The sequence below is a fragment of the Hemitrygon akajei genome, unplaced genomic scaffold (assembly GCF_048418815.1).
Source record: "Hemitrygon akajei unplaced genomic scaffold, sHemAka1.3 Scf000048, whole genome shotgun sequence".
Classification (NCBI taxonomy): domain Eukaryota; kingdom Metazoa; phylum Chordata; class Chondrichthyes; order Myliobatiformes; family Dasyatidae; genus Hemitrygon; species Hemitrygon akajei.
In genome coordinates this window covers 2,501,763-2,610,099 of record NW_027331934.1, presented here as the reverse complement: position 1 = coordinate 2,610,099, position 108,337 = coordinate 2,501,763, and the positions used below count along the sequence as shown (strand labels likewise).

General features: G+C 47.0%; 1 protein-coding gene across 21 annotated transcripts; it reads right to left on the bottom strand.

The window, feature by feature from the left end:
* Positions 1-33,917: 33,917 nt before the first annotated feature.
* Positions 33,918-99,631, bottom strand: LOC140720953 (NACHT, LRR and PYD domains-containing protein 3-like). Of its 21 annotated transcripts, none has more exons than XM_073035806.1 (21): positions 99,485-99,631; positions 98,106-98,232; positions 91,645-91,810; positions 88,774-88,958; positions 88,122-88,246; positions 84,004-84,096; positions 79,794-80,086; positions 62,704-62,791; positions 60,376-60,542; positions 59,295-59,466; positions 59,145-59,195; positions 47,437-47,529; positions 46,406-46,572; positions 45,313-45,484; positions 45,148-45,213; positions 39,116-40,853; positions 38,160-38,246; positions 37,834-38,004; positions 37,544-37,711; positions 35,651-35,748; positions 33,918-34,367 (listed from the first exon to the last, which is right to left on the bottom strand). In XM_073035806.1, the coding sequence occupies exons 8-21, from the start codon at positions 62,762-62,764 to the stop codon at positions 34,234-34,236; spliced, it is 3,345 nt and encodes a 1,114-aa protein (XP_072891907.1). In that variant the 5' UTR covers positions 62,765-62,791; positions 79,794-80,086; positions 84,004-84,096; positions 88,122-88,246; positions 88,774-88,958; positions 91,645-91,810; positions 98,106-98,232; positions 99,485-99,631; the 3' UTR covers positions 33,918-34,233. The 21 variants fall into 21 exon arrangements, 17 of the variants coding, with proteins under 17 accessions (XP_072891907.1, XP_072891908.1, XP_072891901.1 ...); XM_073035807.1 differs by having other exon boundaries at positions 91,645-91,806; XM_073035800.1 differs by lacking the exon at positions 98,106-98,232.
* Positions 99,632-108,337: the final 8,706 nt, after the last annotated feature.

Below are 108,337 nucleotides of genomic sequence, written 5' to 3'. Positions count from 1 at the left end.
CGGTGAATCGGTACTGGCCTCAACCGCGTGCATGTTTGGTGAAAGGGAGCGGTGAATCGGTACTGGCCTCAACCGCGTGCATGTTGGGTGAAAGGGAGCGGTGAATCGGTACTGGCCTCAACCGCGTGCATGTTGGGTGAAAGGGAGCGGTGAATCGGTACTGGCCTCAACCGCGTGCATGTTGGGTGAAAGGGAGCGGTGAATCGGTACTGGCCTCAACCGCGTGCATGTTGGGTGAAAGGGAGCGGTGAATCGGTACTGGAAATGGAACAGTGTTTGGGAAGGACACACTGTCAACTGGTCACCGAGAGCGTTTTAGAGAAATCAATTAAACTCTCCTAGCATCAGGTTTCGACTGACGTGTAAAGGCTGCATATATCGGCAACTTTTTCAGCGATGGTTATGGCCGCGTTCCCGATACCTATGTTTTATCACTCTCCCCGTACAGCGAAGCCGCGCCTCTGCCCAGTTACATAGTTCAAAGCAATTCATTTCCCTCATTCGCCTACCTGGACTCTCCGTTCCTCACCTGTCCACGGAGGTCCCATTTGGCTCGCTTCTTTTACATTCTGAAACCACTCTGGACTCTCCGTTCCTCACCTGTCCACGGAGGTCCCATTTGGCTCGCTTCTTTTACATTCTGAAACCACTCTGGACTCTCCGTTACTCACCTGTCCACGGAGGTCCCATTTGGCTCGCTTCTTGTACATTCTGAAACCACTCTGGACTCTCCGTTCCTCACCTGTCCACGGAGGTCCCATTTGGCTCGCTTCTTTTACATTCTGAAACCACTCTGGACTCCCCGCTCCTCACCTGTCCACGGAGGTCCCATTTGGCTCGCTTCTTTTACATTCTGAAACCACTCTGGACTCCCCGCTCCTCACCTGTCCACGGAGGTCCCATTTGGCTCGCTTCTTTTACATTCTGAAACCACTCTGGACTCCCCGCTCCTCACCTGTCCACGGAGGTCCCATTTGGCTCGCTTCTTTTACATTCTGAAACCACTCTGGACTCCCCGCTCCTCACCTGTCCACGGAGGTCACATTTGGCTCGCTTCATTTACATTCTGAAACCACTCTGGACCGGAGTTCCTTCGCAGCATTCGGTCAGAAACTTCCAATTTTCGCTCTGAGAAATTTTTGCCTGATTCGCAGAATGTTTCATGGATTGTGCGTAATCGTCCCAATTTGCAAAGGAAATACAATGGAGGTACTGTAAATAATCTGCATTTAGTGGTTGCTCCAAGCTACTGCATCGTTTTTTTCTGAATGGTTTTGATGCATATTATTCCAGGGCGGAGATTCGCATGAAATATACCCCACCCAAATGACCTCTATTTTGTTTATTAATTAGTTGAATAATGGACATGAACGCCTGTTTCGCTCCGCTGATGAACTGCTCAATGAACTTGAACTGATTTACCCCATAAATAAACTTGGTTCGGCAGCAGCTTAATATCAACAGCATGTATCCCGACTGTTGAAATATTAATTCAGAATCGGTAAAATTATTGGGATTCAATCCGGCAGTGGTGCAGTAAAGGAATTCAGTAACATTCACCGACAACAGGATGATGAAGCTACTGGAGATGGTGAGAAGTAAGATCATAGAGCTCCTCCTGCTCTGCGTCATCGGGTCACTGCGGTTCGCCGCCTTGTTCTGACCCATCAGCCCCTTACGGACCTGACTAGTCACTAAAATGTGTCTGACTGTCAGAGTGTTGAACAGTTGTATTAACACGAACGGGAGTAATGGCATTAAAACGGTAGAACACCAGCTATATCCCGACCACCCGGGATCCGTACAGTAACCGGCTTTCCAATACATTCCCAGGGGATATTTTCAATCGCTTTCAAAGAATGATATCTCAGGAAGTAAGGCACATTAAATCGAGTTTAAAGCTTGTTGCGTTATCGATGCGGAATAATGCTAGGGTGTCCAGCGCGCTGAACTATCGGAATTTCGTTTTCCATTGATAAATCCAAACGGCCTGCCATGAATCCGCAACATGGATCAATCTCCTCGATCTTCTACTTCACATCTGTTTCAACTACAGGTTTATTTACAGCGGGGGTGGGGGAGGGGGGCGGTCACGAATTAAAATGCAAGGGAACTTCGGAACAAGCAAAGAGTTTTGCCACAACGTCTGCACCGCACTCTCTGATACCCTGGGATCACAGCGCGTCGGTCACTTAACGAGTCCGAAGACTGTGCACACGGAAAAACAAATGTTCGTTCGCCTCAGTTCTTACCGGGAACACCAATAACGGCAATGATCATGAACCATATCTTCCTCACACGGAAAAATATCTGAAGCATTCTGTATGAGATTCAGCCTGTCTTCCAGCTGCCCGCGATCTCGCTGAAGAAACTCTGAGCTGATGAATCTCCACGGTCATTCATTTATACTCGCTCCAGCACACGGAATATTCAGATCTACACAAGGCTGACGTGTCTTCCAACAGCTGGGGGTAAAAATAAACATGAGGTAATTCAATTAAAATCCCAACTGTGTTGCGGTATGGATAACTAGACACGAAATTGCAAAATCTCAAAGACGAAGAAACGACGATTTGAGAAGTCAGTGAATGTTGCTGTGAAACGATCTCATGCTCACCTCTCGAATTCATGATTTTTATTATTGATCTTGTCCATTCCGAGACTCCATAGACTTTGTCATCATAGACTAATTCCGCACTGTTATTGGCTGCTCTGTTTCACTCTGCGAATTGGCTCTGTTATAAATCTTGAAATAGAAATTGAAAAAAATAAACAATATGTTGTTTGCACGTTCCTGGAATATCGCAAAAAGCCTTAAACTAATATCGCATCCAGATTGCTAACTACATTAATTGGAACGCACACAAAATGCTGGACGAACTCAACAGGTCAGGCAGCATCTATGGAAATGAATAAAGTGTCGTCGTCTCTGACCGAGACAACGAAAAGTAGATATTCCCGGTGGCCAAACATTTCAAATCATAATCCCATTCTCTGTCCGGGATGTCGGCCAATGGCCGCCCTCTCTGCCACGGCGAGGCCACTCTCCGGCTGGGGGAATAACATCTTACTTTTCACCTGTTGACGGGGAACGGCCCGAAACGTCAATTCGTTATTCTTTTCCATATATGCTGCCTAACCCGCTGAGTTCATCCGTGTACATGACATAGATTATTATTTATTGTAAATAAATGTTGACGTTTATTATTTATTGTAAATTGTAAATGCCTGCACTGTTTTGTGCACTTTATGCAGTCCTGTGTAGGTCTGTAGTCTAGTGTAGCTTTCTCTGTGTTGTTTTTTTAAATTACGTAGTTCAGTCTAGTTTTTTCTACTGTGTCATGTAACACCATGGTCCTGAAAAACATTGTCTCATTTTTACTATGCACTGTACCAGCGGTTATGGTCGAATTGACAATAAAAGTGACTTGACTTGACTTGAAGTATAATGCAGTTTCTCACAAGGTAAACCAGCTCCCATCAAATTTCGTACCAGTATGCAGCAAAGTAACTCAATCGCCGTACACATGACCTTCTACTTGATGCCAATGCTTAAACCGACAGGGCATCTGCATTCATTACACCTGTACCAGCAATGAGAATTGATTTGCAGATACACTTATTTGGTAACGATATAAGTAACGCGGTGATAGTCGTATTGACTTGTTTAACAATCTGAACTGCACTTTCACTGGAAATATAACACAACATTCTATTTTCTTCTTTAATTTCCCGTGTTGCTACCTCAGTGTGCTTATGCTTTGAGCGGATTGAACTAAACAGCACACAAGTAGATCCAATGGTTTGCCATCAGCCAAGCAGGCTCGATGGGCTGAATGGCCTAATTCTGCCCCTAGGTTTTCTGGTATGATAACTGATTTGGCAAATGAAGGGCGAAGTCGGGTCGTGGTCATTATCGAGATACGTTGTCGTTGTCTCCCGGAGGTGAGTAGGGCTGGGATGTTCACAAAGAGTGATGGGGTTCACGACCCTGCTGATTAGAGACGGACATGGAAGTGCAATTTCAAACATCAATGAGGGCGAGGATGCGGATTGATAATGTCGTGACAAATACATTGGAAATACCCGCCTTCACTGACGGGAAAGGTCCCGATGTAACGATATATAATATTGGTCAGATTCGAGTTTCTCAACATTTGTTCGGCTCCCCATCAGTAACTGATGTGGATGCAGTGGAGCCGATGCAGAGGGATTTCCGCAGGAAGGTGCCGGAAAAAAACATTGTGGAGATCAGTGGAGAATCCGTCATTCTGTCCTTGAAGAGGAGAGAAAAGGATTTCATACAGAAGGTTTTATTTGGTCAGCGGTGGTAACCGTTTCCCCACATCAGGTGCATCTGAAGCGAAGAGCACAGGTTTAGTGGAAGGGCAAGTTTGAGCGCGCAGTATTGACGTTCCCGATGTTAGGAAATGACGCAGTGATTGAGTTCCAAACCTGCCAACATAGGCTGCTGCACTTTCAATATTCACAGTGATGGCACCACGACATCAGAGGGAGAGAAAATATCAACCGAATTTGCATGCGCGGACGACCGATAATTTTCCCACAGACCACGTGGTTGATCCTGTGTTCCCTGGTTCATCACACGTTGTGATTAATCTACTGATACTCGGTGACATTTTCCCCGTCTACGGCCTTCTCCCCTGCCATCGTGAGGCAGAACAAAAATGGGAAGAACGGGCTCTCATCTTCCAACTGGATGCCTTCCAATAATGAATTGCACTCCAGTACACCGGCTGAACTGCGCTCTCTGGTGAGGTCCTCGCACTTTCTCGCCTATGTACAATAAAATCCTGACGAACAGTCAATATTTCACGCTCCACAGAATAAACCCCCATGGTCTAATTTATCTTTCACCGCCCCCCCCCCCCCGTAATCTTCATGTTAGAAATTGACACGCTTGCGTTTCTGACCCAGTTCCGAGGGTGAGTATTAACCACTTTCTGTCTCGATGGTGTCTGTTTCACTGGATGAGTTCTACCAGTCTATGTTTCTCTTTCAGATTTTGGAATAATATCTGTCACGCGGCTCACACCGGATAGAGCAATGGATCATAAATGTCTAAATGCCTACGGCCAGAGCAGGCCGGTCTATTTAAAGGAATAAATGGAGCCACTGCTATACGTGGTACACTGGCTGGTGAATCACATATAAACAACATCCGAGAGTTCTTCGAGGATGAAGTTCACCCGGTGGAACGCGGCCGAGTTACAAATGTGGAGTAAATCCCTGCAAGTACTCCCATCAGCTTCCCAGTACCCTCCAGAAACAGTCAAATAATAGGAATGGTAACCGCTGGGAAAAGGAGACTACGTTGGCCAGGCGTTCCTCTCGATCCTGATGTAATCTTAAACTTTCCGACTTGAGGTTATCCATTCCTGCGGTGGTTGGTCTCCACAAAGTTGCCGCCGGCTGCTGCTGAAATCCTCTGTTCCGATCTCTTTCCTTATCAGATCTCTCTGTTAAGTTTCAATTTTGTTAGTTCAAACTTTATGCTTCTTTGCTCCAGAACTGTGATCTGGACAGCTGTTCGTTGTCACATCGAAATCAGACGGGTTCAAACCAAACATTGTGCGCAGACCACCAGACCACAATCTGTTCTGTCCACAAGTCTGCCATTTTAAATTTCTCTTGTCTGAAAATGACCCAGGTTTCGCAGATCGCCAACAAATCTAAAACCGAAACAAATTGTGCCCATTTGTCGCTGCTCTGATTAATCAATTACTGAATAAGAACCTCTATTCCTACGAGCACATGGCAAGAACAAATATCTTTCTTTGTTTAGACAGTTCGGCTGTCTGTCTATCTAACTGTCCATCTAGCTGTCTGTCTATCTAACTGTCCATCTAGCTGCCTGTCTATCTATTCGCGTTTCAGTCTGCCTGGTTCTTTGTCTGTCTCTTCACCTGCTGCTATGACAGATAATGCGACTTCCATCGAGCGGATTGCACAAGGAGATAGACAATGAGAAGCAGTTATAAAGATGGAAATGCCTCTTTTCTCAATATTACTGCATCGATATCCACAAGATAAATACTCTGTGACATGGGAATGACCCCAGTTTACCATCTCATTGTTGCTTCAAGGGTATTTACAAAGGCGACTGAATTTCATGATCCATTAGCCAGTGAGTCAGTGGATGGCAATCTCTCACTGGGTGTCCCAGTTTTATCTGCATTGATGATATATTGTTTGCTGGACATGGAGTGCAAAAACTAATTGAAGACTCCCGTGAACTGGCTGAGAAAATGAAGCACTGTTATTTGTAAATCTACTCAAATGAAAGCCAATTCTCAATATGGCGTTTGTGCATAAAACGCACTAATGGAAAATAATAATAATAATAATAATGATGAGAATGAGGATCAATATCAAGCACCCTGCAGTCCACAACCAGGGAAGACCTCCACTGTCATTGTCCAGGCTGAACAGCGGTCGGCATCGAGGTTTCGGCACTCCAGTTCCCTGGAGTATGGTGAGATGCCGCTGTCCCTGACTGCCAGTTATTGACCGCCGCATTCATTCGTAGAAACTCTGTATTTAAAGGCCCCAAGCTGAGCACTCAGTGCTCAATAGTAAGAGTTAAATTTATAGTCCTACTGTCTGTGAGTGACATTTTGGAATGGGTTGCTGCTATCTTGCTAATTTCTCGCCTTAGTCTGAGTTAATTCTGGACCTTACACTGCACTTTGCTTCATCACCGTCCGGAGATCTCTCGCTACATCCACAAGATCATCAGGTTCCGATGTCAACCAATCACAAGATCCGCGTGACGTTCTTCTGACAAATGATGCAAAATTTGATCAGGAAACGGTGAACTTTTGAATGGATCGCGACCAAACACCCGATTGTGGCCTCTAACGAAAGAACCTTGAATGAATCCCAGCACGTCTTTTGAATATTGGAGGAAAATGCAACACCCATCGGAAGCACGGAGCATCGCATAACGAAAATGGTGAACAACGAAACTCCGGGGTCAAGATCCAAGGTGATCGCTGAAACTATGTTGTCGCGTTTTCACACGCTGCGACACTCCGTCTCCATTTGCAATAATATTGATTATTCATGATAATACACACACACACACACACACACACACACACACACACACACACACACACACACACACACACACACACACACACACACACACACACACAAATACATGGTAGTTGAGGCATTTTGCATTTTTAGCTTTTTCATTGTTGAACATGAATTATTTTTACACATTCAATTGCATACAAATCTTTCCATCAAAGGGATTTATTTATTTTTTACAGAATATGAGGACTTCACGCACTGACATGCCGAGATTCACTTTCAATCGTATTAGGTCTGCAAACTCTGTTTGGTGTTACTCTTCTTGGAGCCTTATGACCCGCCACGAAGAGTAAATAAATAAACGTGGCAAATGTGCAGGCGATATTATCGTAGAGTTCAACAGAGGTTCTCCAATGAGACAGGGAAAGGATGTTAGAGTACGGGAACCATGGTGTGCAAAAACTCTTGAAAATCTACTCAAGAAAAAATTAAGAGCATACAGAAGATTCAGAAAACTAGTCAATCATAAAGATCAAGAAGATAATGCGGCTAGCAGGAAAGAGCTTAAGAAACAAATTAAGAGAGCCAGAAGGGGCCATGGGCAGGCCTTGGCGGGCAGGATTAAGGAAAACCCCAAAACATTCTACAAATATATGAAGAGCGAGAGGAAAAGACGTCAGAGAATAGGACCGATCAAGTGTGACAGTGGAAAAGTGTGTCAGGGACCGGAGGAGATAGGAGAGGTACTTAATGAGTGCTTTGTTTCAGTATTCACTACGGAAAAGGATCTTGGTGATTGTAGTGATGACTTACAGCGAACTGAAAAGCTTGAGCATGTAGATATTAATAACGAGGATGAGCTGGAGCTTTTGGAAAGCATCAGGTTGGATAAGTCATCGGGACCGGACGAGGTGTACGCCAGGATACTGTGGGAGGCGAGGGAGGAGATTACTGAGCCTCTGGTGATGATCTTTGAATCATCAGTGGGGACGGGAGAGGTTCCGGAGGATTGGAGGTTTGCGGATGTTGTTCCTTTATTCAAGAAAGGGAGCAGAGGTAACCTAGGAAATTATAGGTCAGTGACTCTTACTTTAGTGGTTGGTAAGTTGATGGAGAAGATCCTGAAAAGCAGGAGTTATGAATATTTGGAGCGGCATAATATGATTAGTAATGGTCAACATGGCTTTGTGAAAAGCAGGTCGTGCCTTACGAGCTTGGTTGAATTTTTTGAGGATGTGACTAAACACATTAGAAACATAGAAACATAGAAAAACTACAGAACTATACAAGCTATTCGGTCCACAAAGGTGTGCCGAAAATGTCCCTATCTTAGAAATACCTAGGCTTTTCCCATAACCCTCTATTTTTCTAAGCTCCATGTAGCCATCCAGGAGTCTCTTAAAAGACCCTAATATTTCCGCCTCCACCACCGCCGACGGCAACCCATTCCACGCACCCAGCACTTTCTGTGTAAAAAAACTTAACCCTGACATCTCCTCTATACCTACTTACAAGTTCCTTAAAACTATGCCTTCTCGTGTTAGACATTTCAGTCCTGGGGGAAAGCCTCTGACTATCTACATGATCAATGATCTCATTATCTTGTACACCTCTATCAGTTCACCTCTCATCCTCCGTCGCAACAACCTTGTAAATCTCCTCTACACCCTTTCTATGGTTTGCACGTCCTTCCTGGAGTGAGGCGATGAAAACTGAGCACAGTACTCCAAGTGGGGTCTCACCAGGGTCCTATATCGCTGCAACATTACCTCTCGGCTCTTAAACTCAATCCCATGATCTTTCCAGCTACTTCCTTCCGAACCCGAGGGTGCATTCCATCAGGTCCCGGAGATTTATCCTCCCTCAGACCATTAACCTTCCCGAGCACCTTCTCAGTCGTAATTTTCACTGCAAATTCATCACTTCCCTGACACTCTTGAATATCCGGTATACTGCAGTTGACTTCCAATGTGAAGGCTGATGCAAAATAAGTGTTCAATTCTTCTGACATCTCAGTGTCTCCCATTGCATTATCTCCAACATCATATTCCATTGGTCCGATGTCTACCCTCGACTCTCATTTACCTTGCATATACTTTAAAAAACGTTTTGTATCTTCTTGTATATTAATCGCAGCTTATATTCATAATTTATTTTTTCTTTCCTAATGACCTTCTTAAGGCCAATTTATACTTGTGCGTCAAATTGACGCCATATGTACGGCGTAGCCTCGTACCCTACGCCATACCCTACGTAGTAGCCTCAGGCGCACCTCCCCAACAATGTAAATATGCGTGGCCACCACGCAGACCGCAACAACTGTGATTGGTCCGTTTGGTAGCATCTCATTTCCTCCTACGCTGCAGTAGCATCCCATTGGGCGACTGAAGGGCAGGGAGGGAACTCTGGCTGCAATGCTTCCCATAAAGCTCCGAAGTTGGACCTCCGAAGTTATGGAGGACCCTGTGCTTAACGCTAGTTTGTAGCTGGCCGCTACAGCCTGTTGACTTCCACCTGAAGCTAAATCTCGAATGGTGATTGCCAGTCTCTGAGTATACTGTGCGTACACTGATACGAAATGATCGTATCATTTGATGGTGATCGGTTGGAGCTTAAAAGAGTTCAGAAGGAACTCAGAGTACAGATAAGGGGGGCAAAGGAGCAGTATAGGAGGAAGCTAGAACAAAAGCTGCAGAAAAAAAGCATGAAGGAGGTGTGGGATGGGATGAAGATCATCACCGGATACGGTGCAAAGCGGGGGGCAAACATAAGTGGAGATGTGGAGAAAGCGAATCAGCTGAACAACTTCTTCAATAGGTTCGACAGCACAATCTCATCCTCACCGCAGAACTCCACACCAGGCTTACTTCCCTCACAGGAAAATAGCCACTCACAGGAGACCTTGCCCACGCCCAGGATTAAGGCTGCACAGACGGAAGGTCAACTGAGGAAGATCTGTACCAGCAAGGCGGCTGGACCGGATGGAGTTACCCCACGATTACTGAGGGCCTGTGCGACTGAGCTGGGAGAACCACTACAGCGCATCTTCAACATGAGCCTAGATCAGAGAAGAGTACCCAGACAGTGGAAAACATCCTGTATTGTCCCGGTACCGAAGAAACCACAACCAAAGGAGTTGAATGACTTCAGACCTGTTGCATTGACGTCGCACGTGATGAAGACCATGGAGCGGCTGATAATACAGAATCTGAGGCGACAAACCAGGCACGCCCGGGATCCTCTTCAGTTTGCGTAAAAGGAGAAGGTGGGAGTGGAGGATGCTATCTCGTATTTGCTGCACAAATCACTCTCTCACCTAGATGGGGTCAGTTGTGCTGTGAGGATTACATTCCTTAACTTCTCTAGTGCCTTTAACACCATCCAGCCCATGATCTTAAGGCACAAACTAACGGAGATGGGAGTAGACTCTCACATGGTGGATTGGATAGTGGACTACTTGACAGATAGACCTCAGTATGTGCGGTTGGGAGACTGTAGGACTGACACGGTGGTCAGCAGCACAGGAGCGCCGCAGGGAACCGTACTCTCTCCGGTCCTGTTCACGCTGTACACATCAGACTTCCAATATAACTCGGAGTCCTGCCATGTGCAGAAGTTCGCTGATGACACGGCCATAGTGGGGTGTGTCAGGAATGGACAGGAGGAGGAGTATAGGAAACTGATACAGGACTTTGTGATATGGTGCAACTCAAACTACCTGCGTCTCAATATCACCAAGACCAAGGAGATGGTGGTGGACTTTAGGAGATCTAGGCCTCATATGGAGCCAGTGATCATTAATGGAGAATGTGTGGAGCAGGTTAAGACCTACAAGTATCTGGGAGTACAGTTAGACGAGAAGCTAGACTGGACTGCCAACACAGATGCCTTGTGCAGGAAGGCACAGAGTCGACTGTACTTCCTTAGAAGGTTGGCGTCATTCAATGTTTGTAGTGAGATGCTGAAGATGTTCTATAGGTCAGTTGTGGAGAGGGCCCTCTTCTTTGTGGTGGCGTGTTGGGGAGGAAGCATTAAGAAGAGGGACGCCTCACGTCTTAATAAGCTGGTAAGGAAGGCGGGCTCTGTCGTGGGCAAAGTACTGGAGAGTTTAAGATCGGTAGCTGAGCGAAGGGCGCTGAGTAGGCTACGGTCAATTATGGAAAACCCTGAACATCCTCTACATAGCACCATCCAGAGACAGAGAAGCAGTTTCAGCGACAGGTTACTATCGATGCAATGCTCCTCAGACAGGATGAAGAGGTCAATACTCCCCAATGCCATGAGGCTTTACAATTCAAACGCCAGGACAAGAACTTTTTTTATAGCTATTATTAATGCTTTTTGAGATAGTGATTTAGATGCATATCATATTTTTACTGAGTTAAGTATTGTATGTAATTAGGTTTTGCTACAACAAGTGTATGGGACATTGGAAAAAAGGTTGAATTTCCCCATGGGGATGAATAAAGTATCTATCTATCTATCTATCTAAATAAATAGTTGGAGACGATGAACCAAATCCTCAAATCCACCAGCCGACATCCGAAAATATTTGAAATGCATTGCCTCGTCCATGTCTCTCAGTGGTCGGACAAGCACAGAAAATTCACCCTCATTCAGTTTCAGTCGCCATTGTTTGAAGTTTGAGTTTCTTCCTGTTGAGTTTCAACACGAAGAAACTCAACACAGTGGCGTAGAAAACCCAGCGCCAACTAGCATTTTGGCAGTGAATTGCAGAGCGACGCAGAAACCGCAACGCACAAGTATAAATAATCCTTTAGTTTCCTTCTAAAAGTTTTTAAAAGCTTCCCAATACTCTACCTTCCCACTAGCTTTGGCTTCCATCTATGCCCTCTCTTTTGCTTTTACATCGGCTCTGGATTCACTTGTCATCCACGAGAGTGTCCTTCTTCCATTCGTAAATTTATTCTTATTTGGAATATATCTGTCTTGCACTTCCCTCATTTGTCGCTGAAACTCCAGCCATTGCTGCTCTGTTGTCTTTTCTGCTTGTGTCTCTTTCGAGTCAACTTTGTCCAGTTCCCCTCTCATGCCATTGTAACTTTCTTTATTCCACTGAAATAGCGATGCTTTTGATTTTAGTTTCTCCCTCTCTGACTTTACAGTGAACTCGATCATATTATGATCACTGCTTCCTAAATGTTCTTTAACCTGAAGCTCTTTTATTACCTCCAGATTGCAACCAATCCGCACATTCGATCCCCTGCTGGGCTCAACAACAAGCTGTTCTCAAAAGCAATCCCTTGGACATTCTACAATTTCTCTCTCTTGAAGTCCAGTACTGACCTGGTTTTCCCAATCCACTTTCTTGATAAAATCCCCAACGATTATCATGACATTTCCCTTCTGACAGGCCTTTTCTATCTCCTGCTGTAATTTGCAATCCACATCCCGGCTGCTGTTTGGAGGCCTGTGTACAGCAGCCATTATGGTTCTTTTAACCTTGGCATTTCTTAACTCAACCCCTAGAGGCTCTGCAACTTCCGATCCTATGTCATCCTTTCTAATGATTTAATATTATTTCTTATACACAGGGTCACACCACCTTCTTTGTCTACTAACCAAACTTTCCATTACACCGTATATCCTTCGGCGTTCAGCTCTCCATGGCAACCATCCTTCTGCCATGTTTCAGAGCACGTAGCATGTAGCACAGTCAACAATCCTGAGATTACTACCTTAGTGTTCCTGCTTTACAGGTTTTTACCCAATTCCCTGAATCCTCTCTTCAGGAAGTCCTCCCGTTTTTCTACCTATGTCATTGGCACCGACGTGTACCAGGACTTCTAGCTCTTCACTCTCTCCGTCCATAATAGTCTGCACCCGATCGGAGACATCCCGTACCCTGGCACCTAGGAGGCAACACACCATGCGGGTATCTCTACCGGGCTGACAGAACCTCCTGACTGTATCCCCCACCATGGAATCCCCTATGACTACCGCATTTCTCATTTCCTTCTTTCCTTTCTGCACCATATGTCAATGATATCGGTGACGTAGTTTGTGACTTTGTGATTTTGGACGATAGAAATTGTGCTGAGGAAACAAGGACTCCGTGGAAGGACTAACACAGCAGAGGAGAACAGGTAAGTAATTGACTGATGGAATATAGAGCAGGGAAGAGCGTTGCCATGCACTTTAATACAAGGAATAAAAGTGTAGACAATTTCTTAAACGTGAAGCAAATTCAGAAATCAGAAATGCAGTAGGACTGGGGGAGACAATATCGCAGAATCTCCATCACAGATCCTGCACATTAAAGCAATCGAGAGAGCATGCCAGCGGCTTTACAACATTAGCTGCTTCATTAAATACAGCATATTACGGATATCCGAAAACAGTGAAGCTCTCTCGACACTGTCCCATCACACACTCTCCCGGGGTCAGACACAGAGTGTAGCTCCTGCCTCACTGTCCCATCACACACTCTCCCGGGGTCAGACACACAGTGAAGCTACCTCGACACTGTCCCATCACACACTCCCGGGGTCAAACACAGAGTGTAGCTCCTGCCTCACTGTCCCATCACACACTCTCCCGGGGTCAGACACAGAGTGTAGCACCTGTCCCATTGTCCCATTACACACTCTCCCGGGGTCAGACACAGAGTGTCGCTCCTGCCTCACTGTCCCGTCACACACTCTCCCGGGGTCAGACACAGAGTGTAGCTCCTGTCCCAATGTCCCATTACACACTCTCCCGGGGTCAGACACAGATTGTAGCTCCTGCCTCACTGTCCCGTCACACACTCTCCCGGGGTCAGACACAGAGTGTAGCTCCTGTCCCAATGTCCCATTACACACTCTCCCGGGGTCAGACATAGAGTGTAGCTCCTGTCCCAATGTCCCATTACACACTCTCCCGGGGTCAGACACAGATTGTAGCTCCTGCCTCACTGTCCCGTCACACACTCTCCCGGGGTCAGACACAGAGTGTAGCTCCTGTCCCAATGTCCCATTACACACTCTCCCGGGGTCAGACATAGAGTGTAGCTCCTGTCCCAATGTCCCATTACACACTCTCCCGGGGTCAGACATAGAGTGTAGCTCCTGCTTCACTGTCCCATTACACACTCTCCCGGGGTCAGACACAGATTGTAGCTCCTGCCTCACTGTCCCGTCACACACTCTCCCGGGGTCAGACACAGAGTGTAGCTCCTGTCCCAATGTCCCATTACACACTCTCCCGGGGTCAGACATAGAGTGTAGCTCCTGCTTCACTGTCCCATCACACTTCATAAAAAATGCAGGACACATTTCTGTCCAGTATCAGAGTTAAATTGAAATGAATTTGATATTATTTATGAATGGGACCGCTGGAATAGATTGATACTCTGATGCACATGGTGGAAGGGATAACAACACAAATATAAGAGTGCAGAGATACACGGTGAACGTAGCAACATAGAATTGCTCAGAGGAATGTATTCATGTAAATGCTGCTGGAACATAAACGCGCTGTTTCTGAGAGTTTTATTCGTTCAAATTATGAATTCACGCAGTTATTTATTTAAATTAATCAATCTCATTATTGTGTTTATTTCCATTCAATATCCAAGAAGTTGTGTTGCCAAGCCACAGAAAGTTACAGATCAGGCGTTTTTCAGTTGGCTCTTTGTGATTGAGCAACGAATAGTGTGCACAATGAAGTCGGGCCGAACGGTCTGTTTGCCATATGACTCTATTCCGAAGGATGTGCTGCTCCATACAACCATCATCATTCATCAGTGCACTGTCCATCTCACAATTTTAACATAAACCAACTGCAGAAGACTTGTTCTAATAATATCTCAGGAATACAGAATCTATTTTAAGAATATTTACTCGATTTGAGGAACAACGAGAAAAATATAGAAAAAAATTACACCCGCTCACAATGAATCAGAGTTTCACAGGTGCAGTACTGATACGACACACTGAACGCTCGATTAGAGACTGCTGATACAGAATGAACCCCGCACTCTCACACTGAACCCGAGAGTAACACCGACAGAAGCCCACACTCTCAGTCTGTACCAGAGACTGATTTCTACATAATGAACCCCACACTCTCATATTGCACCCGAGACTTGTGGATAAAAATGAACACTCCTCTTCACACTATACTCGCGACAAGTAGGTACAAAATAAAATACACACTCTCATATTATCCGACTGAATCACTCCCGTTTGTTGATTGTCTCTGACGCCGTCGTTCTCTATCTCTAATCTGTATTTTATGTGAATTATAATTCAACCTTCTCTTCATTTTCGGCTTGAAACGTACTGCATCCTGAAGCCTCTGTTCCCCAACACACTGATCATTTTTCTTTTATGCTCCTTTGTATATCGCTTTCTGCAACGTGTCGCTTCTCTTTTTTTCTGTCCCTTAATCTATCTGCAGACTCTGCCGTAAAATATGTTGTTTAGCCGCGTTCAATGACGGAAGAGAAAGTCATGAACTGGGACATCAGCAAAGAATTTAGTACATTTACTGCAAGAGATCGAGAGAAGAGTGAGAGATCGAGAGAAGAGAGTGAAAGAGAGGGGGAGAGGGAGAGAGAGTCAGCGAGATAGAGAGATGGAGGAAGTGCATGTGAGCGAGACAGATAGAGAAAGTGTGTGTGTGTTTGAGTGTACCTCTTGTAATTTATATGTATAAAATTTCCTACTCGTGCTGTGGATTTTGAAACGGTAAGATGATTGTGTGTGTGTGTGTGTGTGTGTGTGTGTGTGTGTGTGTGTGTGTGTGTGTGTGTGTGTGTGTGTGTGTGTGTGTGTGTGTGTGTGTGTGTGTGTGTGTGTGTGTGTGTGTTTACTATGGTTTCTAAATTGAATTTACTTGATGTGTGACCTTATTTGGCGATCCTGCATTTATTTCTAACAGACACTGCGCAGGTAATCCCAAATACACAGGTAATTTAAGTTAAAGCAGGAGATGAAGACATCTGTTTACCGAGTAAATCTATAAATGACAGAAAATATCATGCCAGTATTTACACCAGAGTCAAACGTGTTGGTGGCTGTGCTCGTAGCCCACAGGACAGTGAATGGCAGCCTTATCAGCCCATTATATTCCAACAGCGAATTGAACACCAAAATATTTCAGCATCTTACTGGTGGTCAGGTGGATTGAACAGCGGCTTTGTCCGTCACTTCACCGTTTCAACATCCACAGCACGAATAGGAAATTGCATTCATGTACTTTATAAGACACACTGTATAACAGGTATATCAGTACACACACACGCATATACATATACACTCTCACACACACATGCACACACGAACAAACAAATGAACACACAGACACACAGAAATAAACATACCCACGCACACACATGCACACACACCTACTACAGATATGGAGAAGATATTTTAAGAGTTGGAGGGAACTGCAGACAGCTCTGGAATTCAAATTATCGAAATTAAATATTATACAGAGAGGCTGATCAAAATGAAGTAATCATTGATGTCGTCCAGGGCTGATGGAGAACTGAACAGTGTGCTGTGTACACAGCGGGTATGCTTTATATCTGGTGGCACATAGTGGGATGGGGTGGGGTGTTTTTTTGGTCTGAGTGGTGACGACAGTTTCTCAGTCATTCATCATTCAGCAACAAGAATCATTTTGGAACATTGGATTATTTCCTGACCTTCCCTCACACCATACTGACAAACTCTCTCACTGCTGCACAGAACAAGGCTGTCTCTACTTTGTCAGTAAAACATGGGCGGCGTGATACAGACCAGTCCGAAGTTCACATCAGAAAATCAAAATGATTATTACATTATTTATGAGTGGGACACCATTCTAATAATCTCACACAGTTCTGCACATTAAAGAACGGATAAAGGAATCGGTAACCATAAGAGAGCAGAGATAATCGATGAATGTAGCAATTTTGAATTTTTGAGTGAAATCGATTCATGTAACTGCTGCTGGATCATGAAACATGCTGCCTCTGTGGGTTTTATTTCTATAAATTCATGAATTTACTGACAAACTTAAATATTTAAATTAAAGCTTTCATTTTCAATCAACATTGAAGTGGTTGCGCTGCCAAACCATAGAAAATTACAGATCAGGTGCTGTTCGGTTCGCTCTATGTGTCTGAGTAACGAATAGCATGCGGAGTGATGCCGGGCTGAATGGTCTGTTTGCCCAATGACTCTATTATCCGGAATGTACTACTCAATACAACCGCCATTATTAATCAGTGATCTCTCTATCTCACAATTATAACATGAAACAACTGCAGGACAGAATTGTTGCAAAAATAGCTCAGGAAGACAGTAACTATTTTACGAAGTACTATTTTAAAGTAGGAGAAGTAAATACACACGCACCCACTGAATCAGTGGCTTCCGGGTACAGGACTGAGAGGACACACTTAACGCTCGATCAGAGACTGACAGATACAGAATGAAACCCACACGCTCACACTGTAGCAGAGACTGACAGATACAGAATGAAACCCACACTCTCACACTGTAACAGAGACTGACAGATACAGAATGAAACCCACACTCTCACACTGTAACAGAGACTGACAGATACAGAATGAAACCCTCACTCTCACACTGTAACAGACACTGACCGATACAGAATGAAACCCACACGCTCACACTGTAGCAGAGACTGACAGATACAGAATGAAACCCACACTCTCACACTGTAACAGAGACTGACAGATACAGAATGAAACCCACACTATCACACTGTAGCAGAGTGACAGATACAGAATGAAACCCACACACTCACACTGTAACAGAGACTGACAGATACAGAATGAAACCCACACTCTCACACTGTAGCAGAGACTGACAGATACAGAATGAATCCCACACTTTCACACTGTAACAGAGACTGACAGATACAGAATGAAACCCACACTCTCACACTGTAGCAGAGACTGACAGATACAGAATGAATTCCACACTCCCACACTGTAACAGAGACTGACAGATACAGAATGAAACCCACACTCTCACAGTGTAGCAGAGACTGACAGATACAGAATGAAACCCACACTCTCACACTGTAGCAGAATCTGACAGATACAGAATGAAACCCACACTCTCACACTGTAGCAGAATCTGACAGATACAGAATGAAACCCACAGTCTCAGTGTGTGTGTGTATGTGTGTGTGTGTGTGTGTGTGTGTGTGTGTGTGTGTGTGTGTGTGTGTGTGTGTGTGTGTGTGTGTGTGTGTGCTGATAATCCTTTTTAAATATGGCCTTATTTGATGACGTGGCCTGATTTGACGGTCCTGCGAAAGGCACTCCAAATGATATGCCAAAGATGGCATTTTTATGTTAAACCATGAGATCAAATCGGAATGGAATCTATACAGGGCAGAAAATATTTTATTAAATCATGCCGGCCGTGCACCATGGAGAAACCTGTTGATGGTGGGGTTGTAATCCACAGGACAGTGAATGGCAGCCTTATCAACCCATTATATTCCTACAGCTAACTGAACACCACAGTATTTCAGTATCTAACTGTTCATTAGGCGGATTCAACAGCGGCTTTGTTCGTCACTCCACCGTTTCAAAATCCACAGCACGAATAAAATTTTTTATACATATACATTATAAGATATACAGGAGTTACACACAGAGACACACATGCGCACAGACACATTAAAACACACAAATGCACACATAAACACGCGCGCGCGCATATACGCACAAATACACACACACACACACACACACACACACACACACACACACACACACACACACACACACACACACACACACGCGACAGATATGGAGAAGATAGTTTAAGAGGTGGAGGGAGCCATGGACAGTTTTGAACTTATCGAGTGTGTCGAAAATGAATATTATACTGGGGAAGGTGATCAAAATGTCATAAAGATCGATGTCATCCAGGGCTGAAGGAGAACTGGACAGAGTGTCTGTGTACACAACAAGTATGTTTTGTATATGGTGACACATAGTCGGACGCAGTGGATGGGTTTGGTGTCTGAGCAGCCAAAGTGCAACCCCTGAAATAAGAAAAAGTGAAAGATATTAAACTGAAGTCTGCAGGAGGAGACTGGGAGGGGTTTTCATGTGTCCCTGGATCCAGAGCACACTGAGGGGAAACCGGATTTATTTGTAGATGAAACAGTAGGCGTGACAGTGAAACATGCAGAAAATGCTGGAAACCTCGATTCCGCATTGCTTGTGGAAAGAGAACCACAGTGAAAGTTTCAGGTTGGAAAATGGGAATAGTCGTGACCGCTGCCAATACAGCTGTGGAATGTTGTAAATGAAGCCGCTCATTGCTCACTTACTGGTCTCATTACACATTTTGGTCGAATTACACAGAGGGATCTGACTGAGGGAATGCCAGTGATACTGACGTGTTCGTGTTACATACCAACAGCATTTTCACCTGAGACACGGCCGGTGATGTAATTTGTTTGTTCAATAACTATGGTCAGAGGTGGGACCTTGTCACTGGAGATCGATCCCCTGTATAAATCAGAGCCTGTTGCAGTACGTCAGCCCAGAGTGTCTTGCCGAGCTGTGGAATTCAGAGCAATAGCGTTCACTGCGTCACTCAAATGGGATATCCAGTAATCTTCTGCATAGAAGACATTTACTACCCTGTTATTTCAGCCGTTGGAATTCCCGGTAAGCCGCTGTCACACCTGCAACCGGCAGAAACTGAGAGTTAATTCCGATGTTCTGAAGTGTTTCTCTCGCTACTTGTTTCCACAGCCACCTGTCCAGTCCCCGCATTTCAGTCATGGGCGGAAGACGCTGACAATATTAATCCCATTGCTTTCGTAGCAGAAAGCGCTCCATATTGGAGCCGAGATGCTGTCTTTGACTGAAATCCTCTCCGCTGGCTCGATATCATGCAATAATTGTGAATTGAAATGTCTGCACGGGAGGACACCGGGCTACACTGCATCCGTGGGAGCCAGCCGACCTTCTGTTCTGTCCGTATGAATCGACTGTGAATTGCCTGACTGGGTGATGGAACAACGCGAATGGCTCATTTATGTTAGAAATATGAGCAGAGGGAACCGCCGGTGTGGATTTCATTTCATTCCTGTGCGGCTCAGACCAGTGACGTTGGTATATCAGACCCATTCCTTACTGCGGCCAGGAAGCGTTTAACCAGCTGTCATCTGGTCGGTTTGGGAATTCACCCAGATTGAACCCATTTACAAAACTCGCGGAGAGTTCTCTGTCACGCCGATATTGCACACTGTCAGCGGGTTCATATGTTCTGGGTCCAGTTTCCACCATTTGAAGCAGAAAAAAAAACACAAGATGAAGTCTAATAATAATAATTCTGCTCTATTGCCCTGACGGGTCAGCAATTTCTCTGCTTCTTTCCCTCCCTCTTGCAGTTAACCTGGTGGCGATTGTTATCCTGTCCCGAGGAAAGTGCGGTCTCTCCAAATGCATCACTCGCTACCTGCTGGGAATGGCAGCGGCCGATCTCCTGGTCGTTATCTCTGACCCTCTGATGAACTGGACTGGTCTCATATACTTTAGTTCTTCCTTCCTCTATTGGACTCCCGTTTGCAGGGTTGTTCGTTGCCTGCTCATAGGAAGCACCGGGGTCTCTGTCTGGCTGACAGTCGCGTTCACCTGTGACAGATTTGTGGCCATTTGTTGTGAAAAGCTGAAAACGAAATATTGCACCGAAAGAACGGCGGCTGTGATTATCGGGACAGTGAGTGTTCTGGGCTGTTTAGGAAGTATCCCTTTCTACTTTACATTGGAGCCTTTGATGATAATTGATGGAGTTTTCTATGGCTGTGTCACCAAAGAAAGCTTCTATACATCTCCCTCGTGGGCCGCACTTCTTATGATTCATCGCATTTTCATGCCTTGTCTCCCGTTTGTTCTGATTTTATTGTTCAATACTCTGACGGTCAGACGAATTTTGTCCGTCAATAAAGTCCGGATGGGGCTCCGGGGCCGCAGCAACGGAAAGAATGACAAGGACCCGGAGATGGAGAACCGAAGGAAATCGGTCGTTTTACTATTCAGTATAACCGGTAGTTTTATATTTCTGTGGTTAACTCTGCTGGTTTCTGATATTTACGTACTGATTGCAAACATCCCTCGTTACTCGGACACGGGTCCGATTTATATCGCAGACTCCACGGCGACGATGCTGCAGATCCTCAGCTCCTGCACCAACACATGTATTTACGCCGTGACTCAGAGCAAGTTCAGAGAGGAGCTGAAGAACGCGGTGAAATACCCGCTAAAACTGTTAACCAAATGCCTTTAAACATAGAGCCACTTGTTGGTTTCCGCCGGAGATTTCAGTCAAACACCATGTTTCTTCCATAATCTATCCACTTGCCGATATGTGGAACCAGGATAACAACTGAGCGCTCTGAAATACGCATGCGTTTTGTGATGATATATTTCACTCGCTGTTTACCCCGTACGGGTGAAATGTGTCCTTCATCAAATATGTAATATGTAGCGGTCACCTCAGCTGTAATTCACCCCGATGGAGGGTCTATAGTCAGATCCTGCCCGTTTGATTTTAATAAACTCCCTTATATCTGACAGCGTTTTACTCTGGGTTGGTCCAGTTAGGAAGAATCCTCTCCCTTTTCTCCATTCTCTCCGTTGTTTCTGATTCTTCCTTTTCAGTGACGCTCACGGTGTTTTACTCCCAATATCTCTCACGTTGTCCTCGCTCACTCCTTCCCCCACGCCGGTGAGGGGAGCGTGATCAGACTGAAACATAGCGGAGGTGTGTGTGCGTGTGTGTGTGTGTGTGTGTGTGTGTGTGTGTGTGTGTGTGTGTGTGTGTGTGTGTGTGTGTGTGTGTGTGTGTGTGTGTGTGTGTGTGTGTGTGTGTGTGTGTGTGTGTTCTTTCCTTTTCCAACTCCTTTTCCATCTCCGGACTGCTCCGCTTTGTCCTTTCCTATCTACCTCTTTATCTCGGTTCACATTCTGTGGTCCCGTGAAAATCTGTTTCCTCTGTTCCCTGTTTCTCTCTGTCCGCACGTCCGGTCCCGTTCTGAACAAAATCTAATCTCATTGTAGACGAGTGAGTTTCACCGTGAGGGAAACATGATCGGGCTGGAACAGAGCCTGTGTGCGTTCTTTTCCTTCTTTTTCAACTCCATCTCCATCTCCGACCTGATCCCTCGTTGTCCCCGCATCTCTCCGGCTTTATCTCTGTTCACATCCCGAAGTCCCGTCACAGTCTGTTTCTTTCCCTCTGTTTCCCTCTGTTCTGTGTTTCTCTCTGACCACAACTTCCGTCCGATCGCGTACTGAGCAAAGGAAATCTCATTGCAGGAACATATATTTATATTGATCATCAAAGTACGCTGAAATTTAATGAACGTCGAGAGCAACAGGAAAAAGTTTTTTGTTTATTTCTTTCTCTCTCGACTAACTAAGCTCCACCTGGAAGTTTTATCGATGTATGAAAAATAAAAGAATGATACCGGAAATCCGAATTAAAATTACTTTAAAAGATGTTTTACCGCTTTCTGACGGAACATTACTCACTCTGTTGCATTTCCAGTTCCGTCTCACTGATGTCTGTCCTGCCACCGATCAGTGTTATACAACACAGGTGAGTCTCCTCGCCCGGGGTTGACGGAAGCAAGATTCGACACGACAGATACCTTTTCGAGCGCAGAATAGAGTTATGCATCTCACGCCAGTCAATACTAACTCAACGCTTTATCAGAAATAATGTTTTGAGTGATACGTAAGGATTGTGTCCAATCTCCGGCCACCGTGAGCACAAAAGCAGCGTGAATCCCAAGCGACGACATTCTAGTCTTGGCCAATTTAACTCCCAATCAGATTGAGTGGCTTAAAGACTACGACATAATTGCCTGGCAAGATTAAATGACAAGAGCTTCGCATTCCGGAGTTGGTAATGACCTGGGGTTAATTTTGCCTCGTGAAGGCAGCGCAGTTTCCAATGTTGTTGACTGATTTTCAAGTCTAATCGCAAACTGGGGAACATCTGCAGACGCTGGAAATCAAAGTAATACCCACACAATCCTAAGGAGCTCAGCAAGCCGGGCAGAATCTATGCAAAAGAGTAAACAGTCAATGTTCCGGGCCGACACACTTCATCAGGGAGATCCAATTTAATAGGATCGGACGTTTCAAGCATAATTATATGTATAAGATGATGAGCGCCATTGATCATGTGGATAACTCGTGGCTTTTTTTTCCCAGGGACAAAATGGCTAATACGCGGGGTATACTTTTAAAGTGCTTGGAAATTGGTACCGAGGGAATGTCAGAGTTCAGTTTTCGCACAGGGAGTGTTGGGTGCGTGGAAAACACTGCCGGCGGCGGTGATGGACGCGAATACAATAGGGTGTTTAAGAGCCTCTCGGACAGGTACATGGAACTTTGAAAATTAGAGGTCAATGCACTGGGGAAATCCAAGGCAGTTTCTAGAGTGGGTTTCATGGTGGGCATAACATTGTGGGCCGAAGGGCCTGTAATTGACTGTAGGTTTCTATGTTCTATGTTTTTTCAATTGTAGTATCGGCGACAGATGATGATGTTAGACACCCAGGCGTGCCTCTCACAACTGCTGGTAATTGTGCAGAGCACTATGCACTGGGTTGTCTGCGGTCCCGTGTCGTTCTGATAAATTGCCATTAGTAAACCCTTCACATGCTATCCTGCTAATCGCCCTTAAGTATTGCAAAAAAAGTCACTCATTATCACGACCTGTTTTTGGAACTGGTAAACTAAGAGAATTGCAGGGACTGCAGGTTGGTAGAAGCCCTTCCTGATCGAATAGTGCTTTATGACAGGTTTCATGCTTTACATTGTCTCCAGTGACAAATCATGTAGCCGTTTACATGATCTGTCGTGTATATAAAAGCACGAGGAAAGACATTCTTGTCATAGAGGGAGTACAAAGAAGGTTCACCAGATTGATTCCTGGGATGGCAGGACTTTCATATGAAGAAAGACTGGATCGACTAGGCTTATACTCGCTGGAATTTGGAAGATTGAGGGGGGATCTTATTGAAACATATAAAATTCTAAAGGGATTGGACAGGCTAGATGCAGGAAGATTGTTTCCGATGTTGGAGAAGTCCAGAACGAGGGGCTCACAGTTTAAGGATAAAGGGGAAGACCTTTAGGACCGAGATGAGTAAAAACCTGTTCACACAGAGAGTGGTGAAGCTGTGGAATTCTCTGCCACAGGGAACAGTTGAGGCCGGTTCATTGGCTATATTTAAGAGGAAGTTAGATATGGCCCTTGTGGCTAAAGGGATCAGTGGGTATGGAGAGAAAGCAGGTACAGGGTTCTGAGTTGGATGATCAGCCATGATCAGACTGAATGGCGGTGCAGGCTCGTCGGGCCGAATGGCCTACTCCTGCACCTATTTTCTATGTTTCTATGTATAGAGTCTTCGTGTGGTGGGGCGGAATGTACAAGTCCCTCGTGATGTTTGTGTATCGCCCACCGAGAGGGAGGTGCCGGCGAAAGCCACGCGTGTACGACATGCTCAGGCTAAGCAGGGGGAGCAAAGATGACAAACTTTGTTTTAACGATGAAGAAGGAAATATTATACATCCAGCCTGAGCGGAATGGAGTTGTAGAGCAGCGTTAGTATTAGGCAGAGTTAGACACTGTGTGCGGTTTAACTCCTGTAAAGTCTGAAGCACGGGTCCGAGAAGTTGAGAAGTTGCAGTCTTTTCTGACTATAGTGACATGAGGGGGTGAGTTTGGCAATTCAACTCGTTGATTCTGTTGTTCACTCAAAAACCCTACTGCCACTTTGTCCATTGGACCATAATAGATGTGTCCGTTTAAAGAAAGAGTTTCTGCTCTGTTACGCACAGAAAGGAGCTTCTGGTGATCGCTCGGCTGAGATGTTTCGGTGTATCGGGCGGTGCGATGGAAATGCTTCAGAGGTCGGCATGTCAGGATAAGCTGTCGTTGGTTAACATCATAGTCCAAGTGCTTTTTTTTTTCAATTCTGTGTTTGGCAGCGCAGAGTTGTTCTGCAATTCTATCATGTGTCAGGGAAACGGGAAATGAAGTCAGTTATATTGTCTTCTGATTTTTCCCTGCACCAGGTTCCCTCTCCAAAATCACTCTGCTGACGGATTGCCCCACTCGGGTAGGATCCCTCTCCAAAATCACTCTGCTGACCGATTGTCCCACTCGGGCAGCCGAGCACGGTCCCCTTTAACCACGTCCCCATGGTAACGGAATATCCATCATTATCGTTTCCCCCTCCATTCCTCTGCGGAATTCAAACGCGCTTTGTACTTCAGGCCAAGTGGGTTCCGCACACCACTTTTCAGAACATCTCAACATTTCCAGGCAAGGAGTTATAAATTTCACAAATTTGTCCCATAGCCCGGACTTCATACGGGGTCTATAGCCCAATTACTGCGGTGGTGCCAATAATACTTTTTTTGGATATTATGTAACAGGATCGAGTTCTGAATTCGCTTCTTTCTTATTTCTCCCCGTTTCCTGTTCAAATACGCAAATTATAGACATGTCCTTTTTTTTGAGACCCCTCGACCGTTCAGAAGCGACCTTAAAACTGGGCTCATCTTTCCTTGCATAGTTCTTTGTCTTGCTGTTTGTCCCCCTCCTGCTCCTCTGCTTCATTTGACTGAGCAGGGTCGGGGTGTTTGATTCTGTCGTATCGCTTCTGTGACATTAAAACGTTGTCCAGACCTGATTCCGGCCTGGTCACAGGCTGTCTAGGTGAGGATATAAACATTGAGACGCCTCCACTTTCTTTTGTTTGGACATTGTTTGGTCAGTCAGTCTATTTTGTTGTTGTTGTTGTTTCGGAGTTTGGTGTCTCTTAGATGCCTCCAGCACTTATTCAACTCAAGTCCAGTTTATTGTCATTTAACTACGCACACGCACACCGACAAACGAGACAACGTTTCTCCGACCAAGGGTGTGAAGCACAGCAGCGCACACAGAACATACACAACACAGCAACACTTCTCAAAGCAAGGACAAAATCCTCCGATGAGACAGGCACCAATAAACAAAGTTAAGTGCATAAGTCAAAACACGTTTTTATATAATCATTCCACGTCGGACCTCCGTCTCTGCTACCAGTTTCCTGTTGAAAATACTTGATATACTTTAACTAAAATGATCCCCATAGAGCCACCGTCCTTTGGTCCAACTGCACAAACCACTAGTAAAAGGAATCACATGGCTAGTATACCCACTTTCCAACCAGGCTTCATCAGCCGGGAGACACCAGCGGATCTCCCAGTGGTTTCTTTCCTCGTTCAAACTTCGGGTGCTTCTTTCTCGTTTTCTTCTTTAACTTTACAGAGAAAAATCTCCCCGCATTACACTCATCAACATTACTATCATTACTTATCATCTTCCTTCAATCTACTTACCTTGTTTTCATCTTTATCTTTACAGGGAATTCTCTCAACTCCTCCGCATTCCTGATCAACGTTACTGTACTACTTCCCAACCTACTTCAATCTACTTACCTGGTCCTGCAAAGGAAAGACAGTCAGTCGCAGGCACAAGCGCGAAAGAAATTTCGTTACATTCCTCTCATCAAATCGATTTAGATGCATATCATATTTTTTTACTGAGTTAAGTATTGTATGTAATTAGTTTTGCTACAACAAGTGTATGGGACATTGGAAAAAAAGTTGAATTTCCCCATGGGGATGAATAAAGTATCTATCTATCTATCTATTGGTTTTATTTCCTAATTGGAGAACATCTTGGGTGAGACTAGGATCCGGTTCCGGATCTCCTTATTTCACACAACGCTTCACATAATACTGCAGTCTTTCCTACTTGGTTCCTCCGATCCCATCCTTTCTACCCGTTCATGGGCCAGGATCAGGGAGGCTCGAAGCTGAACACCCAACGGGGGGCGAACTCGAACTTGCCTCTGCGACTCTCAGTTACTCCATTGTTCCACCCCGTTTTGTTGGGATCCTGCTGGACTACAGCAATTTGTCAAGAGATATTTCAAAATGAAATTCGGCACCAGATTTCAATAGGAGAATATTTTATTTTAGCAAGATATCATGGAGAGTCCACATGTGTGGAACTCTGAGGTACAAGTAAAAGGCTTGCCTTTAAATCTAGTAGCAGGGAAGCGTGCGAATCCGTAGAACAATAGAATCTGGCATAATGTTGTTTTCTTGATTTGTGGTTCATCCGTTTCCACCCATCTGACTTGTGCGGCCGCGTTATCGTTCCGAGGAGTATTGGTGAGGAGAGGATATTCTTCAGTGGAAAACGCAGAAGTCTTCAATTTCACAAACTAAAGCAACATCAGGTAAAACATCGGGATAATCAACGATACAAAGTCCTGCACCGCTTGATTGAAAGACAATGTAAAGAGGCGAAAGAGAATTGGATGAATGAACAGTGCGGTGAAATGGAGCAGTTTGAACGAAGTCATGGTTATAGAGGCCTTCACCAACAGGCAAAGGATATGAGGAAATGAAGGAGGACTGAGCCATCAGCTGGGTGTATGGAAGACGGTAGTGGTAATCCATGCCATGAAAAAGAAGAGATCATGGACAGATGAGTTGAGTACATCTCGGAATTATTTGAAGATAGCAGGATTGAGGATTTACCACAATCAAATCAAATGACTAATCAGCAGAAAAACAATTGATGTCAGAGATGGAAAGTGCGATTTGGAGTCTAAAAGTCAGAAAGGCGGCCGGTGAAGATAAGATTTCCACTCAAGTTCTGAAATCACTTGGTCCGAAGGGAAAAACGAACCTTTCAGCGATATTAATCAACAGTTATATGACAGGAAATCTTCTGGAGGACATTCTCAAATAGGTATTTATCGCCTTACCAAAAAAGCCAAGGACGATAAAATGTAACGAAAACAGGACGATAAGCATAATGTCCCATTGCGTCAAGTTACTGTTGAAAATAGTGTTCGGCAGAATGAAAGGTACAATCAGCGGTGAAACTGAGGAAACACAGTTTGGTTTTCGTAAAGGCTCAGGAACAAGGGAAGGAACATTTGCGATGAGAAACTTCATGGACAGATGCACTGAGGCACAAAAGACCATCTACTTATGCTTTATTGACTATGAAAATGCTTTTGATAAAGAAAAACATGGGAAAGTAACTGAGACGCTGAACAAGTACGATCTGGGATGGGAGAATAAGGAAATTGTATCGGAAACAGAAAGCGGCGGTCAGGGCAGAAAATGGGCTATCACCATGGGCATGTATTAAACCAGGCGTAAGGCTCTCCGGATTTGTTCAACCTCTATGGAGAATAGATACTTCGGGAATGAGACCATCAGGAGACAGGTATTCCAATCGGAGGCCGGAAGGTGGGAAACATCAGGTATGCGGACGACACCGCGTTGTTAGCTGACAGAACTGCAAATTATGCAAAATAAAGTGAATGAGAAAGGCCTTGAATACGGACTAAAAATCAACCGTAAGAAAACAAAATCGATGGTGATAAGCAAAACAGACACTAAAGACTCGTTCATGATGGCAAGTCAATGGACAAGACATGAACAGGTGCGGAAGTTTGATTATCTTGGCAGTTTTCTGACAGATGACGGGAGATGTGAAGTTGAGATCAGAAGGGGAATAGGTATTGGCTAAGACCCAGTTCATGAAGCTAAATGATCTACTGTGCGATCGGAAGGTAGACAACCTAAAGTAGAATCCGCTTCCTCGAGTGTTACGTGTGGTCAGTGCTGAGGTGAGGATCAGAAACATGAAGCCTGAGGAATGATGGCATGAAACGAATTGATGCTTTTGAAATGTGCTGCTATCGACGAATGTTGAAGATCAGCTGGTAGAGAAAGTTTCAAATGAGAGGGTTTTGTCCGAAGTTGATGGACCACGGATATTGCTGGAGAAGATCATGAAGTTAAACGTTGCTTATTGTGGACATATCGTGGAGAGATAACATCTTGTCGGACTTGCTATAAGGAACGGTGGGGGGAAAGAAAGGAAGAGGAAGGCGAAGGATAACGTGGCTGGATAACATCAAGGATTGGACCAAGCTAGATAAGTCTAGGGATGTTGTGGACATGTGTCGGGACAGAGCGACATGCCGGAAATCGTCCACCAACTGCAAATTCCTGATGCGACCTAACGACGAAGACGAAACAACATACAGCACTGTAAATGGGATATTCGGAAATGTCGTCCACAAGGAGAGAGGTTGGAGATCAGAGAGAGAGGGAGAGAGGTGGCGAAGAAGCTTACGAGGGAGGGAGAACGCCGATGCGAATTGGAAGGAGTCGGGTCGAAGAAACGAGTCACCGAGACGGGTTGGATGATTCGGCAGCACTTTATAATCGTAGTGCTGCAGTCTCTGAATGGCATGCGTGATGGAAAGCCCTCTACATCCTCACGGTGCATTTTTTTCTTGGTTTTGACTCACTCTTCCCCACACACTCTCATCCAAGACATATCACGTCCGCACACACTCTCACGTCTCTCTGCCCAGGCCCGGTCTCTTTCTTGCCCCAGTGTCTCTCCGTATATCTCGGTCTTCGTCGATCTCCGATCTCTCCAGCCAATCGAAATCTCACACATCACCCTGCCTCTCTCTCCACACATAGTTCCCCTCTCCTGTCTCTGTTCTCCACTATCCCGTCCAGTCCCCCCGTCTCTCTCTCTCTCTCTCTCTCCACATTGCTCTCTCTCTTACCTCACTCCCAGATTTTTTCTATCTCCATTCTTTCTACCCACAAGTCTCCCTCTCTCCACACTCGCATTCTATTTCACCTTCATTACTGAAATGCAGTGAGGCACCAATGGCTCAAAAACATTGAAATAAAACATTTGTCACGATATCCCACAACAAAAACACTAAAAGCGAAACAAACAAACTGCGTGGGGAACTCGGCAGGTCAGGCAGCATCTACGGGAATGAATAATCAGCCGAAGTGTCGGGCCGAGGCCCTCCTCCAGGATTGGAACCGAAATGGCGAGACGCCAGAATAAAAAGGTAACGGAGGAGGAGAAGGATAGCTGGCCGGTGATAGGTCAAGTCTGGTGGACAGGAAGACTAAAGGGTTGGAGAGGAAGGAATTGGATTGGAGTGGAGAATGGTCCACAGGAGAAGGAGAAGCTGGGGTGGACGGACAAGGAGGTGATAGGCAGGTGAGAAGAGTTAAAAGGCCAGACTGCGGAATAGAACAAAAGGGGAAGGGTGATCTTTCCTTCTACCGGAAGGAGAATCGATATTCATACCATATGGATGGAGTCTATCCAAAACACGTATACAGTGGCATGCAAAAGCTTGGGCAACCCTGGTCAAAATTTCTGTTACTGTGATTAATCAAGTGAGTAGAAGGTGAAATGATCTCCAAAAGTCTTAAAGTTGTAGATGAAACATGATTTCCAACATTTTAAACAAGATTAGTGTATTATTTTTTTTTGTTTTGTACAATTTCAGAGTGGAAAAAATGAAAGGAGCGCCATGCAAAAGTTTGGGCACCCAAAGAGATTTAAGCTGTCAGCAAGGTCTCAGACCTTAATTTGCTTGTGCGGGCAATGGCTTGTTCACAGTCATCGTTAGGAATGGCCAGGTGATGCAAATTTCAAAGCCTTGTAAACACCCTGACTCCTCAAACCTTGTCCCAACAATTAGCAGCCAGGGGCTCCTATAAGCAGCTGGCTAGCACTCTGAAAAAATAAAATAAATGATGCCCACAAAGTAGAAGGCTATAAGAAAATAGCAAAGCCTTTCCAGGTAGCCATTTCCTCAGTTAGTAATGTAATTAAGAAATGGCAGTTAGATGAACGGTGGAGGTCAAGCTGAGGTCTGGAAGACCAAGAAAACTTTACGAGAGAGCTGCTTGGAGGATTGCTAGAAAGGCAAATCGAAACCTGCGTTTGACTGCAAAAGACCTTCAGGAAGATCTAGCAGACTCTGGCGTGGTGGTGCACTGTTCTACTGTGCAGCGACACCTGCACAAATATGACCTTCATGGAAGAGTCATCAGAGGAAAATCTTTCCTGCGTCTTCACCACAGAAATCAGCGTTAGAAGTTTGCAAAGGAGCATCTAAACAACCCCGATGCTTCCTGTGGACTAATGACGTTAAAATAGAACTTATCGGCCGCAATGAGCAAAGTTGTCTTTGGAGAAAAAAAAGGGTGTAGGCTTTCATGAAAATAACACCAGCAAATTATTGAGGCAAATATCACACCGTCTGCAAAAAAGCTGAAGATGAAAATAGGATGGCTTCTAAAGCAGGATAATGATCCCAATCACACTTCGAAATCCACAATGGACTAGGTCAAGAGGGGCAAACTAAAGGTTTTGCCATGGCCCTCATAGTCCCCCGACCTAAACGTCATTGAAAATCTGTGGATAGACCTCAAAAGAGCAATATATGCAAGACGGCCCAAGAATTTCACAGAACTAGGAGCCTTTTGCAAGGAAGAATGGGCGAAATCCCCCAAACAAGAATTGAAAGACTCTTGGGTAACACGAGTGAATCTGCAGGTGCTGGAAATAAAGAAAGACTCTCAGCTGGCTACAGAAAGCGTTTACAAGCTGTGATACTTGCCAAAGGGGTATTACTAAGTAGTGACCATGCCGGGTGCCCAAACGTTTGCTTCGGGCCCTTTTCGTTTTTTAAAAAATTATTTTTAAACTCTAAGAATGGAAATAAAACAGTAATCTTGCTTAAAGTATGAAAGCAATGTGTCATCTTTAACTTTATGTTTTTTTTTTGGAAATCAAGTCATCCTTTCCTCGCTTAACTATTGACAGTAACAGAGATTTTGACCAGGGCTGCCCAAACTTCTGCATGCCCCTGGAGGTTGTTGCTCCTCCACCCTGACGGAGGTCTCATCAGGGAAGAAGAGGAAACTGCGGAACAGGAACAGGAATCGGAATTAATATGTTTGGCCTGGGGGAAGATCTGTTTCTGGCGGATGGAGCTGAGCTGCTCGAGGAAATGGTTCCCAATCAACGATGGGTCTCGCCATGAAGAGAAAGCCGTTTCGGGAACGTTGGACACACAGACTACCCCAGTGAATTTTTAGGTAAATTGTTGCCTCACCTGGAAGGGCTGTTTGGGGAAAGGACTGGTGGTGAGGTTGGAGGTGGAAGGGCAGGTGTAACCCTGCGGCCGCTTGCAGGGATAAGCGCCGGGAGGGAGATCAATGGAGAGGGACGGAAGGGAAATGGAATAACGGAGGAAGCGATCTCTGTGGAAAGCGGAGTGTGTTTGGGGGGGGGGGGGGTAAGACGTAGGAGTGACAACTTACTTTCCGTCCAGGTAACCTCTAACCTGGTGTCATGAATGTCGAAATAAAGATCCCTCCCCCTCCCCTCTTCTGCTATTCACCACTCTGGTTCATGCCTATTCTCACCCGCCTATCACCTCACACGGCGTCGCTAAATACCTCCGGTTTTCCTGTACTCCACTGTCCTCTCTTATCAGATTCCTTCCGCTCCAGCCCTTCGTCGTTCACCTGGTTTCATCTCTCACCTTTCCCCGCTATCGCCATTTTATTCTGGCGTCTTCCCCCTTCCTCTCCAGACATAAAGGAAGATTTCTACCCGATACATCAAGCGCTTATTCATTTCCATAAATGCTTCCCTCCCTACTGCATTCATCCCCCAATTGTGTGTGTGTGTGTGTGTGTTCGTGCGTGTGTGTGTGTGTGTGTTCGTGCGTGTGTGTGTGTGTGTTCGTGCGTGTGTGTGTGTGTTGCCCTGGATTTTGAGCATCTGCTGAATTAGCCGTGTTTAAAATATTAATGTGTGTGCGTAATTTGAAAATTTGAAATGGATGGATACGCACGGACGAGTGAATGATTCACCAATAGTTCACCGCAGTTCGTGTTTTGGGAGAAAATGTGAAAAGAAGACAATCATCTCTACTCACAATCTCAGCAGGAACAAAATTCAGCACAGAAATAAACAGAAATGTATCACGTGTTCTGCTCCTAATAGTGATGGATTTTATACGAAGGACAAAATGCCCTGTGATAACGCAATACCTCACAGCGGTGGTGCACATCAAAATAACACAGAGGCTGTCACACTTTACCAGTCCAGGCTATTTCACCTTCCGGAGTGGTAAAGAAATATCAGCAAATTTACAAGTTTATAATCACTGTCCCACAGACCGGGGTCATCAGATCCAGATGCAAACAGCTGGAAACAAGATCAAAGGCGAATCAGCAATACATCCCGGCAAAGAATCAGCGCCCAGACAGAGCAATGCGGGAAATGGTTTTAGCATCTTGGACTCCAGCACCGCGGGCCGCTAAAGCGCCTGCGGTTACGGAGCATTTGAGTCTGGCCTGGCCACGTCAATAATAAAGCATCACGGAACCGGAAACAGGAATGTGTTGTGTTGAAGTGCCAACGCATCTGAATGTTCCTCATTCATCACCGTGCCGCTGAGAACCTGGATCAGATTCCCACATGGCGGATGGGTCTCTCCCTGCCACTGGCGACAGTAGAGCTGCGCTCAATTCGAATGGCCCATTTAGAAAATAAATCACTTCGAAAGTGATACCTGGAGTATGCAGGAGTGTTTTCCGCAACTAGAAATTTCAGCCAATTTTCCAAACAGAGCGCGGGGAAATATTTTGCAACAGTAAGTGTAAATTATGGGCAAATCTCCCTGAGTTTCCCATGTACAAGTTAACATAATTTGATTTCGAGGTGAAAATTGCAAATCACTAGACTAGTAAATTGGGCAGAGAACCAACTGGATTGTAAACGGCATAAACCATGTCACGAGTAGAGTTAATTTAACCACTTCCGCTGTAACGACGACAGATACATGAAACAAGGGGCAAATAGAGGGGTTGCATTGAAACCAGTTGGACACGAACATAATACCTCAATGTCCAGAACAAGGGGGCAGTATTTTCATTATATTAAATAGTCAATCAGATACAGGTTTGAGTGGGAATCTCTTCACTGTGCCGCAGTAACGGGAGCACCGTATTTCTTACAGTATTCCTCACAAGGGGTCCAGAGATTTCTGTTTTACCCGATTAGTTGCGAGGGTGGAATTGTCCGCTCTCCAGACACCAATCACACTAGTTTCATCACGTGATGCCCGAACTCAGGCGCCCGATTCAATCACTGAGCCACTCTCCATGCGGAAAAGCACGGAGAGAGTTGGTCGAAAGGAAATTCGGTGCATCATACCGACTTCCCCCCATGTCTACATTTCAGAAGGTCGGTTGTTCCTCTGTGGCTTCACTTTACTTTCACATTCCGCAATCCCGTCTCCGAAAGTGACAGCATTTCCTGAACCACTGGATCTGCAGGTCGATTTCTTGTTTTCCTGGTCACAGCCTGCAATTCAGACAGTATCCTGGTAAAGCACTCTTTCAAAAGCTGCCGCATACTCATTTCCCATAGGGGTAGAACCAGACGACTGCAGGCTGACAAATGTGATTCCTCTGTTCAGGAAATGGGGAGAAGATAGCACTGAGAATCACAGACCAGAGTCTTACTTCAGCGGTGGCTGAATTATTGGAGAGACAGGATTTACTAGTATTTGGAGAAACATGGTCTGATTTAGGATTGTCAACATGGCTTTCTAGGGATCAAGTCATGAAACACGAACCTGACGAATTCTGTGACGATGTGACAAAGCACATTTTTAAATTCTTTTTCTTAGATTATGAGGACATTCAGTCCTCGTTTATTGTCATTTAGAAATGCATGTTTGCATTAAGAAATGATACAATGTTCCTCCAGAGTGATATCACAAAATAAAAAAAGGACAAACCAGGACTCACAGATTGATGAAGGTAGAACAGTGGGTGTGTTGCAGGTGGACTTTAGTAAGGCGTTTGATAGGGTTCTCCATTGTAGGGTCATTCATAAATTCTGGGGGCATTCGAGCTGAAAATGTGGCTGTGTGAATACAGAATTAGCTTTCGCAGAGAAGACAGAGGATGGTAGTATTTGGCGAGTATTTTGCTTGGAGGTCTATGACCATTGGTGTCTCCAGGGGAATCTGGTCTGAAACCACTGTTGCTTGCGACTTTTAAAAATGGCTTGGTTGGGGTAGTGGGGGCGGGATTGAAAGTTTTCAGACGATAGGGAAGTTGACTAAGTGGTCGTTAGAGTGGAGGATTTTTATTTAGTTGGACCGGAATATTGCTGATCGGTTAGAGCATCAACGGATATGGGGAGGAGTCAGGTGAATGGGGTTGAGTGGGATCTGCGATGAGCCATGATGGAATGGCAGGATTCACGCAATGGGTTGAATGACTTGATTCTGCTCCCATGTCTGATGGTCTTATGGTCTGTACGGGTTTGTAAGAGGCACGGTCGTTGTACAGAGAATGGTGGGTGCATGGAACGCTCCGATAGAGGCGGATACACTGTGGGCATTCACAACTCTTATTTAGGCACATTGTTGATATAAATAGCAGGCTGTGTTGTAGCGGATGGTTCGATTTATCTTAGGGTAGATTCAAAGGTCGGTACAACGTCGCCGGCCGTTGCGCCTGTGATGTGCTGTAATGGTTTATGTCCTATCCTCCAAGTAACTGTCATTGAATACAAAACTGTAACCGAAATCCTACCGGAGTTTATATGAATTCCTGACTATTCCACTTACTCACCTTCCCACTGAAGGCAAACATGCCACATGCGCTTATAACATCCGGCCAGCTTGCGGACACACTGTCGGTGAGATCGGTATTTCGGCGGACAGATTACTCTGTAAAGCAATAGTGGGCAATTCTGTTAGCGGTCTGTCATTGATCGCATACCTTCACTTACAGTTGAACTCCAAGGACAGCCCCCGCACTTGCCTGGATTCAACTCCATCAGGCACGTCCAGAACTGATCTTTATTGTCTAAATACCAAGCAACTGGTTTAGCAATTTGTTACCCCTGTTCTCCCTCACACAACATTTATTAGCTAAGTTTGTCTTTCATTTCAGAAATATCTGCTGACCTTTATTTTTCAATCCATTTGACGTCATTCACATATTCTGTGCGCTCTCCGATATATATCAGCTCCCCACTTCCATCAGTGATTACGAATGGAAGGGAGAGGCAGGCTGAACAGAAGAAGAGTGCACGAGCAGTGTGTCAAAAGGCGTCACACGCCTACGTTGGTGTTCATTTCAGTAATGACTGATCTTTGCCGGCATGCATAGTCTTTCGATGCCAGTTCCAAAAAGCTCGCTATAGCTCTAACTTCAGGTTTTTTTCCAATGTGTACGGGCTGTTTCTGACGATCTGCTTCTCAGCGAACGCGGTGTCAATGCAATTCAATTAAAAGCAGGTTTTAGTCATGATGAGATCAAACTTCGGTTGGAGGAACAACACCTCATCTACCGTCTGGGTAGTCTCCAGCCCCTTGGTATGAACATCGAATTCTCTAACTTCCGGTAATACCCTCCTTATCCCTTCCACCATCCCACCTTCACTCTGTCTCCTCCTCTAGCTGCCTATCACCTCTCTCATGATTCTGCCTTCTTCTACTACCCATAGTGCTTTCCCCTTAGATTCCTCCTTCACCTCTTCTGCCTATCCCCTCCTTGCTTCCCCTCCCCCAGCCCTTGATCTTTCCTCTCATTGGTTTTTCACCTGGCACATTCCACCCTCCCCCCACCTTCTTTATAGGGCCCGTGACCCCTCCTTCTTTAGTCCTGACGGAGGGTTTCGGCCCGAAACGTTGACTGCTCCTTTCAACGGATACTGCCCGACCTGCTGAGTTCATCCAGCTTCTTTGTACGTCAGAGATTTTATTGACTTCATCTTGACAAATGTTCAAAGCTAAATTAAACAATGTGTGAGCTGCTGACGTGCGGGAATAAATAAGCTGCTCCCAATTCACTCACAGTCACACACAATTAACCGACCGGCGACAATGCATGACAGTTTGAATAATCAGTTCCGTTTCTCACCGTCACTCTGCATTGGGGAACCGATGATTATAAAATCACACTTCAGGGTCGTGCCCGAGATCGCTGCAGATCCAGGGTCACTGCCGAGGGATTTGTCAATTTAACATCATTAACATCATTATATTGGCCAGGATGTTCTCAAAGTGAGTAAAATGATTCTCTCCCAGGGACACTGGTTTCCCAGATCTAACCCGGCCCCCCGGGCTTTTCCTCTCTGTGTAATTCCCCGGCACGCCATTTGGAGCAGCTGTTGAATCCGGACACGCGCAGCTGGATAGGATGCGGAATTGCATCACTTTGGACGTCACAGAGTGTGCAATTGGAGCTAGTTCACCATTCAGATGTTCACAGATCAACTGTCAGTCCGGGTCTGGGTTCCTGCAGAGATCTCAGTTCCTTCCCCCCGGTCTGACTGAACTGATTCCTCCACAAGCTAAAACAGATGGAAGAATAAAGATAAAATAAACAGAATACACAACAGTGTCAGTAACAGTGGACTGGGGTTAACGTTTCAACAAAACTCACAGACAAATATCACCAGAAAACCCGCGGATCCGCTGATATTTTATAACATTGAACATTAACACAGATACTCACTCGATCAGCTTCAGACTCGGGAGGGCCAGTATGAGACGGCGGAGAGCGGGGACAGATCGGTCCGTGAGTGAGTTGAATCCCAGCTCCAGCTCTGTCAGTGATGGGTTGGTACTGAGAGCAGAGGCAAGATCCTCCGCACCAGAATCTGTGAGACCGATATCCCTCAGTCTGGAGGTGAGGATGAAGGACACAGAGAGACAGGAGACTGTAACACAATTACTGATCACATTAATGTTCAGTGTCAGACACCCAGTGACTGTAAACACAATCATCCACAGTCTGATACTTACCCCAGTTTCTCTATTCCACACTTGGGGTTTGTCAGAGCCACAGACACCAGCTTCACTCCTGAATCTCCCAGTTTATTATAACCCAGGCCCAGCTCCGTCAGTGATGGGTTTGTACTGAGAGCGGAGGCGAGATCCTCAGCACCAGAATATGTGAGACTGACATCCCAGAGCCTGGAGATGAGTGAGAGTGAGGATGAAGGACACAGAGAGACAGGAGATGGTACAAATCCCCAGTGTTTATTAGTAACACAATTACTGATCACATTAATGTTCAGTGTCAGACACCCAGTGACTGTAAACACAATCTCCCACAGTCTGGTACTTACCACAGTTTCTGTATTTTACACTCCGGGTTCCTCAGAGCCGCAGACACCAGTTTCACTCCTGAATCTCCCAGTTTATTCTGCCCAAGGCTAAACACAAACAGACAAATTGATGAACAAAGTGATTCAAACCGTGGGTCTGGGGGAATTTCTCTCACTCGGATATTTCAGGAAACATTCACCCCTTCAGCAAATCACTGATCGGAGTTCCCATCACTCTCAATGTCCCTCACTGCCCAGCTCCAGGGTATTCCCCGAATATCAGTAATGTAGTCTGTCGGTGTGACCCTGTAAACTCCACATATTCTGTCTCATTCCCCGATGGCTAGAAAAATGTTCCTGATGTAAGAGCGTTGGGAGGGGCAGGGGTGAAGGATGATAGAAAGTCCCACAGTGAGGATAATTTGTGAAAGGGAAAGTGTCGATGGGAGTTGGTGGAAGAGACCCCACCTGAGGAAAAGAGGTAGGAAGAGAAAACCTGTAGGAGAAAGAGAGGAAATAGGAAACATCCCATAGGAGGAATGAGGATGAGGATGAGAGATTCCGCAGGAGTAAGGGATATGGGGAAAAGAAGATCCCGAAGGGAAAAATGGGAATGGGGAAGAGATCCCACAGGGGGAAAGGGGATGGGGAATACAGATCCCTCAGGAGGATACCAAAGGGAAGAGATAACTGCAGAAGATTAGACGATGCAGAAATAGATTTTACGGGATGGGTCTTTCTGAATTGAGGACAACAATCGGGAGGAGATGCCCAAATGATCTGATGAAGTCTCCAACAACTCTTCACAAGGAACCACAGAACCCCCCCCCGTCTTTGGAGAATTACTGACCGATCCCCTGGGCATTTGTCACTATTTTTCACAATCTGATTTACGACTGTTTAACCCAAATTGTTTTACATTGAAACAACACAATGGGACAGTTTCACAGTTCAGAGTGAGAGATAAATCAAGTTACCTCAACTCCTGGCACTTGTGGAGCCCGGGTCCCAGCCGTTGGATTCCTTCACACTGAAGGTGACAGCCCTGCAGGTCGAGGTGTTTTATTGTATCACAGAGTCCGATGACATGAGACAGGACCGCGCAGTCAATCGGGGTCAGTGTCATTCCACTGAATGAGAGTTTTTTCACAGATCCCAGTGTACCTTGAGTCAGTCCACGATTCTGAGACTCAAACAGGTAGTGCAGTGTGTTCAGGAGGCTCCTTTTACCAGATGCAATCCTCGTGTTTCCACTCTGGCGTTTAACCTCCTCCTTCACCCAGTCAATCACCCGGCACGTTGTTTGATGAGGAAATGGACCCAGAAACTCCTCCAGGCCTCGAGCTGTCATTGGGGAGGAGAGACCAGCAACAAAACGGAGAAATACCTCAAATCGCCCATCTGTCATGTTGTGAGCTTCAGTGAGGAATTTCAGGATATCCTTGGGATGTAGGGTCAGGAATTGTGCGACTGCTGCTACAAACTCTTGGATGGTGAGGTGTGGGAATGTGTACACCACGCTCCGGGCCGAATCCTCTCTCTCCAAAAGCTCCATCAGGAACCCGGACAGGAACTGGGAAGGCTTAAGATTGTAGCTGATCAAATCTCCATATGTAAATACGATCTTCTTCTCAGACACTCCTCTGAAGGCCATCTGACCAACCCTGAGTAACACATCACGGGGGTTCTCAATCTCACGAACGTGGTTTTTCAGGATGTTGTAAATATAGTAGGAGTACAGTTGGGTGATGGTCTTGGGAACTCGCTGCGGGTCCCTGACTCTTTGTGTGAAGAAGGGGCCCAGTGCCAAAGCGAGGATCCAGCAGTAGGAGGGGTTGTAGCTCATGGTGTACAGGATCTCGTTCTCCTTCACGTGTTTGAAAATAGCTGCTGCCACCGATGGATCTTCAAAATACCTGATGAAATATTCCTTCCGTTCCTCACCAACAAATCCCAGGATTTCAGCCCAGACGCTGATCTTGGCTTTATCCAATAAATGTAATGCACTGGGACGGGTGGTCACCAGCACTGAACACCCTGGGAGCAGCTTGCCCTGGATTAAACTGTACAAAATGTCCGACACCTCACAACACCACTCGGGATCTGGGCACTGGTGCTTGGGTTCTGTATCTCTCCGACTGTCAGCAAAATCAATTCTGTGCTCGAATTCATCCAGACCATCAAATATAAACAGCAATCCCTCTGGGTTCTTCCAGACATCTCTCAGGATATTCCCAAAGTAAGGATACTGATCCTGAATTAGTTGCCTCAGGTTTTTTCTGCAGTTAATAGTGTTTAAATCCCGGAATTTGAAACTGAAGACAAACTGGAATTGTTGGTATATTTTCCCCATGGCCCAGTCATAAACAATCTTTTGTACCATTGTTGTTTTCCCGATCCCCGGGACTCCGGCCACTGCTGCCGAACTCCCAGATTTGGTTTTCCTCCGGGAAAAGCTGCTCTGGAACAACTGATCAGTCCGGATTTTTTCCAGCTTTCCGCGGAGATGTTTCTCTCTCCACTCCTCGTGGTCTCTGCCTCTTGCCAGCAGCTCATGTTCCACCAGTGTCCGATCTCGAAGAGTAGAAATGACCGTGAGCTCAGCGTATCGATCTGCCAGCTGGAAAACCTTCACCTTCTCCCTCATCAGGATCGTGTTCGCTCTCAGTTTTTCAGTTTGTGCCCGCAGAGTCTCCTTGTGTTTCTGTTGAACATCTTCCATGGGAACAGACAGTGGACAAACTGTTAGATGCTTCAACTCAGAACTCAGTATTTAAGTAGCCAAGGATTAGCTCAAAGGTTTTGCATTATTTGAACTCATCACTGGATTTTCTTACACTAAATTAAGTTTGATTAACAGACCCCAAAGTGGATGGAAAGGCATGGGCCAGATAATCATCAGATCATCACATTTCCACATTAATTGTTCAGTTAAGTTGAGTTTTCCCTGGTAGTTTACTGAGCCCCGACTAGACAAACTCCCACTACTGCCACTTCTATCATGGTTCTGTGGAAAAACTTTCAAACCCCAGTGTTGATGTGGTCTTTGGAGATTGAGAAAATGATAGTGGGCATTCTGTCAACGGAATAGGTCACGGGAATCACAGCTCCCCCTCCCCTCTCACCATCACGGATTCAAAATAAAGAGAAATACATTTGTGGATCTGTGGTGTGGTAGAAGATTGGAAACTTGGAAAACCAACAGCACAATACAAGTCCTTCGGCCCACAAAGCTGTGCCGACCATGTACTTACCTTAGAATTTACCTGGGTTTACCCATAGTCCTCTATTTTTCTAAGCTCCATGTAGCCATCCAGAGGAGCCGTAAACAATCCTATCGTATCCTCATCCACCACCACCGCCGGCCGCCCATTCCATGTACTCACCACTCTCTGAGTAAAAAACAACTTACCCCTGACATCTCCTCTGTACCTGCTTCCAAGCAACATAAAACTATGCCCTCTGGTGCTAGCCATTTCAGCCCTGGGAAAAAGCCTCTGACTATCCACAAGATCAACGCCTCTCATCACTTTATACACCTCTATCAGGTCACCTCTCATCCTTCCTCGCTCCAAGGAGAAAAGGCTAGTTTCACTCAACCTATTCTCATAGGGCATGCACCCAATACAGGCAACATCCTTGTAAATCTCCACTGCACCCTTTCTATAGTTTCCATATCCTTCCTGTAGTGAGGTGACCAGAACTGAGCACAGTACTCCAAGTGGTGTCTGACCAGGGTCCTATATAACTACAACATTACCTCTCACCTCTTGAACTCAATCCCACGGTTGATGAAGGCCAATGTGCCGTATGCCTTGCTAACCACAGAGTCAAACTCCGCAGCAGCCTTGAGTGTCCTATGTCAACCTACTCTCCATGCCAGTATATTTCCTGTAACGCCATCAGATTTTATCTTGTTAAGTAGACTCATGAGGTAACTTATAATATGCCTTATGAAAACCTAAATGACATCCACTGCATCTCCTTTGTCCACACTGTTTGGAATTTCCTCAATGAACTCTAGCAGATCTATCAGGCAAGATTTCCCTTCATAGAAACTATGTTGACTTTGACTTATTTTATAATTAGACTGTAAATACCTCAGAACTCAATCTTAATAATACTCTCACACTTCCCCAACCACTGAGGTTGGGCAAACTGGTCTATAATTTTGCAATCAAGAGAGAATCTGTAGATGCTGAAAATGCAGCAACACACACAAAATGCTGGAGGAACTTGGAAGGCCAGACAGCATCTATGGAAAAAAAGTATAGTTGACGTTCCAGGCTTAAACACTTCGGTAGGTCTGGAAACAAAATGCTGGGGAGTAGAATTGAAAGGTGTGGCGGGGGGGTGGGGGGAGGAGAGGGGAGAGAGAATTGCCAGACGATGGGTGAAACTTGGAGGGGGAGGGTTGACGCAAAGGGTTGAAGTTGATTGGTTAAAGAGACAGAAGGCCATGGAAGAAAGAGAAAATAAAACAACTTTTTTTATCTTATTCCTTGGCTTTTACCCAGTCACTAACTGTCTCCTAAGGTTCCCTTTACATTAGGCTCCCTGATAAGATCTGGATCTCACAATGTATCTGAAACCTGCCAGGGGTATGTGGCTTCTCTTAGTTTGTCAGGACCCAATCAGGGTTGTGGGGGGTCTCACAGTGTGTCAGGACCCTGCTGGGAGTGTGTGGGGTCTCACAGTGTGTCAGGACCCTGTCAGGCGTGTGTGGGGTCTCACAGTGAGTCAGGACCCTGCTGGGAGTGTGTGGGGTCTCACATTGTGTCAGGACCCTGTCAGGCATGTGTGGGGTCTCACAGTGTGACAGGACCCTGCTGGGAGTGTGTGGGGTCTCACAGTGTGTCAGGACCCTGCTGGGAGTGTGTGGGCTCTTAGTGTGTCAAGATCCTGCCAGGTGTGTCTGGGGTCCCACAGTGTGTCAGGACCCTGCTGGGAGTGTGTGGGGTCTCACAGTGCGGCAGGACACTGTCAGGTACGTGTGGGGTCTCTATTCAATCTATTCAGCTGTGATAGGCAACGTAGGAAAACATTGATCTTGCACATATTTAATTTAGTGAATGTGACACTGGTAGAAATGATGTTGTTCAATAATCAGGGAGTGTATCTGTTTCCTATTCAGAAATGGGTGTGGGAATGACAATGTCGTGTCTGTTCCCTCTGTAAACCGGATGAAGGACAATGATGAACAAGCTTGTAGCGATTTACTAAACCCGTGTTCAGGGACACTGAGGGGTTTTATTGACCGGATGTGGACTGGAGCTGCATTAACAGAGGTGACAGAGACGTGAGTAGTTTGTAAACTTCCTGATTGATCTATCTCTGGTACCAAATTTAAATTATCATCTTTGGGATTTGGTCCTGTAGGTGAGAGAGACTGAACCAGGGTTCTGGCCGAGATTCCCTATATTTATTTTAAGAGCTTCGAATAATCAGATAAAACATGGGCTGATGCAATATTGATAAGTTCTGTGATATTTGTCTTTCCTACGCTCTCTCCTGTGTTAAATGTGGAGATGTTGAGTGATCCAACTCAGTCTGCGATGATGAAGCCTTACAATCTCTTCAGCCCATGCACTGCCCCGGGCTCCATTTTCACAGACATGATGGGCTTATAGATGTAGTGAGCTTCTCATCCAGACGGTCACAGTTTAACTAATTGCAATATTATTTATAGATATTTTCAGTCCTTTCCACATTCCTTGCAGCGATCCCACAACCCTCGGTTTCCCTGTCCTAATTCCCATCTCTTCACCTTCCACAGAGTCCAGCACACAAACCGGCACACATCAATTTCAGCTTCTGTGAACTGTGCTGAGGAATTTGTCTCCGATCTCACCCTCAGTAATACTGTCTCACTGCTAGAATTCCCAGGATTATTGAGTTGGAAATTAAACTGGATATCTTTATCAAAGTTTGCACTAAGGGAGCGCAGATGTGAAAAGAGCAGGGTTCATAAGCTGCTTTTTTGATTAAAGTGACGTTATTATTACTATTCTGTGAATAGAACTTCAATGGACGAGCAACTCGAAAAACAAAAATAACCTAAAGAAACTGAAGTCGTTTAGAAAATGGTTAAGGATGAGGCTATCCTGGAGCGGATAGTCGCTGGCAAGAGAAGGATTTGACTTTTTGATATGAAGAAATATCCTTTTTTTTTGTCATTCTCCAGATCCCCCCCTTCTCCACTCAGACTCTGGTGGGGATCTGTAGTTTCAGGCCCCAGAGCGGTGTGAGCACTTTCCTCAAACTCGCCAGCTCTCTGCCTCTTTCCTCAAAATGTCCTTTGAAAACTCTCCCTCTAGCAAACACGTTTCCCTGTGTGTCACTGTGTTCTCTGTCACAGTGCCAGTATTTACCTGGTCAGATCCTCGTGGCTCAATAACTGAACCGCCCGACGCAAATTACAAACGTTGGTGAAAACAGAGGTCAAGTTTCAACTTGATGAACTCTGCTTCAGTCTCATCTGGGCCACTGCGTACCGTTCCAATCGCCTCACTACCGGAGGGATGTTGAGGCTTTAGAGAGGGAGCAGAAGAGGTTTACCGGGATGCTGCCTGGTTTAAAGGGCATGTGTTATCATGAGAGGCTGGATAAAATTAGATTGTTTTCTCTGGATCATCGGAGGCCGAGGGGAGCTCTGACAAAGGTTTGCAACATTAAGAGAGGCATAAATAGAGTGAACAGAAAGAATCGGTTTCTGAATGTCTCAAAGGCTATTGAAGGTGAGAGGGTGTACAGTGAAGGGGGAAGTGTCATTGCTGTCTGGAAAGCACTGCCTGGTAAGGTGGTAGACGTAAATTTTTTGAAGCTTTTAAGAGACGTTTGGTTAGGTACATGGATTAAGGAAGATGGAGGCATATGGAGATGGTGTCGGAAGGGGAGATTAGAGTTTGGGTATGTTTGATTTACTTGTTAGCTGTTTCAGTACAATATTATTTGCCTAATGGCCTATTCCTCTGTTATACTCTTCAATTTTCAACGCATGTTCACTCACCTTTCAACTCACTGAGAATCTTGAGTAAACCTTGAGTGGGATTTGATCGATGGGATGGATCAGAACCTGTTTGAATTTAAACACATTAAGTGGATAATTTATGGAAAATTGTGAAGTGTAATGTTTTGCAACTCAAATTTGAATTAACCTCTGATATTATCTCACCATACATCTGTATATCCTTAAGTATTTTGTCCAAATTTGGGACTCCGATCCGCATTTTCACAAAGGTTTCCCACATCACCCTCCGGGCGCGGGAGCCTTTCCCCATCACCAGGCTCAGGAGGAGTTTAGAACTGTCCGCCCGCTCTCCCTTATCAGCGAGATCAGAGATTTTCTGTGAAGAGTAACGGTGAACATATTGGGGACTGACAAATTCACACAGAGAATGAGAAGTAAATGATGTGCTCTGAAACGGGATCACACAGAGCAGTCACCCAGACGGGTGCTGATCCTGTCTGGACATGGACTGTACATTCTGAGTGCAGAGCACACGGAGGGACATTCACCGTGAACCTGGTCCACCAGTCAATGAGATCCTGGCTGGTCTGTGACCGCTTCATTGACGTGGCTCCAAATCCATAAATAATTCCTCACCGGATTTAACAGCGTAAAACAGAAATCAGAAAATAACCATAACAGATGAAGAAAGAAGTCAGGAGGGTTTTTATAACAGAGTGAGCAGTCTTGGAGAAGTTGCAGAAAAGATGATGTGATTCATCTCCTCAGTCCGCCAGTGTCCAGCATGACAGCGGATTACCGGCTGACACCTGATTCCTTTCCTTTGCCTTTTCCAGTGTAGGTTTGTTCGGTGATTACACATTACAACATAGCAGTATTCCCCAATTCACACTGTTTGCAGTTACAGATTGTAACACAATCATCTCCACTCAGAACAGAACACACTCGAGCTCCTGTGGCACCCACAGATGATGCCCCAGTTCCCACTGACATCCTGCCGTCACGCTGCACGGTTTTCATAAACCGAAACCTCCTGTCATATTTCCATTTAATACTGTAAGCCCACACAACTGTTACTTGCTCAACTCACTCTGAACATTGAGCAGCCACCCACCAGTCCGCGGGGTCTTTTCACCCCTTTCTATCACTGGTTCAGAATCACATCTTTGAGATTGCATGTACAGTATTTATTTCCCAGTTGTTCTTTTATCTAATTTAATATCCAATGAGTTGGAGTTCCGACATCCATCAGTCCTGTGATGTGTGAAAATTCAAACTCATTCTCCCTCCCACTCACCCGATGTTCCTCTCCGCTGAACTGATTCTCGGCCGTTAACGCCAGGCTCACTCCGTGCACCCCTCCTTCCATCGCCTGCTCCAGCCTGTCCCGGTAGAAGTCCGTCAGCTGCAGCAGCTGGGAATCGTTGCAGCTTGCCAGGAGCTCGGTGATCACTGAACTCGGACCTATGAAGCACAATGGTGAAAATTAAAGAAATTCCTGACCCCATATTCGGAGGCAACTTTCTCTCTGGAACCGTAAGATGGTGCACCAGGTCACCAAACACAGTCCAAGATATATATAAAGGGTGCGAGGGAGGAATAAGCGGGGTTGGTGAAATGAGCGCAGGCTGGGTGGGGGTTCAGATCGAGCAGGGTTGTGGTGGGGCTTGGCTCCATCTGTTGAAGGCTGCCCTTTCTAGTCCCCAGGAATATACCTCTCTGTTTGGAAAGGACTCTGCTTATTCCTGAGAATATAGTAACCCATCACCATCACTCTCCTGGTACTGCCCATCACCACCGCTTTGCTCTGGGTTATGTCTGCCTGCCTGGTCAACCCCTTCCTCAGCAAATCTCTGGCATATCTCACAAAATGCTGGAGGTACTCAGCAGGTCAGGCAGCATCTATCGAGGAGAATAAACAGCCAACATTTAGGGTGCTTCATCAGACTGGAAATGAGGGGACCGAAATTCTAGATATTGTCACATTATTTTCTATATTTTGTGGTCCTGATCTGAAACATTAACTGTTTATTTCTCTCCATGGATGCTGAGTTCCGCCAATATTTTGTGTGTCTTTGTGTTGCTCAAAGCTTTCAGCATCTGCAGAATGTCTTGTGCTCTGGAACACCTCACTGTTTTATTGTGCATCACTGTCTGTTTGAAGAGCAAAAAGCAGACAATAATTGTGCTCCTTCCACGTGTGACTGCTAACTCTGTCTCATATCTCTGCTCAGTTTTTACAAATATTTTGTGAATTGCTGATATTGGAATAAACTCAGACACAGTGTCAAGGAAATATTTAAAAATTAAAATAATTTGCTAACATACCCATGTCCTTTCCTGATCTTAACATCACTGGAACTTCTCTCCTGCCCACTCCTTGAGCCATTTTGAGGACAGTTGTGCTCAGATTTTGATGCTCTGTAACAAACAAAATTAACAGTAGGGTCAGATATTAATTGAGGTGTAAAGCAGAACACTGTTTTGTTTTTCAACTGAGGCAAACATTTCCAAATATCTTGGACCTATCCACTAAAGGCTTGACACAGCCAGATCCACCCGCGTCCATCCACCCACAGATCGATCTCCCCATGGATTGTGCACCGTGCTGGGATTCTCTGGGGTATCTACTCACTATATTGCTGGCAAATCCCTATTAGGTAAAAATCTTGTGCCCTGGAGGGATGTGTCAATGGAATGGCGAATGTGTTCATCCTACCACAGTTTAACATTGCCTGGCATTGACACCTATGGCAATATATGATTTGACTCTATAGAGAAACAATCTGACATCCTGAACAATGCAGTCTCACCCATAGTATCATAATATCTTGTCCTGAACCACTATCATTTTTCCAGCAGGACTTTAAGATCATTATTAGCACTAAAACTCGGTTAAGATTTCTTTAAGCATATCACCTGGCTATTATCAGATAATTAGTTATATGACACTCTGTCAGGTGTGTGGTCTGACAGTGTGTCAAGACTCTGCCAGGGTTATGTGGGTTCTCACAGTGTGTCAGGACCCTGTCAGGTGTGTGTGGGGTCTCACAGTGTGTCAGGACACTGCCAGGGGTGTGTGGGGTCTCACAGTGTGTCAGGACACTGCCAGGGGTGTGTGGGGTCCCGTAGTGTGTCAGGACCCGGTCATGTGTGTGTGGGCTCTCTCAGTGTGTCAGGTCCCTGTCAGGGGTGTGTGGGGTCTCACAGAGTGTCTGGACACTGTCAGGGGTGAATGGTGCCTCACAGTTTGTCAGGATCCTGCCAGAGGAGTGTGGGGTCTCACAGTGTGTCAGGACACTACCAGGGGTATGTGGAGTCTCACAGTGTGTTGAGACCCTGTCAGGGGTATGTGGAGTCTCACAGTGTGTCAGGACCCTGTCAGGGGTGTGCGGGGTCTCACAGTGTGTCAGGACCCTGTCAGGGGTGTGTGTGTGTGGTCTCTAAGTGTGTCAGGACCCTGTCAGGTGGGTGTGGGTTCTCACAGTGTGTCGGGACCCTGTCAAGGGTCTGCGGGTCTCACAGTATGTCAGGACCCTGTCAGGGGTGTGTGGGGTCTCACAGTTTGTCAGGACCCTGTCAGTGGTGTGTGGGGTCTCACAGTGTGTCAGGAACCTGTCAGGGGTGTGTGTGGGTTCTCACAGTGTGTCGGGACCCTGTCAAGGGTCTGTGGGGTCTCACAGTATGTCAGGACTCTGTCAGGGGTGTGTGGGGTCTCACAGTGTGTCAGGACGCTGTCAGGGGTGTGTGGGGTCTCACAGAGTGTCCGGACCCTGTCAGGGGTGTGTGGGGTCTCTCAGTGTGTCAGGACCCTGTTAGGGGTGTGTGGGGTCTCACAGTGTGTCGGGACCATGTCAGAAGTGTATGGGGTCTCACCTTGTGTCGGGACCATGTCAGGGGTGTGTGGGGTGTCACTGTGTGTCAGGACCCTACCAGGGGTATGTGGAGTCTCACAGTGTGTTGGGACCCTGTCAGGGGTATGTGGAGTCTCACAGTGTGTCAGGACCCTGTCAGGGGTGTGCGGGGTCTCACAGTGTGTCAGGACCCTGTCAGGGGTGTGCGGGGTCTCACACTGTGTCAGGACCCTGTCAGGGGTGTGTGGAGTCTCACAGTGTGTCAGGACCCTGTCAGGGGTATGTGGAGTCTCACTGTGTGTCAGGACCCTGTCAGGAGTGTGTGGGGTCTCACAGTGTGTCAGGACCCTGTCAGGGGTGTGTGGGGTCTCACAGTGTGTCAGGAACCTGTCAGGGGTGTGTGGGGTCTCTCAGTGTGTCAGGACCCTGTCAGGGGTGTGTGGGGTCTCACAGTGTGTCGGGACCATGTCAGAAGTGTGTGGGGTCTCACCTTGTGTCAGGACACTACCAGGGGTATGTGGAGTCTCACAGTGTGTTGAGACCCTGTCAGGGGTATGTGGAGTCTCACAGTGTGTCAGGACCCTGTCAGGGGTGTGCGGGGTCTCACAGTGTGTCAGGACCCTGTCAGGGGTGTGTGTGTGTGGTCTCTAAGTGTGTCAGGACCCTGTCAGGTGGGTGTGGGTTCTCACAGTGTGTCGGGACCCTGTCAAGGGTCTGCGGGTCTCACAGTATGTCAGGACCCTGTCAGGGGTGTGTGGGGTCTCACAGTTTGTCAGGACCCTGTCAGTGGTGTGTGGGGTCTCACAGTGTGTCAGGAACCTGTCAGGGGTGTGTGTGGGTTCTCACAGTGTGTCGGGACCCTGTCAAGGGTCTGTGGGGTCTCACAGTATGTCAGGACTCTGTCAGGGGTGTGTGGGGTCTCACAGTGTGTCAGGACGCTGTCAGGGGTGTGTGGGGTCTCACAGAGTGTCCGGACCCTGTCAGGGGTGTGTGGGGTCTCTCAGTGTGTCAGGACCCTGTCAGGGGTGTGTGGGGTCTCACAGTGTGTCGGGACCATGTCAGAAGTGTATGGGGTCTCACCTTGTGTCGGGACCATGTCAGGGGTGTGTGGGGTGTCACTGTGTGTCAGGACCCTACCAGGGGTATGTGGAGTCTCACAGTGTGTTGGGACCCTGTCAGGGGTATGTGGAGTCTCACAGTGTCTCAGGACCCTGTCAGGGGTGTGCGGGGTCTCACAGTGTGTCAGGACCCTGTCAGGGGTGTGCGGGGTCTCACACTGTGTCAGGACCCTGTCAGGGGTGTGTGGAGTCTCACAGTGTGTCAGGACCCTGTCAGGGGTATGTGGAGTCTCACTGTGTGTCAGGACCCTGTCAGGAGTGTGTGGGGTCTCACAGTGTGTCAGGACCCTGTCAGGGGTGTGTGGGGTCTCACAGTGTGTCAGGAACCTGTCAGGGGTGTGTGGGGTCTCTCAGTGTGTCAGGACCCTGTCAGGGGTGTGTGGGGTCTCACAGTGTGTCGGGACCATGTCAGAAGTGTGTGGGGTCTCACCTTGTGTCGGGACCATGTCAGGGGTGTGTGGGGTGTCACTGTGTGTCAGGACCCTGTCAGGGGTATGTGGAGTCTAACAGTGTGTCAGGTCCCAGTCAGGGGTGTGTGTGTTCTCACCGTGCGTCGGGACCCTACCAGGGTTATGTGGAGTCTGACAGTGTGTCAGTAAGCTGTCAGGGGTGTGTGGGTTCTCACAGCGGATCAATATCCTGCCAGGGTTGAGTGGCGTCTCACAGCATGTCGGGACGCCGTCATGGGTGTGTGGGGTCTCACAGTGTGTCAGGTCCGTGTCAGGGGTGTGTGGGGTCTCACAGTGTGTTCTGACCCTGTCAGGGATGTGTGGGGTCTCACAGTGTGTCTGGACCCTGTCAATGGTGTGTGGGGTCTCACAGTGTGTCAGGACCCTGTCAGGGATGTGTGGAGTCTCACAGTGTGTCAGGTCCCAGACAGGGGTGTGTGGGGTCTCACCTTGTGTCAGGACCCTGTCAGGGGTGTGTGGAGTCTCACAGTGTGTCAGGACCCTGTCAGGGGTGTGTGGGGTCTCACAGTGTGTCGGGACCATGTCAGAAGTGTGTGGGGTCTCACCTTGTGTCAGGACCCTGTCAGGGGTGTGTGGGGTCTCACAGTGTGTCAGGACCCTGTCAGGGGTGTGTGTGGGTTCTCACAGTGTGTCGGGACCCTGTCAAGGGTCTGCGGGGTCTCACAGTATGTCAGGACCCTGTCAGGGGTGTGTGGGGTCTCACAGTGTGTCGGGACCATGTCAGGGGTGTGTGGGGTGTCACAGTGTGTCAGGAACCTGTCAGGAGTGTGTGGGGTCTCACAGTGTGTCAGGACCCTGTCAGGGGTGTGTGTGGGTTCTCACAGTGTGTCGGGACCCTGTCAAGGGTCTGCGGGGTCTCACAGTATGTCAGGACCCTGTCAGGGGTGTGTGGGGTCTCACCTTGTGTCGGGACCATGTCAGGGGTGTGTGGGGTGTCACAGTGTGTCAGGAACCTGTCAGGAGTGTGTGGGGTCTCACAGTGTGTCAGGACCCTGTCAGGGGTGTGTGGGATCTCACAGTGTGTCAGGACCCTGTCAGGGGTATGTGGAGTCTAACAGTGTGTCAGGTCCCAGTCAGGGGTGTGTGTGTTCTCACCGTGCGTCGGGACCCTACCAGGGTTATGTGGAGTCTGACAGTGTGTCAGTAAGCTGTCAGGGGTGTGTGGGTTCTCACAGCGGATCAATATCCTGCCAGGGTTGAGTGGCGTCTCACAGCATGTCGGGACGCCGTCATGGGTGTGTGGGGTCTCACAGTGTGTTAGGACACGGTCAGCCATGTGTGTGGGTTCTCACAGTGTGTCAGTACCCTGCCAGAGGTATGTGGAGTCTCACAGTGTGTCAGGACCCTGACAGGAGTGTGTGGGGTCTCACAGTGTGTCAGGACCCTGTCAGGGGTGTGTGTGTGTGGTCTCACAGTGTGTCAGGACCCTGTCAGGTGGGTGTGGGTTCTCACAGTGTGTCGGGACCCTGTCAAGGGTCTGCGGGGTCTCACAGTATGTCAGGACCCTGTCAGGGGTGTGTGGGGTCTCACAGTTTGTCAGGACCCTGTCAGTGGTGTGTGGGGTCTCACAGTGTGTCAGGACCCTGTCAGGGGTGTGTGTGGGTTCTCACAGTGTGTCGGGACCCTGTCAAGGGTCTGTGGGGTCTCACAGTATGTCAGGACCCTGTCAGGGGTGTGGGACTCACAGTGTGTCGGGACCATGTCAGAAGTGTGTGGGGTCTCACCTTGTGTCGGGACCATGTCAGGGGTGTGTGGGGTGTCACAGTGTGTCAGGAACCTGTCAGGAGTGTGTGGGGTCTCACAGTGTGTCAGGACCCTGTCAGGGGTGTGTGGGATCTCACAGTGTGTCAGGACCCTGTCAGGGGTATGTGGAGTCTAACAGTGTGTCAGGTCCCAGTCAGGGGTGTGTGTGTTCTCACCGTGCGTCGGGACCCTACCAGGGTTATGTGGAGTCTGACAGTGTGTCAGTAAGCTGTCAGGGGTGTGTGGGTTCTCACAGCGGAACAATATCCTGCCAAGGTTGAGTGGCGTCTCACAGCATGTCGGGAACCCGTCATGGGTGTGTGGGGTCTCACAGTGTGTCAGGTCCCTGTCAGGGGTGTGTGGGGTCTCACTGTGTGCCAGGACCCAGACAGGGTTGTGTGGGGTCTCACAGTGTGTCAGGACCCTGTCAGGAGTGTGTGGGGTCTCACAGTGTGTCAGGACACTGTCAGGGGTGTGTGGGGTGTCACAGTGTGTTCTGACCCTGTCAGGGATGTGTGGGGTCTCAGTGTGTCAGGTCCCTGTCAGGGGTGTGTGGGGTCTCACAGTGTGTTCTGACCCCGTCAGGGATGTGTGGGGTCTCACAGTCTGTCAGGACCCTGTCAGCGGTGTGTGGAGTCGCACTGTGTGTCAGGACCCTGTCAGGGGTGTGTGGAGTCGCACAGTGTGTCAGGACCCTGTCAGGGGTGTGTGAGGTCTCACAGTTTGTCGTGACCGAAACCACGGCTATGTGGAGTCTCACAGTGTGTCAGGTCCCAGACAAGGGTGTGTGGGTTCTCACAGTGTGTCGGGACCCTGTCAGGGGTGTGTGGGGTCTCACAGTGTGTCGGGACCATGTCAGGGGTGTGTGGGGTGTCACAGTGTGTCAGGACCCTGTCAGGGGTATGTGGAGTCTAACAGTGTGTCAGGTCCCAGTCAGGGGTGTGTGTGTTCTCACCGTGCGTCAGGAACCTGTCAGGGGTGTGTGCCGTCTCACAGTGTGTCAGGGCCCTGTTAGGTGTGTGTGGAGTCTCACAGTGTGTCAGGACCCTGTCAGGGGTGTGTGGGTTCTCACAGTGTGACAGGACCCTGCCAGCAGTGTGTGGGGTCTCACAGCGTGTCAGGACCCTGTCAGGGGTGTGTGGGGTCTCACAGTTTGTCATGACCGAAACCACGGCTATGTGGAGTCTCACAGTGTGTCAGGTCCCAGACAAGGGTGTGTCGGTTCTCACAGTGTGTCGGGACCCTGTCAGGGGTGTGTGGGGTCTCACAGTGTGTCGGGACCATGTCAGGGGTGTGTGGGGTGTCACAGTGTGTCAGGACCCTGTCAGGGGTGTGTGGGTTCTCACAGTGTGTCAGGACCCTGTCAGGGGTGTGTGGAGTCTCACCGTGTGTCAGGACCCTGTCAGGGGTATGTGGAGTCTAACAGTGTGTCAGGTCCCAGTCAGGGGTGTGTGTGTTCTCACCGTGCGTCAGGAACCTGTCACGGGTGTGTGCCGTCTCACAGTGTGTCAGGGCCCTGTTAGGTGTGTGTGGAGTCTCACAGTGTGTCAGGACCCTGTCAGGGGTGTGTGGGTTCTCACAGTGTGACAGGACCCTGCCAGCAGTGTGTGGGGTCTCACAGCGTGTCAGGACCCTGTCAGGGGTGTGTGGGGTCTCACAGTGTGTCAGGACCCTGTTAGGTGTGTGTGTGGAGTCTCACAGTGTGTCAGGACCCTGTCAGGGGTGTGTGGGTTCTCACAGTGTGACAGGACCCTGCTAGCAGTGTGTGGGGTCTCACAGCTTGTCAGGAACCTGTCAGGGGTGTGCGCGGTCTCACAGTGTGTCAGGACCCTGCCAGGGGTGTGTGGGGTCTCACAGTGTGTCAGGAACCTGTCAGGGGTGTGTGGGGTCTCACAGTGTGTCCGAACCCTGCCAGGGGTGTGTGGGGTCTCACAGTGTGTCAGGACCCTGTCAGGAGTGTGTGGGGTCTCACAGTGTGTCAGGACCCTGTCAGGGGTGTGTGGGGTGTCACAGTGTGTTCTGACCCTGTCAGGGATGTGTGGGGTCTCAGTGTGTCAGGTCCCTGTCAGGGGTGTGTGGGGTCTCACAGTGTGTTCTGACCCTGTCAGGGATGTGTGGGGTCTCACAGTCTGTCAGGACCCTGTCAGCGGTGTGTGGAGTCGCACAGTGTGTCAGGACCCTGTCAGGGGTGTGTGGGGTCTCACAGTGTGTCAGGAACCTGTCAGGGGTGTGTGGGGTCTCACAGTGTGTCCGAACCCTGCCAGGGGTGTGTGGAGTCTCACAGTGTGTCAGGACCCTGTCAGGGGTGTGTGGGTTCTCACAGTGTGACAGGACCCTGCCAGCAGTGTGTGGGGTCTCACAGCGTGTCAGGACCCTGTCAGGGGTGTGTGGGGTCTCACAGTGTGTCAGGACCCTGTTAGGTGTGTGTGTGGAGTCTCACAGTGTGTCAGGACCCTGTCAGGGGTGTGTGGGTTCTCACAGTGTGACAGGACCCTGCTAGCAGTGTGTGGGGTCTCACAGCGTGTCAGGAACCTGTCAGGGGTGTGCGCGGTCTCACAGTGTGTCAGGACCCTGCCAGGGGTGTGTGGGGTCTCACAGTGTGTCAGGAACCTGTCAGGGGTGTGTGGGGTCTCACAGTGTGTCCGAACCCTGCCAGGGGTGTGTGGGGTCTCACAGTGTGTCAGGACCCTGTCAGGAGTGTGTGGGGTCTCACAGTGTGTCAGGACCCTGTCAGGGGTGTGTGGGGTGTCACAGTGTGTTCTGACCCTGTCAGGGATGTGTGGGGTCTCAGTGTGTCAGGTCCCTGTCAGGGGTGTGTGGGGTCTCACAGTGTGTTCTGACCCTGTCAGGGATGTGTGGGGTCTCACAGTCTGTCAGGACCCTGTCAGCGGTGTGTGGAGTCGCACAGTGTGTCAGGACCCTGTCAGGGGTGTGTGGGGTCTCACAGTGTGTCAGGAACCTGTCAGGGGTGTGTGGGGTCTCACAGTGTGTCCGAACCCTGCCAGGGGTGTGTGCAGTCTCACAGTGTGTCAGGACCCTGTCAGGGGTGTGTGGGTTCTCACAGTGTGACAGGACCCTGCCAGCAGTGTGTGGGGTCTCACAGCGTGTCAGGACCCTGTCAGGGGTGTGTGGGGTCTCACAGTGTGTCAGGACCCTGTTAGGTGTGTGTGTGGAGTCTCACAGTGTGTCAGGCCCCTGTCAGGGGTGTGTGGGTTCTCACAGTGTGACAGGACCCTGCTAGCAGTGTGTGGGGTCTCACAGCGTGTCAGGAACCTGTCAGGGGTGTGCGCGGTCTCACAGTGTGTCAGGACCCTGCCAGGGGTGTGTGGGGTCTCACAGTGTGTCAGGACCCTGTCAGGGGTGTGTGGGTTCTCACAGTGTGACAGGACCCTGCTAGCAGTGTGTGGGGTCTCACAGCGTGTCAGGAACCTGTCAGGGGTGTGCGCGGTCTCACAGTGTGTCAGGACCCTGCCAGGGGCGTGTGGGGTCTCACAGTGTGTCAGGAACCTGTCAGGGGTGTGTGGGGTCTCACAGTGTGTCCGAACCCTGCCAGGGGTGTGTGGGGTCTCACAGTGTGTCAGGACCCTGTCAGGAGTGTGTGGGGTCTCACAGTGTGTCAGGACCCTGTCAGGGGTGTGTGGGGTGTCACAGTGTGTTCTGACCCTGTCAGGGATGTGTGGGGTCTCAGTGTGTCAGGTCCCTGTCAGGGGTGTGTGGGGTCTCACAGTGTGTTCTGACCCTGTCAGGGATGTGTGGGGTCTCACAGTCTGTCAGGACCCTGTCAGCGGTGTGTGGAGTCGCACAGTGTGTCAGGACCCTGTCAGGGGTGTGTGGAGTCGCACAGTGTGTCAGGACCCTGTCAGGGGTGTGTGAGGTCTCACAGTTTGTCGTGACCGAAACCACGGCTATGTGGAGTCTCACAGTGTGTCAGGTCCCAGACAAGGGTGTGTGGGTTCTCACAGTGTGTCGGGACCCTGTCAGGGGTGTGTGGGGTCTCACAGTGTGTCGGGACCATGTCAGGGGTGTGTGGGGTGTCACAGTGTGTCAGGACCCTGTCAGGGGTATGTGGAGTCTAACAGTGTGTCAGGTCCCAGTCAGGGGTGTGTGTGTTCTCACCGTGCGTCAGGAACCTGTCAGGGGTGTGTGCCGTCTCACAGTGTGTCAGGGCCCTGTTAGGTGTGTGTGGAGTCTCACAGTGTGTCAGGACCCTGTCAGGGGTGTGTGGGTTCTCACAGTGTGACAGGACCCTGCCAGCAGTGTGTGGGGTCTCACAGCGTGTCAGGACCCTGTCAGGGGTGTGTGGGGTCTCACAGTTTGTCATGACCGAAACCACGGCTATGTGGAGTCTCACAGTGTGTCAGGTCCCAGACAAGGGTGTGTGGGTTCTCACAGTGTGTCGGGACCCTGTCAGGGGTGTGTGGGGTCTCACAGTGTGTCGGGACCATGTCAGGGGTGTGTGGGGTGTCACAGTGTGTCAGGACCCTGTCAGGGGTGTGTGGGTTCTCACAGTGTGTCAGGACCCTGTCAGGGGTGTGTGGAGTCTCACCGTGTGTCAGGACCCTGTCAGGGGTATGTGGAGTCTAACAGTGTGTCAGGTCCCAGTCAGGGGTGTGTGTGTTCTCACCGTGCGTCAGGAACCTGTCACGGGTGTGTGCCGTCTCACAGTGTGTCAGGGCCCTGTTAGGTGTGTGTGGAGTCTCACAGTGTGTCAGGACCCTGTCAGGGGTGTGTGGGTTCTCACAGTGTGACAGGACCCTGCCAGCAGTGTGTGGGGTCTCACAGCGTGTCAGGACCCTGTCAGGGGTGTGTGGGGTCTCACAGTGTGTCAGGACCCTGTTAGGTGTGTGTGTGGAGTCTCACAGTGTGTCAGGACCCTGTCAGGGGTGTGTGGGTTCTCACAGTGTGACAGGACCCTGCTAGCAGTGTGTGGGGTCTCACAGCGTGTCAGGAACCTGTCAGGGGTGTGCGCGGTCTCACAGTGTGTCAGGACCCTGCCAGGGGTGTGTGGGGTCTCACAGTGTGTCAGGAACCTGTCAGGGGTGTGTGGGGTCTCACAGTGTGTCAGAACCCTGCCAGGGGTGTGTGGGGTCTCACAGTGTGTTAGGAACCTGTCAGGGGTGTGTGGGGTCTCACAGTGTGTCAGGACCCTGTCAGGGGTGTGTGGGGTCGCACAGTTTGTCTGGACCCTGTCAGGGGTGTGTGGGGTCTCACAGTGTGTCAGGACCCTGTCAGTGGTGTGTGGGGTCTCACTGTGTGTAAGGACCCTGTCAGGGGTGTGTGGGGTCTTAAAGTGTGTCAGGAATCTATCAGGAGTGTGGAGGGTCTCACTGTGTGTTAGGAACCTGCCAGGTCTGTGAGGTGTCTCACAATTTGTCAGGACCTGTCGGGGAGTGTGTAGGCTCTCCAGACAATGTATTCGGGTAAAACAGGGAGCGTACGAAAACATTGATTGTTGAAATGTTTACTTTACAGAATGTGACAGTGGGAGAAATAATTTTCTTCAATAATCAGGGAGAGGTCTGTTCTGTATTCAGAAATAGATGTGGGAACTTTACTGCTGTGACTGTTCCCTCAGCAAACAGCATGAAGAACAGTGAAGAATAAGTTTGCCAGGAAATTGTAGAAAATTACCAAATCCTTAGTGCAGGGGAACGGAGGGGTTTTATTGGCTGAATGTAGATGGGAAAAGCATTATCACAGGTGACAGAAACGTGAGCAGTTTGACCACTTCCTTTGGTGCCGTTTGAATATTAACATCTTTGGAATTTGTTCTTGGAAATGAGACAGGCTGAATAAGGGTTGTGGTCCAGATTCTTTATATTTCTGTTCAAGGGCTTTGAGAAATCAGATAAAACATGGGCTACTTTAAGATTAATAATTTTTACGATATCTGTCTTCACCACGTTGTCTCCTCTGTTAAATGTGCAGTTGAGTAATCCAACTCAGTCTGTGATTATGAAGCCTTGCAATCTCTTTTGTCCATGCACTGCCTCGGGCTCCATTTTTACAGACACAGTGTGCTTACAGATGTACAATAGTGAGTTTCTTATCCGGATGGTCACAATTTAATTAATTGGAATATTATTTATAGATATTTTCAGTCCTTTCCACCTTCCTTGCCACAATCCCACAACGCTCGGTTTCTCTGTCCTAATTCCCATCTCTCACCCTTCCACAGTATCCATCACACGTCACATCAATTTCAGCTTCTGTGGACTGAGCTGAAGATTTTGTCCCCATCACACCCTCAGTAACACTGTCTCCTGATGGGATTCCCAGTATTACTGAGTGGGAAATTAAACTGGATAACTTTGGCAGTGTTTGCAGTAAGGAAGTGCAGATGTGTCTATAGTTGATTTCATATGCTGCTTTGGGGTTGAACAGACGAGTTGGGGTGCTACCTGCTTTTCTCATTATCATTGTTATTCTGTGATGAGAACTTCAATGGACTCCCGGTTCTAAAAATGATTTCCTGTAGGATCTGAGGGAATTAAGATGAGGCCTGTACCGGGGGTTGGGTGGTTGTAGGGAAAAAATTTCACCTTTCAGAATAAGACATTTCCCATAATTTCGGTCCTCAGATTGCCCTCTTCTCCATTCTGACTTGGGTGGAGGGATCTGTAGTTGCGGGACCCGGAGAGGAGTGAACTCTTTCAGCAAAGCCCCCATCTCTCTGCGTTGTTCCTCATGCTGTCCTGTGAAATCTCTCCCTCCAACAAAATATTTTCCCTGTGTCTCACTGTACTCTGTGTCACGGTGGAACATTTACCTGATCAAGTCCCCTTGGCTCAACAACGACATGGCCCTACATAATATCAACCTTTGTTGAAAACAGAGGTTTCTTCACTTACCTTTCAGCTCACAGGGAATCTCTGGTATGCATTGACGGACCGGAACACAACCTGTTCAGATTTAAAATAATTTCACACGTTTCAATTCCTCAAATTATAAGTATGTAATGTCTGAATACAAAATTAAATTAATCTCTGATACTCTCTCACCATGTTCCTGTATTTCTTTCAGTATTTTGTCAAACTTTGGGACACCAATCCGCATTTTCACAAAGGTTTCCCACATCACCCTCCGGGCGCGGGAGCCTTTCTCCATCACCAGGCTCAGGAGGAGTTTAGAACTGTCCGCCCACTCTCCCTTATCAGCGAGATCAGAGATTTTCTGTGAAGAGTAACAGTGAACATATTGGGGACTGACAGATTCACACAGAGAATGAGAAGTAAATGATGTGCTCTGTAACGGGATCACACTGAGCAGTCACCCGGACGGGTGCTGATCCTGTCTGGACATGGACTGTACATTCTGAGTGCAGAGCACACGGAGGGACATTCACCGTGAACCTGGTCCACCAGTCAATGAGATCCTGGTTGGTCTGTGACCGCTTCATTGACGTGGCTCCAAATCCATAAATAATTCCTCACCCGATTTGACGGTGTAAAACAGAAATCAGAAAATAACGATCACAGATGAAGAAAGAAGTCAGGAGGGTTTTTATAACAGAGTGAGCAGTCTCGGAGAAGTTGCAGAAAAGATGATGTGATTCATCTCCTCAGTCCGCCAGTGTCCAGCATGACAGCGGATTACCAGCTGACACCTGATGCCTTTTCCAGTGGAGGTTTATTCAGTGATTACACATTAGAACATGGCAGTATTCCCCGATTCACACTGTTTGCAGTTACAGATTGTAACACAATCATCGCCACACAGAACAGAACACACTGGAGCTCCTGAGGCACCCACAAATGATGTCCTGGTTCTCACTGACATCCTGCCGTCACGCTGCACGTTCATCCCAAACCGAAACTTCCTGTCATATTTTCATTTAATACTGTAAGCCCACACAACTGTTACCTGCTCAACTCACTCTGAACATTGAGCAGCTACCCACCAGTCCGCGGGGTCTTTTCACCCCTTTCCATCACTGGTTCAGATTCACATGTTTGTGATTGCAGGTACAGTATTTATTTCCCAGTTGTTCTTTTATGTTATTTAATATCCGATGAGTTAGAATTCAACACCCATCAGTGCTGTGATGTGTGAAAATTCAAACTCATTCTCCCTCACACTCACCCGATGTTCCTCTCCGCTGAACTGATTCTCGGCCATTAACGCCAGGCTCACTCCGTGCACCCCTCCTTCCATCGCCTGCTCCAGCCTGTCCTGGTAGATATCTGTCAACTGCAGGAGCTGGGAATCGTCCCAGCTTTCCAGGAGCTCGGTGATTGCTGAGCCCGGGCCTGTGATGGAGAATGAGGAGCATTAAAGAAATTGCTGACCCAATATTGGGCAGTAACTTTCTTTCTGGAACCTAAAGATGGTGTGGCAGGTCACCAAACACAGTGTAAAATAAGTACGGTAGGTGTAGAGAGGTCTGGAGACGAGAGTCAAATAGGGAGCGGTCAGAGATCCGGTGCTGAGGCGGGGCGGGTGGTGAGCCGGAGGTGGGATAGAAAGCTGGTAGGGAGAGGGAGGGGGAAGGGTAGGTGCGGAAGACGGACAGGATAGGGGAAGGGAAGGAGGGATGTGACGGAGAGGAGAGGGGGAAGGGAGGGGTTGGGAGAGACGGAGAGGAGAGGGGGAAGGGAGAGGTGGGGAGAGACGGAGAGGAGAGGGGGAAGGGAGGGGTGGGGAGAGATGGAGAGGAGAGGGGGAAGGGAGAGGTGGGGAGAAACAGAGAGGAGAGGGGGAAGGGAGGGGTGGGAGAGAGGGAGAGAAGAGGGGAAAGGGAGGGATAGGGAGAGATGGAGAGGGGAGGGGAAGGGAGGGGAGTTGAGAGATGGAGAGGAGGGGGAGAAGGAGTGGTGGGGAGAGAGGGAGAGGAGAGGGCTAAGTGAGGGTTGTGGAGAGACTGAGAGGAGAGGGGGAAAGGAATAGTGGGGAGAGGGAGAGGAGAGTGGGAAGGGAGGGGTGGGTAGAAGGAGAGAGGGGGAAGGGAGGGGTGGGTAGAGGGAGAGGAGAGGGGGAAGGAAGGTGTGGGGAGTGAAGTGGAGGAGAGGGGGAAGGGAGGGGTGGGCAGATAGAGAGATGAGGGGGAAGGGAGTGGTGAGGCAAAAGGGAGAGGAGGGGGGAGGGGTGGAGAGACAGAGAGGAGAGGGAAGGGAAGGGTGGGGAGTGTCTGAGAGGAGAGGGAGAAGGGAGGGGTCGGGAGAGACGGAGAGGAGTGGGGGAAGGGAGGGTGGGGAGAAACAGAGAGGAGGGGGAAGGGAGGGGTGGGGAGAAACAGAGAGGAGGGGAGAGAGGAAGAGAAGGGGGGAAGGTAGAGACGGAGCGGAGAAGGGGAAGGGAGGAGAGGTCAGAGATGGAGAGGAGGGGGAAGGGAAGGGTGGGGACCGAAAGGAGAGGCAGAAAGGAGCGGTGGGGAGAGAGGGAGAGGAGAGGGGTAAGTGAGGGTCGTGGAGAGTGAGAGGAGAGGGGGAAGGGCATGGGGAGAGACGTTGACGAGAGGGAGAAGGGAGGGATGGGGCGAGAGGACTGGAGAGACGGAAGAGTGGGGTGTGTGGAGACGGAGATGAGAGGGGGAAGGGAGAGAGGAAGGGAGGGATGTGGCGAGATGGAGGGGGAAGGGATGGGTGCGGAGAGAGTGAGAGGAGAGGGCGGAGGGAGGGATGTGGAGAGACAGAGAGGAGTGTAACGGAGCGGTGGGGAGAGACAGAGGAGAGGGGAAAGGGAGTGCTGGGTAGAGACGGAGTGGTGGGGGGAAATGATTGGTGGGGAGAGGGAGAGTAGAGCAGGATGGGAGGGGTGGGGAGTGACAGAGAGGAGAGAGAGGAGGGGTGGGGAGGAACGGAGGGATGGGGAGGGGGAGGGAGGGGTGGGGAAAGACGCAGAGGCGAGGGGGAAGGAAGGGGTGGGGAGTGACAGAGAGGAGAGAGGGAAGGGGGTGGGGAGGAACGGAGGGATGGGGAGGGAGAGGTGAGGGGGAGGGAGGGGTGGGGAATGATGCAGAGGCGAGGGGGAAGGGAGGGGTGGAGAGAGAGAAGAGGAGGATGGGAGGTGTGGGGAGAGACGGAGGAGAGAGGTAACGGAGGGGTGGGCAGAGATGGGGAGGAGAGGGGGAAGGGACGGGTGTGGAGAGATGGGGAAGAGAGGGGGTAGGGAGGTGTGGAGAGTGAGGGAGAGGAGAGGGTGAAGGGAGGGGTGGGATTAGTTGGAGAGGAGTGAAGGTAGGGGTGGGGAGTGCTGGACAGGAGAGGTGGAACGGAGGGTTGGGCAGAGATGTATAGGAGAGGGGGAAGGGAGCGGTGGGGAGAGATGGAGAGGGGATTTTACTCCTTCCACGTGTGACTGTTCCCTTAGGGATGTTAACTCTCTCATCTCTCTGCTGATTTCACAAATATTTTGTGAAGTGCAGACACAGCATTAAACCCAGATACAGAGTCAAGGCAATTGCCGACATACCCGTGACCTTTCCAGATATTGACATCACTGGAACTCTTCCACTACCCGCCCGTTCAGCCATGTTGAGGACAGTTGTCGTGAGATTTTGCTGCGATGTATCAAACAGAATTAACAGTAGAGCATCAGGCATTAATTGAAGTATAAAGGAGAACACTGTTTTGTTGTTAAGCAGAGCAACACACTTCCAAACATCTTAGGCCTATCCACTGAAGACTTGATACGACCTAATCGACCTGCGCCCATCCACCCACAATCACAGAATACCCATTTCCCCTCTATCCCTGGATTGTTCACCTTTTGGGGATTCCCCGGAGTATCTACTCGCTGTATTACAGGCAACTCCCTTTATAGAACCAATCTTGTGTCCTGGACTGTGAGTGATTTGTCAATGGAATGGCGAGGCAGATTGATCAGACAACACGCTCTGCTTTGGTCCTCCTACCATTGGTGGCGCTCTGGTGAGTAATGGATAGCTGTTCCAGCAGTGTTAGGTGAAGCATTTCTGCTGACCAATGGGACGTCTATTCCTCTCGTCACTGGATTATACAGATTTCTCAGTCACACCTGATTCTCACCGTCCCCTTTCAGGTTATCATTGCCTGGCCTTGACACCTACGGCAATACATGTGGAGTGAGTCTACATAGAAATACTCTACATCCTGAACAATGCAGTCTTGTTCAATGAACAATGAATCCTGAACAATGCAGTCTATAGTCTTTTCTGGCATCTTGTCCAGAAACCACATTTTCTCTGGCAGGATTTTAAGATCATTGTTAGCACCTAATCTCCGGTCAAGATTTATTTTTGCATTCATCTGGCTATTATCAGATAGTTACATGGCACTTTGTTAAACACAATGCAGACCCACCATACATCAAAAACAGCAAGCTGGCAAAAACTGATTGACAATAACTAAAACAAAATGCTGGAATTATTGAACAAGGCAGACGGTACGTTGATACTTCGGGTCGAAGACCGTGTAATCAAAGCTGAGCCTATCTGTATCAGCCATGTATCTGCTCTCTGTCTGCATTGTATTCTGTCTAGCGTATTTATGATTTTCTTATGCTGTGGGGTGGGGTGGGGTGGGGTAGGGAGGGGTAAAAGTGAAGGGAATCAGTTAAATATCTGTGCTTTGTTCACAGCTGGGAACTGACGGATGTCATACCTTTGATTATTATCCACTCCAATACACTGAATTTACACTCGGGTGGACTTGAGTTCCATCACTACAAGATTGCATGTTAACTGATTTCTAATAAATGATCGAATACACCAACCTTTACAATCACCAACTTTTGCAATCGCTATTGGAGTTGAGGACACATCATACAACCATAACAAATCCTTGGGGGTCGCGAACAATGACAAATTTGTTTGGCTACACTCTCAACAAATGTTTCTCAATCTGACGATTATTTGAAATATAGGACCATAAGATATAGGAGCAGAGGTAGGTCATTCGGCCCATCCAGTCTGCTATGCCATTCAATCATAGACTGGTCTAATTCTTCTAGTCATCCCCACTCCCCTGCTTTCACCCCATACCCTTTGATGTGCTGGTTAATCAAGAACCTGTATATCTCTGCGTTAAATACACCTAATGACTTAACCTCCACAGCCGTTCGTGGCAACAAATTCAATAGATTTACCACCCTTTGACTAAAGTAAGTTCTTCGCATCTCTGTTCTAAATGGATGTCCTTCAATCCTGAAGTTGTGTCCTTTTGTCCTGGAATCCCCTGCCATGGGAAATAACTTTGCCATACCTAATCTTCTCAGGCCTTTTGACATTTGGATTTTTTCTATGAGATTCCCTCACTCATTCTTTTGAACTCCAGGGAACATAGCCCAAGAGCAGCCACGTGTTCAATAGACGGTAACCCGTTAATCACTGGAATCATTCTGGAGAACCTTCTTTGAACCCTCTCCAATGTCAGTATATCACTTCTAAATTAAGGAGCCCAAAACTGCACACAATATTCCAAGTGTGTCTCACGAGTATCTTATGGAGCCCCAGCATCACATCCCTGCTCTCATATTATATACCTCTAAAAATGAATGCTAACATTGTATTCGCCTGCTTCACCACGGACTCACCCTGGAGGTTAACCTTTTGGGGTGTCCTGCACAAGGACTCCAAGTCATTTTGCATCTCTGCATTTTGAATTCTCTCCCCATCTAAATAACAGTCTGCCCATTGATTGCTTCCAACAAAGTGCCTGACCATACACTTTCCAACATTGTATTTCATTTGCCATTTCTTTGCCTATTCCCCTAAACTACCTAAGTCTATCTACAGACTCTCTTATTCCTCAACACTACCAGCTCCTCCACCTACATTAGTTTCATCGGCAAATTTAGCCAGTAATCCATTAATCCCATAGTCCATATCGACATACATCGTAAAAAGCAGTGGTCCCAACATCGACCCCTGAGGATCTCCACTGGTAACCGGCAGCCAGCCAGAATAGGATCCCTTCTTTCCCACTCTTTGTTTTCTGCCGATCAGCCTGCACACTCAAATTTCAATGTGAACTCGATCATATTGTGATTACTGTTCCCTAAGTGTTCCTTAACCTTAAGCTCCCTTATCACTTCTGGATCATTGCACAACAGCCAATCCAGCACAGACGATTCCCGACTGGGCTCAACAACAAGCTGTTCTTAAAAAAAAACATCCCTTTGACACTCTACCATTTCATTCTCTTGAGGTCCAGTACTAACCTGGTTTACCTAACTCACTTTCATGTTAAAATCCCCAACGATTATCATGATATTGCCCTTCTGACAGGCCTTTTCTATCTCCTGCTGTAAATTGTAATCCACATCGCGGCTGCTGTTTGGAGGCCTGTATAAAGCTGCCATTAGGGTCCTTATACACGTTCCATTTAACTCAACCCATATCGACTCTACACCTTCCAATGGTATGTCATCCCTTTCTAATGATTTAATATTAGTTCTTCTAGACAGGGCCATATCACTCCCATATCTGCCTACCAATCTATCTCTCCGATACACAGTGTATCCTTGGACATTCAGTTCCCAATGGCAGCCATTCTTTAGCCAAGATTCAGAGATGGACACTACGTCATAGTTGCCAATCTGCAGCTGAATTTCAAGATCGTCCATTTTATTCCTTATGCTGCGTGCATTCAAGTACAACACTCTCAGTCCAGCATTTGTTGCTTCTGTTTTAATTGCACCATGACTCTATTGCCTGTAACTCATGCCACTGGCTGTGATTAAGCCTCAGCTCCTGCCTGTCATTTCTATCATCTCTAATACAGGTTATCTTCGATTTATTTCTGTTCTCCCCTTCCTCAGCCCAATCACTCCGGTTCCCACCCTCTGTTAAACTCTGCCTAACAGCACTATTAACCCTGCCTACTCAGATAATTTGACTTCAGGTGTAATCCATCCTTTTTGTACAGGTGGTCCCTTCCCCAAAAGAGCCCCCAATGAATCAGGAACCCTAAACCCTGCCCCCTACACCAGTTTCTCAGCCATGCATTAATATGCCAGATCATGACATTGTCATGGTCCAGTCCATGAAATCGGCATTCCGGTTCACCATCCCGTCCAAGTTCCTTATTCCAGGTTTTCCGGTTTCCCCCAGCATCGGGTTCTTGTTTGGGCTGGCTTTGTAAACAGCATCAGGATTCAGCCTCTGGCGGCTGGATTATTCCTGCCCAAACCCCCTGCCCCTATCCCTTCCCTTCACTTTCCTCCTGGTGCCTCGCCTTGCCTCGCTGTACCATGCCTGGAGCCTAATTAATTAGTGAATTAATAACTATTAATAGTAAACACTATTAGGAGATTTTAGAACACTATTAGATAAATAGATAGATAGATACTTTATTCATCCCCATGGGGAAATTCAACATTTTTTCCAATGTCCCATACACTTGTTTTAGCAAAACTAATTACATACAATACTTAACTCAGTAAAAATATGATATGCATCTAAATCACTCTCTCAAAAAGCATTAATAATAGCTTTTAAAAAGTTCTTAAGTAGTTTACTTAGATACATTAAATACAATCAACCCCGGCACTTTAACAGATCTTACTCCTGGCGGTTGAATTGTAAAGCCTTTATTAGGCTTTTATTTTTATATATTTTTATTAAAGCCAGTTATTAGGACACGATGCTTTGCCCATTTCTTTTTTAAAACTTTCAATGTACGATCGAGTAGTGACAAGTTTTCAAGACGTTCCTGGACTCCTAAAATAACTTTGAAAACCACCAGATCTTACTTTTTCTAAAAGCAAACCTCATTGAAATTTGAACACCGCTTGCAAGTAGAATGATCTCAGAGAACAAATATATAATCGTCCCTCACACCGCAACATCTGGAGGTGATATCCTTCTGTTCACAGTAAAACCAGTATAATAAGGCTATTTGGTCCATCCAGACTGATCCAACCTTATTCTCCTACGTTCATCCTTAAACCCTCAATCTCCTTACAGTCAAGAACATAACAGTCTCAGCTATATCACAATAACAGCCTCCAACACCCCATGATGAAACAATTTGCACAGATTAACCATTAGCCGAAGAAATTCCTCTCATCTCAGTTTTAAAGGGAAGTTTCTTTATTCTGAAGGTGCAACCTTGGATTTCAGACTCTCTGACCAATGGAAATATCCTCTCCACGTCCACTCAATTCAGGCTATTCAACATTCAGAGGTTTAAGTAGGATCGCACCCTGTCCCGTCGCTCTGAACTCCACTGAGCACAGGCCCAGATCCATCAAACACTCCTCATAGTTAAAGCCTGTCATTCCTGTCATCATTCTTGTGAACATTGTTAGCAACACCTGTACTGAACACATTTTCAGGCAAATCGGTACCAGGAGAATTTACGGGAAACAAAAACAGTGATTATTTTATTGTTCTCGAAACATTACAAAAAGAGCACCTACGTACAATTATCAGGAGATTTAAATCATTCCAGAGTGAATGTAATTAAAAAAGTAATCTGCAATTATTTGAAATGGTCAGCAAGTAAGGAACAGCTGTGGGGAGAGGAACAAAGTAACAATTCAGGTTCCCAAACTTTCGGTAGAATGGCTTCAAACATTTTCCGCTTGTAGTGCGGATCTCCAGCGTCCCGACTTTCTCAAATCTAAATGTAACGCACACAAACTAGTGCAAGATCTTAGCAGGCCGTCCCAACCCCTAAAATGTTGACTGGTTACTGTTCTTCATAGATTCTGCCTAGCCTGTTGAGTTCCTCCAGCATTTTGTGTGTGTTAACTTGAGTTTCTGTTTGATTTCCGCTGCCTGACAGACAGGTGACAGTGGGGGGAAATTTCCACATACGGTTTGAACACTGGACCGTGTCTATTTCTACTGTTATAAACACAGAACAGCCCATTTAATCTCAGCATTTGGAATAGGAGCTTATCCTGTCCGCAGAAAAACAGTCTTTGCTTCCAAAGGAACTTCAGAAACAAATATCTGAGCCCAGAAGAAAAACACCCGTTCAACTCCTTAAGAAAACTTGGTGGCCCGATCCTCGGCTCCGTTTTACCTTGGTCAAAAACTGTGGTATCAGGATCCAGATCTGCGGTAAAACAGGAGCGGGAGATGGGATCACGTGACCCGTGAAGGGTCACCCACCTGAACCGGTAATTTTGCTTCTCACCCCACAAACACTACCTACCCACCGCTGCATTTTCCAAATTATTTCATATTTACACCAGTTACATTTTAATTAAAAAAAATTCCCTCTGTATCTTCCCCGATCCCTTCACTCCATCACCGGCTCACAGAGTTACCAGTTCGATTCACATCCCGGTCCGGCACACAATTCAGACCCAAACAGGAAATATGCAGATTTCATTTAAATCACTTCTATGGGTACAAACACTAATTTCTATTCACATTCCTCCGGCCTCACTGGAAAGGAACATTGAAACATCAAGTGAGAATCAGCAAGTGGTGGCCATTCAGCCCCTCTAACCATCAACAAGATGGTGGCTGCTCTCCCATCTCAGCTACATGTTTCTGCCCGATCCTTGTTTCTTCGATCCCTTCGGTCTCCACACATCTGCCGATCTCTGTTTTAAGTGAGGATGATCACCGAGTCTTCACCACCCTCTGTGGTGGGGAATTACAGACATTCAACACCGTCGGAGTGGAGACATTTCCCCTCAACTCAGTCTCAGACAGTCCACCCATTTTTTCAGAGACTGGGATCACAACTGGTTGTCTTCCCAACTGGTTGTCTTCACAACTGGTTGTCTTTTTCAGAGACAACATCACAACTGGTAATGATGTTGTGCATTTCAATGTGTTCACCTCTCAGTCCTCGATTCTCTAAATGAAAGGGTTATCACATTTGATCTTTCTTCATATAATGATCCCACCATTCCAGGGATCCGTCAGGTGAATCCTCATTGCACTCCCTATAACAAATACTCTCTAACCTCTTTGTTAATAATCTATGGAATTAATTTCAATCTTCTGCTGCCCCGTGTTTCCCCAACCACTCACCTCCCACCCCGTCACTATATCCACCTTCCCACCTCCCCCTCACCTGGATCCACCTCTCACTCCCCAGCTCTTGCCCCATCCCCACCCCTCACCTCTTTTCTCTGACTATTTCCCGTCCACTCTCAGTCCAGAGGGACGGTCTTGGCCCGAAATATTTACCTCCACAGATGCTGCCCGACCCACTGAGTTCCTCCGGCAGTTTGTTCTTTGGTTATGGGGAGCGGGATTTTACACAATATTCCAGGTACAATCTCAACAGAGCCCAAATAATTGTTAAAGTCATTTCACTCTGATATCCAATAAGTTTTACGATAAATTCAATGTAGTTTTGACTTCCTTCCCCACCCACTGCACCTCAGTCCCTCACCATTTAAACCATTTAGTGTTTCTGTTTCTCCTACAGAAGTGAATCTCACATTTCCCACATTGGACCAGCTGACCTGTTGTTCCCACTCACTCCTTTTGCCTCAGTTACGCTGAAATCTCTCGAGAACAGACACAGAAAATAGAACTGTACAGCACAGGAACAGGCCCTTCAGCCCACAATATTGTACTCAAGCAATTAAATTTGTTACAGAAATGTTAACCAATCAAATCCCTTCTGCCTACAAAATGTCCACAATACTTCTATTTTCCTCACATCCGTGTGCCCATCGAAACGTCCCTGAGAAGTCCCCAATGTATCTGCCTTTACCACCACCCCAGGCAGCACATTCTAGCGACCCACCACTCTCTCTGTAAGAAACACTTGCCCTTGACATCTCCTTTCAAACTACCCCTTTACTCCTTGAATGTATGGCCTCTGGTGTTAGACATTGCTACCATTGTAAAAGATCTTGTCTGTCTACTCCATATATGCTTCGCATAATCTTATAAACGTCCATCCAGTCCCTCCCTAGCCTGAGCCGCTCCGGAGAAAACAACCCAAATTGGTCCAGCCTCTCGTTATAGCTCCTGCCCTCTAATCCAGGCAGTATCCTGGTAAACCTCTTCTGCGCCATCTGCAAAGTCCCGACATCCTTCCGAGAATGGGGGCGATCAGATCTGTCTGAAACACTCCAGATGTGGTCTAATCAAGTTTTATGAATGTTGAATGCAATATCTTGACTGATAAAGGCAAAGATGCCATTTGCCTTCTTAACCACCCTGTCAATCTGTGTAGCTACTTTCAGGGAGCGATGAACTTGGACTCCAAGATCCCTGTGCTCATCGACATTTTAAGGGTCTTACATTTAACAGCGTACTGTCTCTTTACATTCCACCTACCGAGGTTCCAATATGATCATCACTAATCAAATCTCACTGAGTTTTCTCAGGTCCTGTTGAATTTATTGTCAAGTGTACAATAGAAACATAGAAAATAGGTGCAGGAGTAGGCCCTAAGGCCCTTCGAGCCCGCACTGCCATTCAGTATGATCATGGCTGATCATCAAACTCAGAACCCTGTACCTGCTTTATCTCCATACCCCCTGACCCCTTTAGCCACAAGGGCCATATCTAACTCCGTCTTCAAATGTAGCCAATGAACTGGCCTCAAACTGTTCTCTGTGGCAGAGAATTCAATAGATTCACCTCTCTCTGTGTGAAGAAGTTTTTCCTCATCTCGTTCCTAAAAGGCTTCCTTCCCCTTTAACCTTAAACTGTGACACCTCGTTCTAGACGTTCCCAACTTTGGGAACAATCTTCCTGCATCTAACCTGTCCAATCCCTTTAGAATTTTATACGTTTCAATAAGATCTCCCCTCAATCTTGTAAATTCCAGCGAGAATAAGCCAAGTCGATCCAGTCTTTCTTCATATGAAAGTCCTGCCATCCCAGGAATCAATCTGGTGAACCATCTTTGTACTCCCTCTATGGCAAGAATATCTCCTCAGATTAGGGGACCAAAACTGCACACAATACTCCAAGTGTACTCTCACCAAGGCCTTGTACAACTGCAGTAGAACCTCCCTGCTCCTGTACTCAAATCCTCTTGCTATGAATGCCAACAAACCATTGGCCTTTTTCACCGCCTGCTGTACCTGCATGCCCACTTTCAGTGACTGGTGTACAATGACACCCAGGTCTCGTTGTACCTCCCATTTTCCTAATCGGCCACCATTCAGATAATAATCTGTTTCCCTGTTTTTGCCACCAAAGTGGATAACCTCACATTTATCCACATTAAATTGCATCGACCATGAATTTGCCCACTCACCTAACCTATCCAAGTCACCCTGCATCTTCTTAGCATCCTCCTCACAGCTAACACTGCTGCCCAGCTTCGTGTCATCCGCAAACTTGGAGATGCTGCATTTAATTCCCTCGTCTAGATCATTAATATGTATTGTAAACAACTGAGCTCCCAGTACTGAGCATTGCTGTACGCCACTAATCACTGCCTGCCATTCTGAAAAGGTCCCGTTTATTCCCACTCTTTGCTTCCTGTCTGCAAACCAATTCTCTATCCACATCAATACCATACCCCCAATACCGTGTGCTTTAAGTTTGCATACTAATCTCCTGTGTGGGACCTTGTCATAAGCCTTTTGAAAATCCAAATATACCACATCCACTGGTTCTCCCCATCCACTCTAGTAGTTACATCCTCAAAAAATTCTATAAGATTCGTCAGACATGATTTTCCTTTTACAAATCCATGTTGACTTTGTCCGATGATTTCACTGCTTTCCAAATATGCTGTTATCACATCTTTGATAACTGACTCTAGCATTTTCCCCACCACCGTTGTCAGGCTAACCGGTCGATAATTCCCCGGTTTCTCTCTCCCTCCTTCTTTAAAAAGTGGGGTTACATTAGCCACACTCCAGTCCTCAGGAACTAATCCAGAATCTAAAGAGTTTTGAAAAATTATCACTAATACATCCACTATTTCTTGGGCTACTTCCTTACGCACTCTGGGAAGCAAACCATCTGGCCCTGGGGATTTATCTGCCTTTAATCCCTTCAATTTACCTAACACCAGTTCCCTACTAACAAGTTTTTCCCTCAGTTCCTCCATCTCACTAGACCCTTGGTCCCCTACTATTTCCAGAAGATTATTTATGTCCTCCTTAGTGAAGACAGAACCAAAGTAGTTATTCAATTGGTCTGCCATGTCCTTGTTCCCCATGATCAATTCACCTGTATCTGACTTTAAGGGACCTACATTTGTCTTAACCAATTTTTTTCTTTTCATATATCTATTAGAGCTTTTACAGTCAATTTTTATGTTTCCTGCTAGGTTTCTCTCATAATCTTTTTCACTTTCCTAATTAAGCCCTTTGTCCTCCTCTGCTGGACTCTAAATTATTCCCAGTCCTCAGGTATGCTGCTTTTTCTGGCTAATTTGTATGTTTCTTCTTTGGAATTGATACTATCCCTAATTTCCCTTGTCTGCCACATGTGCACTACCTTCCCTGGTTAATTCTTTTGCAAAACTGAGATGAAAAATTGTTGTAGTTCATCTACAAAATGCGATCTTTAAAAGCTTGCCATTGCATATCCACCGTAAAGTATCATTTGCCAGTCTATCTTTGCTAATTCACGTCTCATACCTTCAAAGTAACCCTTCTTTAAGTACAGAACCTTTGTTTCTGAATTAACTATGTTACTCTCCATCTTAATGCAGAATTCCACCATATTATGGTCACTCTTACCGAAGGGGCCTCGCACGACAAGATTGCTAACTAACCCTTCTTCGTTACTCAATACCCAGTCTAGAATGGCCTGCTCTCTAGTTGGTTCCTCGACATGTTGTTTCAGAAAACCATCCCGCATACATTCCAAGAAATCCTCTTCCTCAGTACCCTTACCAATTTGGTTCACCCAATCTATATGTGGATTGAAGTCACCCATTATAACTGGTGTTCCTTTATTGCACGCACTTCTAATTTCCCGTTTAATGCCATCCTCAACCTCACTACTACTGTTAGGTGGCCTGTACACAACTCCCAACAGCATTTTCTGCCCCTTAGTGTTATGCAGTTCGACCCATATCGATTCCACATCCTCCAGGCTAATGTCCTTCCTTTCTATTGCATTAATCTCCTCTCTAACCAGCAACACTTCCCCACCTCCTTTTCTTTCCTGTCTATCCCTCCTGAATATTGAATATCCCTGGATGTTGAGTTCCCATCATTGGTCACCCTGGAGCCATGTCTCTGTCATCCCAACTATATCATATTCATTAATAACTATCTGTACATTCAATTCATCCACCTTGTTACGAATGCTCCTTGCATTGACACACAAAGCCTTCAGGCTTGTTTTTACAACACTTAGCCCTTATACAATTATGTTGAGAAGTTGCCCTTTTTGATTTTTGCCCTGGATTTTCCTGCCTGCCACTTTTATTTTTCAAGTTACTACTTTTTACTTCTACCCTCATTTTACACCCCTCTGTCTCTCTGCACTTGTTCCCATCCCCCTGTCACATTAGTTTAAATCCTCCTGAACAACAGTAGCAAACGCTCCCCAAAGGACATAGGTCCTAGTCCAGTCCAGGTGCAGACCGTCCTGTTTACACCGGTCCCACCTCTCTCAGAACTGGTTCTAATGCCCCAGAAATTTGAATCCCTCCCCCTTGCACCATTTTTGAAGCCCCGTATTCAGGAATACAGGAAAGTGCAGGTATAGAGGAACACTGACTTCTAGCAGCATCACAGGCAAGTACATCCAGATGATACACGAACATAAATTATACAAAACCTCTGTCAGTAACATATAAAATATCTTTTTTATGTCATCAACAATATACAGATTTTTGTGACGTGGCCAATTTACAGGTCAGCAGTCCGCCGGTGTTTGTGCACCAATATGGTTAATTCCTCTGTTCACCACCACCATGGGCTCGGACATTTCCACAGATGAGTCCCTCCTATCCCCACTGGGGAAACCATCCTCTCCGACACCTCTAACACCATCTTTATCCTTTCAATAAAATCCCCCCCACTTCTTCAGGCGGGATCTCTCGCACCCCGGGGAGCCAGCATCAAACCGATGGACAAGCAGTCTCCTCCTGCCTCTCAGCCATACATCAGACACCGGCTGCAGAAGACGGTTCACAAACACCCCCAACTTCCCTCGGAAGGAAATGGAGATAAACAAAAAAGGGGGACATTTACTTTGAGGTTTGTTCCACTTTGACGGAGAGTTTGGAATGGGAGTGGGAGACCGTTCTATGGTGGTACCACCCTCTCGACTGGTCCGCCTCCACTATTGGGTGTAACCAGTAATTGACGTCTCTTCGCATCAATGAGAATAACGTAGCTTGTATATGCTCTGTTGACAGCGCCGGTGGGTGTGGGCTGATGTGATTGGTACCTCAGCCGTTAACACATCTCAATGCCAGCCGGGCAGCGTTGTTGAGTGAACTCGGCCTGTTCTCCTTGGAGCGACGGAGGATGAGAGGTGAACTGATAGAGCTGTATAAGATAATGAGAGGCATTGATCTTGTGGATAGTCAGAGGCTTTTCCCCAGCATTCAAATGGCTACAATGAGAGGGCATAGTTTTAAGGTGCTTGGAAGTCGGTACAGAGAAGATGTCACGGGTAAGTTTTTTACGCATAGAATGGTGATTGCGTGGAATGGGCTACCGGTGACGTTGGTGAAGGCGGATACGATAGGGTTGTTTAAGAGACTCTTGGATAGGTACATGGAGCTCAGAAAAATAGCAGGCTATGTGCAAACCTAGGTAGCTCTAAGGTATGGACACGTTCGGCACAGCTTTGTGGGCCGAAGGGCCTGTATTGTGCTCTAGGCTTTCTATGTTTCTATTAGTGCGACGTAAAGTACCGCACACGTGTCGGTAGGTCCTGGTGTGGGAGGCACTTGTATTTTAAAACACCCGAACGGCCGTTTATTCTGGTTTCAGAGCGACAACGAAATCAATCCTGGGATTTGCTCGGCTGTGCCGTTGTTGGAGTGTGTAGCACGCTATTTGTCTCGAGTTTGGTCACAAAATCTCGACTGATTTGGGAGAACTATCGAGGCTGATCTGGTTTCGAGTAGATTAATCAACGCAGAGATTCGCTGTTCAGTATTTTGAAAAAAAAAACACATCAGTTTTACAAATGTAAACCAGAATTGCCAGCGGGGTCCAAACAGTGTATTAGTCAACAGAAAACCTCTCGTCCCTTCAGTGTTTGTCTCCTGGTAAACTCAACACCCTGACAGTGTGGACCATAGGTAACCTTTCCTCCAAAAGCCAGGGGATCACTCAGAGAGCTGGTCACTGAGAGGAATTATATTTGTTAATTGTTAAAATTTGCCCAGAGTCAGATGGATGGAGTTGATGTGGAGATCGGGAGTGTCGCACAGAAAGGGCCGGACAGCTGAACCCTCTCCATTGTCCATCCGACCGCCGACAAATGGTGGGTCCACGGGGATCTTCGGCCACTTGTGGCCACCCGAGGTCCCCTAACCTCTAAAGTTGCCGAGGGGTCTGTGTTGGGGTCGTGGAAAGACACACGGAGTCTGCAGCAGGATTAACATGGAATCGGGAGCTCGCCTTTCGGTTTAACACCGTGATGCCCAGCTCACCGAGTTACTCATAAATTCCATCCCCTGACTCTGGGGCATATACTTAAAGCACAAAGTTGGATGTAAATCGTTCATCTATTTAATGCTTGTTTTCAGCTCACCATATAAAAGAAATTATATCTCTCTTCGAATGCAGTCATTATACCAGGTTACATTATTTAAATTGTCAGAGCTTTTCCAGTCAATACAACAATACTATACACATAAATGGACCACACATCCCTCAAAACTGATGCTGCAGGTAATGAAATCACGGCTGATCTGATCTGATCTGAAATTTCATTTCATATTCCCCCATGTCCATCACTGTAAACTACTGTTTATCAAGAATCTCGGCCTTCAACAGAATCAAAGACTTTGCTTCCACTGGCCATTGAGGAGAAGAGTTCAAAACACCCTCAATCAACACATGAACCAATAGATGTATCTGTCTGAAATTAGAAATTCTGAAAACGGAACAGGTGTTTGCTGTACAGATCCCGCACCTTCGCTTTGAAGCAGGTGGCCATTGTTCTAGAACTGTTCTTAATCTTTACTAAGCCTGTGGAAAATGTCAATCGTGCAAACAGTTAACATAGAAAAACAAGGAACATAGAAAACCTGCAGCACAATACAGACCCTTTGGTAAACAACGTTGTGCCGAACGTAAACCTATCTTAGAAATTACTAGGGTTACCCATAGCCCTCGATTTTTCTAAGCTCCATGTACCTATCCAACAGTCTCTTAAAAGAGCCTATCGTATCCGCTTCCACCATCGTTGCCAGCAGCCCATTACACCACTCACCACTCTCTGTGTAAAAAAAGTTACCCCTGACATCTCTTCTTACTGACTCCCAAGCACCTTAAACATGTGCCCTCTTGAGGCAGCCATTTCAGCCCTGAGAAAAAGCCTCTGACTATCCGCACGATCAATGCCTCTCACCATCGTATACATCTCTATATGGTCAACTCTCATCCTCCGTCGCTCCAAGAAGAAAAGGCCAAGTTCACTCAACCTGTTTTGATAAGGCATGTTCTTCAATCCAGGCAACATCCTTGTAAATCTCCTCTGCACCCTTTCTATGGTTTCCACATCCTTCCTGTAGTGAGGCGACCAGAACTGAGCACGGGGTCATATATTGCTGCAACATTACTTCTTGGCTTCTAAATTCATTTCCACAATTGATGAAGGCCAATACACACTGAATGCCTTCTTAACCATGGAGTCAACCTGCGCAGCAGCTTTGAGTGTCCTATGGACTCGGACCCCAAGATCCCTCTGATCCTCCACAGGGCCAAAAATCATACCATTAATACTATATTCTGCCATCATATTAGACCTACCAAAATGAACTATTTCCCGCTTATCTAGATTGAACTCCATCTGCCACTTCTCAGCCCAGTTCTGCATCCAATCAATGTCCCGCTGTAACCTCTGACAGACCTCCACACTACTCACAACACCGCCAGCATTTGTGTCATCAGCAAACTTACCCATCCCTCCACTTCCTCATCCAGGTCAATTATAAAAACTACGAAGAGTAAGGGTCCCAGATCAGATCCCTGAGGCACACCACTGGTCACCATGCAGAATATGACCCGGCTACAACCACTCTTTGCCTTCACTGGGCAAGCCAGCTCTGGATCCACAAAGCAATGTCCCCTTGGATCCCATGCCTCCTTACTTTCTCAATAAGCCTTGCATGTGGTAACTTATCAAATGCCTCGCTGAAATCCACATACACCACATCTACTGCTCTACCTTCGGAAATGTGTTTAGTCACAACATCAAAAAATTCTAACACTAGGAACAGAAAAAGCAAAGCTGCCAGAAGTGGCTCAAAATAAACAAATATCTCCTTGAATGCTGATACAATTCAGAGACAACTTGTTGTTTGGAAATAAAGATCCGAAATAAATATCTGAAACTGAATTATTCTTAAGTCAATTCCCCAAGAGTGTGAGAGTTTTCTGACAGTGTGAATACTGTGTACCGTTTCTTACAAATAATCCCGCCCACAACCCCACACATATCACACGTAACCATGGCAACACACAGAGTGCTGGGAGAACTCAGCAGGTTAGCCAGCATTTATTGATGGGTGTAAGCAGTCGATGTTGTGAACCGAGTCCCATCATCAGGATTGGACTGGAAAGGGGAGGAGGGCAGATGATTGACTGATTTTGAAGGTGCGGCTTGTTGCTCTGTGAGACTCGGTGCTCAGGGTCTGCGAGCAAGCAGCTGCCTGTCCGGACACATTCCTCAGAGCAGGGAGCGGCCGCTCCGCTGAAATCAAATCCAATCGGTTCGACAAAACACTGTCATTCAAGCGTGAAGAAAGCTTAATATTGCATTTAACCCCTCCTTCTACAGGAAAGAGCAGTAGAACCAAAGGCACAATGTAAAGAACATTACTGGGCTCTCGAATGTCCACTGTACTATTTTCCATAGATGCTGCCTGGCCTGTAGAGTTCCTCCAGCATTGTGTGTCTGTTCATATGATGACCCCACCACTCCAAGGATCAGTCTGGTGAATCTTCATTGCACTCTCTATAACAAATACTCTCTAACCTCTTTGTTCATCCTCTATGGAATTAATTTCCATCTTCTGCAGCCCTGTGTTGCCCCAAACAATCACCTCCCACCCGTCACTATTTCAATCTTCTTAACTCCCCCTCTCACCTGGATCCACCTCTTACTCCCCAGCTCTTGCCCCATCCCCACACCTCATCTCTTTTCTCTATTTCCCGTCCACTCTCAGTCCAGAGGGAGGGTGTCGGCCCGAAATGTTGACGGTCCATTTCCCTCCACAGATGCTGCCCGACCCACTGAATTCCTCCGGCAGTTTGTTCTTTGAATGTTGAGCAACTGAAACTTTTTGACTAAGCTCCCAAGTGGAACCTTGGCAAATGCCTTGCTAAAATCCACATAGGCAACATCCACTGTCTTGTCTTTTATAAGAATGCTGAGACACGACCTACCAGGCACAACGCCATGTTGACCATCCTGGATCAGTCAAAGTCTATCCAAATAGTCATATATCTGGTCCCTTAGAATAGCTTTCAATAACTTTCCCACTACTTACATCAGAATTCCCGGCCTCTCATTTGCTGGTTTATTTTTGGAGGTTTTTTGAAGCAGTGGAACAATATTAGCTATCTTCCAATCTTCCGCTACCTCACGTTTCGCTACGGATGATTTAAATATCTCTGCTCTGGCCCTGCAATTTCTGCACTTGCCTCCACACCATCGAAGGGAGGACCTTGTCAGGTCATTGTCACTAATGTGCTTTGAGGCAGCCAATAACTCCTCCTCTCTAATCTGTATAGGGTCCATCTATTACATCGAGTCATTTTGCAGTATGGCCGTCCCCGTCCATATGAGAAAAGTTAAAATCACCTACCATCACAAGTTATGTTTCTACAACAGTCTGCAATCTCTCAGCAAACCTGCTCCACTAAATCCCACAGACTGTTGGTGATCTGTAATACAGCCCCATTAATGTGGTCGTATCATTCTTATTCCTCAGTTCTGCCCATAAAGCCTCAGCAGAGGAGATCTCCAGGCTTTCCTGACTGAGCACTGCCAGGACATTTTTCTGGAGTACTCCCCCATTTAATTCCACATGCACATACGCATTTAAAACAACGGAAATACAGAGCAGCCAGTCCTGCCCCTCCTGCAACCAAGTCTCACAAATGGCTAAAATGTCATAATTCCACGTGTTGATTCATGCCTGAGCACATCTGACTTTCCTTTAATACTTGGTACATTGAAACATACGCAGCTCAGAACATTAGTTGCATCATTAGTTGCCTGCGATTCCTGACTTTGTCTGCTGTCCTAACAACATCTGTTTGAGAAGATTTCTTCTGCTGGCACTCAGTAGAAACCACCCTGGAGAGTATTTGTAGCTGACAGAAATGGCATCGTTTCTCTTAATCCATTTGGACAGTAATTGACTCGTTAACATGAACATGTCAGGACTCCCTCACCGCACTAAATTCACTCCCGATCTCGACCAAAGGTGAGCCTCGCTGTGAACGCTGAATCGTTGTGCAGAATCATAGACAACACTTACCTCTGATGCTTAACTGGACGGCGTTCAGTGTGGTCCCGGGAAATCACAGTCTGACTATTCGGGTGATCGACACTGGTCCTGCACCGGTGTGCTCACCCTGTACGGAGAGTTGAGTCTGAGCTGCTGCTCCCGAGGCCACTCGGCTGTGATGTGTCCGTCGCTCATTACAGATGGACAGGGCCGGGTGAGCCGGGGTAGAGCGGGACTGCCGCAGTCTGGGTCACACTAACACTCACCGGCTCAGGACGGGTCTGACAGCGGGAGGAGGCGGGAGTGGGATCAATGTAGCAACCCTAAAGAGGGAAGCAAACAGGCTGCATTAACCTTTCTGTCCGGATTTCTGTGTAGATCTCTCCTTTTTCTTTCACCGCAACCAACGGAGCGGAGTTTCTCTGTTTAACTCAGCAAGTCCCAGTCTGCGAATTTGATCCAGTCCGTGTTCTGGGAATGTCTGAGCTCCGCTCCGTGTGTAAACAGGACTGCCCGGCGTAGGTACAGTTTCAATTCAAACGTCCCTCATCTGTCCAGGTACAGGGAGACACCTTTCTGCTAAAATTAAACCAAGCACGTTCGGCTATATATTCACACTCAACTGGAAAACCAGAACTGGGAAAGATGATTGCATTTCCATCCAAACATCTATTGTCACAAGAAACCCCCTCGCCAATGGCTAACAGCGGAATTCATTTCACAGGCCGCAGATGTTGATCCACACCCTACAAGAAATACTTCTGGAATTTGTTTCTCTTAAAAGCCATTTATTCCAAATGGCCAGAATTTTTACCGAAGGTGGGAGTGACGCACTCACTGAAAATTGTCACATTCCCTCCCTGTCGTTAAAATGGTCTACAGGGAGGGAATGATGCACTGACTGAAATGAGCACGGTGGGAGGGGGGTGTTGTTTTCTGATTAAAAATGGGACCCTCACTCCACTTTATCCCGTGACCTAACCTTCACTATCACCATCTCTCCACCCTATCTATACCCCTCATGATTTTGTAGACCTCCATCAAATCTCCCCGAAATCTTCTGCATTCCAAGGAACAAAGTCATAACCTATTCAATCTTCCCTTATAACTCAGGCTCTCCAATCGCAGCAACATCCTTGCAAATTTTCATTATACTCTGTCAACCTTATTTACATCTTTCCTGTGGGTAGGTGACGTAAACTACAAACATGCTCCAAATTAGGCCTTATAACCATCTTATATCATGCAGTCTCCTGTACTGAATACTTTAATTTATGAAGGCCAATGTGCCAATGATTTGTTTACTACCTTATCTAGGTGTGCCGCCACTTTCAATGAATTGTGAACCTGTATTCCCAGATGCCTTTGTTCTACCGCACACCTCAGTGCCCGACTGTTCACTGTGCAACACCGAATCTGGTTGATCCTACCAAAGTGTAACAGCTGGCAGGCCTGCATTAAACTCCATCTGCCATTATCAGCCCATTTTTACAACTGGCACAGATCCCACTGCAAGCTCTGATAGTCTTCTTTGCTGTCCAATACACCATAAACCTCGGTGTCATCCTCACATTTGCTGATCGGGTTAATCTAATCATCATCGAGATCATTGATATAGATGAGAAACAACAACGGATATCAGCACCGATCCCTGCGGAATTCCACCAGTCACAGGACTCCAGTCAGAGAGGCAACCATCTGCTACCACTATCCGCCTTCCTCCTGTATGCTAATGTCTACTCCCATTTACTACTTTACCTTGAATGCCAAGAGAATGAAATTTATTGGTCAACATCCTATGTCAAATGATCTTGTCAAATGCCTTGCTAAAGTCCACGTAGAAATTATCCAGTGCCTTGCCTTCATCAACTTTCCTGGGAACGTTCCTCATAACTTCTGCAAAAAACTCAATAAGATTGCCCAGAACACACAAAGTCATTTTGTTTTATCAGTCCTGTTTATTTAAATACTCCTATAACCAGTCCTTCCAATGTCTTCCCACAACTAATGTTGGGCGCACTGATCAATTATTTCCTGGTTTAATTCTGGGGCCCTTTTTAAACAGTGGATCAGCATTAGCTAACCTCCAATCTCCTGTGGCTGAACATAATTTAAGCATATTGGCTACGTCCCTGTAATTTTCATACTCACCTCCATCGGGTTCTGAGGGATCAACTTGTCAGTTGCTGCAGATTTATACACTCTAATTTGCCCAATATGCCAAACACTTACTTATCTATAATCTGTATAACATTATTGCCCTCACTTCTCCCTTGCCTCACTTCTACAAATATTGTGTCCTTTTCCCGAGTGGAAAATTCCAATTGAGAATTCCTCTATCCTCCACACCTACATTACCATCCAGACAATCAGTTTTGTCCACTGCAATCCTATTGCCTTCCTGGTTTCTTTCTCCAGTTTTATCTTGCATTTCCGTGACTCCATAAGTACCTCATTTAATTCCGTTCTGCGTACACCTATTATGCACCCCGTATTTTCTTTGCCTTTTTTTTGCCTCAATATCTCCTGAAAACCAAGGTTCTCAAAAACAGGTATATTTAACCCTTTATTCTGATAGGCATATAAATGCCGTGAAGTCTATAAATTTTATATTTCAATGTCTCCACATACAAGTACACATTTGCCAGAATACAACCTGTCCCTATCCACACAATTCAGATACTTTATGATACCATCAAAATTGATCTTTCTCCAATTTAGAATCTCAACCCATGGACCAGAGCTAGCGTTGTCCATACTTCCTTTGAATCTGATGACATTGTGATCACCAGCTACAAATAGTTTCCCTACAGAGACTTCTGTTACATGTGACCTGTCTCATTCCCTACTCGGACAGTAAGTATCACACGCTCTCTCTTTGGATCTTCAACTTACTCATTAAGGAAACTTTCCTGAAGACATTTGTCAAATACATCAGTGCCTCTACTCAATTTACAGTATGAGCGAGCCAGACTATATGTGGAAGCTTAAAAGCAAACTACAACAAATTATGTTTCTTGCAATATTCTGTGACGTCTACTAATTTGTTCCCCTAAATCCCGCACTCCCAGTAACCTGAGATTACACTTGTAGTGTGGACGGTGTTGCCGCAGCCTGGGGGATATCAGGGCATGGACTTAGACACTAGAAGTTCCCTCCTTTCATACCTGTAATGATTATTTCCCCCCAGAGCAGTGAAAGTAAAATTGCTGTTTGGTGGTCTTTTTTTCTCAAATGTATTTGCATTTAACTTAAGATGTTAACAAACTACCCAGAGACTAATGTTGTGATAGAAGGAAGGGACCAGCACTGCAACTTCTGAGAGTAACTGAGATGTGAACAAGGATGAACTCATCGAACCACATCCCATATCACGCCTTCCCTCCTGGAAATTCCTCGACCACCGACTGCTGGCCAGTGCCCCAGTGCGACAATTCCCATGCTGAGAGGAATGGCGGTGGATATCAGGTGTGGGGCTTGATAATGGCCTCTTTCCCTTTTGTGTCCATGGACTGGAAGTATCTAACTAAGCGGACGATCCTACCGCCTTTCCTAATGCCCGAGGAAGCCCGGCGTCAATGGGAATGAGAGATAAACCCAGCTCGGTAGCCTCCCCCTGTGCACGGAGCATGCGCCTGGCATACTGGGGGGTTTGCACCCAGGCACGGACTGAGTCATTCTGCTCCCTCGCATATAGAGAGGGACTGAATGATCCTAGTCCTGCCTCCCTGCAGGGGCAGTGGTTGGGAATGATAATGTGACAGGAGGAGCGGGGATAAGGCATTATTGAGGAAGAGGTAGATACAGATAGACTTACAGATGGTGAAACAGCTCATTGAGCCAAGACACACATTACACACTCTACAGGTGCCAAGTAACACGGTGTCTAATCCCGCATTACTCTAGTATTAAACCCCATGTCAGGACACTCCGAAACCTGCGCACAGCATCCCAGCCAGTCCTGTTTCACAATTGTACTGTCGCCTCAGATCTAGCTCATGCCGTGACGGGTCTGCAGATCGCTAGAAGCCCGCTGACTCAGCCACACTTGGAGGAGCCTGATCCAGCAGCATAGAGCATTCACAGTATTTCAAAGGGAGAAGCAAACGCAAACAAACCTTTTCCCCGTAGGTTAGTAACATACACATTAAGAAGCAATGTGCCAGACTCAATAAGTTGTGAAAGCTTTGGCAATTGCTTGTCTCTCAATATGAAATGCACACCTTCAAATGCAACTTACGTTTGTCCAATTGAGAGATCTTAGCTTGGGTTCTCGACACTGTTCCCGTAACAACAACAAAATCCCGGAGGAAATTAGCAGGTCAGGCAGCATCTGTGGAGAAATACAAACAGTCGATGTTTTGGGTCGAGAAATTCCTTTCCATAGATGGTGTCTGAACTTCTGGATTATTCCAGCAAATTGCATGTGTTACTCTGGATTTCCAGGCTCTCTTGTGTTTACAATCGATAGTCTGATTTTCAAATCACACCCATTCTGCAGTACTGCTACATCTGTATCAAGATTGAAGAATATTCGGATTCCTTACTAAACATCTGCACTGCCTCCTGCCCTTGGAGCTTCCATTCCTTCACAGCATCGTGCAATTTGTAATAATGAGCACCCAGTCCCGGTCATCTGCAAGCGCTATTTGGCCGGATTCAAACATGATGCTTTCTGAATCGTAAAGAAAACTATTGAGGCTCCAGATGGATACCCGCGAGCCTCGGTCTGACCTCCTTAAATTGATTTACAATCACTCTGTGGTCAGAGCTTTTCTTGTAAACATAGCAGGAGTAAATTGGCCACTAGCCCACCGAGCCTGCAGTGAAATCATGGCTTTCATTCCGCAATGCCACACGCTGCTTTCTGTAGCCGGGCACCTCCTACCGTTTGATATGTATCGAGTCTTTGAACAGAAGCAAAGTCTTTGCTTCTACAGGACTTTGAGGAGATCAGCTCAGAAACACCCACAATGAGCACAATCTCAAAGGGAAAACAACAATCATTAATTTGAAACGGCAAGTTCTGGTAAAAGGGAACTCATGTTTCCTGAACAGCTCTTCGCACGCTTGCTTTGCATTTGTAACACCCGGTTAGAGAACTGTTCCTAATCTCAACCATCTCTTACAGACACTCTGGTGTTCATTCTTTTCGTAGCATGATTTCCCCGCTAACATTGATTTACAATCGTGCCCACTTTGCATTATTTCTGCCGTATATCAAAATTTGAAACACTCGGAACCCTCACTTAACGTCGACGTCGCATCTTTGATTTGAGCTGCTGGTCTTTCACAGCATTCGAGTGATCTGTAATAATGAGCACCCAGCCCCGGGCATCTTACAGCCGTATCTCCATAATCACTATCTGAACAGTCTCAAATATAATGCTTTCGGAATAGTAAAAAGAGATCTATCGAGGCCTCTATATTGAAGAACATAGATAAAGTTTTGCATAACATATAGCTGACACTAAAAAGAGCAAAACAAAGTAGGGTTTTGATTTTGAGAAACACAGAGGACATTAACTGGGAAGCGCAGAAAACAGTGTGTGAATGGGGAGAGGGCAGGGAGAACAGAACCAGATAATAATAGTTCTCGTGGCGAAAAGGGTGCCTTAGTAGGCTATATAAACGTAAGGTATATAAATGCTGCAAATCTATACTGGTACTGCTCCCCAACTTTTCCTCCGCTACATTGACGACTACATTGGTGCTGCTTCCTGCACCCATGCTGAGCTCGGCAATTTCATTGACTTTGCCTCTAACTTTCACCCAGCCCTCAAATTCACTTGGTCCATTTCGGACACTTCTCTCCCCTTTCTCAATCTCTCGGTCTCCATCTCTGGAGATAGACTGCCTACTGACATCTTCTGTAAACCCACTGACTCCCATAACTACCTTGATTATACCTCTTCCTACCCTGCCAAATGTAAAAATGCTATTCCCTGTTCCCAGTTCCTCTGTCACCGCCGCATCTGCTCCCAGGATGAGGCTTTCCGTTCCAGGACATCTCAAACGTCCTCTTTCTTTAAGTATCATGCCATCATCAATGATGCCCTCACCCACATCTCCTCCATTTCCCGCACTTCAGCACTCACCCCATTCTCCTGTCACCGCAACAGGGACCGTGTTCCCCTTGTCCTCACCTACCAACCCACCAGCCTCTGGATCCAGCATATTATCCTCCACAACTTCTGCCACCTTCAACAGGACCCCACCACTAAGGACATCTTTCCCTCTCTACCGCTCTCTGCTTTTTGTAGGGCTCGTTCCTTCCATGACTGCCTGGTCCACACATCCCTCCCCACAGATCTCCCACCGGGCACTTTTCCCTGCCAGCGTAAGTGCTACACCTGCCCCGACACTTCCTCTCTTACCACCATTCAGGGCCCCAAACAGTCCTTCTAGGTGAGGCAACACTTCAGTTTTGAGTCTGTTGGGGTTACCTATTGCATCCGGTGCTCCCGGTGCGGCTCCTGTACATCGGCGAGACCCGACGCAGATTGGGGGACCGCTTCATCAAGCACCTTCGCTCTGTCTGCCACAACAGACAGGATCTCCCGGTTGCCTCCCACTTCAACTCTGCTTCACACTATCATTCAGAAATGTCCTCCTCTACTGCTATGATGAGGCCAAACTCAGGTTGGAGGAGCAACACCTCATATATTGTCTGGGTAGTCTCCAGCCCCTTGGCATGAACATTGAATTCTCCAGCTTCCGGTAATTCCCTCCCTCTCCCTTCTCCATTCCAGTTTCACTCTGCCTCCTCTTCCAGCTTCCTATCACCTCTCCTATTATTTTGCTTTCTTCTATCACACAGTGCTTTCCCCTTAGATTCCTTCTTCACCTTTCCTGCCTATCCCCTCGCTGATTCCCCTACCCCACCCCTTGAACTTTCCTCTTATTGGTTATTTCACCTGGCACCTACCAGCCTTCTCCTTCCCACCCTCTCCCCCTATCATCTTTATAGGGCCCCTGCCCCCTCCCTCTTCAGTCCTTATGAAGGGTCTCAGCCAGAAACGTAGACTGCTCATTTCCACGGATGTTGCCCTACCCGCTGAGTTCCTCCAGCTTGTTGTACGTGCTGTTTGACCACAGCATCTGCAGTGTACTTTTTGTTTATGATAACAACCTTGTTGCATTGGCACCTTTCCAAACACTACCAAGTTGCCTGCTCCTTATTAACCTAGTGGCTTTGGGGGAGTCGGATTTAATACTCCCGGAATGATAGCCCCCTTCCTGTTTCCGACTTTCACCCACTCGGAGACTGTCGATGGTCCCTCCATGATGTCCTCTGTCACTGTGATATTATCCCTGATTAGTAATTTTAATTGTCCCCCTTTCACCTCCCTCCATATGTATTCTGAAACAACTAAAACCTGGAGCATCAAACAACAAACCTGCCCTTGTAAGTCAAGTCTGTGTAATGGTGATAACATGTACCATCCATGTACTGAACCATGTTCTATGTTACTCTTATTCTTAATACATATTGTATTAAATTAAACACATTTCCAACTGACTACATGACACCCTGTCCACAACCGATCCTTCCACAGTCTCTCTGAACATCACATCTACCTTTATATATACTCTTCTATCATCTGACCAAACACTCTGGTTCCCATCCCGCAATGACCGAGAGTAAACAGACTCTGGCAGCTCCAGCAGTCCTAGCGGCAAGAACATCTGTTCATCTCAAGTACAGATATAACCCGTGCCTTTGGTACAGGGTCAAATGGGAACATAACTTCATTGCAAAACCTATTTCTGCTTATTCACAGATTCGTAGGTTCTGACAACTTTATCGTAGAAAAGTACTTGATGACGACAGGCTACGTAAATGTAAATTATTGGTTGGCATTTGCTAGTTCGGACTGAATGAAATGTGGTGCTGGGACATTTGGCTTCAAGAGGGTTTGCTCTGAGCAGAGGCTTGCACGACGATATACTCAAGGGCAGGTGTATCATTGCAGCTTGCAATAGACAGTGGAGTCAATGACATGTTGCTGTAGTTCATGGAAATTCCACATTTCTGCAATCCCTACAGCAGGAAACAGTTGCAGCGACTTATAAAGGGAAGAAATTCTCAACGTAGTTTGAGATTATTATAACGTAACACAGACAAGCAAGGAAAGATCAGAACTGATAAGAGTTTGAAATGGGCAAACAATATGAGGAAATGTGCGTGGCTTCACAGAGCTGGGATGCTGACAGCAATTAGAAAATCTGGAGTGATTACCATTGGGTCTGACAGAGGCATAACTGGTATTGATAGTCTTACTCAGTCCCTCTCCAGCTATTTCCTACCTTCCTTGTGAAGTCTAAAGGACCAGTGTTAGAGTAAATGAGACTCACCAAACTCCGAATCAGAAGGGTTCTCGCCAGTCGATGCTCTCAGTCCTCGGACTGGTTCACTTGTTGCTGTTCCCTTGTCTTCAGTTGTGGGCTTTTCACCAATAAATCTCTCACTGCAGGTCTAACTTTAACCAGACAGGTAATGAAGTATGTTACTAATACAAACGAGACCATAGCATTAACCTGAAAATTAAATCCTGAATGCATATATAATGACCCAAGTGAAGAAATCTGTAACTATCCCTCACACTTTACAAAATATTTGTGGTATCACAGGATCCAACCTCATAGGGTGACAGCCCACAGCGAGAGCCTCGCACATCTCACACAGGGTGGTGTAATCAGAGATATGTATCACTGAGGTGGCTGGAAACAGGTTCTGCAGGTGCAAACTCAACGGATGGATTTAGTCCCAGCATCACCACCTCAACCCCTCCTACAGCCAGATCAACGGCTCATCCGAGGTGATTCAGTGTAATATTTTGACAATCCGGACCAACCCCAGCAGGAGGTATCCAGGAAGCGGAACGAGACCTCAATTTGGGGTATTAACGGGACTCACTGCCCGACATCAGGTCTGCCCCCTCGGGATACCTCACCGATGGGAAATCATCGTTCTCGTTTTCCCCTCCAGACTGGCCTCAATACTCACCCCTGGGAACTTGGCGTACTTGCCGCGTAGACAGCTACCCGTCCCCCGGCTCCCCGCCGACAATCCGCTTCAACACTGAATGGAAAGAAAACCACCTCTCATCCGGGGACTGGAGTATTTGCAAAGTGATAGTCATCAAAGCGAGCGTGCGGTCTCGGAAGCAAAACTCCGCAGACGCTGCAGATCTACGTTTGAAATGGGAGTGACTAATGAGATCACGTGATGTGTGGAGGGTCTCCCACCTGAACCGGTGACTCTACTCCTTGCCCGTCACCTGCTGCCTGACTGTATTTCCCACACTATTTCATATTTACACCAACTACATTTTTAAAATTCCCTGTGTATCTTCCCCATTCCCATCGTTCCACCCACTCCATCCCCCGGTCTCAGAGTTATGTGTTCAATTCTCATTCTGGTCCAACACACAATTCAGACCAAAACAGGTACTGTGCAGGCTTCATTCAAATCACTTCTATATTTATAAATGCTAATTACTATTCACATTCCTCTGGGGCCTCAGTGGGCAGGAGCACTGAAACATCAAGTGAGAACCAGCAGGAGGAGGCCATTCAGCCCCTCTAACCATCAACATGATGATGGCTGCTCGCTCAACACGCTGGAGGAACTCAGCAGGTCGGGCAGCATCCGTGGAAATGAACAGTCAATGTTTCGGGCCGAGATCCTATGTCAGGACTGAAGAGAGAGGGTTTAAGCTAAAGAAGGTGGAGGGAGAGTGGGAAGAAGGCTGGTAGGGGGCCAGCTGAAAAAAACAGTAATGTGAAAGATCAAGGGGCGGGGAGGGGAAACAGGGAGGGGATAGGCAGGAAAGATGAAGAAGGAACGTGAGGAATATAGAAGTTTTCTGTCAATAACACACTTGTAAATGTCGCATTTTGTCCCTCAGATAAATCGCTAATTCAGTCAGAGCAACCATACTCCAAGTGTCTGTCCCCACAACACCCAGTGGGACAGCCTGCTGGCCCAAGGTGGGTCTGTTTACTCCGTTGTTTAAACCCAGACTCCTCAAACAAAAGGCAGCCGCTGGGTCCCTCCAGCCCATTGTGTCATATAGTAAGACCGTGACTTGCTCTCAAAATCACTCCCCTCCCCACACCGCACTTGCAGGGCTACAAATACTGTATACTGAAGCACTCTTCATCCTCGCTAGTTCTCCCACTTCAATCCATCACCCCTTCAGCTCCGCCAACTCCTTGGCGAGGAAGAGTGTCATGAAAAAAATGAGCTTGTTGGATCTTTCCCGGGAGTCAGGTTAGGAAACACGTGGTGGGGTCTATGGAGGGAACACCTTAATGATGAAACCCATATTCCCATTGGTTGGTATGCTAAACTGGCATTTGCTCCCACCAATGAGAGACAAGTAAATCTCATGTCACTTCACGAGAGATATGGGGCATGCACAGCATGCTTAAATCGTCTCAACATCAGCCCCGGAGCGCGATGGTGACAAAGCTCCGCGAGAGGGCGCGCATGGGCAGTAGGCGGGGTGGTGAGCTGGTGCGCGTGGTAGATGGGGAGACTGTAGAGTCGGTAACAGGGAACATGTCCCTCGGTCCCGTACCACGCTGGCCAGATAACCGAATGAGTCATGGTCGATCCACAACCGGCTGGGGTACAACATTAATGCACAAATCTCGATGCATATAGTTAATCAATGTAGTGTTTCTTTCCAGTTTAACAATATAATTAATATGCAGAAGTTATATTGGTTTACACTAATTAAACTTTCAGAACTTTTCTGATCAACGCACCAAATGCATAAGTGGGCCACTCGGCCCTCCAAACCTGCTACTGATCTGATTTAAACTTTCATTACGCATTCCCTTATGTTCACCTCAACAACACTTCAACCACACTCTTTATAAAGAAACTGGGCTTTGAATGGAATCAAAGGCTTTACTTTCTCTGGTCAGTGAGTAGAAAGAGTTTGTAACTCACATGATTAACACCGGCCAAAAAATGGGAGGGTGATAAGGGGAGTGAGGGGGGTAGAGGGAGGGTAAACTGTTGCTGCTTTTCACTAAATGATGCCCTGTCCACAGCCAATATTTCCACACTCTCTCTGAACATTGCATCTACCTTAATATCAACTGCTTCATCATGTGACCCAACACGCTGCTTCCCATCCTGAAATCATTGAGTGCAAACCGATTCCAGCAGCTCCAGCAGTCCTGGCTGCAAGAACATTCGTTCATCTCAAGCACAGGTATATCCCACGCCTTTGGTACAGGGTCAAATGGGAACATTGCAAAACCTATTTCTGCTTAATCACAGATTCATAGGTTCTGACAATTTATAGGCAGAAAAGTACTTGATGTTGCCAGGCTACATAAATGTAAATTTTTGTTTGGCATTTGCTAGTTCGGACTGAATGAAATGTGGTGCCGGGACATTTGGCTTCGAGAGGGTTTGCTCTTGGCAGAGGCTTGCACGACAATACACTCGAGGGCAAGTATATCATTGCAGCTTGTAATAGACAGAGGGGTCAATGACATGTTGCTGTAGTTCATGGTAAGTCCACATTTCTGCTATCACTACAGCAGGAAACAGTTGTGGCGACTTATAAAGGGAAGAAATTCTCAACGCGTTTTGAGATTATTATGACCTAACACAGACAAGCAAGGAAACATCAGGAGTGGCACGTTTGAATTGAATTGTTTGTACGTGTTAATACGAGGAAAGTGCATAGCTTGACAGAGCTGATGCTGACAGCACATTAGCAGATCTGGAATGATTGCAACCGACATAACTGGCACTTCTAGGTTTATTCAGTTTCACTCCAGCTTTTTCCTATTTTCCTGGGTACAGGTATGTAATGTCTAAAGGACCAGTGTTTCAGTAAATGAGACTCACCAAACTTTCTCCTGACTGAATCACTGGAAACTCTGAGTCAGAAGGGTTCTCTCCAGTTGATGCTCTCAATCCTCGGGCTGGTTCACTTGTTGTTCCCTTGACTTCAGCTGTGATTCACTTCCAGTCGTGGGCTTTTCTTCCAATAAATCTCTAAACACAGTTCTAACTTTAACCAGAGAGATAATGAAGCAGGTTAACAATGGAAAGGAGAACAAAGATTTTAACTCATTGACATTTAAATCTATAATGATCCAAGAGAAGTAATCTGTAACTGCCCCTTACACTTTACAAAACCTGACATGGGATACAAAAGAACACACACAAAATGCTGGAGGAACTCATCAGGTCAGGCAGCATCTGTATGTCGACTCGACTCTCTTCCATAGATGCTGCCTGGGTTTCTCAGTTACTCCAGCATTTTGTGTGTGTTTCTTGGATTTCCAGCATCTGACGATTTTATCTTGTTTGTGATGGGAACGGGGCTCAGTCATGGTATAAGACACAAATCATAATATATAGGAGTAGAATTCGGTGATTCGGTCATTTTAGTCTGCTCCATAATCAATCATGGAAGATCTTTTTCTAACACGGTATTCCTGCTTCCCTGCTATAACACTCAACACATTTAGCAATCCAGAACATGAATATACCCAACGACAGCCTCCACCACCCTCTGTGGCTTCAAATTCTATAGATCAACGAACATTACATAAAGTAATTACTCACAACTCAGTTTTAAAGTGATGCTTCTTTATTCTGAGGCAGCACTCTCAGATCCCAGACACTCCGTCTAATCCAGACACCCTCTCCATTCCCAATGTATCCAGGCTTCTTGTTATTTGGTTGGTGTAAATAATCACCCCCACCCCCAACCACCATCCCTCTGAACTCCACTGAACACAGGCCCAGGGCCATCAAATGCTCCACATGCATAAAGTGCATCATTCCTCAGCTTATTTTGTGAACGTTGTCATCAACAATTGTAGTGAAAACATGTCGAGGATTAAAAGGACAACTGGTACCAGGATAATTTACAGGGAAAAGCTCTGATTTCTTTCCTGCTCTTCTATCACAAAACAAGCGCTAGTGCACTGCTCTGTTCAAAGGAAATTTAACATGTTCCAGGGTGAATGTAATCAAGAGAAACTGGAATCACTACAAATGCTCAGCAGATAAGGAACTACCGTGGGGAGAGGAAAAAAGTTAATGATACGGTTTCCTAACCTTACGTCAGAATGGATTCAAATATTATCCAGATTTTACTGGAGATCTTAGGCTGTTTTCCTTGGCGCGGTGGGGACTGAGGGAAGATTTAATAGAGGTTTATAAGGTTATGAAAGACATAGATAGAGTAGACAGGGAGTATCTTTTCACTGGTTAGAAATGTCCAATACCAGAGGACATGCAATGAAGGTGTGAGGGAATAGTTGCAAAGGAAATGTGAGGGTAAATTGTTTTACTCAGGGAGGGAGTGGTGAATGCCTGGAATGAGCTGTCTGTTATGGTGGTGGAAGACAATACATCGGAGTCTTTGAAGACACGTTTTGATAGGCACAAGGGTGTGAGGAATATTGAGAGGATATGGACACTCTGTAAGAAGGACGGATTAGTTTTTTGTTGGGGGGGGTGTTTGATTTACTTTTCAGCTGGTTTGGCACACCATTGTGGCCGAAGGGCCTGTTCCCGAGATGTACTGTTCCATATTCTGTTCTATCTTCAGCATCTAGAGTTTCTCTTTGACTCCCACTGGCAGATAGACAGGTGACAATGATTGGAAATTTCCAAATGTGAATTGAATTCTGAAATTCTGAAATTTCTACTGGCGCAAACACAAAATAGAATATTTAATCACAGCCTCACCCTGTGAGGGATGGAATGGGAAGTCATTCTCTGCTTTGCTTCCAAAAAAACTTCAGAACCAAACACCTGAGCACAGAACAGAAATTCTAACTGATAACCTCATAAACCCAGGTAACTTTATCACTGCATTCATTTTTATCTGGTTAGAAAAAGTGAGTGGTGTCCCAGGATCCAACCTCACAAGGTCACAGCCCACACCGAGAGTCTTGCACATCTTTCCCACATTTCACATAGGCTGGTGTAACAGAGATTCCATCTGATAGTTTTCAACCAGATTTCCCAATTCCACACAACTTTGCTTCCCAAGAGACTGAACTCCTTCCAAGGCGATGTACCAAAAAGCTGCAAACGAAATGAACACTCAACAGATAAAGATCACCTGTGGAAAGATGATTTTTCAGGTCCAACACCCTGTGTCAAAATGGCTTTCAACATTTTCTGAGTTGATTTCAGGTCTCCAGCATCTTGAGTCTTTCTTTAATTTCCAGCTGCTCACAGACAGGCGACAGTGAGTGGGAATTTCCAAACACGGTGAGGAGACTGAACCCGAGGTAGATAACCAACGATGCAAAACCTGAACAGCTCATTCCAGATACTCCCTGCCTCTGTGTATTGAGATTACCTCTCAGGTCTCTCCGATCTCGCCGCTCTATTGTATCTGTGCTTTTCGGTTTGGACTCCCCAACCCTGGGAAACGCACACTGGTGGATGTGGCCAGGCATCAAGGGTTTACAGACTACACAGGGCTTGACTGTACCAATGACACTCCCCTCCCTGGCACTCCAAAAAATGCTTCGAAGCATGCAACACAAGCCAGCCAGGAAAGCTACTTTCCTCAGAGCTGAGCATCCAATGTCGGTAACAGCAAAGTTAATGAGGACTCTGGCCAGAAAGCATCCAGGCTGAGCTCGCAGAAAGAGTGTACATATGCACGTTGTTGTCTTCACAGCCATTGTCAACACTTCACTCATCCAGGCTGCTGTTCCCACGTGCTTTGAATCATCCACCATCATCCCTGTACCACAGAACTCTACACATTCAGAACAAAGCACCTACTGCCCAGTGGAGCTGTTGCCAATTAGCATTAAGTGCTTTGAACGGCTGATAATGGCACAGATCAAAAATTCCAATCCTGGTTCACTGGGCACTCACCAGTATGCTTACCGACTGAATTGCTAAGTGGCAGATGACGTTGCATCTGTCACTCCCCTTGGCCTGACATGCCTAACAAAGAGACAATTAGGTCAAAATGTTGTTTCTGGATTTCGTTTCAGCATTCAACACTGTTGTCCCACAAACCTTGAACACATTCCCACTGTTATGGTCCGTCCAGAGCCCGCATTCCAGTTCTTGATCCGGTTCGCGGACTCCGGATCTTGTAACCATCCCTCGTTTCACCCTTGAGCCCAATTAGTCACACCTTTGGATCATCTTGGCTTGTTTGGGCTCAAGGAGGTGCACCTGATGCCCATCGGCTGGCGGTATATTTAAGGGGCTCTGGGACTGAGTAGAGTTGGGGGGTTGTCCTGTTCATCCTGGCTTGGAGTATGCACCATTATAGACGAGTTCTGCGAGTTTGGAAGTCACCCTGGACCAAGCTCCCTTCCTATCCCTTGCCTCCGTCGGGTAAGCCAGGCCGGACTGCCATTGTTCGGTGGAGGGCTCTGCCCCTTCCTATCCCTCACCTCTGATGGGTTGTGCCCCGCGACCTACCCAGGTGCCCCGTGACTTCCCCAGGCCCCCGTGTTTCTGCCTGGGAGGTCTGGGCCCTGCCCAGGAGTTATGTGGCCTGCCCAGAAGACTGCCCCTTCCTATCCCTCGCCTTTGATGGGTTGTGCCCCTTGACCTGCCCAGGAGCTATGCGGCCCACCCAGAGAACTCCAAGATCCTGCCTGAACCCCAGAATCACTTTGAACGCCACATCCCTCACGCACGCCACAGTCTCCACATCTTGTCTATCGTTTAGTTGTTCCCGTCCTGTCCCGAGTACTTCAGTGCCTGCATCCTGCATTTGGGTCCAGTCTCATGTCTCCTTATGACATCCACGCCTCTGTCTAAACACACCACTATGCAACTGGGTGGTGGACTTTCTAACCAACTGACGACAGACTGTCAGGGTGCACAACTGGTCCTCCCTTCCCATCATCGTCAACCTGTGATACCCTCAGCCTTGTCCTGAGACCACTGCTCGACACTCTGCTCACACACAGTTGCAAATCCAAACACCCAAACAAGGCCTACCTGTCATCAAGCACGTATCCACATAAAGCTGCTAGAAGAGTACCATAAAGAGTACCATCAAGGGTCCCACACACCCTGGTCAGGGACTGTTCGTCCCACTCACATCAGCCCATCAGGGAAGAGGCTACATAACATCCACCCCAGGATAATCAGCCTCAAAACAGTTATTTCCCTAAACAATAAACCTGATCAACACCTTCACTCTCACCAAACCACCCCTCCATACCCTCACCACTAATTTAACATTCCCTATCAATCAACATATGTCCAGACACTCCTGTGCCTAACATCACTTTATGGGCAGACTATCAATATCAGTCTCCATATGCCCAGACACTGCTGTGCCTAACATCACTTTATGGATATACAATCAATGTTTTTTTTAAAGCAATCATACTGTATGTATTGTGTTTTTTTATTATTATGCTCTCTATCATTTTGTTTTTTTTTCCTGTCCTGCTTCAGACCCAGAGTAACAATTATTTTGTTCTCCTATACACCTGTGTACTGGAATGATATTAAACAATCTTGAATCTTGAACCCTGGGGAAAATACCACGACCAACCACATTATCTAACCTCCCTCTTGACTTTATAAACTCCTACAATGTCACCTCCATTCTCCTCTGGAATGAAGATCCAGCTTGGCCAACCTCTCTCTATAACTGGGCCCTCTAGTCCAGGCAGCATCTTCAGCAATCTCTTCTGCACCGTCTCTAGATTGATAATATCTTTCCTACAATAGCGTGAACACAACTATACATAATACTCTGTGCAGCCATACCAACTATTTACATGACTACAATATATTGCCCACAATCCAAAATGTGAAGGCCAGAATGATTAAAGACTTCATTTCCAGCCTCTATACCTGCATGTCCACTTTCAGTCCACGGTACACTTGTACTCCCAGGTCACTCCGTTCCACAGCACTCCATGCCCTCCCATTCACTATACCAGTCCCACCCTGGTCTGACTGTCCAAAATGCACCATCTTTTACTTGCCCACATGGAAAACCATTTGTCATTCCTCAGCCCATTTCCATAACAGACCCAAGGTCCCTTTGAAATTCAAAGTAACCTGTCGCAATATAAAGCAGACTCCCGAATATTGTGTCAAACTTGCTAACCATGCTACGTACATTCATATCCAAACCAATGGCATGAATAATGAATTACAAAGGTCTCAATGTGACACACACATTCCGATCATCACAGGGCTCCACTCGCTAGATCCAACTTCAACCATCACCCTCTGCTTCCTGTCATCGAGCCCGGTCTGAATCTACCTCTTCAATTCCCCATGAATCCCATGTCACCTAATCTTACAGATCAGCTGCCATGTGGAATCTTGTTACAGACTTTACCAAAGTTCAGATGAACAACATCACTGCCCAACTTCACCTATCCCCATAGTTACCTCTTCAAACATTTCCAGAATACTTGAGAGGTATGATGTCCCTCTGGGTGGTGTAGTTGGTGATTTCCCCATAACCAACGTCTAACCATCCGAGACTTCAGCTTCACTGCAGACTCAGGAAGTTCTGATCCCAGCTGCAGAATTACCAACCAGTATACTGCAAGTTCCATATCCTCAGAATCACCAGACCAGTATTATAACCCACATACAGACTCCTCTGGGACGTTTTGGAGTTTGTAGAGTTATCTATCTGGACTGAAGCGTGTACACTGTCAGTTCTATATACTCAGAGACTCCATCCCAATATTATAACCCACACACAGACTCTCCTAGGACACTTTGGAATCAGCGATTTGCCATGGTGTTCCTGCCATTTCCTATTCACAAACTAAGGAGGAACCAGAAACTAATGACCCTCTGCCGGGGCCGGTGCTCAGGCTGGTTCACCGGTCTGCAGATTGTGAGAGGATGCAGATACACTTCAGCTTGTCTCCAGCAGCTAAACTGAGCACGTTTGATCACTATATCATTGCTGTGAGGGATCTCACCCTGCACAATTGGCTGCCATGTTTCCCACAGTGTAGCAGGAACAAAGTGCTTTTAAAGAAAAATCACAAAATAGAAAACACTGGGAACTCAGCACATCAGGCTACATCTGTGAAAGGAGAAATGGTGGAAGACCCAATTTCAGAAATGGGACTGTCCAAGATCCTGCCCGATCAGCTGAGCAATTCCAGTATTTTCTCCTTACTTTACATTTCCTGCAAAATTAGTTTTTTTTTTCTTCTACTTGAATGCACAGATATTAACTGCTTGCAAAACGTTTGGGGCACCCCAAGCTGTTCAACAGATTTGTGTTAATGCCACCCCACTCCACCAATTTGTCAGTTTTCAGTTCCTTCTGACCCTGGTGTAACACATCCCATACAGTAAGTACTCACAGCATTCTTTCCTTCCACTATCATTCTGTTCCATTTGCTCCCGAGGCCACTGTCTCTACCCTGGGAGGCGGAGAACACAGAGCGATAAAATGTGCAACTCTTCTTGCAGCTTTGGCTGGCTGTTACCCTGGAAACGGAGGAAGTGACTCACCAAAAATAAACGGAAAAGGAAACACTGGAGCTCATAGCATAATATATTGAGATTATTATGACAAAGATTAACACTGCAATATTTTGTAACAGTGGAACTAAAATTGACATGGCGGTGTTTACCCTGCCACGTGCTGTACCAATGTAACCACAATTAACGAAAAAAATACACAATTCCTGGAAAACAGTGAGGTAAAACGTGAATGACAATAGGCAGTAGGTGCAGGAGTAGGCCATTTGGCCGTTCTAGCCAGCACCACCATTGACTGTGATCATGGCTGATCATACACAATCAGTACCCCGTTCCTGCCCTCTCCCCATATCCCTTGACCCCGCTATCTTCTACTTCGCAATGAAGACAAAGATTAGAGGAAAGTTTGCTGATATCATTGAGCTGATGGGATACAGTCTGGACAAGACTGAACAGGATGGGCAGGGAATGAGCAGATAGAATCAGGTGGCAGAAGGGATCAAGAACAATCCCTGATGGTCCTCCAGCAAAACACAGCTACTGAATTAATAGTACACACTACTGTAGAAATGATTCTAAAATGACAACACTAGATCAAATAAGAACTTTGGCATCTACCCTTGCCCTCACCAAATTTCATCAACACATCATAAAACGTATCCCATCCGGATACCTCACACCTTCGTACAGCTGCTCTCTTCTGTTAGCTTCCAAAAACAGCAGAGAACTGAACACAGCTGAACACATCATGGAAACCAGCCTCCCCATAGACTCGCTCTATACTTCCCGCAGCCTCAGTAAATCAGGCAACATAATCATCACGAATTAAGTTTATCTCACTGAGTTCTCTCAGGTCCTCTTGAATTTATTCCCAAGTCCACAAGTACGGGAAGGTACAGGTACAGAGAAACACTGACTTGTGGCAGCATCACAGGCAAGTACATTCAGATAACACACGGAACAGCAATTATATAAAATCTCTGTCAGTAACAATATGGAAATATGTTTACGTCATCCTGCTAACAGGGCCAGAACAACAGACGGTTCGGTGTGAAAGTCTCACAACCCGGACCGATCCCGGCAGATTCTGTGAAGGAAGCGAGGAGAGGCCGCCAGTTCGGGAAAGTTCATCCCCTCCCCCTTCAGGTTTCACCGACCACCTTGTGTTTCTCTCTCCCTCCCCACCCCCACCTTTTATTCTCCAGTTCTCTTGTTTGAATTCGGGACCTCCCCGCTCCGGACCTGTTTCAATACTCACCGAAAGGAAATTGTTGGTGTCGCCCCGCAGAGAATAATCCGTCCCCGGCTCCCCGCCCCTGCGGGCGAGGCCGAGGACCCCCTCCCGATCCCGATCCCGATGCCACCGCTGACCCCCTTCAACAAAAAACGAAAAACAACACCGCCCTTCCCGTACTGAGCATGCGCGATTCGCCAGCCCGTCACCAGGAAAGTGGGCGGGGCCTCGGAACGAAGCTGTAGATCCACAAACCTGCCTGGCCAGGTAGACCCATTGTCTCAGCTCGCTCCTACCCCACCGAACTCATTTCTGCATACCTTGACGCTGTCTTATCCCCCCTTGTTCAATCCCTTCCCACCTATGTTTGTGACACTTCTCACGCTTTGAATTTTTTCAATGATTTTAAGTTCCCTCGCCCCCACCGCCTTATTTTCTCCATGGACGGGACGTCCCTATATACCTCCATCCCCCACCAGGAAGGTCTCAAAGCTCTCCGCTTCTTTTTTGATTCCAGACCTAACCAATTCCCCTCTACCACCACTCTCCTCCGTCCAGCGGAATTAGTTCTTACTCTCAATCATTTTTCCTTTGGATCCTCCCATTTCTTCCAAACCAAGGGTGTAGCCATGGGAACCCGCATGGGTCCCAGTTATGCCTGACTTTTTGTTGGCTTTGTGGAACGGTCCATGTTCCAAGCCTATACGGGTATCCGTCCCTTTCTTTTTCTTCGCTACATCGGCGACTGCATTGGCGCTGCCTCCTGCACGCATGCTGAGCTCGTTGAATTCATTAACTTTGCCTCCTACTTTCACCCTGCCTTCAAATTTACCTGGTCCATTTCCAACTCCTCCCTCCCCTGTCTTGATCTTTCTATCTCCATCTTTGGAGACGGCCTATCTACTGATATCTACTATAAGCCTACAGACTCTCACAACTACCTGGACTATTCCTCTTCCCACCCTGTCTCTTGCAAAAATGCTATCCCCTTCTCACAATTCCTCCGTCTCCGTCGCATCTGCTCTCAGGATGAGGCTTTTCATTCCAGGACGAAGGAGATGTTTTCCTTTTTGAAACAAACGGGCTTCCCTTCGTCCACCATCACCTCTGCTCTCAAACGCATCTCTCCCATTTCCAACTCCCATGCCCTCACCCCATCCGCCCGCCACCCCACTCGGGATAGGGTTCCCCTTGTCCTCACCTACCACCCCACCAGCCTCCAGGTCCAACGTATAATCCTACGTAACTTCCGCCACCTCCAACGGGATCCCACTACCAAGCACATCTTTTCCTCCACCCCCTTCTGCTTTCCGCAAGGATCGCTCCCTACGCGACTCCCTTGTCCATTCATCCCCCCCCCCCCCCCCATCCCTTCCCACCGATCTCCCTCCTTGCACTTATCCTTGCAAGCGGAACAACTTGGAAAGATCCAAGATGGCGGCGCGACGCAGCTTGCAGCGGCCACTCCGGAGCTGATTATGTGTTATTTGTGAAGTGGGGTGCCGTGCGCAATGATAATCGATTGAAAACGGGCGTGGAAGCACGGAGAAACATCGGGAAATTCCAGGAAGACCTTCTTCGTTGCTGCTGCTGCTGTGAGGTCCGGGACTCTGCTGGGAAGAACAGGCCCCCAGTCCTCGGGGTCGCGTTGCCGATGGCCCTTGGCGGGGCCGTCTTAATACGCTCGGCAGAGGATGGTGCTCGGAGAAGCTGTGCCGGAGGGAATGGTCAGAGGCTCGACGGACTCAGGTCGCATTCGGTGTGTGCTGCGTCTGCGAGGCTGGTTTCGACGGAGCTTCCATTGTGTGCTGCGTCTGTGAGGCTGAGTCGGGCGGCGCCTTGGAAGTCCATAGCGGGGGTATTCCCTTCTGCCGCCGGCGTGGGATGGCGAGTCTGTCGGGACCTTGGGGACTCGTGGAAACTGTGGTAATTTCTTTTGAACTTACAGTCTTTTAACATCTTGGACTATTTTTACTGTGCCCATAGTCTGTTTTTTTAATCAATTATGCTGTTGTTTGCACTGTTGTAACTATGTGGTTTTGTGCAGGTCTTGTAGCTTTAGATTTTCTCTTGTTTTTGTCTGGTGGATTTGGAGCTCCTTTCTGGGGAACGCACTAAGATGGTAGCGTGATATTAATACGCAGCAGCCTCTCTGGACTCTGGACTGGGGATTGCCAAACGTTACGTGGATTTTCTGGTGTAGTCTGTTTTGTCATGTGTTTTTGTGATATAATTCTGGGGGAAAGTTGTCTCATTTTTAAACTGCATTGCATTTGTGGTTTCTAAATGACAATAAACTGAATCTGAAGTGCTACACCTGCCCTTAAACTTCCTCCCTCACCACCATTCAGGGCCCCAGACAGTCCTTCCAGGTGAGGTGACACTTCACCTGTGAGTCGGCTGGTGTGGTATACTGCGTCCGGTGCTCCCGGTGTGGCCTTATATATATCGGTAAGACCCGACGCAGATTGGGAGACCATTTCGCTGAACACCTACATCCAGTTCTACACGCTGAACATCCAGAAAAAGCAGGATCTCCCAGTGGCCACACATTTTAATTCCACGTGCCATTCCCATTCTGATATGTCTGTCCATGGCCTCCTCGACTGTCAAGATGAATCCAAACTCAGGTTGGAGGAACAACACCTTAAATACCGGCTGGGTAGCCTCCAACCTGATGGCATGTACATTGACTTCTCTAACTTCCGTTAATGCCCCTCCTCCCCTTCTTACCCCATCCCTGACATATTTAGTTGTTTGTTTTGTCTCTCTGCCCATCACTCTGCCTGTTCTCCATCTCCCTCTGGTGCTCCCCCCTTTCTTTCTCCCGAGGCCTCCCGTCCCATGATCCTTTCCCTTCTCCAGCTCTGTATCCCTGTTGCCAATCACCTTTACAGCCCTTAGCTTCATCCCACCCCCTCCGGTCTTCTCCTATCATTTCGCATTTCCCCCTCCCCCCACTGCTTTCAAATCTCTTAGTATCTCTTCCTTTCAGTTAGTCCTGACGAAGGGTCTGGGCCCGAAATGTCAACAGTGCTTCTCCTTTTGATGCTGCCTGGCCTGTTGTGTTCCACCGGCATTTTGTGTGTGCTGCAGATGCTACGGATCCGCGGTAAAACGGGATCACGTGACGGCTGGAGGGTCTCCCACGTGACCCGGTGACTCCACTCCTCGCCCCTCATACGCTGCCCGACCTCCCCACCGCATTTCCCATATTATTCCATATTTACTCCAGGTTCATGTTTAATTTTTCCCTCCGTATATCCCTGTCCCATCCCTCCACCTCCCTGGGTCACAGTTACGGGTTTGAATCCCATGCCGGTCCGACAAACATTTTAGATCCAAACCAGAATTGTGCAGGTTTGATGTAAATCAGTCTATATTTGTAAACACTAATTTCTATTCACATTCCTCCGGCCTCACTGGACAGGAACATTGAAATATCAACTCAGAAACTGCAGCAGGAGGCCATTCAGCCCCTCTAACGATCAACAAGATGGCGGCTGCTCTCCCATCTCAGCCATGTTTCTGCCCGATCCGCATTTCCTCGTTCCCTTCGGTCTCCACACATCTGCCGGCTTCTGTTTTATGTGAGGATGATCACTGAGTCTTCACCGCCCTCTGTGGTGGGGATTTACAGAAATTCACCAACATCGGAGTGGAGACATTTCCCTCATCTCAGTCCCGGACAGTCCACCCCCTTTTTCAGAGACTGGGATCCCTGGTTCAACCGATAATGATGTCGTGTATTTCAATGTGTTCTCCTCTCAGACCTCGATTATCTAAATGAAAGGGTTATTGCATTTGATCTTTATTCATATGATGACCCCACCACTCGAGGGATCAGTCTGGTGAATCTTCATTGCGCACTCTATAACAAATACTCTCAAACCTCTTTGTTAATCCTCTATGGAATTAATTTCCATCTTCTGCAGCCCCGTGTTGCCCCAACCACTCACCTCCCACCCCTGTCACTATTTCCACTGTTATGAACCCCATAACTGGGTCACTTACCAGCAAAGATAGAGAGGTCCGCTGAAGTCTGATGGTACTATTTTTAAACGTTTTTATTTAAAAAGGGGCACAAGAGTAAGGTTAATACAAACATTCAGATAATATACGTCGTCAATACTCAATCTAAAGCGCGGGTATAGTAAATATCAACAATAAGAAGTAGCTCTATCGTTTGTCTAGGGGTAAAAATATTGTCTGATGGAAATATCAAAGTCTCTGGAGTTCATGCAGGCTTTTAGCCTTTTCGGGACCGCTGGGTTTCACGTGTTGGAGAGAGAAAGAATTTTTGGTGAGAAAATAAACTTGCCAGCCTTTTGGACTCAAATCGTTGAATCGGGAACGTGGGTTCCCCGTTGTCAGTTCGAAGTCCTTTTCAGTGTTATCAGCCACTCGCTCCCCAGGCTAGGGGAAATGAATCACACGTGGCTTCTGAGTAGTTTCCCGTCATCACGGGAGCGATGAGCGATGGTGTCTCCTTCTGGTGCGTCGCTACGGTACTGCCTCCTGCAGTCCCCTTTTTATCTTGACTTGCAGAGTTGTAGATGTCAATCAAGGTAGGGTGATACAATCCCCACCCCACATTGCCCGAGGGTGTCCATGTAGCCATGATAGCTGGCACGTAGTATAGAGTCGCTATCCACACAGGTGTCTCTAAGAACAATGGTCAAAATCCGTTGCATTGTCTCTCATTTCCTGAGTCCAAGGCCCGAATTAATAGCAATCTGGCGATTCTCAGGAAGGAGGGGGCTGGTATCATAACACCTCCCCTCTAAAAAAACATTTTTTAACAGCGGTTAAAAACGGATTCGTACAGAGTCTTACAGGATTTTAGAATCTAACACAGTACACAAGCTTTACTTTTCACTACAGAGCTATACAGTTATACATTTAATTCAGCATCTAAACAGGTAACGATTACAATGGCATTTCCTTTAATATTTTCCCCCTCTTTTACCTGACTAAAGGCTGGTAGAATCAGATTTCAACTTAACAGGCAGGTTCCAAGGGGGTCGTCTTTGTTATTCACATGCTTTGTCAAAATCCCGTACAGCCAGTTTTTCTATTTAAAAATGGCGCCCCCATTAACCATCACCTTTTTTCCGCTGAGTTCCTACGGGAGGAACTCGATTAGTTTGGCGAGGTAAACTCCCGCCCACCTCGTTCATAGGAGTTATGTTATCGACACCATGTCCCAGACTTACGTCATTTCCACCCAATTCGTTAGCTTTCTCGTCAGGAACCGTCATGCTATTAGTTTTCAATTTAAGATCTGCAAGCGATCCCTCTTTGTTCAAACAGCATCTCAAATTCTGCGGTTTCACACCATACCCTTGAATAACAATAGTGTGTGGGGCCCCGGCAGCTCCCGGCTTACTCTGTAAGTGATCTGCAGGGTTTAAATTTTCTTCATTCGGTTTGGGAACTACAAACTTTCCGTTCCCTTCAATAATAATATTTATTCCCCCATGTTCGAGTTCCGCCTTAAGTTTCACCACCCCTTCGAGTACAAACACCTGGGAACCTTTACTTCCCACAATTACCAGGGTTCACCCTGTCTTTACTGAACCCAGTCTATCTGACCCAAAAGGACGGCCGTCTCGTTCAGCTGAATCAGATACCTCAGACCTTTTCTGAGCTCCGTGACTAGGTTCAGGACCACGTGCATCCCCGTCTTGGACACACTCAAACGGGACATTGACCTCTTCCAAGCTTTCAATACCCATACCTTTTTCAAATTCCACATTCCCTTGCTCCTCCCAGCTACTCTCTGGGCAACTCCCTTCCGGAGTAAACTCAACCCCACGGGCTGAATCAACCTCATCTGCCAACCCAGTAGACCTTTCCAAGGTAATGGCATCCTTTTCATCTAGGACTGCCCTCATCTCATTATCGGGAACACCTTTAGAACTCTCAACTTCGTCAAACAGGTCTGCCACACCAGACAGATCATCCATGTCCAACTCTGGACCTTTTAACAGCTTTATCTGTTTCTCATCTGTATTTCCTACCTCTAGGACCTTCCTCTTCGCTAAGGGAAGATCTACCTTCTCTTCCTTACCCCCTTTCACTTTGCAACTCCTCGTTTTACCACCCTCTAAACCCTCGTGGCACAGGGTCGGTAAAGACGTCTCGGCCAAATCAAAACTGGCTAAATTTAAACTGCTCTCATTCTCAGCTGCCGCTCTCGACAGGCTGCGAGTGACCGCGCATGCGGGATAGCTTTTGGACGTTAGGGGCGGGGCCTCAACACGCACCGGTCGGCGGGTCATAGTCATGGCTGACCAAACCTTACCCCCTGCTAAATCGTTCCCAAGAAGGACGTCCACGTCGGTTCTCGGGAATTCTGATGGCACCCCTATTTCAACTGATCCATACACCAGCTCACAATCCATAATGACCTTATGTAAGGACATCATTTCTATCCTTTTTCCTATTCCTCTCAGGGTTACCTCTCCCGTCTGAGGTCCGAATTTTAACACTTTTCTGCTAATCAATGATAGCTCCGCCCCCGTGTCTCTCCAAATCCGTACGGGAATTGGTGGGTCCCCCTCCCTCAAAGACACGGTTCCGTGTGACAGATAAATCTCAGACCCCTTCCGCACTCTGTCTACCTGGTACCCTCTTGCCGATTTTCTGATTACCACTGCACACCCGATAGGGACCGCTGCTTTCCCTGTTTCTGGCTCCTTCCTCGGAGCAAAGCACCTAGATGCAATATGTCCTCCCTTTCCACAATTAAAACAGGTCAAGCCCGGAAATCTCTGGCCGCCTGGCCTTTCCCCCTCAACCTTACCTCTAGCTCCCGGCGGGACCTCTGCCTCAGCCGGGGGACTTTCTCGATCATTCCCACGGTCTCTCGGGTAACTTCTTGGCGAGGAAAACTTTGTCCTGTGGGTTAGGGCATATGTATCTGCGAACCTAGCAATTTCTGAGATGGACTTATTCGGCTTCTCATTCAAATACATCCGGATCTCCTCCGGAACACACCCTTTAAATTCCTCAATCAAAAATAACTCCCTGAGACGCCCATGATCCTCGCCCACCGTTTCTGCGGTGCACCAACTGTCCAAGAGCACACCCTTCTCATGGGCAAACTCGGTATACGTCTGATTCCACCCTTTTCGTAAATTTCTGAAGCTTTGTCTATACGCTTCAGGTACTAGCTCGTAACTCCGGAGAATGGTCTCCTTTACTTTGGCATAATTCTCCGCTTCCCCCTCCTCCATGGACAACGCCGCATATGCTCATTGTGCCTTCCCTTTTAACACACTTTGTAACAACGCCACCCACTGCTCTTTGGGCCACTTCTGATTCACTGCCACCTTTTCAAAAAGCAAGAAATAACTATCAACATCCGTCTCCTCGAACGGAGGTACTAACCTTAACTCCCGACTAACATTAAACCGCTCCTCTCGGTCTAACCCTTGATTTCTTTGCTCTTGCCTTAATTTCTCCATCTCCCAGTCATGTTTCCTCTGTTTCTCTTTTTCAGCTGCTTCCAGCCCCTTTAGCTGGAGCTCATGATACCGTTTCACCTCTAACTCCTTTAGTTGGAATGCCTGCTCCCTTTCTTTCTCTCTCTCTCAGCCCGTTCTTTCTCCTTCTCAGCTGCTTCTATCTACTTTACTTTAAATTCATGTTCCAACTTTAATTTCTCCAACTCTAACTGATCCGTCCCACTCGCTGGTAGCTTTTCAGGGATATTTTCCAAATCCTCAGCTGTAAACACCTTCTTCCCAATGTAATACTGAGTTATGACCCTTCGCACTTCCCGCTTTTTCATGGACGAACTCACCTCTGTGAGGCTTAACCCCTTCGCCAAATTTACCAAGTCTGATTTGGTGGCCGTCTCTAGCGCCCCCAGAGTTGGGTCTTTCATAAATTCCTCCACATCCATCTTTGCTGGTTTCCCGTCTGGCTACCCGCGTACCAGATCCACGTTTGGACTTAAGCCCGATTCACTGGCCCTTCTATTTGGTATCAAAATCTCGAGACGAGGCCCCACGTTGTTATGAACCCCATAACTGGGTCACTTACCAGCAAAGATAGAGAGGTCCGCTGAAGTCTGATGGTACTATTTTTAAACGTTTTTATTTAAAAAGGGGCACAAGAGTAAGGTTAATACAAACATTCAGATAATATACGTAATCAATACTCAATCTAAAGCGCGGGTATAGTAAATATCAACAATAAGAAGCAGCTCTATCATTTGTCTAGGGGTAAAAATATTGTCCGATGGAAATATCAAAGTCTCTGGAGTTCATGCAGGCTTTTAGCCTTTTCGGGACCGCTGGGTTTCACGTGTTGGAGAGAGAAAGAATTTTTGGTGAGAAAAAAACTTGCCAGCCTTTTGGACTCAAATCGTTGAATTGGGAACGTGGGTTCCCCGTTGTCAGTTCGAAGTCCTTTTCGGTGTTATCAGCCACTCGCTCCCTAGGCTAGGGGAGACGAATCACACGTGGCTTCTGAATAGTTTCCCGTCATCACGGGAGCGATGAGCGATGGTGTCTCCTTCTGGTGCGTCACTAGGGTACTGCCTCCTGCAGTCCCCTTTTTATCTTGACTTGCAGAGTTGTAGATGTCAATCAAGGTAGGGTGATACAATCCCCACCCCACATTGCCCGAGGGTGTCCATGTAGCCATTATAGCTGGCACGTAGTATAGAGTCGCTATCCACACAGGTGTCTCTAAGAACAATGGTCAAAATCCGCTGCATTGTCTCTCATTTCCTGAGTCCAAGGCCCGAATTAATAGCGATCTGGTGATTCTCAGGAAGGAGGGGGCTGGTATCATAACACCTCCCCTCTAAAAAAACGTTTTTTACCACCTTCCCACCTCCCGCTCACCTGGATCCACCTCTCT

Coding starts and splice junctions, on each gene's coding strand:
- LOC140720953 (XM_073035799.1), bottom strand. Junction 45,214..45,312: donor TAAGGATATACAGATGTATG/GTGAGATAATAT, acceptor AAATTCAAACAG/GTTCTGATCCATCCCATCGA. Junction 37,712..37,833: donor TGTGGAATAGAGAAACTGGG/GTAAGTATCAGA, acceptor CCTCACCTCCAG/ACTGAGGGATATCGGTCTCA.